The sequence below is a fragment of the Ictalurus furcatus genome, chromosome 18, assembly GCF_023375685.1.
Source record: "Ictalurus furcatus strain D&B chromosome 18, Billie_1.0, whole genome shotgun sequence".
Taxonomy (NCBI): domain Eukaryota; kingdom Metazoa; phylum Chordata; class Actinopteri; order Siluriformes; family Ictaluridae; genus Ictalurus; species Ictalurus furcatus.
This window is the reverse complement of record NC_071272.1, coordinates 18845920-18990098: the sequence shown is the minus strand read 5'-3', so window position 1 is coordinate 18990098 and position 144179 is coordinate 18845920. Positions and strand designations below refer to the sequence as shown.

Sequence of the window (144179 nt, the reverse complement as noted above, 5' to 3'; positions counted from 1 at the left end):
TGTATATTTGGATATGTGGATCTGTAAATATTTCTATTATAATTTTATAAACCAAATCTATTCTCACAATTATATTTTATATTATTTATATTGTACGATTATGCTAATGTGAAATGCTCTGTCTGCTCGACTGCATTCCTGAGATAATTTAATTGAAAATATACTTCAAAATTGATTACGTTTGTGTTGTTGTGCATTTTCATTTGTCACGTTTTCACCCATTGCCACCTTTTCGACATCACACACAGCAGTGTAAAGAGTTTTCACATTAATATTTTACTCTAATTCTAACCTTCACTGGGTTAAATACTATGTGAATGGAAATATAATTTCTTCCTCGAGTTTAAAATATGTTTAATGAATAAAATTAGCTGCAGCTTTTCTGTCAGACTATGAGTCAAACCCAATAATATGGCCATGTGGTCACTAAGGTCCCTACAGCAGATTTATCTCTCCATGAGGAAATACATTCCATAATGACCTCATAAAATAAACGAATAAATAATTAATACAAATAATACAAACAGCAACACCAACTCATAATATATGACGGACATTAGAAGATATGAAAGTGTGTAACTGTAAGTTTAAGACCAAGCCAACTAACAAGCTAGGAAGCTAGAAAACCTGTGTTTGCGTGCGTGCGTGTGTGTGTGTACGTGTGTTTTGCCCACTAGGGGGGGTTGTTTACTCCTCAGTGGTTTGACCCCCCTCTCCCACAGGAATGGTATGAGCCAAACGCACAGAATGACACAACGGCCGTCAAAACAGACACAAAGAGCGCGTGCACGCATACACACACACACACACACACACACACGGTGACCATCCAGAGCTGTCGTCTTTGTTTTGCACACATTATAAGTGACACTGAGACAACAAATCACCATCAGATAAATATAAATATAATAAATGACAACGTGTGTAAGAGTTTTAATAATAATAGTAGAGAGAGAGAGTGTTCTTTGAGAGACAGACAGGTAGATAGAAAGTGTGTTCTTTGAGAGACCGACAGGCAGAGAGGGAGAGAGACAGGCAGAGATCTTTGAGAGACAGACAGGCAGAGAGAGAGAGAGAGAGAGTGTGTTCTTTGAGAGACAGACAGGCAGAGAGAGAGAGAGAGAGAGAGCGTTTGAGAGACAGACAGGCAGAGAGAGAGAGAGAGAGAGAGAGAGAGAGTGAGTGTTCTTTGAGAGACAGACAGGCAGAGAGAGAGAGAGAGAGAGAGACAGGCAGAGAGATGACATTAATATGACAACAGTGACCTGAATTGATTCAAGTGCAGCATTTTCTCCAGAGAATCAACACACTGATAAACTGTTCTCCTCTCTCTCTCTCTCTCTCTCTCTCTCTCTCTCTCTGCTTATTGATTATAAATCACACTATGTTTGTATTTTGGGTTATATATAGTTTGGGAATATTAAAGTTAGAACTTTTAAAGTTGTGAACATTATTGAAACTGCTGGCCCGTATCTGCATGATTTTATGCACTGCGCTTCCTCCACATGATTGGCTGATTAAATAATTCTATGAATGAGTAGGTGTACATGTGCTCCTAATGAAGTGTTTGATGAGTGTATATTCAGCTTACACTCACCGAACACTTTATTAGGAACACCTGGACACTCACTCATTCATGGAATGATCTAATCAGCCAATCATGTGGACGCAGCGCGGCGCATAAAATCATGCAGATACGGGCCAGCAGTTTCAATAATGTTCACATCAACCATCAGAATCTATGATTTTGACCGTGGTATGATTGTTGATACCAGATGTGCAGGTTTGAGTATTTCTATAACCACTGATCTCCTATTATTTTCATGCACAACATTCTCTAGAATTTACTCAGAATGGTGCAGTAAAGGAGAAAAAAACCCCAGTGAGGGGGCAGTTTTGCAGACAGACGCCTTGTTGATGAGAGAGGTCAATGGAGATTGGCCAGACTGGTTCTACCTGACTGAAAGAGTACAGTAAGACATAACCACTCTGTACAATTGCATCTCAGAATGCACAACACGTTGAACCTTGATGCAGATGGGCTACAAAAGCAGAAGACCATGTTGGGTTCCACTTCTGTCAGCCAAGAACAGAAAGATGAGGCCGCAGTGGGCACAGGCTCACCAAAAATGTAGCCTGGTTTGATGAATCTCGATTTCTGCAGATGCACACAGATGATAGGGTCAGAATTTGTCACCAACAGCATGAACTCATGGACCCAACCTATCTTGTGTCAGTCCAGGCTGGTGGAGGTGGTGTAATGTTGTGGGGAATGTTTTCTTGGCACACTTTGGGCCAGTTAATTCCAATCAATCATCACTTGAATGCCACAGCATATTTGAATATTGTTGCTGACCATGTGCATTCCTTCACTGCCATAATTCACCCGTCTTCTAATAGCTACTTCCACCATGATAACAAAGCAAAAGTCGTCTCAAACTGGTTTCATGAACATTTCATGAACAGTGTTCTTCAATGGCCTTCCCAGTCACCGGATCTGGTAGAAAGGGAGATTCACAGCATGAACGCGCACCTCTAAAAATCTGCAGTAATTGTGTGATGCGATCACGTCAACATGGACCAGATTCTCAAAGGAATATTTCCACCATCTTGTGGAATCCATGCCACAAAGAATTGAGGCAGTTTTGAGAGCAAACAAAGACCCTACCCAGTATTAGCATAGTGTTCCTAATAAAATCTTCATGGAGTGTGCATTTTAGCTTTTATTCAGCTGTGGAGGAAACTGGAAAAGTAGGAAACGCAGGATTTTCCTTGGGAAAACTGGGAAATGTGAACAGTAGATAATCAAAAAAGGACACTGGTGTAAGACTGGTACAGAGATGTCTGAACCTAGAGAGAACTACTTTCTAAGGACAAAGGACTACTACTAGAATGAACACTCGATCTCTCTCTCACAGAATTAGCACATCGTGCTGAATGGAGACTAGGAGATCGTCACTACATTGTTTCCTTCCTCCTCTCTCCTCACACCCTTCTCTCTCTGTGTCAAGATCACCTTAAACACACCCAAGGTCTATATGCATTACATAACATGTTTTAATGTGAATCAGAAGTTGGCTATACATGTTTGCTATCATATAAAAGGTCTCAGTGTGTCTGGAAAATATGGTCTCATTCACTCAACAGCAGTTCAAATAAAAAATATTGCATGCCGTTAAAGGCATGCCCTCCCAGGGTCCCTCAATCTTACCTCCTGTATGTAAATAAGGTACATCCTTCCACAAACATCAAATTATAATCACAAACAACACCATTTGGTGGACCCACAGAGGATTTGGGTATTTAGGGGAGAGCTGGCCAAAGATTCTGGGAATCTGTAGACAGATCTCCCACATGATTACTGTGTGTAGTTTTTCCCTACCAGGTATGCAAGTTTTGACTTTCTTATGTTGTATTATTAAGTTTTGAATTTGATTGGTAATGTAATGCTGACTGGCACCCTGTCCAGGGTGTACCCCGCCTTGTGCCCGATGCTGCCTGGGATAGGCTCCAGGTTCCCCGTGACCCTGAAAAGGAGTAAGTGGTAGAAGATGGATGGATGGATGGAAGACAGAAACACGCAGGAATCCTTCTACCACGTCATTGGATACCGTCGTTGGACCAGTGAGTGGACCTTTACACTGGGAACTAAGAAAGTGGAAAACACTGAAATGTGGTTTACAAGAATGTTTCCAGAAAGTTCTTAGCTTCGTAAGATAGGGAAACACTCTGTTGTAGGGTAAAACATAGAACCTTTGAGGGTTCCCCCAGAGGGACAACTGAAAAGGCCTTTAATGAGAATGGTGTAGAGAATTTAACATTTTGAAAGACTTCTAACTCTGGGAAAAGGAAAAACTTGGAGCGTGGTCACCTGGAAAAGGTGAAAACTGGATTTTCTCCCTTTTCACTGGCCGACTTTGACGTGAAGGACAAAAAGCACAGTGCTTTCTGCTTTTCTTTTCACTCACTGCTACTATAGTGTAGTTGTGTTTGGATCTGAGCTGAGAACAGAGCGATTTCCTCACACAATCGTGATAATAATAAAAATAATGATAGAAGTTAAACAATAAACTGAGCAGCTCCTGACTCCTTCGTAATCAGGAGTTGTTCTGAGATCAGTGTTCAGGCACACCAGCCTCTCTGTCAGGTTTTTATTATTAATATTCTGCGTGTTTTCCGTCACAGTGGCGAGACATCAGAGCCTCAGCAAGTAATAAAAAAAAGAAAAGAAGGAGCTCTTAATCCAAGGAGGATTACCTGCACCGATTCTTTTATCCTATTGGAATATGAGCAGCACGTGAACATTTATTTACACAGAAAAAAACCCTTTATATAAGAACCAGACAAATACACTGGGCTGTGTGTGTGTGTGTGTATGTGTGTGTGTGTGTGTGTGTGTGTGTGTGTGTGTGTAAATAAAGAAAATGAAAAACAAAAATATGATTTTTAAAGAGGAAAAGGTAAGAGCCCTTTAAGCTTATATCTAAGTTGACCAGCTAGCTTCTAACATTAGCTAAACTATAGGCTTAGGAATAGTGATTAGCACGTTTGCCTCACGTCTCTGGAGCTGAGGGTTCGATTCCCGCCTCCGCCCTCTGTGTGTGCGGACTTTTCAGGTTTCCTCTGGGTACTCTGGTGTCCTCTCCCAGTCCAAAGACAAGAGTTGCAGGCTGACTGGCATCTCTAAAATGCCCATTGTGTGTGAATGGGTGTGTGAATGTGTGTGCGATTGTGCCCTGTGATGGGCTGGCACCCTGTCCAGGGTGTCCCCCACCTCGTTCCCCAAGCTCACTGGGATAGGCTCCAGACTCCCCCACAATTCAGTGCAGGATAAGCGATACAGAAGATGGATGGATGGATGGGTGGGCTTTGGGGCTGGGACATACAGCTATAAAAATTAAAATGCTAGCCGATAACAAAGCAAATAAATTTGGAAGTCAAGTGTTTGTTTTTTTTTGTGTAGACTACTTTGATGATTTTTAACAATTTTGGGATATATTATACCTATAGACTTAAGGGTTGGTGCTTTGGTTAGGGTTACAGAAACAGCTTCCAGACTTAATATTCTAGCAAATAATGATGCAAACACTCTGGAAGCAGATTTTCTTTTGTGTGTGTAGACTACTTTCATTATTTTTTATTTTTTTTTAAAACATTTTCGTATGTATGGAAACCAAAGAATGTACAATTTCCAAAATGAAGATTCTAGCAGATAAAAATGCAACCAGGTTTGGATGTCAATTGGTTTTTGTGGAGACTACTTTTATGATTTTGTAAAATAAATAAATAAATAAATAAAGGCACTAAATACATCTAGAGGGACTGGGGTTAGGGTCAAGGTCATGGAAAGCCAAGCATGTACAGCTACCAAACTTTAGATTCTAGCAGGTAACAGTGGTTTGGAAGCCGGTTGTTAGCGTTGCTTTTCTCAGCAGAAGACTGAAACCCAGTCAGTTTCCTTTTCTTTAAGCAGAGAGAAAAAGGCAAAAAAAAAAAAAAATACCTCTGATAAAATGGTAGCACAGTTACAATGGGGAAACATTGCATGCTATTGCCTATTCTGTGAGTTTTCCTGCGCTCTAAAGCCCGGCTGAATGATAGGCATGTCTGTTTTTGACAGGTTGGAGATAAGAAAGTGCCCTCAGGTATTAGATGTCATTCCTTTTTTTTATTTATTTTAATTTTTTTCTCAGTCAGGAGGAAGCGGTTAGAGGAGCTCCTGCAGAAGAAAAGAGAATTTCGCAACAACAAAAGCCCTTCGTTTCTCATTAATTCGCTCCGGAGAGCGGCGTATCTCAGACGCGTAAATCCCTCCTGCTCAAACCTCGCACTGCGGCAGAATTTCAAATGTCCATAATAAGCCAAGTTCAAAATGAAGGGCACACCGTCTCACACACACACACACACACACAAGAACAAACACAGACTAGAGATGTAATAGTAATAAATTTCTTGTATGATAATCATCCTATGCATTAAGGTGTATTTTTAAGAATACCATGGTATATTTTTACGGTTTCCCCCTCTAAAAAGAAAGAAAGAAAGAAAGAAAGAAAAAGTAATTATTTAAAAAAAAGTTGCAGCTTTTTATGGGATTCATAAAAAACAGATCAAAAACTCCATAGGCAAAAACAAATGTTTAAAATAACTGTTTTTTCTTTTGTTTACTTGGTTGTTTTTTTTTTTTTTAAACCTCAAATATGTTCCTATTACTACAGCATTGTCACTAAATCATGAAAAATGTAGTTGATAAATGAACTGACCGATGGGACAACTCTCTCACAACCGTATACAGTACACACCCTGTAAGTCTGAGCTTTTAATGGTTACACACATAGGCATATTTCTTGTGGCCATCATATCTAGGGTGTCCTGAATCACCACTACAATGCTGCAAAACTGTTGTTGAGGCCAAAAAAAAGAATTTTTTATTGTGTTTTTATTGTTTTTTCAGGTGTTAGATAGTGTCTGTTGCTCTGGTTCATTGCTAAAATGCCAATGTCAAATTTATTTCACGAGAGCCCAAGCAGCAGAACACCCTCAAAAGTTTCAGTTTAAAATACAAACACAAGAGATGATAAATTAAAATACTACTTTAGTGTAAAAAAAAATGTAAAAAAATTAAAATAAATAAATATTGTTTATATATTTCATTAAAGCTGCTTCAAGACAATGACCATTGTAAAAAGTGCTATACAAATAAAATGGAATTGAACTGAATTAAAGCAAAATCCTTTAAATGATGCTAGTTTGTACTTTTTTGATTATCTAACCTGTAGTAAATTCACTCTATGGCCAAAAGTTTGATCATAACACCCATATGTTCTTTTTGAACATCCCAGTCTAGATTTAGTCCCCACTTTGCTGTTATAATAACCTCCACTATCCTGGGAAGGCTTTCCACTAGATTTTGGAGGATGGATGTGGGGATTTGTGCCCATTAGCATTAGCAAGAGCATTAGTGAGGTCAGTCACTGATGTTGGGTGAGGAGGTCTGGGGTTCAGTCAGCATTCCAGTTCATCCCAAAAATATCCAGTGGGGTTGAGATCAGGGCTTTGTGCAGACCATTAAGTCTAAAACCTTCCACTAACCCCCCCCCCCCCCCCAATCCCACCCCCTTCCCCCCTCCCCCAAGCAATTCATTGTCTTGCTGCGTGATGAAGTTCCTCCTAATTATATTGGATACATTTCTCTGGAAACTGGCAAACACGATGTTTCTGCAGCCTTCTGAATTTATTCCGCTGCTACAATCATGAGTTACACCATCAATAAAGATTAATGAGCCCATTTCAGAAGCAGCCATGCAAGCCCAAGTCATGATTCTACCTCCACTGTGCTTGACTGATGAGCTTCTATGTTTTGAATCATGAGCAGATCTTTTCTTTCTCCACACACTGGCCTTTCCGTCAATTTGGTAGAGGTTAATCTCGGTTCCAGAACTTTTGTGTTTCATCTCTGTATTTCTTTGTAAATTCCAGTTTGGCCTTCAGATTCTTATTGCTGATGAGTGGTTTGCATCTGGTGGTATGGCCTTGATATTTCTGCTCTAAAAGTCTTCTTTTAATAGTGGATTGTGATACTTTCAGCCCTGCCCTGTGGAGGTTGTCAGTGAGGTCCAACTCATTTTCATCTTTTGATTTCAAAACCAAATGTCTTCAGTGTATAGCAAAAGCAAAAGTATTGGCCTTGTCGTTCCAACACTTTCAGAACGGACTGTATCTGTCGATCGACGATCACTTGACTCACTACTGTGTATATATCTATCTTAAGTGTTTGTACTGCAACAAAAATTCTACACCACACAGTCAATCTGTGATTTAGGACAGATTTTACACCTGGATGGCTGCCGTAATTGGCTCCCAGATAGCAGCTTCATGATTACATCAATCTTTACAAGAACCCTAATGCCAGACAGGGATTATAATAGGGGCTAGGTGGGGATGAAGCCCTAGGGCGTGTGCTGGGATGGGGTTCCTGTCAGATGTAGTAACCTAATTATAGCGCGAGAAAGCAGGAATACAAACAAAGAAACACGTAATTTCTAGATACTGTCATTGGTCTGCGAGATTTATAATACAAATATTTTCCAAATGTGGATATAGCCCTACCTCACATTATCTGTTACCAGTGCATCAGGAGAGTGCTCTTTTCTAAACTGCCTTTATTTTAAAATAAAATTGTGGTCTGCTATTGGACAGGAGAGACTGAGCCACCTAAAACACCATCCAATCATCCATCTTCTATACCGCTTATCCTTTTCGGGGTCACAGGGAAACCTGGAGCCTATCCCAGGGAGCATGGGGCACAAGGCGGGGTACACCCTGGACAGGGTGCCAACCCATCGCAGGGCACAATCACATGCACATTCACACACTAAGGATACTTTGGACATGCCAATCAGCCTACCATGCATGTCTTTGGAGGAAACCAGAGTACCCAGAGGAAATGGGGAGAACATGCAAACTCTGCACACACAGGGCCACGGTGGGAATCAAACCCCCAACCCTGGAGGTGTGAGGCGAACATGCTAACCGCTAAGCCACCGTGCGCTCCCACCTGAAACACATGTCCCTGGAATGTGCCATGGTTAGAGATATCGATTATCAAAGATTTTGCCTCTTGTAAAGACCAGAAAGTGTGTCAAACTCAAAGCCCCCTGACAAAAACAGCCTGCTGCCTTGTTTCCTTTGGCCTGCTCAAACATAAAAAAAACAATAATATTGAAACGGCTTCTAATAAGCTACTACTGATCATATCCACACTATCTTGCCTTGACATCTAGCATTTGTTGGTGAATGAGATCTTTTAGCTATACTCATGTATGATGCACGTGAATTGGAGGGAGATTTGGCTGAATGTGCATTGTGATGACATCGCATGGCACATTGCGATGATGTCACGACACATTTTGGCCTAAATCTGCAGAAAATATGTGGTAATTTTTTTTAAATGGCAAGCTCCTGTGAATATCACAGAGTTTACTTGATTTTGCCTTCATTTCTGTGATCGCCAAATCCTAGAGGGACTATTCCGTTACTCCCCAAGCCTGCTGGCACCCAATCTTGAACACCTGATTCTAATCCTATGGATTTGAAGGTGTGATAAATATAAGGGTGTACATACTTTTTACATGTGACTGGTCTGTTTTTTGTTCATTTAAATTGTGAAAATCACTACAAAATGTCTATTTTATGTGTCATTTGATAGAGTGTATCACCTTTATTAATAGGCACTGTTCAAAGAGGATCAAGTGTTTCCTTGTCCAAATATGTCAAAAAAAACCCAACAATTTCCATGGGGTATACTTATTTCTTCACAAAATTTGACCGAGTGTGTTCTGACCATTCTTTTGTAAGGTGACAATAATCTTCACTCAGTGTGTGTGTGTGTGTGTGTGTGTGTGTGTGTGTGTGTGTGTGTGTGTGTAGAAAATAATTGAAATAAAGATTGCACTGTAGGATTGACCTTGTGTGATGTTTCGTTTCATCATGCCAGCTCCTGTCAAACCCTCCACTGAATCTACAGCATTAGTGCGTGTGTGTGTGTGTGTGTATGTGAGGAAGTGTGTGAAGCACATGATGAGAGAGGGATGATGAATAAGAAAAAGAGATGAAGGGAGGGGGAGGAAGAGAGCAACAATGTCCTTGAGGTGAAGGTTCCTCTGGAGTGTGTGTGGTCTTCAGGATTTGAGATATTTGTGATGCTACAGGAACTCTCTTCTGTGTAGATTTGGAACAGTACACATTTTGGGGCCCACCCTAATTCTCCATGAAGGTACCTCATAAAAACATCTCTGGTTGTGTCACCTGACTATCTCTGTGCTCAGAGAGCAATGCTATTCTGTTAAGTCAGTCATTGTCTGTTCAGTTTGTTCTTAATTCTCACAAATCTTAATTAATTAAAATGAATAGTTTATAAAATGTGTTTAAACAAACTACAGTGACCTCCACTAATACTGGCACCCTTGGTAACTATGAGCAAAGAAGGCTGGGAAAATTTTCTTTATTGTTTAACCCAGTGTTTCCCAACACTGCTGCGAGATGAGAGCAGGGGTACCCTAGTTCACAGTGCCAACAATGTCAACATGATGCAGCTGCTTCTCCATCTCCCTCAGTGCGATCCAGCTGACCACTTGCCGCTTGTCCAGATGTTAATATCTGCTTGGCAAACACAGAAGTCCTTGATGTCATGACGCATCATTAAATTTCCAGCTTTCGCCGCCTTGTACTCCTTGATGGTATTGGGAGCTGCAGCTTGCTCCCTGATCTGTCAAGGCTGATTGACAACCATCTTCTGAGGAAGCTGTGTATTTTCCTCTGAAGTGCTTCTACTGTGTAAAGAGGCACTTCATAGACCAGTAGTGGTCACAGGAGCCTGGGAAGGACCCCATGCTGATAGCCCCAGACCTTGTATCTACCAGGGAGCCCACTCAACCAAGTCTCTACCTCTACCATTATCTCCTGTGCACTCTATCTATCATTGAGCTCAGCCCTATATCACTTCCCAAGGCTCTTTACAGGGTTTTCATTGACAGTACGGATGAAGAACTCACCGATATTGAATCAGAACCAATTCTGAACATGACCCCTCTTCAGGACTAGACTTCTATATTTCGAAGGTTTAACTCCATTCTAGCCTCTTTATTTATTTCTAACATATCTTCCAAAAGCCGCCCACCTTCTACCTTCTGACCTTGCTGTTATTGTCACAAACGAGTTTCTGTTTTCACCAGTTTTTGGTGAAATTTGCCCTCTCTTTTGCCTGCCTCCTGTCTGCCACAAAGTTATAATTCTACTTTTCAGGTTGTTATATATCTCTTTGAGAGCTGTTTTTTCTTCCTCACTTGCTTGAAGAAAGACCTTTTTCAATTTCCTCTGGTCACCCCATAGGTCTCTGATCTCCTTCAGATGTCTGTTCTCTGTAGGCCTGTTCCCTACTTTGAGTTTCCTCTCTTCTTTCCCGTACCGATCTACCCCCATGGTCCAGATGATTTCCCTTTTCCCCTGATACATCAGCAATGTTGCTACCACTGTCCATTCCATCATAAGCCTGGAGATTCTGGGTACTGTGGTCAGACACTGGCCCCGGCCTCTCCTCTGTCTCACCAGGTTGGCCTGTGGGTTGCACATTACTTCTGGGACATAAACACCCCATCTTCGACTTGATGTATCTTCAGACCTCTCTCCTTTTTTCATAACTTCACACATGTACAGACTCAGCATTCAATTTTTGCCTGTCTCATTGTTGGTGGTCCATTGGGGTGGTCATAACAGTGATCTGACCCATAAGTTCGTCATTCTCCCTGTCTCCTGCCTCACCCATCTTGAGGTCTTATATGATATTGTCCCATAGTGACTGAAGTGGGATCCTCCTCTTGCCATCCTCCACACTCACTCTGGTCTTTCCCAGATGTCAGCAGTCTCTCCTTACAGTCACCATTCTTCCTTGGTTGGGAACAATATTTCCTAGTAACCACTGGACCTCTAGATAGGAATATCTAAAATGCAATTGAGTCATTGCAGCCGGCTCACTTAACAGGGTTTTACCCCTTGTGACGTCTGTGAACTGGTTGGCACAACTGCTTGTCGCTCCAATTTTCTTCTCCCAGCGTTCCATTTCAGGAAGTGTTGTATATCAGGCCTTGTGGCTTCTTTTGATTTTCAAATAGCAGACATCCTCACTGGTGTTACAATTTAAGCCCATCAGTAACACAGCTCTTAGCTCAAACAGGACTCCTTAAACACACTGACTCAACTGATTCACTGAACAAGTGAGGAGTGAATCTCAGTCTTGGCTGAAATGATTCACTGAATCAAGTTACGTTCATTACATGAAAGTAATGACTTCACCTATTGTTAAACACCATAAGACACACACACACACACACACACACACACACACACACACACACACACACACACACACACTGGGCACTGAAGGGGGAGAATACATTAACTCAAGAGCCTGGATGAGAGAGAAAAAGAGCACAATGTTGAAACCCAATGTGATGGAAAGAAGGAGCTGCCCACCATCATGGCAGCAAACAGATGAAAGAAAGAAAGACAGGAACGCAGCACAAAAGAGAAGGAGTGAAACCTCAGACATGTCAGAGGGGCCTCTTTTCTCTCCGGCTTTTCGTTCAGGGGGATGAAATGTGAAAAAAGACAAACACTTTCAAAACTGCAGTTTGTAGACTGTGATGATATACTGTGATCGGTGATTCAGTGAAATCAGGAGTATAGAGTATAGGAGTATATAGCTATATTAGATACAGCTGCTCAGAATCCCTATTTTAGAAACATGTACAGTAAACCAAAGAAAATGATTTCTAAAAAAAAACTGAAGGCAAAGACAATCCTCATCATCGAGGCCTTGAAACTGTAATATGAATACTGTAGTATATCAAATTTTTCACTCTGTTATCTAATATAAAAACAATAGAGCAAGCTATGTATGAGGCAGTAGAGCAGGTTTTTCTTCACGATGACACCTTGTTGAATAGAACATTAATAAGATCTGCCAATCTTTCCCTCAGACTTCTATTTTTACCCTTCATTCCCCCACTCTCATCACCTTAACACATTTACTCCTATTTCTACAGAAGATATCCTGCAGATTCTCCTATCCAGCAATCCTATAACATGTCCCTTAGATCCCATCTCTTCCACAGAGCTTCAGACCATCTCGCAAGACCTCCCCCTCTTCATCACTTCCATCATAAATGACTCCAGAACATCTGGTCAAGGGTTATGTCCAGGGGTGACTATTATAAATGCGCTATAGCAGGGCTAAGTTTCCCTTGTCTTTCAAAGATAAAAAGACATCAGTTTATGGTTTCATTTTTGGCATCCGCATCAGATTATTTGCTGTTAACAAATGTCTTCAAGTGGACTATTTTAGAAGGCTTCACCTGATCTCTTTCTAGCCCAGACTATAAAGTCATGCAGCCGATCAGTGAAAGTGGTGTCAGGTGATTGCACAGAGTGACACACGCTCTAGATTTGATCTCCATTTGGCCAATTGATTTTTTTTAAACACATCTGTAATGCATCAGTAATCAGTGATTGAGAAGTGGATGTGAAATACAGTTGTAGGTGTAACGAATGTGTATAAGGTGGAAACTAAAAGTAGATAGACTAAGCATACATTGTCCAATCAATGTACAAATTAAATAAAAGGACATGCAAAAAGACAGAACCTAACATCATGTTTAGTATTTGGAGGAGAAATGGCATGAAGATGGTAGAATCACTGATTTATTTGTATGTAAAGTACTTTTTTTAATTAGCTCAGGATAAAAGTTTTGACTAAATGCTATTAATGTAAATAACATTCCATACATTAAGTATTAAGAAGAAGCAATGCTCTGAAGGCCACGTGGCTCTTCAACACACTGGTGGAGTGACTGGTAACAACTGTGATGATTCATTTTTGTATATTATACGACAATAGTGGAACACAAGAGATTTCGTTATCAATAATAGTCACACACTAGACATTATGTTGGACATTATACAAAACATTTATTCCTTACAGGATTGTGAAGGTCAGTGAAAGCAGTCAGCAGTGTTTGGTTTCCTCAAAGGTGCAGAGATAGATGTGTAAAGCTAGGAGTAATACTGCTCTTCATTAAACACTGAAGATCACAGACAACCTTAGGATGATAGGAATAACTGTTTCTACAAAATGTGTCTCATCATGTTTCCTTTTTTTTTTAAATTAAAAATGAACAACGAAGTATGGACACTCTACATATAGTATAGTCCCCTCTGAAAGTATTGTAATGGCAAGGACAATTCTTTTGCTTTTGCTATACACTGAAGTCATTTGAGTTTGAGATCAAAAGATTAATATGAGATGATAGATGAGAAGTGCAGCTTTCAATTTCCTGATATTTACATCCAGATGTGTTAAACAACTTAGAACATGGCACCTTTGGTGGCACACCACTCCATTTTTATGTGAGAAAAATATTACAAGAGATAGTCTTAAAGTAAAGTAAATAACACATTATATTTGGTTGCATAGCCCTTGCATTCAATAACTGCATCTATAGTTGGTGACCCACTAACATCGTTAAATTGTGCATCCTTCTTTTGTGATGTTTTTCTAGGCTTGTACCACAGTTTCTTTCAGTTGTTGTTTGTTTTGAAGGTTTTCTCCCTTCAGTCTCCTCTTTAGGAGGTGAAATGTATGCTCAATTGGGTCTGGTGACCTTCCACTTTTTTCCCCTGATGAAGTCCTTTGTTGTGTTGGCAGTGTGTTTTGGGTCATTGTCTTGCTGAATAATGAAGTTCCTTCCAGTAAGATTGGATGCATTTCTCTGTAAATTGGCAGACAGATTTCTGTAGACTTCTGAATTTATTCTGCTGATACCATAATGAGTTACATCATCAGTAATGATTAATGAGCCCATTCCAGAAGCAACCATGCAAGCCCAAGCCATGACACTACCTAAACCGTGCTTGACTGATAAGTTTGTATGCTTTGGGTCATGAGGCAGTCCTTTCTTTCTCTACTCTTTGGCCTTTCCTCTCTATATATCTGCTCTCAAAGTCTTCGAAAAATGGATTGTGGTACCTTCACCCCTGCCCTGTGGAGGTTGTTGGTGATGTCACTGACTATTGTTTTTGGGTTTAACTTCACAGCTCTCACAATGTTTCTGTCATCAACTAGTGTTGTTTTCCTTGGCTGACCAGTTCCATGTATGGTTGTTATAACACCAGGGGTTTCTTTCTTTTTCAGGATATTACATATTGTTGTATTGGCTATGCCCAATGCTTGTGCAATGAAGGAGAGCGGCAGTGTACTGTATGTTTACAGACCGAACAGTTGCTGTTCTTGATTATGATTGGTGAGGAATTTTTGTGATAGATTTTCCCTCTTTTCTCAGTTTCAAACTGGCTTGATGTTCCCCCATAGACATCTCTCTGGTTTTCATGTTGGTTTATCCTTTTTAACAACAAATACAATAGTCACAGGTGAAACCCGTGGCTCCAACCAAAAGTAGACATTCACAGCTATTCACTGTTTAAACAATCAATCTAACAGATCACCCCTGGGCAACAGGAAACACCTGTCAGTCACATGTTCCAATATTTTTGATGGGTGTGTTCAAACAAACGTTGCCATATTGTAAGTTGTTTAACATATCGAGATGTAAATATCAGGAAATGAAAGCTGAAATTCTGATCTATTGTCTTATATTCATCTTTTGATCTTAAACCCAAATGTCTTCAGTGTATAGCAAAAAGAATGAACTGGCCTTGCTGTTCCTATACGTTCGGGAGGGACTGTACAGTAAGTATGCATTCTTGAATTTTGTGTAGTAGTTAAAAGCTCTTAACTCTTAGATTTGTACAGAGATTTAAAAAAACAAACAAACTAATATTTATATTTAAGATTTGACTAATTTTTAGTTTTCAGTTTCAGTTGTAAATACTCTCAGTTTGATTCATACATATAACCTAAAGAGAAATCCAAATAAAAATTCCGGTAAAATGTATTCATTTTCAGAGGATAATGTGTACTGGACTTTGTGTTTTAAATTAACAAAGAACTTAACAGCTGAAAAATACTCTTATTTTGTCCTGAAAGACCTGTGTCAGTTTATGAATCTGCTTTGATTGTGCACAACCCCCCCATTAATCCATGTTTGTGTGCATTTATATCATTCACATTTTTTTATTCTCATACATTGATTCTTCTATTCATGCATCCAGAAGAATTTTTAATTTTTCTGTCAGACTTGAGCATCCAGTGTCTGTAACGCCCTTTCAGACAGTAGAGTGTCTCTGTAGGAGTCTTGTCTGGATTCTAGATTCCCTGAAACACTGGCCATAAGTTTCTGGTGAGATGTCCATCTTTACCAGTAGTGCTTGCTTCAGTTTATCGTAGTTGTCAGCCTTCGCTTTCTCCATTGTTATGCATGCAGTTCAGGCGGTTGGTAGATCTGTAGAAGGTAATAGAGAAACTAGGTGTGAGGTGGGAATTCAGAGCTACACAAACACACACAGAGCTGATGTTACAAAAATGCACATAAATCGATTCACACCAAGACTCAGAGAAGAAATTCATGGGTAAGTATTTCTCTCTCTGATGTGCACCACGTCTCCAATAATTTAAATCCATGTCTCTACTGTGTGACTGGTTGAGCAGGGAAGGGTACTACTTAGTGTTTAGAATTTGGATGTGACCCAAACACTCGACTCAAACCCCTCTGCTGCTGTGGATGGTCCCACATGGATGCCCTAATGATTTGCAGTTCCAAAAATCCATTTATACTCAAGTCTCACCCCTGCTTCAGTGGATAATCTTACTTCAATACTGTAGACTTGTACCTAAGACCTCCAGCTGTAATGATGAAGCCTATCCTGTGCTCATCCCTGGGCTCTTATTCACAATATACTCATACTGTACATCTTTTCAACACATTTAATACTGTATACCTTTCCCTCTCCTACACCTGTGAACTGTAATGATTTAGAATGTCGTGTCCCTCAAAAAAGTATGGGTTTCCTTTTGAGTCTGGGTCCTCACAACTATTCTTCCTCATGTTGTGTCATGGAATTGCAGATGTTCTATAAATAAATATGTCTACCAAATAAGCTATTTTGTTTGTGAAGTACTGAGGACTACAACACTGAACTATTACACTGTAAATTTATCACTGATTAATTTTTGGCAAATATATGTATTTTTTTAAATAGTGAGAGACACTATGAAGGCACAAAATAAAGCAAAACATGGTAAATGGTCTAGCACTTATATCCAAAGTGCTTTACACTGTGTCTCATTCGCCCATTCACACACTCACACACCAATGGTAGCAGAGCTGCCATGCAAGGCACTAGCTTGCCATCGGGAGCAACTTGGGGTTCAGTGTCTTGCCCATGGACACTTCGGCATGTGGAGTCACGTGGGCCGGGAATCGAACCGCCAACCCTACGATTAGTGGACAACCCGCTCTACCACCTGAACCACAGCCGCTCCATATGACAAACATATGACAGAGTAAAGAAGTATAGATACAAAATACCAAAAAAGTTTGTTGCTGTAAAGTAGTGTCTTTTCTCACTGAAAATATGAATGTGCCCCTTATTCATGAATCATTACAAGCCACAGGAACATTGATCTTTATTTTTCAGTGTTTGTGTTTTTACAGAGAGCTGTGAGTCATTAACATTCTACACTGATGCTTTGTGAGAGACATAGATAGAGGAAAAGTCAATAATCATTTTCCCCTCGGTACAGTGGTGAGATGCTGAGATTTGGGGACTATTTATGAGATGGTGAATTATTGAGCTCAAATTAAAATGAAACAGCTGAGTGACCTAGCGTCCCAACTTTTTGGAATTGGGGTTGTAATTCTCAACACCTGACTGTCTCTCTTTATTGACAAATTACAACTGTGTCTGTGGTATGCTCCCTGAGGAGGGACCCTATGTAGGGTTCAATGTTATGGCACCTGGGAGTGCCATACATAATCATGTTCTTTGAGGTCGAAACTGATCTGTTCTTTTATCCATATTCAGAGTATAACTCCAACTCTCGACTAACTTCTGAATAGCACTTAAGTTTTATAGTTACGTCAGAGGTCTGAATACCGATACACTTAACCCAACTCTGAGTACGGCCCAGAGTATCTGATTCTATAAAGCAGGATGACTGATTAATCCAAGTCAGAGCTCTTCCACTTCCACTCAGTGGCCATTTTGGTGAAACTCCTGGGCGGTTATTATTACCAGTCCAACAAAACCAGACTTGAATGTGGAGACACATATAAACCAGAAATAGATCGATCAACAAGATGAAGATTTGAGATCACTATTAATATAGGATAAAAATGTGTAAATACTTCTTCAGCTTCAATTACACAAAAACATGTTTTTCAGATTGCTCTGTCTATTGTATGGCAGTGATTCTGACAAAAACAATCCTATTTACAGCTGTTTCTATGGTAACAGTGATCGTCATAGAACTGTTAAAATTAGGTGTACTACTTAGTCCTTTCGGGTACATGTCTACCAACTATCTTGATTTGGCAATTTTATTCTATTCTCCCTTCCAGAAATGCTCAAGAACTATCAAACTGCAAACGGATCATCTGTGCTCTTCAAATCATTCCACAGGGTTTTGATAGGATTTTGAGCTGGCCTCTGACTGGGCCATTTCGAAACTTTGATCTTCTTTTTCTGAAGCTATTACTTTGTTAACTTGGATTTGTGCTTTGGATCATTATCATGCTGGAAGGTGAAATTTTTCTTCATCTTTAGCAGTTTAATAGAAGCCTGCAGGTTTCTCTGCCAAAATAGATTGGAATTTGAGGCTAACCTTACCTCATAGTCCAGACGTGAAGAATATGAGAGATTGTTGTTACATGCAGACAGTGCCAGTACTTGCCTGCAGATAGTTTAATGTTGCCGTAGATCTCTTGGCAGCCTCCCTGATAAGTTTTCTCTTTGTCTTTTAAAGTGCTCCTATTATGATATATAAAAGTGCCTAATTTTGTTTTAGAGGTCTCATACAATAGATTTACATGGATCCAAGGTCAAAAACACTTTAATTTTCTCATAATTTACACTGCAGCATCGCCTCTTTTTCTCAGTGTCACAAAGGACTCGCTCAAGGATCTGTTCACTCTAAACTCCTCCTTTCAGAGAGCCTACTCTGCTCTGATTGGTCAGATGTCCCAGGGAATGCCCACTACCATATCTGAATTTCAGTCCAGTAATAATGTCGTTGGTTTTACCTTATCAATTTGAGTCCGAGTTCTATAGTGATACATCGGAAGATCAACCCGAACCACCATCGCAAGCACAACGAGAACAGGAAGTTTCTCAGTGGTAAGTTTGTATGTAGCTTGACGATAACGTGAGTAATTAACCATACTTACAGGTTGTGATCCAGAGGCGCAAGATGGTCCAAATAAAGTGGGTACGGCCCCGTGTTTAATGTATAATCATTTTCCAAATCCTGCGTTCACTTCAGCTAGATTTGAGAAGCAGTCGTCGGTGAAATGACGGGAACACAAACGAAAGTCCGAATTGAACTGCTGTGGTATGGTTTTAAAAGTAAATTCTAACCACGGACGCTTTACTTCATCCTTTGGGAGTCCATGCAAAGTGTTTTTGCTTTTGCAGTGCAGAAAACAACGTCTTCTAGACGTTAACCTAACTCTTTCAGGATGCATTTGGACGCATCAGCACGTTGTTCAGGAGCAGCCAATGAAGACCAGAGGCAGGTTTTTTTGTTACAAACCTACATCAGTTAGTACAGGAAGTAAGTCTGAAATTACTGACTACTTGACTGACTACTAGCTGTTCAGAATCGGGTCTTTCTTTTGGGGGTCAATAACTCTCTTTGTCGTGCACGTTGATTTTTGAAACTAAGCAGACTTTGTACATTCACAAACAGCTATATAGCACACTACATGAAAGGTAATATCTGAAAAAGCATAATAGGGGCACTTTAATTAACTTTTGAGGTACATTTTGTTCTTGGTAACATCTAACGTTTGATCTCCTGATCAATATCTTTTGACAATGAGGTCAAGCACATGCTGTAAATGGTAAATGGTCTGCACTTACATAGCACTAGCCTGCCATCAGGAGGATTCAGTGTCTTGCCCAAGGACACATGGATTAGTAGAAAACCTGCTCTACCACCTGAGCCATAGCCACCTCTGTAAATAATGCTGTGTAAGCCCTTCACTGACCCAGCATTTGGATGAAACCAAGAAGAAGAAGACATTCCACAGAAACAGCTGATCTTTATTTGGGTTAAATCAAAATCACTTCATTCAACTCAAACAAGTGGCCAAATGTGCTATTATGATGGTTCTGATGAGACCTAGGTGGAACTGGTTGGACATCATTCTAAAAGCTATGTTTTATGCAAAAACAAGACAGCTTATCACCCAAAGAACCCCATACCCATGGTGGCAGCACCATGCTACAGGGCTGCTTCTCTTCAGCTGGGACTGGAGCTCCTGTCAAGTTAGAGGGAATCATGGATAGCTCCAAATACCACTGTATTTTGGCACAAAACCTGCAGGCCTCTGTTAAACAGCTGAAGATGAAGAAAACTTCCACCTATCAGCATGATAACAACCCAAAACACAAATCCAAGTTAACAAAGGAATGCCTTCAGAAGAAGATTAATGTTTGGGAATGGCCCAGTTAGAGCACAGATCTAAATCCTACTGAAAACCTGTGGAATGACTTAAGAGGCCTGTACACAGGACAACCCATGCAAAGGTGGAAAAAAAAAAAGAGCTGACATGATTCATCTTGCTTTCATTTTTTACATCACAAAAACCTGAAATTAAACAGAGGCATGTGGACTTTTTATATGCACTGCCTGGGGTTATTGCTACTTCTCACTTCTACTACTCATCAAGGTAAAAATGTGATGGAATCTCTCCAGACGTGCACATGCATGGTACTTAAAACTGACCATTGCATTCTGGGGTGGTGGCATTTTTGTGCTGACATTTTTTGATATCTTTAAAAAAAATCAAACAAAGTGCTGAAAGTACATCTTTCTCTCTCTCTCTCTCTCTCTCTCTCTCTCTCTCTCTCTCTCTCTCTCTCAATTCAATTCAATTCAATTCAACAAGCTTTACTGACTGTACATATACATGTACAGTGTTGCCAAAGCATTAAAGGAATGTAGAACTGTTATTAATAAACATGAGTGTAGTGTATGTATTAACATATATTCAGAATCTGAATAAGCATATTGTATTAGTGTCCATGTAGACACATGGAGATGAGAGAATAGAAACCAAGCGTCAGTACAAATGTTGGCAATCTTAAAGAAGTTAATTAAAACAAACAAACAAACAAACAAACCAACAGACAAGCAGGAACAGACAAACAGAAGATACATACTGTCCTGCTAAAACGTTCTCCTAACAGAATGGGCAGTTTGTGAGTGCTGGGCAGAAGGGAGAACTGGGGGTTTGTGAATTGAAATCTTTTGAAATATATTTCACGCAAGTGTTTGAATTTGTTACACTCAGTTAGAACGTGCAGCTCTGTCTCCACTGTGTTGCTGTTGCCCTGTGTGCACACTCTCTGCTCTTTAGGGAGCCATGATTGCTTATAGTTATAGCGGCCCATCTCGATGGCCAGCGTGTGTGCGCTGAGTCTGTAGTTTGTCAGCGTGTTTCTGTGTTGGTGTTCACTCCCTGTGCTCAGGTAGTCAGCTACAGTGTACTGTCGATTTAGGGCTAGATAGCACTGCATTTTACTTTGTACTTGTGTTTCAGTGATTGATGTAGTTTTGTTTCTGAAGTGTTATAATTTGGTGAGGTCTGATTGGTCTGATTGTTCTTGTGTCCGGCTGCTCCTGATGTAGAACTGTGTTAGTGTATGTTAGTGAGCTGAGGTTCAGAACCAGCCGGGTGAGGAGACTCTTCTCTTGGCTCAGCTCTTGGCATTGCAGGGCTTTGTAGTGGTAGGTCTGGATGCCACTGTGTTTAAGGTGGGTGGCTCTGTCTGAGGGTTTTGCAGCTGGGGCTGGGGGTTTGAGGGTCCTAGATGGGGGCTTGGTAGCTGATTGTGAGGTGGCCTGCACTCTGCTGCTTTGGGTGATTGCTCACTGGCTTTGAGTCTCTGTAGCTGCTCTCTCAGTCTGTTTATTGTCTGGTCTCTAAGGTAGCACTCTTCTCTCACTACATTAAGATCAATCCTCAGATTGTCTCTGTCTTGTTGGAGCTTTTCACTGCTGGAGCTACTCTCAGCTCCAGCAGATAGGTGATGAGCTCAGGTTTTATAAGGCTCAGCTGAACATTTAAATGCTGGTAAGGTTCTGTGGGTAGAAGATTGGAGAGTACCATCTCTCTGAGCTCTATCCGCTCTAGTTCTTGAAGAGAAAGGCTCTCTCTGATTTGAGACACTGTCCTCTTCAGCTGCCTGTCCTGTGCTGTACTGTAGTATGGTGAGAGCTCCTCCCCTTGCTCCTCCCTTTACTCCTCCCCCTGATCCACCTCTTGTCTCTCTCCCAGGCTCAGGTCTACACTGCCCTGTCCTGTCCCCCTCCCCCTCCCTGTGTGTCCCTGTCTTGCCCCCCTCCACAACCCTGTGTGTCCCTGTCCTGCCCCCCTCCCCCAAGTTATCTTGGACAGAGCTGAGGCTGGCTTCACTGCCCTGCAACATGATTGTCCCAGTGTGGTAGAAATTCACAGTCATTGTCCTTTCCATGTATTACTATCTGCCTGCAACTGAATATGCCCATCTTTTTATTATTTTTTATTTTTGCCCATTATTATTTATTGGGAAAATTAAAAAAAAGGAGTGGGTGGATTTTCACTATTGTAGGGTGGTTGTGTACACGCACTGCCGACACATTTATGTTCAAACACCTTTTAATAGTGAATTTTGCATAATAGGTCCCCTTTAAGTTATCGTTGTCCAGATAATAATTCCCTTGGTTATCTTCTTGAAGTTTCACTCTATTTTCAGTGTTTTAATTTGGTTTAACTCATTTGAAAACTATTCTATTTGTAAAAATTTTTTAGGCACTCCAGTAAAACATGTCTCTCTCCCACTCACTCTCTCTCTCTCTATCTACAATACCTATCTCCTTTAAATCTCATTCCATATACATTCTCCTCAGAAAGTATTGGAAGTATTGTTTTTGCTATACACTGAAGACATTTGTGTTTGAGATTAGTTGTTTCAACTTAAAACATGGCACCTTTTGATTGAACCCATACATTTTTCAAGAAAAATATTACAACATGTGACTGACAGGTGTTTCTGGTTGCCCAGGTGTGCCTGTTAGATAGATTGTTTAAAGAAGTAATAGCTCTATACTTGGTTTAAGCTCTGGGTTTCACATGTGAAGACTGCATTTGTTGTTAAAAGGGATAAATCAACATGAAGACCAGAGAGCTGTCTATGGGAAAAAATTAAGTTATTTTGAAGCTGAGAAAAGGGGGAAATCGATCAGAGCCATCGCACAAGCATTGGGCATAGCCAATACAATGATTTGGAATGTCCTTAAAAAAAAAGAAACTGGTGTACTAACAACCACACAGCGAACCAGACTTCGAGAACAGAAATATAGAGGCCATACCAAAAGATACAAACCACGCATGAGCAGTAAGTATCAGAAGCCCAGATTGGAATTCACAAAGAAATACAGAGATGAACCACAAACCTTCTGGAACCAACATTAACGTCTACCAAGTGCTGGAAAGGCCAAAGTGTGGAGAAAATAAGGATCTGTTCATGATCCAAAACATAGAAGCTCATCAGTCAAGCCTGGAAAAGAAGAATGCAGGGTGAGGATAGTGGAGTTACTTACAGGCCACATTAAAAACAAACATTAACAAAGATATTCAGTTCAAAGCTGTGTGTGTGTGTGTGTGTGTGTGTGTGTGTGTGTGTGGGTGCAACAATTTTTCTTTTTCATTTGTTGATGTGTGTTTATCTGAAATTGTTGCTCTTTTCAGGACAATAATGTGCGCACACACACAAACACACACACACACACACACACACACACACACACACACACAATTTATCCAGATGTGTCTAAAAGCTTTTCTGCATTTTTCTTTCCCGTCGCTTCTGACAGCAAAATGGATTAAATGTGAATCTCAGACGGCATTCATAATAAATCTGCAGAGAGACTGAACCTCCTGTCTGTTTGTCTGTCCCTCAGTCTGTCTGTCTATCTCTGTCTGTCTCTTTATTTCTGTCTGTTTCTCTCTTTCTCTCTTTCTCTATTCTCTCTCTCTCTTCCAGTGAGTCACCTTGTAAATATATGAATATGAAATGTGGAGAGAAGAAAATGTAATCTGCCACTACATCTCTGTGATTTGCATATCTGCCAGCCGCTGTTGTTTTTTCCCTGATGTCGTTCTTTCTTTTTCTTTTTTCTCCTTTTTTTGGTCAATGATGGAGCGATGACAGCCAATATGATCTTACCCTAATGTGTCCTCATTTTCCTTCCTTTTTATCCCTTCAATCTTGTTTCTTTCTTTCGCTGTGAAAGTTGTATTAATGACAGGCAAAGTGAGCAGGTGGAAAACTAAACTAAACAAATGTGCCCTCGTTCACCTTCTGGTTTTTTTTTTCACCCTTCTTTCCCTCCATGTTTTTATTCCTTTTCATTAATTTATTTTGGCTATGGATAGAGGGATGACAGGCAAGTGAACCTAGCCCCAATGTGCCCTCCTCCTTTTGTTTGTACATACATCTTTCCCTCCATCTTCTCTTCTTCTCCATCTTTCCTCTTCATGCTGTTCTTATCCCCACTTACTTCTTTCTGTGTTTGAGGATGGAGGGATGACAAATGAGTAGGTTGAAAGACAAATTAATCACATTGACATGTCCTCCCCCCTGTCCCCCTCCCCCAAATAATGATCTCCACTCTTTCTTTTTCCTTATTTGGTCAAGGATGGAGGCATGACAGGTAAAGTGAGCATGTGGAAAGCTAAAGACATGACATTGACATGTGTCCTCCTTTTCCTCCTCCTCTTTTTTTCCACCATTTTCCCCCCATCTTTATCCTCTCTTCTATCCTTCCATCCCTACACCCCCAGTTTGACCCCCTCCACCTGTTCTCTTCCTCTCTTTCCCCCATGGTGCCCCTCGTCCCCCCGTCCAGACCCTCTGCTGCATTCATATTCAAATCCACTGAGTGTTCTACCCTTCTGAAAAAGAAAGAAAAGAAAGAGAGGAATGAAGATTTGAATCGACACTGCAACAAAGAGAGTTTATGTCCCTCCATTAATTTGATAAAGCAATATCTACTACTCTTTTATGAAAGAGCCTGCAGCTTCCTCTGCAGAAAAGAAAGAACGATGCCAAAAAGATCATTTACTTGGGAAACAATTTGAATTCTTAGAAATCTTAAGTTAAAAAAAGGGCAACATTTTCTGGCATCTTTACGGACAGAAAGGAAAGAAAGATGACAGGAAAGATTTTCTTTACTTTGTGTGGACCTCTTTATTAGAGTATTTTATCCAGTTATTCATCTTAAATCAACCTCCATTCAATATCAATGCAGCATTCCTCCCCCCATCCTCCCTCCATGTAGCCTCCATGCATCCTCCTTTATGTTCTTTTATTACACCCTTATATCATGTCTCTAATCATGTGCTTACATCATGTGAATAGAACATTACAAAGGTTTCACAGATTTACCTGGATTTACAGTGCCTCCAAAAAGTATTCACCCCCGATTATTTCTCCTTTTGTTATATTGCAAGATCAAATTTATGCTTGAATATTCCATCAGCAGAATGGAATTGCGCTTATGCAGAGAATTATCGTCTGCACCTTTTGAAGTGATTCTCTACAGAAATTAAATTAGATAAAGCGTCTAGATGTCCTCAGAATTATTCAAAAATAAAAAAAAAATCTAAAAACTACCATTACAGATTTGAGTTTTTGAATATTGAATGTGTCTATATAAGCTTTGCACATTCTGATTTTCTGGATTTTCTCTCATCTCCGGGACAATCTTTCATCCCAACTCTATCAAATTAGACGGACAGCAATTTTCAGGTCATGCCACAGATTAACAATTGGATTTAATTTCCGGGCTTTGACTCAGCCTTTCCAAAACACAAAGCCTACAAACCTCATTGTCTTGTAGGAACAAATTTTTGCAATAAATTCTTGCAGATGTCTGGCTGACTAGATCAGGTTCTTCTCAACAATTTGCTTATATATGGCTCAATCCATGTTGCCTGTGATGACAACAAGCTTTCCATTCATTATGCTTTGACTTTAGACCAAATGGCTCAACTTTAGTCTTGTCAGACCACGAAATCTTTTCCCCAAAACTCTCAGATTTTCTAACATGGTCTTTCTCAGAATTGGCATCCTTCTGGCCACTCTCCCATAGAGCTGATGATTGTTGAGGTCTGCAGAGGTTCTCCTATTTCAGCCAGTGAGCTCTGTAACCCCTTCAGTGTTGTAGCTGTTCATCACTGTTCATCAGCTGATCTCATCTGCCACTTTAGCTGTGAGACCTTCCAAACTTCCAAAAGATATTTATGGATTTATGGTGCAAGCATACAATTGGAAACAGATGGATTTAAAACTGAAAGTGGTTTACCCTGTATAACAAATTATATACTAGTCCTAATTTAGATTGCTAAAAGAAAAATAACCACTGAGTGGATAGATTCTGGAGGCACGGTACATAAAATTTCACATGTATGTATACATGTGTTCACAGTCACCTTTAGAAAGTTCTAGAACAGCAAGGCCAATTGTTTTGTTTCTGCTATACACTGAAGGCATTTGGGTTTGAAATCAAAAAGACAAATCCTCTTCAGGAGGTGAAATGCATGCTCCATTGGGTTAAGGTCTGGTGATTGACTTGGCCAGTCTAAAACCTTCTACTTTTTCCCCCTGATGAAGTCCTTTGTTGTGTTGGCAGTGTGATATGGGCCATTATCTTACTGCATGATGAAGTTCCTCCCAATTAGATTGGACGCATTTCTCTGTAAATTGGCAGACAGAATGTTTCTGTGGACTCATAAATTCATTATGCTGCTACAATCATGAGTTACATCATTAATAAAGATTAGTGAGCCCATTCCAGAAGCAGCCATGCAAGCCAAAGCAATGACACTACCTCCACCGTGCTTGAGGGATGAGCTTGTACGGTTTGGATCATGAGCAGATCCTTTCTTTCTTCACACTTTGGCCTTTCCATCACTTTGGTTGAGGTTAATCTTGGTTGTTGAAGTTTTGTGGCTCATCTCTGTATTTCTTTGTGAATTCCAATCCGGGTTTCTGAGTCTTAGTGCTGATGATTGGTTTGCATCTTGTGGTATGGCCTTGATATTTCTGCTCTCAAAGTCTTTAAATGATGGATACCTTCTCCCCTGCCTGGTGGAGGTTCTTGCTGATGTCACTGACTGTTGTTTTGGGGTTTTTCTTCACAGCTCACACAATGTTTCTGTCATCAACTGCTGTTGTTGTTTTTTTTTTGGCCAACCTGTCTGGTTGTTTGTACACCAGTGGTTTATTTTTCCCCCCAGTACATTCCAAAATTGTTGTATTGACTATGCTTGTGCAATGGCTCTGATCGGATTCTCCTCTTTTCTCAGCTTCAAAATGGCTTGATTTTCTCTCATAGACAGCTCTCTGGTCTTCATGTTGGTTTATCCTTTATTAACAACAAATGCAGTCATCACAGGTGAAACCCAGACCTCAAACCAAGACTAGACATTCTGAGCAACTAATTCTTTAGACAATCAACCTAACAGAGCAACAAGTAACACCTGTCAGTCACATGTTCCGATATTTCTGATCACTTGAACAATGGGTGGATTCAATCAAAAGGTAGTCTGCCACCAAAGGTGCCATGTTCTAAGTTGTTTAACACATCTAGATGTAAATATCATTAAATGAAAAATGAAATTCTGATCTAGCGTCTCATTCATCTTTTGATCTCAAACCCAGTTGTCTTCAGTGTATTGCACCAACAAAAGAATGACCTTGCTGTTCCAATCATTTTGGAGGGGACTGTGTATACATTATGTGACATCACATCAGTATAGAGTAAAATCATATAGAATTAGATATATAGAAATAGAGAAGTGAAGCTGGATGGACAGGAAGCTGATGGAAGAATGTCTATACGTGGCCTCCTTTTCTCATCTTTTTTTTTTTTTTGCCACTCTAGAGAGTGACCTACATCAGCATAAGCATTCAGTCTGAGGTAAATTGCTTCTCCAGACACTGACTAGTTCATTGAAATGGGGCATGTCAAAGATGATGCTTTGTGATAAGAAGTGATAAGAAATTTAACATCAAACTAGCGGCAAGCTGATGTTATTTACACAGAAGCCTGTGTCTCACTGTCACATCATTAGCATTTATTTACTACAGTCTCCAGCAGGATTGCATAATAATTGAAGAAACAAATTCCACATCATGTTTCTTTCAATCACACTAGCATTTATGCTAGTATTTGGTTAGTCTGTTTGCTATAAAGCCTGTTATTTAAAATTTTTAGTCTTTATGGGCCATTTAAAGTTGAGGTAAGCATATGTAGTGAGGATTTAATCCAAAAATTGGGCACATCGTCTTTTAGACCTCAGGTGTACTGTAACTACAGACCAAGGTGCTATTCAGAAGTTACGAGAGAGCTGCATAGGCGAATCAGAGTTTGTCTACAACAGAGACATGTCTTAGTGTTGTTATGTGAGGTTCTGATCTTGAAATTAAGCCCAGTTTTATTGCCAGATATCAGCTCAGTTAAGGAGCCGTGCTAGGTCCATCACTGTCTGATCACAAAAATTATGGAATGCCATTTGAGGCAAATTTTGAATATATAAATATGACACCACTAATTAATTAAGCCTAAGGATCAGTGAGATTACTGAAAGTATTTATCACACCCCACACTGCACCATGCTCTCTCCAATCCTCTAGTACTGCTTGACTGGACCTACCATCTCTCAGGGTACAAGGAAGGCATCAAGACTCTTCTCTGTTCTGGCACCTAGGTGGTGGAATGAACTTCCCCTAGATGTCTGAACAGCTGAGTCACTGGCGGTCTTCAAACCACAGCTAAAGACCTACCTCTTCCTGATGTACTTAAACTAGCACTTGAAAAAAATGGTGTCGTCTGTGTGCTTTTCTTACTATATTACCTCCCAACAGAGTTTTTAGATCAATGGTATTCTTAGTCCATGACCTAGTGAACCATTGTCAGGATGTATTTATTGATCATTTTCAAAGCAGTTCTGTAAGTCTCTCTGGATAAAGGCGTCTGCCAAATGCCATAAACGTAAACGTAAAATGTAAATCTTTAATAGACGAAAGATCAGTGAGATTACTGTAGAAAGTACCACATTGAAACCATAAAGATGGCTTTGGATACTTTTTCTTGGATAGCCTTAGGACTGCAATCGCTACGAACAGTTTTACAGTCAAGTCTCCATCACTGAACAGTTACTAACGTCAACAAAATAGACTTCAAGTTAAACCTAGAATGAATTCAGAAATGACTCTGATGTTTTAATTTAATTTTAACAATGTGAATGGAGACCATAGAATCGACTTGAGCAGCTGTGTAACTCGACATTAAATATGAAGAACTTTCCCACATAAATATCGACATACAGCCCATCAGGAAACATATTATGCTAGTTACTTAGCAAGCGCCATGATGTGATGTCTGTTATACTAGTGTTTTTGCATGTAAATGTGCATGTTTTTATGTTTTTGGTTGAGAAAGCGTTAAAGATGATCTGAAAACACACATTACAGCTGAGATAAAATACATTCCTAGTATTTTCAAAAAGAAAGTGTGACATGTTTCTTCAGAAAGATTTTCCTCCCAATTGTCAAAATAAGTCAGGTGGAAAGTAATAGTTTTCTCTGCAAAGCCTGAATGTGAAATTGCATTTAAATTACACAGCAGGAATCTCTTTTTTGTTCCTGATGTAATTTATTTATGATTTGTCCCTCAAAATGTTTTCAAGGCTCTTTTCCCCTACTTTTTCATTTCAGTCATCGAAAAAAAAAAAGAACAAAACAAGCTGACAGTCTGATCGATATTGAGTATAGAACATCTTTTAGACATTCACTTAAAATAAATAATTCTTTTTCTTTAAACGGGTGAATAGTAATTAAATTGTTCACTGCGGTGGAGTTTATACAGCAGATGCATTAGCTTGGCTGCTGTATTGCTGTATCACTTTATCATACAGTCTAACTTTCAAAAATTTACATTTAAAAAATACTTTTTTGATTTCTTAATATTGTTTATTTTAAACCTGGAACACATGTGTAGATAGGTCACGGATCTCATGCGTTAAATTTTATTCAACATTTATCAATTTAATTATTAAAACAGTGTTGCACTAAAATATATAACTGACACCACATGTACTGTAGCATTTCTTTGGGTAATTTGTGAAAATATATTAAATGTTAAATAGTCAGACTCAGAATACATTTCTTATTCAATAATATATGAAAAAATTTTATTTCTGCTTTCCTAATATGAGACAGTTTGGATAGTAATATTATTAGAAAATCTACAATCCCCTCTTTTTTTGTTTTTATTTATTTTGTTCTATACATTGAAGACATTTGGGTTTAAGATCAAAAGATGACTATGAGATGATAGATCAGATCAGCCATGTTCTAAGTTAAAACAGCTAACAAGCTGAAATTCTGAAAACAATAAAAACAAAGTAGTGAAAACAATAGAATTGGCCTTGCTGTACCAATACTTGTATGTGGATATTAATCTTGTAATACTGTAATACTGTAATACTGATGTTCTAACATTAAAATAAAGAATGGTGTTCTTATAACATTCATTTCCAGTATGGTGTTCTAATAACATTAATATCCAGTATGTTGTTATATTAATATTAATATCCATTCGTTAATATCCACTAATAAGACATAAAACGGGTGGCTTAGTGGTTAAAACATTTCTCTCGCACCTCTGGGGCTTGGGGATCGAATCCCATCTCTGCCATGTGTGAGTGTGCCCTGTGATGGGTTGGCACCCTGACCAGAGTGTCCCCTGCCTTACACCCCAATTTTCTTGGGATAGGCTCCAGGCTACCCTCTGACCCTGTGTAGGATAAGAGGTACAGAAAATGGATGGATGGAGGTTTCACAAAACAATCCATGGAGAACCCCTTTAGAAAGCAGGACCCAAAACCCTAAAGAAATCTTTGTATCAAATGGTGTAGAACAGTGATGTTAGTTTTGGATGTTAATGTTATAATCCACATAATCTACACAATCCACAGGGCTGTACACAATCCTGCACACACACACACACACACACACACACACACACACACTAGAAAAAGCAAAAATGTGTGATAACAGTCCAGTTTACATGACATTAAATGCATTAAATGTTCGTTAGCTTTGGCTTAGTTTTTGTTTGTAATGCCCACTGGATCGTATGTTGGTTACTAAGTTTTTTGGATGTTTTAAATGTCTCAAAATCTGACGTTTTTGTCTGAAATATATGACTTATTTGAGTAATTTACTTCAAAGTCTATATATAAACACAACTCTCGTAGCTCTAGCAGTACATTTCTGAACACCTTCTTGTGTATAAATAAAGGAGATAGCATGTGGACATATTTGTTTATAATGTGGTATATTCGACATTTTCAAAGGGTAAAAATAACCCATTTATGAAATAAAATTAACCCATCGTTTTTGTAAAAATGAAACCATGCTTTGGGTTGAAAAACACCCCATTTGCTGGGTTAAAATTAGCAACCCAACTTGATTGGTTAGTTTAGCCCAAAATGTGTTCTGTCCTATATTTACCCAGCCGATGGGCTAAAAATAACCCAATTTGGTTGTCCACTAATCATAGGGTTGGAGGTTCGATTCCTGGCGCATATGACTCCACATGCCGAAGTGTCCTTGGGCAAGACACTGAACCCCCAAGTTTCTTCCAATGTCACGCTAGCACCTTTCATGGTAGCTCTGCTGCCATTGGTGTGTGAGTGAATGGGTGAATGAGACACAGTGTAAAGTGCTTTGTAGAACTGCTATGGTTAAAAAGCACTATATAACTGCAGACCATTTACTCCTACAGAAAACCTTTACTTCAAGTTATTGTTACTAAAGGTCAGTTCTACATGTTACTGAATTATAGGGTTCACTTATATTTTTCCCACCCGGTTTCTGAATGTTGGTTTAGTTGTTGGAAAACATATTGAAATCTGTTTTTTTTCCTGTTTTTTTTCACCTGAGGTTATTTGTTTGTTTATAGATGCTGCTGAGGACCACACAATTGTTATTTAGGCCCTGATAAATAAAAAACTAGAATTGAAAGAGGGTGTGCTTTCATTTTTCCCATAAGTGCAGGGCAAGGGGTGCTCATCCATAAGTTCAACACTCATAGCAATAGCACTAGCTACACAGCTACACAGATGGCTAGAGTGCTAATTGCATTGTATGTAGGTCATGACTGATGACGAGAGGTACTGTCGACCATATCTTTAACTTAATAACATGTTAATAACAATAAATGTTTCAGGCAGTTCCTTGGAATAAGGAAGTGTTTAAATGCTTGTAGTGTTTAGCAAAGAATGGTGTGTGTGTGTGTGTGTGTGTGTGTGTGTGTGTGTGTGTGTGTGGGGGGGGAGATGGAGATGCTCAGAGCTCAGCATTGATTCAGCAGTTTGATTCAGCAGTTTTCAGTAAATTCTCCTCTCGCCTGCATACAGAGCCTCACAATACACTTCACACTGCATTGGGAATTTATTAAATATCAAATCTATAGATCAGCTTTTTGTAAAACTACTGACAAACAAAACAAAATGATGTGATATTTAAGGTACAAATTGAACATATTTTATAAATACAGCGTACAATATTTATTTTCATGTTTATTAATGATTCATAAATTGTTATATTGTATATATAAATATGCACACATGTTCTTATTTGGTCTAGTGTGTTATCAGGTCAGCACTGGTTTTGACCATGATATGGCCACCCTGGACTACATTACCCATCATCCCTATCAGACCACTACAAATCACACTCACTTGTTTGTTTCCCCTTGAAGTCCTTATTTTTAAGAGTCTGTTGTATATAAAGTGGTGTGTGTTTGATGCCATGTTTCCCTAGCTCTAGCTTCACTCTTATGTATAAATTCTTGTTTTGCCATTGTTTGTTTTCTTTGTCTTGTATTTAGTTAAAATCCTGCACTTGCATCTGTCTCCACCATTTTGTGATGTGTACTGTAGATGTAAGAATATAAAATTGATCATATCATATGATTATTACACTAAGTGACATTGTAGTTTTTGCAAGATAATAATAAATAAATAATAATTAGTTTTCTGATTATTATTATTAATAATAATAATAATAATAATAATAATAATAATAATAATAATAATAATACATTTCTTACTTAAATGATTAATTGCCAATTGAGTGATCATTTTTATCTTTCTATCATTCCTCCATCACATCCAGTTTCTCACTGGTGCAGGATTTTCTTTAGGGAGTGCACCTTTAGTGGATATTAATAACATTCTGTTCCATCAAAGCATGTGACATGCTTGTTTTTATCCAGAAAGGTGGAGGAGACGGTTGGATTTTCCTGTTGCAGATTAACCAGCTTTCCCTCAGTGACCATATGCCATAACAGCATGTGTCTGAACTAACTTCTCTACTGATCCAGGAGCAGCTTTATTTGGATGAACTTGAACAGGAAGTACAGCACTACTGATCCAGGGTCAGCTTTATGTGACTGAACGGTAACAGGAAGTACAGCACTACTGATCCAGGATCAAAGGTGGATTGTGATACCTTCTCCCCTGCCCTGTGGAGGTTGTTGATGATGTCACTGACCGTTGTTTTTGGGTTTTTCTTCACAGTGCTCAGAACGTTTCTGTCTCTCTCTCTCTCTCTCTCTCTCTCTCTCTCTCTCTCTCTATATATATATAACTGAAAAATAAGTCAGAAAATTAGGGTTACAGTATTTAGAAATGGTAAAGGTATGTCATAGTGAAAAAGAATGTTTCAGTCAAAAGTCCTTTGAAACTTTCTGCTGTTACATTCAGTGTTCACTGCTCCAACATTCACTGTTACAAACCAACATTCGGATGCTACTTTACTTTCACTTCATTATTACTCATTTCAGATTTTATTTCTTTTGATTTCCTTTCCTCTATACTCATGACAGTGCCAAAAGCATGAAACACAATATATTTTCAAGGGTAGAAATCAAGCACCTGCAACAAACTCACAAGCTAAATATTAATAGCATTTAAGGCAGCTAGCTAACCACTATTATAATGTCTTGCTATTTAAAGGAGCTCCAGAAGCCTGTACAACAAACATGCTACTTGTTATTTCACTAAACATTCTCACATTATTAATTTGTTGCTGTTGTTTTTTTGTTGTTGTTGTTGTTGTTGTTTTGTTTCACCAGACATTTTCTTGTAAAATACCAGCTCAGCTAGGCTAATTGCTTTCAACTGCATAAACCATGGACAGTGGACTAAACCATTGTTGGAGGGGGGGGGGGGTTATTGTTTGGAAATCAAACCATCAATATTTCATCAATATTGCATAATTTTGCATTTTTTTAGTATGATTGCAGTTTTGTTTAGTATGATTTAGCTTATTATGCATACAACCGCTCAGCCATAGCAAGGGGCCTAGGGCCTATTGGACTTTTGTGGTGCCCCTCCATGGGCTGTGGACACTTATAATTGTGACCACCTTTTCCCCCACTAGTGTCAGCCCTGGCCACAGTCTTAAAGCTGGTGTTTCCTTTTTCAGAGTAAACTAAAAATGTGGTTATTATGTCTTTCACTTTCACTTTAGCAGGACTTCTTTTCATTTGTTTGTTTAAATATTACACAGAAACTCATAGAAACAGTAGAGAGCTGTAATGGAAAAGAAAAACACCCTTTATCTTCTTCTTTATGACGCTAATCCTTATCTTCTTCTCTCTGGCATTCGTCATATCCCAACAGGACATCCTTTCATCCTGTTTTCTAGGCCTGTCTTTTTTTTTTCTACTTTTATACCCTGCAGAATTATTGGCATCCTTCATAAAAATGAATGAAAATGAAAATATTCCACTCTTTTATTGATCTTTGCTGTGATATTAGAACTACATTTTATCATTTTAAATGATCACATTTCCCCCAAAATATATTTGCTAAAATTGATGATAAGGTACTTAAGGTATATTTAAAATATTTTATTTAAGGAATCTTTTAAATAAATGCAAGCAAAACCTTTTTAAGAACAATTATTTTGCACTCAGTCCCCAGGAAATCTGCTGTTGCCTTTAATAATGTTCTGCTTCCCTGTGGTAGAAATAAGAAGTTGTAAATATATGAAATCCCTTTGGCATTCATTACCACGGGACCGTCAGACCTCCCTGATCCATCCTGATGCTCTACTCTGCTTGGAGATTCCTTCACCTGAGATTCACCTGCTGTTGTATGGGGTTGCCTCACATGGCTAGCCTATATTTTGCCTTGAGAGTGCTTTGGATGGTACGACACAGATATCCTAAAGCTTGCTGTGGATGGTCTCACTTGGATGGCAAGTTACTGAAAACAGTCTAATCTAGAGCCTCATTCATTATTCAGTGGATAACTTCACTTGGATAGTATCAACTTAAAGCTACAAACTCTAATGAAATCAAAATGCCCATACTCTGATTCCAATCAAATTCATATCTGAATTTCAGTTAAGCTGTTTTGTGAAATTGTTGGAAATTCTTTGAAGCTAGCATTTGGCAGAATTGAGAGACTGTCAATCAATAAGACACGAGTGTTTCCAAGTATTTTCCTGTAAACCCTATCTGATTGGTCTCACCTCTGTTCACTGAAGATATAAAATTACATCACTGCCATCTTCTTTTACTGACGTTCATATGTACATAGTGACAAACCGCTCCAAGTGGACAATTATTCAGGGCTAAAGAAAAAATCTTCAGGGCTACAGCCCCGAATGCCCAGGCCGGGTTACGCCCCTGGCAGCCACGTTAAACCTGATTTATTTTAAAAATGCATTTTTACTTAATATTGTTTTCTAAACAATAAATTTGTAATGCAAATAACATAATTTTATTGACATCAGTAACTGTAATCAAATGATATCAATTTAAAATGCAATGCGTTATACCCAACTCTGCTGGATACTATATTCTGCTGTGTATTTACTGTAATAACTTTGAAGCATTTTAAAGTTATTACAGTAAATACACAGAACATGTTTCTGCAATAGCATACAGCTTACAGTATCTACATCTCAGCTGGTTATATACTGGACAGAGATGGACAAAAACTAAATGCTTAAACAGCAAACTCTGTGTATAGACTATAAACTCCTCTTTGACGACAGTTGATAAAATTCACATTAGTAATATGGCGTGTGAAACACACTACAGGCAGGAACACGCTTTCAACAAGACGTTTTTATGTAAATTATTAATGTCTTGTTCATGCCCTGTGGCCTTTCAGTGGCAGTCACCTTGGTGTTTATGTTAGTCACTGAGAGAAGAATTAACATTGTGTGTTAGGACCAAACTTGTGTTCATGCCGCCAAACAAATAATGAATACTGGGATTAACGTGTGTGTGTGTGTGTGTGTGTGTGTGTGTGTGTGTGTGGTAAAAGACCACATGTTTTAAAATACTTCTTCATTTTTTTTTTAAATGTTATACATTAGTAAACATATGGGGTTAACGTGAGCTGCAATGAAGACTCACAAAAAATAGTTCCTAGTGATGGAGCTGAACTCTTAATTACTGAATAGCAGATTGAACGATCTTGAGAGATTAACATTATTGCTCCTGAGAGCGTATAACTGTGAGTCAGTGTTGTGAAAGTTTCTCATCTTGTTTTTCAGTTCATGTGAAATAACTTTATTGCAGTAGCCATATTATTGTAATATTATTACAGTAACAAAATGTATATGATTCATGATGAATATTTACATGTTGTGAATTAACTTTGCTTTTGTGTTCATTTCTTAATAACACATATAGCCTGTGTGTGTGTGTGTGTGTGTAGGTGTGTGTAGGTGTGTGTGTGTGTGTATTTCCTGCCACAGAAGTGAGCTTAGTAAACCACAGTTCTATTCAAGAACCATTTCAGAACTAAAAGTATGTTTCTGCTTGAGGAAGTATATGCTATACTGAACAGAAAAAAAAGCTTAAAGTGTGAAATTGTACCTTGTGTTACATTAATATTTGTGCAACAATTCACAAAATCATGCACCAAAAGCAATAAAGAACTGAAATATAAATGTAAGTGTTGCTGTAAGTGTGCCATGTGCTGAAATCCTGGGTTTGTTTCAAAGTTTTTTTTTCACCTCCATAAACAGTTGTGTTGCCAAGAATGAATTTTGAGGGGGTGCATGAGGAAATGTTTTTTAAAAAATCACTGCATGATATATAAAGTTAAATTGATAGTTTGTCATGTAATTATTTAAGGAACAGAAGAAAAAAAAATGCTCAATTATAGGGTTTTACATAAACCCTAGACATAGAACATAGAACATGGCACCTTTAATTTGAACCCACCTATTTTTCAAGAGATCAGATTATTGGAACACATGACTGACAGGTGTTTTTGTTGTCCAGGTGTGCCCGGATAGGTTGACTGTTTAAACAATTAATAACTCTGAAGGGCTACTCTTGGTTTGAGCCTTGGGTTTCACCTGAGAAGACTGCATTTGTTGTTAAAAAGGATAAACCAACATGAAGACCATAGAGCTATCGATGGGAGAAAATCAGGCCATTTTGAATCTGAAAAAAGATGGAAAATCTATCAGAGCCACTGCACAAGCATTGGGCATAGCCTATATGACAATTTGGAATGTCCTGAAAAAGAAGGAAACTACAGCAGTTGATGACAGAAACATTTTGAGAGCTGTGACAAAAAACCCAAAAACAACAGTCAGTGACATCACCAACAACCTCCACTGGGCAGAGGTGAAGGTATCACAATCCAGCGTTCAAAGAAGACTTCGAGAGCAGAAATATACACGCCATACCATAAAATATACAAGCCATACCATAAAATACAAAAATCTCATCAGCAAGAATCAGAAGGCAATAATTGAATTCGCAAAGAAATACAGAGGTGAGCCACAAAATTTGTGGAACCAAGATTAGCCTCTAAGGTTAAGTGATGGAAAGGCCAAAGTATCTGAAAGGATCTGCTCATGATCCAAAACATATGAGCTCATCAGTCAAGCATGGGGGAGGTAGTGCATGGCTTGGGCTTGCATGGCTGCTTCTGGAATGGGCTCAATAATCTTGGTTGATACAACCTTATTGTCATTGCACAGTACAGGTACTCTGCAACAAAAATGCAGTTTTCTACCAGAAGTGCAAACGGTAGCATTATACAAATTAACAAAGTTAATAAAAGAATATTGAATGCTAAAAGAAGTAAAAGAATCGATGAATGCAAGCTGTCCAGCACCTGAGACAGCGAAGCAACCCCAAACCATAACATTTCCACCACCATGCTATGAGATGCTTCTTCTGAAAAGCAAAGGCTTTTTCCTATATATACTAATTTCAAATCTGATGACTGCAACACACTCCAAAAAAGTTGGGACATTCGATTGTTTACTGCTGTGTAACATCACCTTTTCTTTTAATAACATATATTAAGCATTTGGGCGCTGAAGACACCAGTTGGTTAAGTTTAGCAAGCAGAATTTTCCCCCATCCATCCATTATGCATTTCTTCAGCTGCTCAACTGTACAGGGCCTTCATTTCCTTATTTTGCGCTTCTTAATGCGTCACACGTTCTCAATCGGAGACAGGTCAGGACTGCAGGCAGGCCATGCTAGCACCTGCATTCTCTGCTTACGCAACCATGCGCGTGTAATCCAGGCAGAATGTGGTTTGGCGTTGTCCTGCTCTGGATGGCAGCATATTTTGCTCCAAAATGTGTACATATCTTTCTGCATTAATGGTGCCCTCACAGATGTGCAAGTTACCCATGCCATGGGCACTGACACACCCCCATACCATGACAGACACTGGCTTTTGGACCTGATGCTGATAACAGCTTGGATGGTCCTTTCCCTCTTTGTCTTTGAGAAGATGACGTCTGTTTTTGTCCAAAAACTATTTGAAATGTCAACTCGTTGGACTACAAAACACGATTCCACTGTGCTACTGTCCATCTCAGATGAGACCGCATAGTAAAGCCTGCATCTGTGGATGCAGCGGTGAATGGTGTTGACTGACAAAGGTTTACCAAAGTATTCCCTAGCACATGTCAGGACATCCATTACAGACTCATGATGGTTTTTAAGACAGTGACGTCTGAGGGATCGGAGATCATGCGCATTCAGAAGTGGATTTTGGCCTTGTCCTTTACACACTGAGATTTGACCGGATTCCTAGAACCTTTTAATTATATCATGCACTGTAGAAGATGAAATGCCCAAAATCCTACCGATTTGTCTTTGGGGAATGATGTTCTCAAAGTGTTGGATTATTCACTGATGCATCTGTTGGCAGATTGGCGAGCCTCGACCCATCCTTGCTCTTGAAGGACTAGACCTTTTTTGTAGGCTCCTTATATACTATGATTAGATGATTATGATTAGACAATATGATGATATGATTAGATGGTAAATTTTACTGAGCATCTTGCAGGACCAGCCACAGTTCTTCTGGAGACTTTGACTGTCGCACTTGCTTCTTATTTTTGCAGCAAAACCCAGCAGCCTTTATTATGTTTTTTTGCCTGAAAAGTGGTCTCTTAGTAATATGCTGCTTTCTATACTGACATACAAACATTTTCATGAATTCATGAGTCCACCATCAAGACATAACACTGAACAACAATGGTGTGCATGGCAGGGTTGCAAGGAGAACACCTCTGCTCTCCAAAAAAGAACATTGCTGCCCTTCTGCAGTTCAAAGATCATATGGACAAGCCAGAAGGCTATTAGAAAGATGTTTTGTGGATGGATGAAAACAAAATAGAAATTTTGGTTTAAATGAGAAGCGTTATGTTTGGAGAAAGGAAAACACTGCATTCTAGCATAAGAACCTCATCCTATATATGAAACATGGTGGTGGTAGTATCATGGTTTGGGCTTGTTTTGCTGCATCTGAGCCAGTACAGCTTGCCATCATTGATGGAACAATGAATTCTGAAGTATTCCACCGAATTCTAAAGGAAAATGTCAGGACATCTGTCCGTGAACTGAATCTCAAGAGAAAGTAGGTCATGCAGCAAGACAACGACCCTAAACACACAAGCCATTCTACCAAAGAACGGTTAAAGAAGAATAAAGTTAATGTTTTGGAACGGCCAAATCAAAGTCCTGACCTTAATCCAATAGAAATGTTGTGGAAGGACCTGAAGCAAGCAGATCATGTGAGGAAACCCACAGCATCCCAGAGTTGAAGCTGTTCTGTACTGAGAAATAAATGACCAAGTAAAATATTTTTGTCTCATTTGTTTAATTTGGTTCTCTTTATTTACTTTTAGGACTTGTGTGAAAATCTGATGATGTTTTAGGCCATATCTATGCAGAGATATATAAAAATTCTAAAGGGCTCACAAACTTTCAACCACCACTGTATATATAATATGCAATATTAGTCATAAATATATATAAGAGATTATATGATGTACATTGCACATACTGTACAACAGAACAGAGTGTCAGGAAAAGTAGACAGAAGCAGATGCAAACGCAGTTAGCTTTTATTGAAAGAGCTGGCAAACAAATCCAAATCGTGAGGCAGAGACATGAACAGAAAACAAGCAATAGTCAGGTGATCAGCAAACCACAATAGCAGGGCGAATCCAAAATCCAAAAACCAAGTATCGAAGCCAGATCAAAACCAGATTATAAATAGACAGAATAAAGGCTTGGTAATGTTAGGTGAGCAAACACTGAGTGTTACTTCCACCTGAACAAAGAAACACTAGGGTTTAAATACACAAACTAATTAAGGATCAAACAGAAGTGGTGAAAGTAATCATGACACACTAAGGAGACAACCAATGACAAGACATGGCAGGAGACAAGACATGGACCAAAACAAAACCCACATGGCAGTGTAAACAAACACTTGAAAATACGGAAGTATGTGCCAGAGTGGTGCGAACTGCTATGCATGCTGAGAGCCTCCGCATGAAGTGATGAGCACGAGGCGGAAATATGTGACACCCAGATTATCAATGTATAATATACAATGTACAATCAGGTCCATAAGTATTTTGCTTCTGTACACCACCACAATGGATCTGAAATGAAGTAATCAAGACGTGATTGAAGTGTAGACATTCAGTTTTAATTCAAGTGGTTTAACAAAAAAATATTGCATCAACCATTTATGAATTACAGGATTTTATTACAGAATCCCATCATTTTCACAGGCTCAAAATAAGTGGACAGTTGACTGATAAGCAGTTTCATGGCCAGGTGTTGCCTGTTTCCTCATTATTGCATGACCAATTAAGGAGATAAAAGGTCTGGGGTTGATTCCAAGTTAAATTTGAAGTTGAATTTACATTTAGTAGCTGTTCATGGGAACTCTCTCTCAAAACCTCTAAATTAACTTGTACCAGAATGATAGGGAGAAAAGAGTCTGGAGAAGGAAAGGAAGTGCTTGTGTTCCAAAGCACACAACATCATCTGTCAAACATCCCTGCTTGACTGAGGACGTCGCTCGGCATCCCTGTTCAGCTGAGGATGTTGCTCCGCCTCGTTTGTTGCCAAGAGCTCTGCTTTGCTTCCCTGCTCCGCCTTGGACGTCACTATACCAGGCTCCTCTTCGGACATCGCTCCACCTTCCTACTCCACTGAGGACGTCACTCCGCCTTCCTGCTCGGTTGTGGACATCGCTCCGCCATCCTGGTCGGCTGAGGACATCGCTCTGCCATCCTGCTCCACTGAGGACGTCGTTCTGACTCCATGCTCCGCTGAAGACGTTGCTCCTTTTCTTTGCACCGTAGGTCACTCCCCCTTCCTGCTCCACGGAGGACATCATGCTCCCCTCATGCTTCGTGAAGAGCATCACTCCCCCCTCTGACCTCGTGGAGAACTTTGCTCCCCCCTCTACCTTCATGATGAACATTGCTCCCCCCTCGGGCTCTGCCTTGGGTTTCACCCCCCCCCCCCCCCTCGCCCACAGGCTGCACAGTGGCCGTAACTCCACGCTCAAGCCCGGCCGGGGATATCACGTCATCTCTCTACGGTGCGGAAGAGTACCCATATCTGAACCTCAGTGAACACAAAAAGTGTCCTCTATCCAGCCCTGTGAGGGAGGACACACTATGGAACTCTGAAATGCTTAGGGACATCTGGTATAGGGATCCATGAGCCCTTCATGAACTGGTTACCTGCTTCAGGAATCGCGCATGGGGGTGGCAGGGGGTGTATCATGTTATGCTCATGTTACGCTCATGTTACGTTAACATCATCTTTGATCCATGTAAGTCTTGTGGTGTGCTTTGTTTGTTACTTTATTAAACGCTTCACTTATATTCTGCAATTGCATCCGCCTCTAAATTCCAAATCGTGACAGTTGGAAACTTGGCATTTGGTGATGTCCATGGGTTCCAGATTTCAGGCAGTCATTGACTGCGAAGGATTTGCATCCAAGTATTAAAAATAATCCTAGTTTTTATGACTGTTAGTTTATCCAATTATTTGTGCCAAACATATCTTTTATAATTATGATCAAAAAGCTGGTCTCACCAGACCATAACGTTTTGCCACATGGTTTAGGATGACTGTATGTATATAGGTTTTTTTGGTAAAAATTTAAGTGGTACTGGATTTTTTTTTTTGAGAGAGAGATAAAGGGCTTCTATCTAGCCACCCTACCTCATAGCCCAGACATATGAATATGAGAGACTGTTGTCACATGCAAGGAGTCACCAGATATTCCTGCAGCTCCTTAAATGTTCCCATAGGTTTCTTTGCAGCCTCTCTCGTAATTATTCATCTCGTCCTTTTGTCAATTTTGGAGGTATGTCCTATTCTTGGTAATGTCCCTGTGGTGCCCCATTTTATCCACTTGTTGCTGCTAGCCTTCACAGTGACCCATGGTACAGATCTATACATACTTTGTGAGCTCTTTGAGGACCATGGCTTCAGCTGTCAGATGAAACCAAGAAGAAACAGCTGATCTTTATTTGGGGTTAAATATTGATGGTATTTTTGTATTATTGTGCATCATTTTCTTCCCCCCTAAAACATTTCTGTTTGTATTTCACATCTTGTTGGTTGCTATCTGATATTAAAGGTGGAAAAAGATGTGACATGATTTATCTTGGTTTAATTTTTTACATCAGAGAACCCCGGAGGAGGTGTAGACTTTTTATGTCCACTGCATACAAAATATTAAATATTAATATTAAATATTAAAAGTCTCCATACATAGGGGACTATGTAAAACAGCACCATGTCGGTTGTGCCTTCGTCAGTACATATTCGTGGACATCCACTTCTCGGCGCAACACTTCCAGTCTTTTGAATTTGTTAAAAAGTTTGGTAACAGTGTTGTGTGTGATGTGCTTGTAATATTTCCTATTAAAGTCCATAGCAACCTTGTGACAGCTTCCCCATCCATCCATCCATCCATCCATCCATCCTCTATCCTCATCTATACCTCTTATCCTACAGGGTCGCAGGGAAACTGGAGCCTATCCCAGGGAGCATGGGGCACAAGGCGGGGTACACCCTGGACAGGGTGCCAAGCCATCGCTGGGCACACTCACATACACATTCACACACCCATTCACACACTACGGACACTTTGGACACGCCAATCAGCCTACCATGCATGTCTTTGGACTGATGGAGGAAACCGTATTACGCGGAGGAAACCCCCATGGCACGGGGAGAACAGAGCCGTTACAGGAGTCGAACCCCAAACCCTGGAGTTGTGAGGTGTGCCTTTTGTCAAAGGCATTCTTAAAGGCTATCTTTAAAAAATAATAATTAAAAATTCCATCACTATTATTAATAACAATAGTATAACGTAATTATAAAAGACATATTTTGGAAGTCATTCTGCTAAAAAAAAGTGTTAATTACCCATATGTATAGAGACCTTTTGGACACCCTGTACAAAATCCTCTATCATTCATAAACTTTGGGCCTTTCACAATTGTAGAATATGTAAACAGACCTGCTTGCGTTGTATATTCACTTTTAGGAAGGAAAGGTTCAGAGTTCACCTATTGTTTCTACTACAAAATAAATGGTCTTTAGTAGACATAACATTGCACAATATAATACAGTATAATATAATATGATCTAATATATCTTCATTATCAGTTCTGCTAATGAATTCGCGCATTAATCTTATTCTCATGAATAACTCCTCGTGCTGCTTGTCTGCTGAACCTCGCGCGCTCCCTCTGCTGCCTGCTGCTGTTCAAAAACTTCATGTCTGCTCTTCCTGCTTCTCCTCCTCCTCCTTCTTCTGCTTCTTCTTCTTCTTCTTCTTCTTCAGTGTGTGTGTGTGTGTGTGTGTGTGTACTGGGAACCGGACGGACGGATCTCGGGTCATCTGCAGCTGCGGCGCGCGCACGCGGAGGGCGCAGGAGGAGGCGGAGGGAAAAAATGGCGGCCATCAACTAGAGCAGGACACACGGGGACAAGTCGGGAAAGAAGATCCGAAACAGTGAGTAAAGCGGAATAAACGGGTCTAAAACGCGACAATGTGGAGAAAACCACGGTGTGTTTGGTGGTCCGTGACGCGCTGACGGTGTGTGTGTGTGTGTGTGTGCGCGCGCGTATGTGCGCGCGTGCTTTATTTGGAAATTGAAGCTCGACGTGAAAGACCTGCGAAGGAGCTTCTGTCTCTCGCTGTCTGCCTGTCTCTCCTCCTTCTTTATGTGTGTGTTTTGACTAAATGGTGGAGATTCGCGGCGTGCTGCTGCGAGGTGAAGCTCTCGAGAAGGTTGAGATGATCAGGAGTATAATTAAAGTGAAACAGACGGAGAGCTTCCTGTTCGGTTCTTCTTCCAACCCTCTATTTATAAACCTCACTAATGTGTGTGTTTTGTTTAGATCATCTAATGGACCTTTGCTTGAGGTGTTTGGAGAGGGAATTGGTCCAAAAGAGCTTTATTTGACTGATGTGTGTGTGCGTGTGTGTGTGTGTGTGGTGTGTGAGTGAGGAAGAGAAGAAGGAGAAGCCATTGCGCTTCTTTTCTGCTCTTTCTCTCCTGTGGGATCGTCCATTAAGCGACAGTCAGTGTGGCTGGCATTGCTGCAGCTCCTCTCCACGTCCACACACACACACATACACACACACACACACACACACACACACACACACACACAGAGTACAAAAAAGCCAATGTTCCTGCTCCCTGACGTTCAGCTTGAACACGATCTGGATGTTTTTCATGCACTCGCTCATGTGGATGGATGGAAGTGGAGGTGAAAAGTGAAGTGTTTGGACTTCCTCCTCCTCCTCCCCCTTCTTCTTCTTCTTCTTCTGCTTCTTCCTCGTCTCCGTTCTTCATCTCTGTCGGTCTCCGGCGTCTTTTTGGACGTGCTGTCAGGTACGACATTATTCTCCGTAAAATGGAGGGAGGCGGATGAGTCTCCGAGGAGAGAAAGAAAGAAAGGAAGGAGGAGGAGTGAGACAGGAGAACAAAGGTTGACTTCTCTTCTCTGGCTTCTACTCTCGCTTGGACAAGGAACCTCACATAGTGAGCTGTTAGACTAAATATTTTCTCTTTTTGTTTGTTTTGATCAGAGGTTTATAGTTCATTTAAGGTTTAGGATGAACTCGGGTTGTTGTTCTCAATGGTTTTGTTCGTGCCCGTGTGTGTTGGACCTGTAGTTCCCTTTTTTGTGAGATTTTTTTTTCTTCGGGTGAATAGAAGCCTCGATGGTGGTTGTCACATTCAGCCGTGGATGAGAGGAGAATGTTAATGCCGCCACATTCATGCTAATGTTCTACCAGTAGTGGCCTTCACACGTCTTCACAAGTGAGAAGTTTTCAAAGTTCCTGGTTGTACTTTTGGAGATTTTAAACCTCGTTTTGTTGATTTTGAGGTTTCTCCTTGATAACACAAACACTTTTTTTGAAGTGTTTCTGGATATTAAAGTTCTACCTCAGGTTCCTGTTATGTTCTTTACAGCATAATAACATATTAGCATGACTGTTACAACAAATTTTAGTGACCTTTTCTTTTCTTGTCAGATGTTTTTAGGTTTTAGGAAACATTAGCATTTATTAAGCTATTAAAATTGTCATTTAAATCGTAAAATTGTATTTTTTTGTTTTCTTTTAAGTAGAGCCACACGCTAATTTTGACAGATTAGCCTGAATTTTAGCGTACGTTTTAGTGATTCTTTAGTGTAGTAAAAAGTTTTGAAAATTCCTGCTTGTGTGTTGAAAGATAGATTTAAATTTCGAAATGGCGAATTAAAGGTTAAAACACTTTAATGGAGTGTTTGTTGATATGTTTCCGCCTCAGGTTCTTGTTATGTTCTCAGGCTAATTTCAACATATTAGCATGTGGTTTTTTTTATGTTGTTGTTTTTACTGTCTTTTCCAAATCTAGAACGATGTTGTGAAGTTCCCTGCTTGAGTTCTGGACTTGTTTAATATTCCATGAGGAGTTTAAATATGAAAACTTATTACTTGTTTGTATTCTAGGATTAAAAAGACATTGCTCTGTAGTTCTCATTTGATGTGAACATGGATTGCATTTGTTGCACGTTATTTGAACTCTTCATTTATTATTTAATTATTTATTACTAACTAAATTATGGAAAAAATACAGCATGCAATAATTTAAGTGCCACTTTACAACATCTCAGGTTTTTAAAAATTTTTTATGTTTTCTTTTAGCGCTTCATTCCTCTGTTTTTGCAAGATAATGTGAAAGACTGATGGTGTGTGTGTGTGTGTGCGTGCGCGTGTGTTTGCACTTGCTTGCTTCTGCAATAACTCTGGTCAGTGTAGAAACCTGCTGACACTGAGATCACTGCGACAACTGAGGAGGACGAGCTTTTAAAATTCAAAATGGTGGCTGTGTGTGTGTAAGCTAAAACTGACTTTTACACGTGAAACTTGATGCGTGTGCTCGACTCAGTTTGTCTTATGAACATGGAATTGAGACCAAGGATTTAGAGGTTCTGTACTGTCGAATTTAGGATTTAGATCTCTGTGTTGTTAGTCTGTACGTGTTTACACTTAAAAACGTCGTAGCATTGTCCGGCTTAATTGAACCTGTCAGCATACACACACAACGCACTTCAGTATGGTGTGTGTGTGTGTGTGTGTGTGTGTTTGTTTGTGTCTTGTCAGCAGAGCTTCATTCTACCAACCTGCCAGTCCAGTTTGAACATGTTCTCCTGCAGCGTCTTCATGTCCCTCTCCTGTGTTTATGCAAATGTGGAATTTCAGCATAAGACAAGCTGAATGGAGACATCTAATGAGTGAGAGTTCGTCCTCCTGTGTGAGGTGTAACGATTGATCCAAAGGAATGATCTACAGTCCTCTCTGAAAGTATTGGAACAGAAAGGCCAATTCTTTAGTTTTTGCTATGGATTGAAGACATTTGGGTTTGAAATCAAAAGATGAGTTGAGTTTAAGATTATAGATGAGAATTTCAGGTTTCATTTCCTGATAGTTACATCTCCATCTTAAAGTAAATAACACTTAATATGTGGTTGCATATCCCTTGAATGCAATAACGGCATCAAGCTGGTGACCCACTGGCATCAACAAACTGTTGTGTTTTTATTTTGTGTTGCTTTTCCTGGTTTGTTCTGCAACTTCTTTCAGTTGTTGTTTGTTTTGGGGGGTTTCTCCTTTAAGTCTCCTCTTCAGGAGGTGAAATGCTGCTCAATTTGGTTAAGGTCTGGTGATTAACTTGGCCAGTCTAAAACTTTCAACTTTTCCTCCCTGATTAAGTCCTTTGTTGTGTTGGCAGTGTGTTTTGGATCATTATGTGGCTGCATGATGAAGTTCCTCCCAATTTGATTGGATGCATTTCTCTGTAGATTGGAAAACAGAATGTTTCATTAGACTTCTGAAGTCATTCTGCTGCTACCATCATGAGTTACATAATCAATAAAGATTTAGTGAGCCCATACAACAAGCAGCCATGCAAGCCCAAGCCATGACACTACCTCCACCATGCTTGACTGATGAGCTTCTATGTTTTGGATCATGAGCAGATCCTTTCTTTCTCCACACTTTGGTAGAGGTTAATCTTGGTTCCAGAACTTTTGAGGCTCATCTCTGTATTTCTTTATAAAGTCCAGTTTTGGACTTCAGATTGTTACTGCTGATGAGTGGTTTGCATCTTGTGTTATGGCCTCTCTATTTCTGCTCTCAAAGTCTTCTTCAAACATTGGATTGTGATCCCTTCACCCCTGCCCTGTGGAGGTTGTCGGTGAGGTCACTAACTGTTGTTCACGGCTTTCACAATGTTTCTGTCATCGACTGCTGTTGATTTCCTCTGTTCCATGTCTGGTTATTAGTTTATCAGTGGTTTCTTTCTTTTTTAGGACATTCCAAATTGTTGTATTGGCTATGCCCAGAGTTTGTGCAATGGCTCTGATCGATTTCCCCCTTTTTTCTGAGCTTCAAAATGGCTTGCTTTTCTCCCATAGATAACGCTCTCATCTTCATGTTGGTTTATCCTTTTTAACAACAAATGCAGTCTTCACAGGTGAAACCCAGGGCTCAAACCAAGAGTAGACATTCAGAGCAATTAATGCTTTAAATAATCAGTCTACCAGGCACACCTGGGCAGAAAGAAACACCTGTCAAGCTGGAATATTTTTGATCCCTTGAAAAAAATGGGTGGGTTCAAACAAAAGGTGGCAAGTTGTTTAACACATCTAGATGTAAATATGAGGACATTAAAGCTGAAATTCTGCTCTGCCGTCTCATAATAATCTTTTAGTATCAAACCCAAGTGTCTTCAATGTATAGCGAAAACAATAGAATTGGCCTTGCTGTTTCAATACTTTCTGAGAGGACTGTATTCTTTTATATGTGTGTATGAAAGAGTGCACATTTGGCAGATATCACGGCTTACAAATGATTTTTGTAGCCCACTAGGAGTCTTTCTAATCCTCAAAGAACATTTCTGCTTTTTTTTGGTCCACCTTGCATGCACAGCATGTTTACATCTACACACACATTTTCAATTATGTTCAAGTCAGGGGACTGTACGTGCCATTCCAAAAGCTATAGCTTGCATTTCTCGATGTAGCTCATGGTGCTTTGAGGTATGTTTTTAGATCATTGTACTGTTGTAGAAGCCAGCCTCTTTTCAGCGTTTAGTTTCTTGACTGACTGTGTCACATTTGCTTCCAGAACTTGCTGATATTCACTGGAATTCTTTTTATTTACTCTTCCATCAACCCATGAGATGTTGGCTATGCCACTAGCTGCCATACAATCTCAAGCATAATAGATTCACCCACAGGCTTAACAGTTTTCATTAAAAAAAATATCCTATTTTCTTCAAATGCACCTTTGGTGATTGTGGCCAAAAAGTTAAATTTCCGCTTCATCAGTCCTCAGCATTTTTTCCCAAAATGCCTCTGGTTTATCAAGATGTTGTTTTGCATACATAAGATGTTGACTTTTGTGATTAGGTCAGAGGTAAGGTTTCCTTCTGATGACTCTTCCATGCAGATTATGTTTGTGTAAGCAATGTTGCTGAGTAGAATGATGTGTCACTACTCATGTGTCAGCTAAAACTTTCTGCAGGTCCTTAGTGTCATTTGGGGATTATGCTGTACCTTTCTGCATATGGGCAGTTCTAACTGAGAGTCTTCTTGGTCTTCCAGATCTTTTCTTGACTTGCACGCTGAAAGTACTCTGATATCTTTTTATAGCCTTCCTCTGCTTCGTAAGCATCAATTAGCTTCATTTTCAGATCCTCTGTCAGCTGCTCAGAAAACCCCATGGTTGTTGAGTGTTTGCACAAGAGTATTTATTATACTTTGGAATTGTCATTAGCTGACTATTCCTAATGACAATGCTTGGCCTGAGTAATGAGTTTTAACAAGTGAAGAATTTTTTTTTCTATTTTTTTGAGGTCATCAAATATAAAGTAACTGTCCATTAACATTGACAGAAAATGATTATAGTGGTTATATACAGTGCTGTGAAAAAGTAATTTTAAAAAAATCTTTGTGTATATCTCATACTAAACAGTTTTAGATATTCAAATGAAATACAACATAAAACAAAGGCAACCTGAGTAAACACAATAGTTTTTTATTTTTTTTTATTTTGTTGAAGCAAAAAAAAGTTATCCAACACCCATCACCAATATGAAAAACCAGTTGCCCCCTTAAACCTAAAATCTGTGCCACCTTTAGCAGCAGTAACTGCAACCAGACGCTTCTGATAACTGGAGATCAGTCTTTCGTTTACTTTTAGGACTAGGACTTACTCCTGTGCTTTGGATCATTGTCTTGCTGCATAATCCAGTTAAACTTGAGTTTCAACTTACGGACTGAAGTCCGGATATTCCCCTTTAGGATTTTCTGGTAAAGCGCAGAATTCCATTTAAAATGTATGTTTCCCTCAATTATTGCAAGTTGCCCAGGCCCTGAAGCATCAAAGCATCCTCACACCATCACACTTCCACCAACATGCTTGACCATAGGTATGATGTTCTTTTTGTGGAATTCTGTGTTTGGTTTACAGATGTAACGGGACCCCGTCTTCCAAAAAAATTCCACTTTCATCAAGGTGTGTTTTGGCAAAATTCAGACGAGCTTTAATGTTCTTCTGGGTTAGCAGGGGTTTTCACCTCGCCACTCTTCCATGGATGCTCTTTTTGCCCAGTGTCTTTCTAATAGTGGAGTCATGAACAGTGACCTTTATTGATGCAAGAGAGGCCTGTAGTTCCTTTGATGTTGTCCTTGGTTCTTTTGTGATTTGCTGGATGGGTAGTTGCTGTGCTTTTGGAGGAATTTTGGAAGGTCGGCCTCTTCTGAGAAGCTTCACTACTGTGCTGAGATAACGGCTCTCACTGTGGTTCTTTGGAGTCCCAGAGCCTTTGAAATAGCTTTGTAACCCTTCCCAGACTGATGTATTTCAATCACCTTCTTCCTCATCAATTCTGGAATTTCATTTAATTTTGGCACAGTGTGTTACTGGGTAAGATCTTTTAACCCACTTCATACCGTTGAAAAAGTTCTATTTAAGTGTTGATTTGATTGAACAGGGTTTGCAGTAATCTGGCCTGGTTGCGTCTAGTCCAGCTGAACCCCATTATGAATGCAGTTTCATAGATTTGGGGATTTAGTAACTATGGGGGCAAATACATTTTCACACAGGCCCAGTTGGTTTTGGATAACGTTTTTGTTCCAATAAATAGCGTTCCCATTTAAAAACCGTATTTTGTCTGTACTCAGGTTGCCTTTGTCTTATCTTCGATTTTATTTTCATTTCTGAAACAATTTAGTACGAGATCTACACAAAAACAGAAGAAATCAGATACTTTTTCACAGCACTGTAGTTTGCTTCAGAGATTGTGTTTACTTCTTTTCATTTAAAAAAAAAAACCGTGATTTGATTATGCATACAGCTGTATATCAGCTGTGAGCAGTTGTTCCCTCATGAATCATTTCCCCCCTCTCCTGACAGAGAAACCACAAAGTGCAACGTGTGAAGGTTTTACCACGTCGGAAATGTTAAAGTTATAGCTTTACCTCTGACTGTCACAAAGCTCTGACACTGGAAGCTCTTTCCATAAATGTTAAATGAACGTCTTGTTAAATAAACGTCTGTCCCTGTGAATGAGCTGTTACTATAGAAACGATTATGTGCAAGCATATTAATATAAACCTGCGATTTGCAGCTGCACTACTGTCAGCATTTCTGTTATAGAAAATGAATCAACACCCAATCAGTATGTTTGCAGTTATGGCCTGAGCAACACTGATATCTTTAAACATTGCCATATGCAAATGAGCTCTTAAACAAACCGCATGATTTGACTAGGTTCTTTGAGCACTCTGACCATTGTAGGTGTTTGAGGGTGTTTTAATGAATCATGATATAAGTGATTCTATTATAATAATATTAATTAGTATTAGTAGTAATAATAATAATAATAATTTGATCATTAAAATGACAAGATTACTATTGTAAGGCATTTTAAAATCAAACCATAATCATATATGTGCAATTATCACTAGAAATCATAATACAGTAAAGTATTAGCCTGACTGCAGTGGTGTATGTTTGTCTTATTTAGTGGTTTGGGACACAGCTGGATGCAGTAACATATTTGTACCTGTAACTGAGAAATTCATTACAGTGCTTATGAGGTTCTAGTTTGACACTGTTACATTTTCCTCCTGAAGGGTTCATCGGTGGTTTGTCCTTATGGAGGAAACCTTAAACCAACAAAGGTCTTCTTTTGGGAAATGGTTCCAATTAGAACCTATTTTGAAAGCTGCATTTAAATAACCCCTTGTTTAAAGAAATGTATCATATGGTTTCAGACATAACGTGTGTGTGTGTGTGTGAAACAATGTTGTACTGTGTGTGTGTGTGTGTTGCTGTTTCTCTGTAACTCTGGCGCTCTTTGATGACATCATCATCCTGCTCTGTTTCAGGACATTAAACAGAGACAGGAGGTGATGGAAACACATGATTTTGTGTGTGTGTGTGTGTGTGTGTGTGTGTGTGTGTATGTATGTGAGGCCTGGAGAATCTAAAAGCTGTGTTATGTAACTGAGTGATAGCCAAAGGTTCACTTTCCCTGCTGACCCACATGTTCAGTAAACCATAAATAACAACAGAAAGATAGGAGATCTATAGAGTGTGTATTTTAAATAAACGATTACGTGATCACTTCCTAATTTCCAGTATGTGTAGCATCATGCTAACACTTTAACACTTTAAATTCAGTTATTGATACGGCTATGTCTGGGTTTTGCTTCAGAAGGAAGAATGAAGTATGGGTAGCACTGGAGTCATTTCCCAGAATGCAATGTCATGTAAAGAAAGCAGCCAGTCGACCATTTCAATCGGCTTTTGTGTCGTCCTTCTCCTCAGAGGTTCTACAGATCTTCTTCACCCTATTTTGTGTGTGTGTGTATGTGAGAGAGAGAGAGAAAGAGAGAGACTGATTGAGATTATCTGCTACTGCGTAACTTTAACATCAACACACGCTGACTTGCAACCTGGCGACTGAGCTCCAGGAGTTACAATAAGTATACTTCTACACAGTTCTGCACGAGGAATAAAGAAGAACGTGAATTTCTTTAATTACTTTATTTAATCTCTACCTGAACTCTACAGCATAATGTTTAAATGGTTTCCGCCTCGACGCGGTGTTTTTGTTTCGATATTAGATTTGATATTATATTATGAAAAATTTATCAACAAATTCACATTTTTCTATTTAAAACACCGACTTCAGTACTTCTGTGTAGAATTAATTTGGGGGCGGGACTACGTATGGGCTCAGCTTGTGATGTCACAAAAAAAACCCCCTCAATGACTTGATCCTATCACGACCCAGTATGCAAAAAATATGCAAATTATTAGAGAATAACAACATGGTGACCAGAAAATAAGTTGTGTACTAAGCTGTGTGCTAACTAAGAAAAGCTGTAAAACATTTACAGTAAAGTATTGTGATATTTTTACAGGTCATTTCTGTACTTGTTTTTTTTTTTTTTTTTACAGTAGTGTTTGTACTGTAAAAACTGTGTGTTTATAATTTGTAATATTCTGTAAGTTTAAAATAAATAAAATATTTATCCATTGTATTTGCAGTCAACTACTGAGGCTTGATTCAGCTTAGCAGTTGAAAGTTTAAGAGTCTTGCTCAAGGACACAATCAAGAAAGCCTGCACTAAAAGATGATTTGCTTTACTAAACAAAAGTGCTTACCAGCATATAAACTTAAACGCAAAGAGGATTCGTTTTCACCTAATGTAGGTTCCAAAATAAAGGTCACATAAACAATCCACTAATTTTCACATTAGTGTCGACACGGACAATGTTTAACACTGTCACTCCTGCCAAAGCATCGTATGTCCCACAATGCACTGCATTAATACGGTGCACTGCTCTAACTGCCAATCATTTCCTGTACAATCCTGTAAAATAATATAAAAGTATTTTGCTGTAAATTCACAGCAGTTATTCCAGTGTAATTAAGATAATGTTGGTGATGAACAGTTGGAGATTGTCTTGATAATATTGTATTTGAATAGGTTTTGCTACTAAATGAATCAGTGTGAAAATGAATACGTAAATAGACGTACTACTTTTGACTCATCTGACCTAGTTTACTGGCAGTTAGCTAACCGCCTAGGTACACTATATGGCCAAACATTTGTGAACACCTGTTCATCACACCCATATGTGATTCTTCCCCAAACTGTTGCCACAATGGTTAAAAGTTAAAAGCACACGATTGTATAGAATGTCTTTGAATGCTGTAGTATTACAGTTTCCCTTCACTGGAGCTAAGAGGCCCAAACCTGTTCCAGCATGACAGTGCCTCTGTGCACAAAGTGAGTTCCATGATGCTTTGCCAAGGGTGGAATGGAAGAACTTGAGTGATCTGCTCAGAGCCCTGATCTCAACCCCAGTGTGCTCCAGATTTCATCACTTGAAATCAGTGCCTGACCTCACTAATCCCCACGGCCACGCTCCAAAATCTAGTGGAAAACCTTCCCAGAAGACTGGTAGTTAGTATAACAATAAAGAGACACTAAATCTAGAATGAAATGCTCAAAAAGCACACGTAAGTGTTATGATTAAGTGTCCACATACTTTTGGCCATATAGTCTCAGTTAGCTAATGATATTTATATGGGGCTATTTGAGATGGTAGGACAATATGGGGGTACTTCATAATACTTTTTGTAGATCATTTCCTGGATTTTCGGGACAGCTATACCAATCCCACAGTGCTGGTGAATTGTGGATTCTGATTGGTCAGAAGGTTTAATTGTACTGCAGCTGCACATGGTTTATATTAATGTGCTCGTTCTAGTACGTTATCGTTTGTATAGTAACAACGTGTGTGGTGTACAGTCCGCAAAAATGGATTCGTCTGGTGAAATTTTCCATAAGAGGATTTTTACATAACATTTATGGAAGGAGTCTCCAGTGTCAGCGTTTTTTGGAACAGTCAGTGGCAAAGCTGTAACAGGGAAGTTTTCAGAACCGAGGAGTTTACGCTTTGTGGTTTCGGAAACATTACAAGCTGCGTTTTTCTTTTTCTTATTAACTTCAAGAGAGTCGGGGAAGAAAGAGAGGAAATAAAATGTTTATAGCTGCTATAACATACGTGTTAACAGGAACTCACTTGTTTTGCCAATGTTCCACAATACTAAATGTAACTATAATTGAATTTTTTTAAAAATACAAATAATAATTGGAAAATCGCGGTAGGATAAGAGGAATAAAACACTTGGGCATGTTGTTATGGGAAAATAATCAGTGTATGGGTGGTAAGAGTAATTACGTTTTGAGTCAGGTGGGTTCACACCACACTGTCGTGGATTGTTTTCCCGAGAACGACGTGTCCCCGAGTGTTTTATTCCTTACTTCATAACGCTTTATTATGTACACGTTATTTTAAACCACACGTCAGCCTTGTGAACTTTTTGGTAAGATGAAAGTGAAAGGAGAAGTGAGCGCATGAGTGTGAGCATGGAGAACACATGAAAGAAAGTTCTCCAGGTGATTAGATCTCACCACGAAGCAGGGTGTTGAGTTCCTAGGAGGAAAGGGAGCTTAAAACTGCCTACAAAGTCTGGATATCGAGGTGCTTAAAAAGTAGGGAGGTAAAAATAAAAACCTGCCAGTGTTTGTTGGTGTGTGTTAGCGTTACCATTAGCCGGTCCCTGATTCGTAAAATATGAGGGTGAGAAGAGAGACGCACAAGCTGAGATCTTGATCACACCGTGTGTGTGTGTGTGTGTGTGTGTGTGTGTGTGCATGTGCAACACACTTCCTAATATTGGAGTGTTTGTTAGTTGACTGTACCTTTCTATCTATTATTTTATTTTCCTTTTATTGTTCTATTTACCGTCAACTCCCAAAGTATTGGCACCCTGGGTAAAGATGTGTAAAATTCCTGACTAGAGATAAGGGAAGTTACAAATAGTACTAAATGCAGGGGCACCAATAATTAAAAAGACCACGTGATTTTTGTTAAATGTATATTTTTCTTAACTTACTTATTTTCTTCGAATAAATTTACTCCGATTAAAGGTTAGATTTAGATTCGATCTCAGTTTTTCACCGTGAGTTGAGGCTTGTTAACCACAAAGCACTCTCTTTAATTTTTTCTTCCCGTAACCCCTTTTTTACTCACTTTGATGACATTGATTGGTTCATTTTGAATGCAGTTCGAAAGAAACTGCATTAAAGAAAGTGTAGTGGTGCCATAGACTGACTGACTGACAGACAGAAGCACAGGCAGACAGATTGAGAGAGAGAGAAAGACAGATAGGTAGACAGGTGTATGCACACACACAGATTTCCACCACAACATCTGCTTTATTGATTAGTGCAGATGATATTATTTAGTAATTAACACTGTGTAGACATTGACATGCTTCCTTGTCTGGCAGGACCTGTAGACTGACCACTTGCCCTTGTGTCCTGCATGCTAATGCTAATGTCAATAACACGAACAAAATATTTGACGCATTCTGCATATTTTTTCATTCACCTAGACGATAACGTGTGACTCAGCATGGTTGCCGCTAAAATGTTTTGTGAGATGGGCAACAATATAATAATACAGTAATATTTTAGAAACTTTGACGGTTTGACCGCAGGATCGATATACGAACTATATCGGCTCGCGAATACTGGAAACATTTCTTTTCTTTCTTTTTTTTACAAGAAAATGATCAGTGTGTATTTGGGGTCATTTGATACTCGCAGGGAAACACATCAACTTGTTCAATGATCTCAAATAAAGGCATGCAGGGTACACTATGCTAAATTGGAAGCTATAGGCTTTCATTACCTGTTTGCTACGTTAGCCTCATAGCTCCAGTGTGAAACTCAAGAAACAAGCTTCAGACTGTTTAAAGCGGAAAACTGAGCTAGTGTAACAAGCAAAGTGATATAGAGGTAAAAGAAAGAAGGAGGAAAAAAGGTAAAATAACTGTAAGATCAGTGTTTCTTGGATAAAAATAAGCCGCTGTGTGTGAAATTCTTTGCGCTTCTTGGTGTCGGTGAATGGAGAAGTGGTGAGAAAACAAGCCGTCCTTTCAGAGCGAACAGCAGTGTTCTGTAGGAGAGGAACCTTAACCTCTCTCACTTCCTCTACACAGCCAAAAGACCTGCTGATCTCCAAACCGATTAAACATTGAACAAGTTCACTCGCCGCTTTAGCATTAATGAATTCACTCTGCCTTCAGTTGAAAAATGGAACAGTTCAGCTCGGATGATAAATAAATGAGAAACGTTACTGGTGTAGCTCCTTTAATTTCCAATAAAATGTCAAGGCATAAAAATCAAACGTACACTACACTACATACATCACTACAGAATATAAGTAGGCGTGTCTTAATATGCGATTGGGTAGAAATGACCGCTGGGCGTGTCACCGCAATGGATTTTTATTTTTCTGGCTTGTTAGCCGACACTATTGATTGTTCGTGAGAGTCTAATCACAGACAACAAAAACATGCAGTGTAGGTGCATGGTTTTCATTCCAATCAAGCAGGAGCCACAGCTGATTCCACCTGTTTAATCAGTTGATCTTGACTTTCAGTAGACTCAGGAGTGGCTTCTGCATGTTTGGAATGAAAACCTGCACCCACACCAGCCTGTTCTGGATAAGATTGGACACCCCTTGGTCTAGCGTTATACACTGATTAGTGTATAATTATTATTATACACTAATACATTAAAACCACTGACCGGTGAAGTTAATAATATTGATTATCTTGTTACAGTGGCACCTGTCAAAGAGTGGGATTTATTAGGCGGCAAGTGAACAGTCAGTTCTCAAAGTTGATGTGCTGGAGGCAGGAAAAATGAGCAAGCGTAAGGATCTGAACGACTTTTGCAAGGGCTAAATTGTGATGGCTAGACGACCGGGTCGGAGCATCTCCGAAACAGCAGGTCTTGTGGGGTGTTCCTGGTATGCAGTGGTTAGTACATACAAAAAGAGGTCCAAGGAGGGACAACCGGTGAACTGGAGACAGGGTCATGGGCGCACAAGACTCACTGTTGCGTGTGGGGAGTGAAGGCTAGCCCGTCTGGTCCGATCCCACAGCTATGATAGAAACTATGATAGAAAGGTTTCAGAACACACAATGTTCTGCTGGGAAACCCTGCGTCCTGGCATTCATTTGAAACAGATACCACCTACCTAAACAGGCAGACTAAGTACACATCTTCATGGAAACAGTATTCCCTAATGGCAGTGGCCTCTTTCAGCAGGATAATGCGCCCTGCCATACAGCAAAAATAGTTCAGGAATGGTTTGAGGAACATGACAAAGAGCTCAAGGTGTTGATTCGGCCTTCAAATTCCCCAGATCTCAATCCGATCAAGCACCAGGATGCCCTATGGGAAGAAGTCAAGCCAGCGGCGGTAGTTTGATGCTCTGGGCAATGCTCCTCTGGGAAACCTTGGGTCCTGGTATTCATGTGGATGGTACTTTGACACGTACCACCTACTTAAACATTGTTGCAGACCAAGTACACGCCTTCATGGCAACAGTATTCCCTAATGGCAGTGGCCTCTTTCAGCAGGATAATGCTCCCTGCCACACTGCAAATTTGACTTGGCCTCCAAATTCCCCAGATCTCAATCCGATCGAACATCTATGGGATGTGCTGGACAAACAAGTCCGATCCATGGAGGCCCCACCTCGCAACTTGAAGGATCTGCTGCTAACGTCTTGGTGCCACATTCCACAGCACACCTTCAGAGTGCTCGTGGAGTCCATGCCTCGATGGGTCAGTGCTGTTTTGGTAGCAAAGGGGGGACAGACACAGAATTAGGCAGGTGGATTTAATGTTATGGCTGAGCGGTGTATGTAATAATGTTGTTCATTCATTTATTTAGGAATAATATGTGTGCCTCTAGGATTTGGATTTGATTTTTAAAAAAAAATTAATTTACGTTTTTTGTTTGGATATCGTGTCTTTGAACTCTTGAAGTTGAACTTATGCTATGTGAATATACCATAGATTTGGGTCAGGTTGTAAGCTTATATTTTAAAATAGTGCACAGAATTAAATGTGGAATAACTAACTAGTTCCAGTTGCAATGGGGGTGAATAATACCGCAATGTGTCGTGCAGTCAGTTAAAGTAAAAACCACTCCGTGTACAGATGTGAGAAATGTGAAACTTTGTTCCAGAGTGACTGGTTATTCTATGACTGAAATACATACTCACACACACACACACACACACACATATATATTCATCCATCCATCCATATATATATATATGTGTGTGTGTATATGTGTGTGTCTATATACAAACACGCATACCTACATTTCTTGGGGAGGGTCTCTGTGGTGTGGTGAGACGACCTGCCATCTGCTGCAGTTTCTTTAACACCATCGTGTTTAACACCATCCTCAGAGCTTTCTTTTCTTCTCTTTTCACTCGTTGTTTTCCATTGTCTTTTATCTAATCTTTACATTTATACATCACTAAAATCCAATCCAGAAATATTTTTAAAAAACACATAAAAGTCCAGATTGATTGAGTTTTTGGCAATGTAGTGTACTAGGGGTTGCCTATAGTAGTGTAATTAGACCCCACATATTTACTAAAGAAGTTCAGCGGTTTGGGACACAGCCAGAGGGAGTGACCTGCTCTCACTGTAACCGAGCATCGCTGTGGCTTTGCTAAAGACTTGGCTCACTAACTAACTAGGTCAACCCGGGTCATACTGTTTTGAGAATCTATTCGGTGCAGTTGTATTTGTGTGTGTGTGTGTGTGTGTGTGTGTGTGTGTATGTGTGTGTGTGTGGGGAAACAGTATCATAGCAAGTGTGTGTTTGTGGTGTGTGTCTTTCATTGATGTCATTAGTGTCATGTCTTGACGCTAACCAGGAGAGGAACTTATTGGAACACAACTGGACACGTTTATATTTATTATTTTTTTCTTTTATGATTTGTCACTATTCATCACATCCTCTATAAAACTCTTTTTATTACATTAAAAAAAAAAGAAGTAAAATTACACTGGTTTATTTTTAATGTTATTATTCTGTAACTCTGCTGTAAAACCAAACATTTTTTGTAATGTCTGAAATGTCTACAGTGTCCCTGCCTGAAGTTTTACTTTTTTAGTTTAACAAGTACTGTAAGTCTATAGCCTCCAGTACAGCATGGCGCACTAAATATGTGTATGTAAAACATCACACAGTGGCTTCAAATAACATTTTTATTAAAATATAAAATACTGAAATATCTACAAATCAAACTTTTATTACCATCCACCTTACTTCTAACATAGAAACTCCACCTGTTAGTACATTGTTATTAATACAAGCAATAATCAAAGTCAACCGTTAAACCCGAGTTAACAGAGACTCTTCCTTTCGATTCCTTCGTCTGGAATCTCAGTAATGCAAATGCGACTTTAAGTTCCTCTCATGTTCTTGAGCAGAACATTTTGGAGAACTGAGCTCTGCTTCTTCTCCACCGCTGTCTGTTTAAAACAGATCCTCTGAGAAAGATGATGTTGAATCAACATCATTTCTGCTTTCACAAGCAGCAATGTGGAAAAAAACAACAAAACACAACAGGCGGATCCGAAGATCTTTGCTGGAGGTTACTCCATGCCATGTGTGTAATAGGATAGCGAGCTTCTGGGAGGGAGTGTGGAGGAACAAAAAAAAAGGAACAAGGCCCTCTTCATAGCCTTGAGGAGCACAAAATGGTGGACAGATGAATGTTAGCGGTGCTGAAATGGACTCGCTGTGAAGCGGAACAGGCTGAGGGTCACCTCCACTCCTGTTATACAGATCTGCTTAAGCAGTGTTTCTGTCAGGAGAAAGCGGTATGTGGAGGTGGGAATCATTCTCAGCAGATAAAACATATCACATTCACCAGGAATGAATAAGGACAGCTGTCTTCTAAAGATTTTTATTCCTGGACAAATCTGAAGGCTCACGTGTTTCCAGTGTTCACTGGACGAGAGCATTATTAATGTTTTACCTCAGGTAGAGTGACAATACGGTAAAAACTGTTGTGTTCGGACTTTATAGCTGAATTACTGCCCATTTCCTGGTGGAGACGTTGGGTTTCTTTCTCACACTTTGGTTGATTCTAAGTCAGTTTAGAAACGTGAAGAACATGTTTTGTCAGTCGATGAATGAATGAGTGGACGGATGGGTTAATGACCCTGCAAAGTTAATTACATTATTACACCTTGTACCACCGCCCGGGTGAATTCTCAAATCTGATTGGTCGTGAGGTGTGCATTATTTTTTTGTACAGCTCAGACAGAAGCTCCAGCTGTAATATGCACAATACGTTTATTTTAATGCGCTTGTTTTAATACATTGTTTCTATAGTAACAGCTCATTCACGGGGACTTGTACGGTGGACATGCCACATAATCCAAGACTAATAGTAAAAAATAAATAAATAAAAATAATAATAACGATACATTTTTAAAATGTGTTGTTTGAGTCAAAGTTTCCCAGCATGGGAAATGCTTCAGGACAGAGTTTACACTTTCCGGTTTCTTGGTAAAATTACAATGAGAGAGAGAGAGAGAGAGAGAGAGAGAGTGTAAGGGAACAACTGTTTATCGCAGACATAATATAGAGTGCTGTGAAAAAGTATTTGCCCCATCCTGATTTCTTCTGTTTTTGTGTATATCTCATACTAAATAGTTTTAGATCAAACAAAATAGAACATAAAACAAAGGCAACCTGAGTAAACACACAATACAGGTTTTATATATAAAATTTTTTTATTGGAGTGAAAAAGTTATCCAACACTTTACACCAATGTGAAAAACTAATTGCCCCCTTAAACTTAAAGTCTGTTTGTGCCACCTTTAGCAGCAGTAACTGCAACCAAACGCTTCCGATAACTGGAGATCAGTCTTTGACTTACGTCTAGGACTAGGACTTACTCCTATGCTTTGGATCATTGTCTTGCTGCATAATCCATTTGCGCTTGAGTTTGAACTTACGGACTGAAGACCGGACATTCTCCTTTAGGATTTTCTGGTAGAGCGCAGAATTTATGTTTCCCTCAATTATTTCAAGTTGCCGAGGCCCAAAGCAACAAAGCATCCCCGCACCATCACACTTCCACCACCATGCTTGACTGTAGGTATGATGTTCTTTTTGTGGAATTCTGTGTTTGGTCTTCCAAACATTTCCACCTTGACATATTAGTCCACAGAACATTGTCCCAAAAGATTTGAGGATCATCAAGGTGTGTTTTGGGAAAATTCAGACTAGCGTTAATGTTCTTCTGGGTTAGAGTGGTTTTCGCCTAGCCACTCTTCCATGGATGCCATTTTGTCCAGTGTCTTTCTGATAGTGGAGTCATGAACAGTGTCCTTTACTGATGCAAGAGAGGCCTGGAGTTCCTTTGATGTTGTCCTTGGCTCTTTTGTGATTTGCTGAATGAGTCATTGCTGTGGTCTTGGAGGAATTTTGGAAGGTCGGCCACTTCTGGGAAGGTTCACTACAGTGCTGAGTTTTTCCGTTTGGAGATGATGGTTCTCAGTGTGGTTCTTTGGAGTCCCAGAGCTTTTGAAATCGCTTTGTTCCCAGAGCGATGTATTTCAATCACCTCCTTCCGCAACATTTCTGGAATTTCTTTCAGTTTTGGCATAGTGTGTTACTGGGTAAGACCTTTTAACCAAATACATACTGTTGAAAAAGTTCTATTTAAGTGTTGATTTGATTGAACAGGGTTTGCAGTAATCAGACCTGGTTGTGTCTAGTCCAGCTGAACCCCATTATGGATGCAGTATAATAGATCTGGGGAATTAGTAAGTACGGGGGCAAATACATTTTCATACATTATTGGTATTGGATAACTTTTTTGTGTTTACTCATGTTGCCTTTGTTTTATCTTTGTTTTTTTTTTCATTTCTGAAACAATTTAGTATGAGACATACACAAAAACAGAAGAAATCAGATACTCTGCTCTAAAACAAAACATTTTTTGTAATGTCTAAATGTCTACACATACTTTTTCACAGCACATGATGATAGGAACTGAACTTGTCTGTCAGATGTTCCACAACACCAAATCTTAACTATAAACCATAAACAAATTAAAATACGTGACCTGTTGTGCATTAATAAAGGAACATTGTAATCGTTGTGGTATAAACGGAATAACAGACTCCAGACTGTGCCGTTATACGAAAATAATCCACCTCAGAGTGGAATCAGCATGACGTGAAGTACCATACCACCCCAGTGTGGTTTATTTTCAAATAACCGTATGGTCTGGAGTATGTTATTCCCTGAGGTTGATTATTTTAATCTAACAGCATATCCCTGAGTGTTTTGTTCCTCTTTTTATCTATTATAGTTTTCGTTCCAGTTCTTACTTGTGTTATAGCAGCCATAAAAAGCCGTTTCCTCAATCTGCCTTTGTCTCTCTCGCTCTTTTTCCCCCCCTCCTTTCTCTCAGGTTTAATAAGACTAAAAAAAAATGCAGCTTGTCATATTACTGAGCAACTCCTCTATTCTGAAGACTTTTCCCGTGTCTGAAAAATCGACCGTTACAGCTCTGACTGTTACGAAGTTCTGTCACTGGAGACCCCTTCCCTAAAGGTTAAATAGACATCTCAGTGTTACTGGAGTTACTGGGGTTAATGGGCACAATTTACACCAGTGAAAAGGAAACACACTCCAGGTGCCCAAGGTCACAAAGCTGGGAAATTTAAACAGGAAGTGTTTTTACACTGAGATGATTCTATCAGGAAACTGAAAGAAGACGTCATCAAAACACATCCACTCCCATCAAATTAATCCCGCCTCTCAACCCCTTTCGAATCTCAGAGACAAATGTGTGTCTTTATTAGCAGAAGTAGAACCACCGCCTTCTTCAGTGGTTTTTTTGTGTGTGCGTGCATGTGCATGTGAGTATGTTGGTGCTTCATTCAGATGTTATAACTGGTTAATGGTTGACCCAGTTCAGGTCTGCTGCCATCTGCTCTGAAAGGGATTTGCTGGGGGAAGCAGAAGATTACAGCAGATACAGCAGGAGGGCCAGAACACTGGCTTACAAATATTAGAAGATCTTGAATGAGTTGTAGACGTTCAAGCATTGGTTTTGCTTGAGGTACAATAAATAACAATTCTTTTCCACTCATTTCCTGCTGTGATTCATCAAAGCACTTTTGACCAGTCTATATGCTTTATCTGAAATATTAATGGTGTTGTTATATTCATGAAGAAGAAAAATCATATGTAGAAAAAGTTAATCATATTTAAATAGGTGTCTTGTAGCTCTCACTTGGTTAATCCCAGTATTTAGGGCTCTGACTCTTGGTTGGTCCTGTTGTTTAGGGTTCTCACGCTGTTGGCCCCAGTCTTTAGAGCTCTGACTCTTGTTTAATCCCAGTGTTTAGGTTTCTGTATCTTGATAAATCCAGGTTTTTTTTTATTGCTCTGACTATTGGATAGACCCTGTCATTAATGGTCTGGCTCTTTTTTTAGTCCCGGTGTTTAGAGTCTTGATTAACACGATACTTTCGGCCTAACATTACGGTACCACCCTCAAATAATTTCCCAACTATACTTCTTTATATACATTTTATGATCTGTAAGACTATAAGTGAGCTGTGGTGTGTGTATGAAGAAGTCAGTGGCTCTGCCTGACAGGATCTTGGCATTTGATGATGCAAAGGCCTCAGTTTGCATGGGTAAATCGCACCATGCAAAATGTGTGGTTTATACTGGCAGCCACATGCAGTACACACTGATCCCAGGTCATATTTACATTTTTACATTTTGTAGGACAACGATTAAGTTCACCTGGGTTTAAGCAATTTTTCTGAATGCATGGGAGAAGAAAAGATATCTGTAAGTAAGTGAAATGCAGGTCAAAATTAAAGGCAACTCTCGAAAACTTTGTTTGGAATAGCTGTGACTGGGAATATCTATTTTGTAGAAACAGAGCCTCAGGATGAAGAAACAAGTTCTTCGCAGTCAACTTCCTACATAATTTCCACAGTGAAAACCGAGTTTCGGTGTTTTAGCATCAGTGTTTCAGAGAAAGAAATGAGCTGGAAGACTCGGTGTAAAGAAATAAGGTTCTGAATTAAAGGAAGGAGTTCTCTGAGCCAAAACACAGAAACTGGAGTCTCTTGATGTAATGAGTCAAATTTGAAATGTTTGTGAACAAACCACCAAGTATAGAGGAGGTGGTGCTGGTTGAATAGGTGAATAGGTCTTTAGGTACTCATCAATATAACAACCCAAGTTGTCAAGTTGTTGACTTGAAAGTTTCCAAGTCTCCTGCATCTGTGGCTCAACCACAGTAAAAATTTAAAAGTCTAAAAGGAACAACAACAAAAAAAACAGACATTTTGAGAAGGAAAAGTTTTTCTTATGGATTAATAAGTCTGAAAATATTTGGGCTTTATTAAAGGAGACTGGGTCTGGGACTTCTCTGTACGAAGTTTATGACGATTTTTAAAGTTTAGACTCCAGGATTACAGCTATTTGAATAACAATGACCAAAAGTGACACACCTTGATAAAGGAGGACATCACATAGAACAAGGTGAACTGGAAGAGTCAGATGATAGCTGCATGTTTAGTTCCTGTAACTACAAAGTATGGCAAAAAAAAAAATAACACTTAAAAGACCAAGAGAACTTTCTGAGGCCAGAATACAGGAACTGTAGAAGTTAACCACGTGAAGATTTTTTTTTTTTATAGTTTACGCTGTTTGGGCCTAAATGGACAGGAATGGATGAAATTCATGATCTGCTCACGTTATTAAAGTTAGATGGATTAAACAGTCTTTTATTCTTCTCAAAGTTGACGCACCTCAGACTTGTGCAGAAACTATATGATAACGAAGGACATAAGGAATAATCACATAGAATCACGTCTCCTTTTTACCTGGAAGAACCACGTTCTGACTAAGTAAACCAATTATCCAGAAGGCACCATCATGATCTGTGGTTGTTTTGCTGGCAATCCTGATGGTTTTACCCAGAATGTCTGCCATGCCATGCCATGCCATTTCATGACAACTTGTTGAGGAGTCAGCTTGTTGCATCAACCTTCATTCTTTTCTAAGATAATAATCAAAGTTGACGCACCTCTGAGTTGTGTAAGAACTTGATAAAGAGGTATGTGAAGGACAGTCGTCTAGAACAAGCTGAACTGGACGAGTCAGAAGTGTTCCAGTGAAATAAAAACGCTGCGAAAACAAAAGACTGGATACAATTGGATAAATAGAGCAAGTTGTTGATAGACAGTTTTAACTGTGAAAGATCTCCGGTGGCTATTTATATTTTTCTACTCTCAGCACTGGTCTTTTCTAAGATTCTGTTTTTTATCAGTGGTCCGGCTTTCGTATTATTGTGTGATTTGGACGAACCACACCAGGACATGTTCTCCTTCAATTCGTGATTATTTTCTTGAAGAAGTCCAAGAGAGTTGATTAGATGTGTGCTAAAGCTCAGCTCACTGTGAATGTGAATCTCCATCCACCTAATGTAAAATCTGTGTGTAGTGTGCAAGAGAGTAGACTAAAAACCTCTGCGACTTAATCAGCTTAACCTCCTGCTCGTGTTCGTGCTTAACAACGTGCTGATCCATCGCCTCATGCCATCGTGTTACATTTCTATACAACTGCTACATCTCTTTTTCAAATGATAACTTAAGGCGCACATGTCAGTATTGACCAGTGTAAACAAGAAAAAATATTTTTTCCCAAAAAAAAAAAAATTTACCACATGGCAACTTTCCAAACACTTGGTACGTACCACAAGGCAAAATGAAAAGCACCAAGCTACAACAGCAGTAAAAGGGAAAATGGTGACGAACAATTGGCGTCATAAACATTTAGGCTGCATGGCAGCAGCAAAAATAATGTCTAATTCGATCTTTCTGAAAAAGGAAAAATGATAGCCAGATTTGTCGTGAACCACCTCAAAGAAACTCATTTTGTTTTCAAACCATTTATACAGTTTACATTGTTTAGGCCTAAATGCACAGGTATGGAGGAAAGTCATAATTATAAAGCAATTATAAATATTGTGGCTTAGCGGTTAAGGCTTTGGTTACTGATCGGAAGGTCAGGGGTTCAAGTCCCAGCACTGCCAAGCTGCCACTGTTGGGCCCTTGAGCGAGGCCCTTAACCCTCTCTGCTCCTGGGGTGCTGTATCATGGCTGACCCTGTGCTCTGACCCCAACTTCCTATCATGCTGGGGTATGTGAAGAAGAGAATTTCACTGTGCTGTAATGTATACATGACCAATAAAGACTCATTAATATTAAGTGACATTAATATTATCAGGATCGGCACCGGTTTCTAGCCCCACCCACATGCCACAGTTTGGTTCTGGAGATAATGAGAACATGCGGGGCGGGGGGGTGTGTTCCTGTTTAAGTCTAGCACCTAAACAGGATCTTTTATGTTTGTCATTTTGGAGGAAGTTGCCCCCTTTTGGAAAAGATTATAAATAGAATTTCTAAGAAAACTGGTATCGTTGTCCATCTGAAGAACTGTTGTGGAACCTTCTAGTCATCGAGTGTAATGCTAATGATAGAACCATTTTAGATTTCTTTTTACAGCCATACTAGCGTATCATTACAGTTCTATCTCTCTCCGTCTCGTTGCTCCTCTCCCCGGCGCTGCAGATGTTTTTGAGCTCTGGAGAGAGGAGGGGAAAAAAAACGACGTTTCAGGCATGCTTTGCATTTTTAGACCCTTTCGTGGAGCCGAGCTGGCACTTTCCTCCTACAGCCTGCAGAAGATTTTTTTTTTTCTTTTTTAAAGAAGCGATTGTCCTTGAGAACCTGCTCAGAGACTGTGTTTGCGCTCTGTGTTTAATCCTGAGATGGGCTGAGGTTTCGTTCTGACATATAAAATGGCCAAGTCAGGCTGGCAGAAGTGAAGTGTTTCTGCTGAGCTGTGTATTTGTAGGACACATTTTTTTTGTCAGCACTTCTCCAGAGGAACATCATTCCTTATACATACCACATCATTAGCATTTGCATTAGCATCTGTCTTTTATACATGAATCGGAGCTGTGAATAGATTTCAGGGGATATGAGGTTATAACCAATGGACTGAGATTTCACCAGAGACTTTGCGCGCACACACACACACACACACGGCTGAGTCTTAAAATGGCTGCTGTCCTTGAATCTCGAAGGACCTGCACTGCTCTTCACTTGTCACAGCAACAAAGACCTGGAAAATTTCTCTTATTAATCATTAGCAGTTAGCTTAGCATGGCACAGAGGCAGGTGGTTCTCATGATTATTTCACCTTCAAGTCCTTTGTCTCGCTCACAGAAAAACACCTTCCTTGATGCCATTTTGGAGGCAGAAGGTGGGGACATAAGATGGACAACAAAAAATGCTGTGGCTTAGCATTTCTGTTGTAGCATATCAGATTTGTTGTTAGAATGAGGGGAAACCATCTACACAATATGACCAGAAATATGTGGACGTGTGATCATCACGTCCATATGTGGTTCTTCCCTAACCTTGGAAGCCCACAATTGAATAGAATGTCTTTGTATGCTGTAGTATTACAATTTGCCTACTCTGGAACTAAGAGGCCCAAACCTGTTCCAGCATGACAATGCCTCTGTGCACAAAGCGAGCTCCATGAAGACATGGTTTGCCAAGGTTGGAGTAGAAGAACTCCTGCACAGTGGCCTGCACAGAGCCCTTACCACAATCCCACTGAACACCTTTGGGATGAACTGGAATGCTCCCCAAATGTCCTCACTCAGCGCCCAACCTCACTAATGGTCTTGTGGCTGAATGAGCACAAATCCCCACAGCCAAGCTCCAAGATCTAGAGGAACGCCTTCCCAGAAGAGTGGAGGTTATTAGAACAGCAAAGGGGGGGGGGGGGGGTCTACATCTGGAATGGGATGTTCAGCAAGCACATATGGGTGTGATTTTTCAGGTTCAGACAATATAGTGTAGCCAGAAATCACTGCTGTTCAGTTTCTGATTAGTCCAGCTTCGTAAAAGCACTTCAACTTTTCCAACTTACTTTAGAGATAACAATCACACCATTTGTACTTACTAGTTTGCGCTTGCTAACAATAGAACAGTAAAAAAAAAAAAGCACAAAAATAAAAGTTATACATTGTAATCTTTCCTCCAGACGGACTGACCTTGGTGTGACCTTGGTGTGACCTTGGTGTGTCTATCCCAGTGAAGGACACGTGGCTTTCGTGCCTGTCAGTCCCAGTGAAAGGGGTGTGGCTTCTGTATCTATCAGTCTCAGTGAAGGTGGCATGGCCTTTGTACCTGTCAGTATCAGTGGTGGAGGCGTGGCCTCTGTACCTGTCAGTCACAGTGAAGGAGATCTAGTCTCTGTGTCTATCAATCCCAGTCAAAGTGTTGTGGCCTGTACGTCTGTCAATCCCAGTGAAGGGGGCGTGGCTTCTGTGCCTGCAAATCCCAGTGAAAGAGGCACTGTCTCTATGTCTTAGTCCCGGTGACAGCGACATGCGCTCTGTACCTGTCAGTTTCACTGAAAGAGGCGTGGCCTCTGTGTCTGTCAGTCACAGCGAAGGGGGCATGGCCTCTCCGACAGAGAGTAACGTGTAGTGAAATTACACTTCAGTTAGTTGATTTGATAAAAGTTTTTAAGCAAACATTAGTAATAAAGTTAATGTTTCTTTGACAGTGAACACACACACACACACACACACACACTGTTCCACACACTGTTTTTATTTTGTTCACAGCTCTACCTTTCCTCTGACCTTCACTCATCACTCAGCCTTGGACCACTTGAGTACCGAGTCCTTCACTTGCTGTCCTTGACTAGGAGAAACTCCGCACTTCAGTTTATCAGCCGTCAAGTCAGTTTTCCTCCGAGTTCTGGAGTGTGTGAGGTTCTGGACTAAGAACAGATCAGTGTTAGTGTTACTACAGATCTTCAAAGCCTTGTGTGGTATTGTATCCTTACTCCGAATCACAGCAAGGCTGCGCATCACACACATGATAAAAATACACTTTTAAAAGAGCTGATGTACGTGTAGTGCTTTAGTTCTTGTTGGCTTTAACAGTATTTTACTACTTACAGTAATTATACTAATTTGCTCATGATAAAAACTGTGAGATTGTATGCCGCACATCACTCATGTATACTATTACTGTATTGTACTGTAGTATCGAATAATTATCCACAGTCTCTCCTATTTCAGTGTAAAGAAGGTGTGGCTAATCATGAGTAAAGCTTGCATAAACTACACCTTTACCAATCGTAAGGCGATAGCTCAGCTTTTTGTTTTATATTATTATAGTTTTAAAGTATGAAAGACTGTTTAGAAATAAAGTGTGACTAGTGCACTTTTATTAGTACTGATTTAGTATTAGTTATACCGCAGTGCTTCAGAATCCTGTATTCTGATTGGATTAATTTTCTATAACAGCACCTCTGAGAGCAGAGCAGCTGCAAATCAGGTTTATATGAGGGCTGAAACATCTAATAGAACAAAATTAAGTGTATTGAGCTGTGCTCAATGACTCAATGAGGGTACGTTGTAACAGTGGTTTAAAAGTTAAGCCAAAATGTCTCTGAGGCATTCTAGTGGCCCATTCAATTTAAAATTACATCTCCATGAATTTATTATCAGGAATAGTGTGAGTCCTGTCATTCTGACAGGTTCAGTTGGCCCAATATATGCGTTTTGGGTTTTTTCTTTTTTTTTTAGTTATTTGATAAATAAGAGGCGTGGTTGATGAGATGATTGACAGTTTTGGACATGACAGTCGAGCCTCATGAATGAGCACACACTTATTCAACATGTACCTGAAGCTCTGTTTTTGTGTATATCTCGTACTAAATAGTTTTAGATCTTCAAACAAAATACAACATAAAACAAAGGCAACTTGAGTAAACATGCAATACAGTTTTTATTTTTTTTTTATCCAAGACCCATCACCATAATTGCCCTCTTAAACTTAAAATCTGGTTGTGCCACCTTTAGCAGAAATAACTACAACCAAACGCTTCAGATAACTGGAGATCAGTCTTTCACAACACTGTGGTGGAATTTTGGCCCACCCTCTTTGCAGAACTGCTTTAGTTCACCCACATTGGAGGGTTTTCGAGCATGAACTGCCCGTTTAATGTCCTGCCACAGCATCTCATTTGGTTCAAATCAGGACTTTTTCTAGGCCACTCAGAGGTGGACTTACTCCGATGCTTTGGATCATTGTCTTACTGCATAATCCAGATGTGCTTGAGTTTCAACTTACAGTCTGAATACCGGACATTCTCCTTTAGGGTTTTCTGGAAGAGAGCACCTTTTAACCAACATCATACTGTTGAAAAAGTTCTATTTAAGTGTTGATTTGATTGAACAGGGTTTGCAGTAATCAGGCCTGGTTGTATCTAGTCCAGCTGAACCCCATTATGAATGCAGTGTCATAGATTTGGGGAATTAGTCACTATGGGGGCCGATACATTTTCACACAGGCCCAGTTGGTCTTGGATAACGTTTTTGCTTCGATAAATAACATTATCGTTTAAAAACTGTATTGTGTGTTTACTCAGGTCGCCTTTGTTTTATCTCCGATTTTGTTTTAATTTCTGAAACAGTTTAGTACGAGATCTACACAAAAACAGAAGCAATCAGGATGGGGGCAAATACTTTTTCACAGCACTGTATGTATATTCATAGACATGGTTTTCTGTAAGTAACAGTCACGAGTAAAGCTGTACATTTTTATTCTTATTAACTTAGTGTGTGTGAGAGAGAGAGAGAGAGAGAATAATGAGGCTGGTGAGGAAAATAATGTTTATAGTTGATATGCCATACATGATAACATTCCCAAATTGCTGTGGTATAACTGGATTAAAGTACTCGGTGACGTGCTGTTACACCACCCCATCACTCAGTATTTTACTGTAACAGCACCACACACGCTGTTTTATTATTTAATTAATTTGTGGTTTATTCCATAATTTATGAAGTGTGTTTTTGGAGGTGTAAATTTCCTATTTTCTTTGTATTTATTGCTTTGCTTCAGTGAACGTCAGTTTTGTTTTTTTTACGCGGTTAGATGTATTGACGTGAAAGACATTCTGTGAGACTGCTATTGATTATTTCTGGGATCTGGGATAATTATGCCACCTCTGGTTGATTTGTTCCCCACAATGCTTTGCGTTTGCATGGCCACCTCGGGGACTTAGTGCGGTCCTCATTGCTCCAGAAGGACCTGATGCAGTGTGACGAAGACGTGTGATGTAAATACAGAGACACGCCGGTGTTCTCCAGCTCTGGCTTTATCCCAAGGTCATGAAGAAAGAGAGTGAATCCAGCCATAATCCCTTCTCAGCAAGTGTTCCTGGAAACAAGCAGTCTTTTGTGTCAGAATATAAGACTCGTCGAGTGTGAGGGGGGCTTTCGGTGCTGTTTCCATCAGTGTTGTTCATATCGATCATGATGAGGTTGAAATTAAGATGCACCGGGGATTTAAAGTAGCCGTATTGCTATACCCTCGTGCTGAGGTGATGAGACTGGTCCCTGCAGGATGAGAGACAGCTCTACACATCACCAAAGTCCTTTGTCTGTTTTCATTTCTTTCTTTCTTTCTTTCTTTTCTCTTCTTTGCAGGTTTCCCTGATTTTCCAGGGAGTGTTCAGTGATGGAGGTGCTACAGTGCGATGGCTGCGATTTCCGTGCAGAGTCCTGCGATGAGCTCAAGGCTCACATTCAGGACGTCCACACCGTTTTCCTGCAGCCTACAGACGTCGGGAACGAATCACCTCAAAGGTCAAGGTCCGATTCCTTAAACTCCTTCAGTCACACTGAGGAGGACGACGAGGACATCACCAATAATGAATGTGAATTTCCACACAAGGAACCAGGTACATCCAACAGCTGCACCCCACGTACCTCAGGACTAAATGTTTGATTTAAAAAAAGAACTTTTTTTTTTTTACACCTGACGTGGCGTATGTAAATGTGGCAAAAGCACGAAGCCTGAAGGATCCTATATATCATTTATCTTAACCATTCTGAGAAATGTCAAATTATGCAAACATGGGGAAGCCTCTCAGCTTCTTCCGCCTTCCCCAATTTCTCTATCATCTTCACTTTCTCCACTTTTTATTCACTTTCTTTACCTTTTCCACTTTTTCTACCTTCTCCAATTTCTCCACCTCTTTCTCTACCTTCTCCAATTTCTCCACCTCTTTCTCTACCTTCTCCAATTTCTCCACCAGTTTCTCTACCTTCTCCAATTTCTCCACCTCTTTCTCTACCTTCTCCAATTTCTCCACCTCTTTCTCTACCTTCTCCAATTTCTCCACCTCTTTCTCTACCTTCTCCAATTTCTCCACCTTCTCCAATTTCTCCACCAGTTTCTCTACCTTCTCCAATTTCTCCACCTCTTTCTCTGCCTTTTCCAATTTCTCCACCTCTTTCTCTGCCTTCTCCAATTTCTCCACCTCTTTCTCCACCTTCTCCAATTTCTCCACCTTCTCCAATTTCTCCACCAGTTTCTCTACCTTCTCCAATTCCTCCACATGATCTACTTTCTTCACTTTACTATCTACTTTCTTCACTTCATCCACTTTCTTTTTCTCCACCTTCTGTACTTTCTCCATTTTTTCTGCCTTCTCCAATTTATCCACCTTATGTGCATTCTACAGCTTCTCTACATTCTTTACTTTCTCCACCCGTTCCACTTTCTCTATATTCTCCAATTTCTCCATCTTATCTAATGTCTCCAGTTTCTCCACTTTTTCCTACTGTCTCCACCTTCTTCTTCCAAATCTTCTCCATGTTGTCCACCGTCTCCACTTTTGCCATTTTCTCCCCTTTCTCCGCCTTCTGCACTTTTCTTTACCTTTTTCCACTTTCTGCACTTTCTTTTTCTCCACCTTCTCCTCTTTGTCCACCTTCTGTACTTTCTCCCTCTTCTCCTTCTTCTCTCCGTTTCCTTTCTTCTTCTCCTTCACCGTTCTCTATCTTCTCCACTTTCTCTACCTTCTTCAATTTGTCCATTTTCTCCACTTTCTTCGCCTTCTGCCTTTTCTTTACATTCTCTATCTTCTCCACCTTCTCTACTTTTCTCCACTTTTCTTTACTTTTACTTTCTCCTTCTCTATTTTTATTGTTCTTGGCCTGTGTATCTGACTACAAATCCTCTCTTCTTCTCTTTGTTTGGTGACAAAACTAATCATATCAGTTGTTTATTAGTGGGACGTTTAATTTGGTGTCTGAAATGAGTAACAAACACAAATGAATGCAGATAAAGTGGCATGCGTCAGTGTGAAAATCAAATGAAATCATGACGCCTTAAAAAACGGAGAAGGACAGACAGTGATGTTCTCAGAAACGTGGCTGGCTATTGGCTCAGTTCCATTCGCCTGGTTTTAGCGTTACGAGAACATTGAAACACATGCTGTGTTGCACAAGTCGCAGCAGTAAATAGAGCCAGATTTTAGGTGATAATGAAGCATTAATGTCAATTCTGTAATATAAACAGCACCCATATTAATAAACACTACATTTCCTGTTTTGAGCAGAACACATTTCTCTACCGCAGCATCATGGCGCACCAGCAGCGTGTGCGTCCCACAACTTAGTTTTTGAGGATCTCCACTCTGGTCACATTTGCGAATGCGGTTGTAAATGTGAGCAATTGGCTGCAAAAAGCATTGTTGTTCTGACCATTTACACCAGTGGTATTTGATGAAAATCCATTTTGCTCTTAAGTTTGTGCACAATTTATATTTACGGAGACTCACGGACACAAACCTCTTGAATTCAAATTGTTAATGAGTTAATGCAATTTTATGCACCAATGACGTCAAGATTAAATCCTTCATTTATTCAAGTACACCAGTTTAATGAACATTTTTAGAAACTCCGTCATTTCATAATAATGACCTGAAAGCAAGCAGTCCAAACACAAATTAAGACAAATAAGACTAGATGTTCCATTAGGACAAATTTAATGGTACTCTGTAAAAGGCGGAAAAGCTAGATTATGTCTGTGATGGCTGGCACGCTGCAATGGCTTAGGTGCATTACTGGAAAATTTAGCATGCACCAAATTTAGAAGGCACTCATTCATATTTAGTCATCATTTTGTCCTTTTCAGCTCTTTTATGGAGTTTTGTGGGTATCACTAAAGAGCTGTGCCGTGAACACATTCGGTCATTTACGGCCGATTTGTCATTTATCGACATATGCGAATCATTTATCGAGTGCGATAAATCTGTGTTAACGAAACTTTTATCAACCTGCCAGAAAATTGTTCCGTTCAGTTTGACCTAGATAAACAGCCGTCTGGGTTTTTCGTTTTGCCTTTGTGTTATTGACTTTATTGTGTGTTTAAAACATGTCCACTGCCCCATGAATCCCAAATTCCCTCCATTTTCTATGTTCTGTCTCTGCCCCTGATCACACTGCAGTTTTTATCTAAGCACACACTGCACACAACTCCAGCCTGAAGTCTGCATCACTGCTACTGTTTCTCAGAATTTATGAATCACCCTGGACATCTTTCCACATCATCAGTCAGACTCATGTATGCATCACGTCGTGAATCACGTCAATCCGCACTTTGATCAAATGAAAATTCTTCATGTTCAAATCTGTGCAATCATTGTTTCACGTGTGCAGTTGGTCTGTGTAACCACAGTGTCAGGAAGTCTAGTTCACTGGGTGACGTGTACGGAATATACGGCCCCATACAGCTCACAGTGCACAGGTCAACAATGAAAGAAGTACCCTTTGTTTGCCCATTTTGGTCAGGATCTGAAGCGTTACAGGTAAAGTGTGATTCTTTAAGGTGACCATGAGGAGGATAGCACTTGGATATCAAAATCAGTTTTAAGACAGGCCTAATTACTCGATAAAAAAAAAAAATACATGCTCCGTCCTAACAGTGTTGAAAGCATGCATAAAATATGTCATTTCTACACATTTGCTTACATTTTTATTGCTTAAGAATTTCAACATAGCCTCATTTTCCGCATGGACGACAACATAATTTGAGTATTTCCATGGACCTGATTTTTATGTCCATTGGAACAGATTTTAATGAGAGAACAACATTGTTGTTAATGCTTGTTGTAATATTTGTCTTGTTTATGATACTACTAAACAGTGTCGTAATTTGTAAAATAGATCCCATTTGTCATAACGGATCCTTTTATAGATTCCAGATAAACGGACACGCAGCCTTTTCTGCTTTAAGCACATAAAATAAACGGCGTGCAAAAAATAAATAAATTCCGCTTTCCCTATGTTTATGTTTCAGGCCTCAACTCCTTCACCACAGATTCGGGGCCCTTGTCCAGTTCAAACCAAACGATTTACAATCAGTCAGCCGACAAGGCAAAAAACCCATTTTTTCAGTGCAAATTTTGTGTGCGCTACTTTCGATCGAAATCCCTCCTCAAAGAGCATGCTAAGAAGGTCCATGGCGTTGAAGGAGGAGCGTATTCAAACGACCATTCAAATTCACTCGAGACCTCCAAGTCAGGCTTCAACGTTACAGCACATCATAGCGTCGATAAGCTGTACTCGTGTCAGTATTGTACATATAAATCTCCTCGAAGAGCGAGAATCCTGAAGCATCAGAGTATGCATCACAAAAATAATTTTCTGGCCCATTCAGAGTCTCCTGTTGAAGCAGAAGCTGAAACAGAGGTTCTGGACATGGACTCCGATGCCATGTCTTCGGAAGAACAGTGTGAGGAATCACAGGATCTTACCGAACGTAACGTTTTGGAATCCATGATCAAAGCAAGGTCCAGAGGTGGCTTCAGCTGTGAGTGGTGTGGCTTCCAGACCTCTCAAAGACAACAGTTATGTGATCACATGATGAAGAAGCACCGAAACATGGTGAAGATTATGGTCTCACTACAAAAACCCAAAGCAGATGGAAGTGCAGGATCTTCTAAATCAAATTCTCCTTCATCGCCAAGAAGCACTCCAACGTCCAACTTGATGTCAGCTGATCTAAGTGGCAATGAAGGCTCCTCAGCATCTGTGAAAGGTAGTGCCTCAGTGAAGTCCCTATCAGGGCTGTCACCTTTTCAGTATTCCCATATTGCAGGAAAGATTCCCAACAGCACAGGATCGTCCATACTGTCAGAGAGGTCGACTTTTGCCATGTCAGACATGTCGCACTCAAGGGTGGATCTGGATACCAGCGTGTTGAACGATTCACAAAGCAGCTCTGATGATGATGAACTCTGTGACGTTGATGATCCTACTTACAACGACTCGTTGTGCACTGTGGATTCTGCTAAGCTGCTTCTGTCAGAGGAGGATAATAAACTGCTGGAGACCGAAGGAATTCCAATTGGAAGGCATCTGAATAAATTCCAGTGCCCATTCTGCTCTTTTTTGGCTAAACATCATAGCAGTATCTCTCACCATATAGAAAACATACACTTAGCCAGCCAAACCACCTTGTACAAGTGTGATGAGTGTACATTTCTTTGTACAAGTTCAGTAAAACTTGCCACACATAAGCAATGTCACAGTGGCTCCTCTACTGAATGGGACATCATGGACCTAACCAATGAAAGCCAAGATGGCCAAATTGAAAACTCAGTCAATGGAGGAAATGGCAGCTCTACCATGAATGGCCAGAAATCCACCGATGTAGAAGAGGAAAATTCTCATCATTGTTCACTCTGTAATTTTTCCACAATGACACTGAAAGATTTACATGTCCACCAGCAACATAAGCACTCATACTGTGATGGGATACAACCCACAAGTCAAGACGATTCGTTAAATGAGCAGCAGGATTCTGAATCCGAATCATACGGAACATCGAACTTTGTGCAAAAAACTCAAACGTCAATCCTTGGATTTTCCTCCAGAAAGCACCTCATTGGAAAGACTGCCAGGAAGTCCATAAACGACTTGCCTCTGGATCTGTCTCCGGTCAAGAAACGGACAAGAATTGACGAAATTGCAAACAACCTTCAAAGTAAAATCAGTCAGAGTCAGCAGCAAGAGGACGTTATTAATCTCGATGATATGGAGGATGAGGAAGAGGAAAATGAAAATCATGTGGATGAGAAAAAAGAGAAAGATAACTCCGAGATCCAAAGCCGACGCTTCACTTATAATACGCAGCATTTGTACATCAGGAAACCTGATTTTGTTCAAACGGAGCGTGGTGTCGGCAAAAGGAAGCGTAGCTTGCAGTCCAAGTTAACCTCAAGAAACATCCCTATCCAAGTCACTGTCTCTGATGATGAGGACAGCTTTGGTGCAGAGTCTAAAGATATCCATGATCAAAGCAGTCAAGATAGCAGAGAGATGTATCAAGAGAGCACAGAGTACACAGAGGAACCTGGTAACCTTTTCTACTGTAAACACTGTGAGTACCAAAACAAGTCTGCTCGCAGTGTTAGCACCCATTACCAGCGTATGCATCCCTACATTAAGTTTAGCTTTAAATACATTCTTGATCCAGAGGATCAGAGTGCTGTCTTCCGTTGCCTAGAGTGTTTCATCGAATACAACAACTTCAGTGACTTACACAAGCACTACATGGATCATCATCCAGAAGCTAGCAATGTTCTCAACTTTAACCAGCCAGATTTGGTGTACACGTGTCGCTTCTGCTCATACACCAGCCCAAATGTCAGAAGCCTGATGCCTCATTACCAAAGAATGCACCCCTCAGTGAAAATCAACAATGCCATGATCTTCTCGAGCTACGTGGTCGATCAGCCTCAGAAAGGAACTACAGAGTCGCAGACACTGAGAGAAATCTTGAATTCAGGGCCCAAGAGCTTCACCAACTCTGCCTCAAGGTCTTCTTCCAGTCCTGCCCTTAAAAACTCGATCAAAACCCCTGACTCAAATGTGGACTCTGAAGCCTTCAGAGAAGTCGTCGATGGTAATGTTGTGGTGTACGATTGTGACATGTGCTCATTTGCAAGCCCTAATATGCACTCCGTATTGGTTCACTATCAGAAAAAGCATCCTGAACAGAAGGCATCATACTTTCGCATACAGAAGACCATGCGGGTCATATCGGTAGATCGAGCGCAATCATCAAACAACTCCGCATTTACCCTGTCAAGTACTCCGAAGCCCTCAAATGTTATGCCCGTGACTCTGGATGATGAACTTTACTACTGCAAACACTGTGTTTACAACAATCGATCTGTGGTGGGCGTTCTAGTTCATTACCAAAAGCGCCATCCAGAAATCAAGGTGACTGCTAAATACATAAAGCATGCACCTCCTACACTTGGGTTGATGAAACTCATGGATGAGTTGCAGATTGCACCTCCTAAAAAGTTTCTGAAACAGTTAAGTACCAATGCAACTGATGGATCCAATCATTTGCCTCCAAAAGGAACTGCAGACAAGGGGGAGGGTGAGATGTTGTTTTTCTGCCAGCACTGCGACTATGGAAACCGCACTGTGAAAGGAGTGTTGATCCACTACCAGAAGAAGCACAGAGAGGTAAAGGCAAATGCAGATTTGGTTCGAAGACACACTGCTGTGGTTCGCAGTCAGAGGGAAAGGGCGCAGATGATCCAAACAGGAAGTTCCACATCCACTGCAACCTCAGCCACTGATGCAGAGAAATCCAGAGCACTTAGATCTTTAAAGTGCAGACACTGTGCCTACACATCTCCCTATGTGTATGCCTTGAAGAAGCATCTTAAGAAGGATCACCCCACTGTGAAGGCCACAGCCATGACCATCTTGCGCTGGGCTTATCAAGATGGAATCTTGGAGGCTGGTTATCACTGTGAATGGTGTATTTATTCCCATGCTGAGCCCAGTGGGCTGCTCATGCATTACCAAAGACGACACCCAGAGCACAACGTTGATTATGCTTATATGGCCAGCAAGTTGTGGGCCGGCCCTGACACGTCCACCTCCAAGCAAGTGGGCAACTCTGAGATAAAGCATTACCAATGCAGAGATTGTGCCTTTGAGGCTTGTTCTGTTTGGGACATCACCAACCATTACCAAGCTGTTCATCCGTGGGCTGTCAAAGATGACGAGTCTGTTCTCATTGACATCATTAAAGGAAACCATACATCAGATAAGCTTATGTCTCCAATGGGAAAGGGAAATGTCTCAACATCCAGCCCATTCAACAGTCTCCAGTCTGATGAAGGCACTGTGGAGATTAGCAGGTCGGTACCTGAACATCATCCGCACCTTTCCTTCTCCACCAGCTCGTCTATATCAAACAATCCCTACCAGTGCACTGTGTGTCTGTCTGAGTACAATAGCCTTCATGGACTTCTGACTCACTATGGCAAGAAACATCCTGGCATGAAAGTGAAGGCTGCGGACTTTGCACAGGAAGCAGATATCAATCCTAGTTCAGTTTACAAGTGCAGACACTGTCCGTACGTGAACTCCCGCATCCACGGGGTTCTTACACATTACCAGAAACGCCATCCACTGATCAAAGTAACGGCTGAAGACTTTGCTGATGACATTGAGGAGGTCAAAGATTTGGTGCCGGAGGGAGATGAAAAATCAAAAAACCAGAGGCAGGGATACGGTGCCTACAGGTGCAAGATGTGCCCTTATACTCATGGAACACTTGAGAAATTAAAGATTCATTATGAGAAATATCACAACCAGTCTGTTTCAGATATATTTACGCCAACGCAAATGCAATCCTCGGTTAGAAAAGAGGACAGTGTCGCTGAATGCAGTGCTAGCAGTATGACTGAAGCACCTGAGAGATGCGAGATCGATCTTACGCTCTCAGAATTCGCGAAGGGAGAGAAACATACCGTGTTCAGATGTCAGCTGTGCAAATACTTCTGCTCCACCAGGAAGGGTATAGCTCGGCACTACCGCATCAAGCACAACAATGTACGAGCTCAGCCCGAAGGCAAGAACAATGTCTTTAAATGCGCCCTGTGCTCCTACACCAACCCCATCCGGAAAGGTCTGGCTGCTCACTATCAGAAACGACATGACATCGATGCATACTACACACATTGTCTCGCTGCTTCCAAGACATTGACTGAGAAACCAAACAAAGTGACTGTACCGCTGGCCTCTGAAGAAGATAAATCAGCGATGAGTGAGGAGCTGAGACAAGCAGTAGACCGAAGGAAGTGCTCACTCTGCTCTTTCCAGGCATTCAGCAGGAAAAGCATTATCTCGCACTATGTCAAGCGCCACCCGGGGGTTTTTCCAAAAAAGCAATCCTCTAGCAAACTCGGTCGTTACTTCACTGTGATTTATCCCAAGGATCCAGAGACACCAGCCATTATGGAGGACATAGAACTGGTGGAAGTAAAATCAGAGAATGATGAACACCTGGAGAACGACTTGGAATGGCCACAATTCAAGTGCATGAAGTGTTCTAAGCTGACCTTTGACACCACTGACCTTCTCGTCTCACATTACAATGATTACCACAGCAACGAGCTCAGGCGGGACTTTGTCACCATACAGAGCCCAGTGGAGGAAGGCGCCGAGCTCTACCAATGTGCTCACTGTGAAATCAAGTTCCTCACGCTTCCTGAGCTTAGCATCCACCTTACAAAGCACAACGAGAAGTTTGAGAAAATTACAGTGCACCACGAACGGAGGAAGCAGCTCCAGATCAGGCGGAAATCCACAGAGGCACAACCAGAAAACAAGGTGAGCTGTAATGAATATGTTCTTGCTTTGTTTACCTTTGTGAATGTTTAAGCTACATGCTAAAACTGACCAAATGCCTCATCACTTGTAACGTGTTTCACAGATGGACGTCTCAGTTGAAAAAGCTCCTATTGGCTACCGATGCAACTTTTGTGTTGAGATTCACCCGACACTTCGAGCTATTTGCAACCATCTGAGGAAGCACGTTCAGTATGGCGAAGCCAAAGAAGGACATGTGGAGGTAAAAACGGGACACTGTTCAAGTTTTACTTCCTTGCAACGGAATTGTATGAGAATTGCATCATGCTTTGATTTTATTTAAATAACTTTCTCTATAAGCTACCTTTGTATGTTCCTTGCTATTGTTGAATCTTGCAGGCTTGCGATCAGACACACGTTTGATTTATTGTAATAAAGGAAATCGCAATGAAATCTAGCTTATAGATGATAAAATTGAATTACTGTAACTAAAATAAAAACATCATGAATGTACTTATGTAAATATGAAAATCATATGTAAATCTGTTTCCTCTGACAGCAGGGAGTGGTGGAAATTTCTGATGGCATCGCCAATGGCAGCATGGAGGATGCGGTCAGTACGGACACTGTTCCCACTGAGGCAGGGGATAGCGTGTTGGTCACCATGGCGACGGGGATCACGGAGAGGGTTCCGGAACACCGGTGCGATATGTGCGATCGAGTTTTCATGTCCATGCAGGGACTCCGATCTCACGAACGAAGCCATTCGGCCACAGCGATGATCAACAGAGACGACAAGTACAGTTGCCAGTACTGTCAGTTCCAGTCAGCTTTCAGACACAAGTATGGCGAGAAATATCCAAACAGCCACTTTATACTTTATTTACGATGTCAGAAAAATGTTAGCATGGAACCGAATTCTGTTCATCTGCAACTGTCTCGTTTCGTTTTTCCTTCAGTCTGGACCGACACGTTCAGTCTCATCACGGACATCACAAACCATTCCGCTGTAAACTCTGTCCCTTTAAATCAGCCTACCTGAGCCGCCTGAAGAGTCACCTGCACAAATCACATGCAGGTACACAGACACAGACACACACACACATACACACACACACACACACCTGCGCACAAACACACACACACACACACACACACACCTGCACAAATCACACACAGGCACGTACATGCACCTGCACTAATCCCATGCAGGTACAGACACATACATACATACATACATACATACACACACACACCTGCACACACCCACACACCTGCACAAATCACACACAGGCACATACATGCACCTGCACTAATCCCATGCAGGTGTACACACACACACACACACACACACACACACACACACACACACAAATCACACACAGGCACGTACATGCACCTGCACTAATCCCATGCAGGTGTACATGCATACACATGCACACACACACCTGCACAAATCACACACAGGCACGTACATGCACCTGCACTAATTCCATGCAGGTGTACACACACACACACCCACACAATTGCACAAATCACACACAGGCACGTGCATGCACCTGCACTAATCCCATGCAGGTGTACACACACCTGCACAAATCACACACAGGTACACATACACAAACACATACACACCTGCACAATTGTTTTTTGTTTATCTGTGATGCATTTCTACAGTAGATGTTAATGACTGTTGTTGTTGTTACTGTAGTCTTTGTTATTGTTGTTGTTTGTTTGTTTGTTTGCTTCAGGTGAGAACACGTATAAGTGCATCTCATGTCCATTCTCGACGATGACGATCAGTCAGCTGAAGGATCACTCACTGCAAGAACACGGGGAAACTCTCACACTGCCCCGACTGAGAGCCCGAGCTGCCCTTCGCACCACCCACACACTCACACACAACAACGCACAACACACACCAAGCGACGCCACCACCAAAGGTACGCACCAACACTGTACTCAGGTCAAAGGTCACACATTTAGACCAATAATGACATACTCACATAGACATGTGTTATCCTCACACAGGGTGTGTTATGGAGCTGATAAGGGGTGTGAAGTGTGTTGTAGTAGTTTACATTTTCAGTACGATACTCAACACCCAAGTCTAAACTGCTACTCATCCTCGCTATCCCAACACACACTAAAAACACATCCTCATCAACACAATTGCAATCATTTTCATCAGGTCTCTGTCATTTTAAATAATACTCTATAGTGTTGAGTACATGCTCTCTCTCTGTCTCTTGTCAGACTCTGTGTCGTATTTGGAGCCGCCAGATGTTCAACAGCAGTTGAGTCATTACCAATTGGCGTCTCGTAATCAGGCTCCACCCACTCTCTTGTCGGTTTCTCCTGGCCCCTCCCCATCGACAGGGGCAGAGACGTTGGGAGCAGCTCTGTCCCGCCCTGACGCCACCCTAACCTGTGAATTCTGTGAGTTCAGCTCAGGTTATATGCAGAGTCTGAGGAGACATTACCGAGACCGCCACGGAGGAAAGAAACTCTTCAAGTGCAAAGACTGTTCCTTCTTCACCTGCTACAAGTAACTACATCATCATCATAACCATAATAATCACTGCGTGTTTGTTTTTGTTTTGGGTGTATATTTCGGTATTTGTCTTGCTGTTTGCTTTAATGTTCATGTTGGTGTTTATTTTCGGGTTTGCTTTGATGTTTATTTCAGTGTTTTCATTTTTTTTTCATTTGTTTTTTCTATGTGTGTTTTGAAGTTTGATTTGGTGTTTTATTTTATATTCATTTTTGGTATTGTTTTTTCCTTTGGTGTTTATTTGCTGCTTGTTTTAGTGTTTGTTTTGGAGTTGTTTTGTATATATTTGGTGTTTATTTGGTGTTTGTCGTGCAGGTCCACCTTCACCCTGCATGTGGAGGCCGGACACAGTCCCCCCTCTGATGATGGACTGAGAGAACTGCGCTGTCCTTTCTGTCTCTATCACACCAAGTCCAAGAGTCACATGATCGACCATGTCCTCCTTCACCGAGGTATGGACATACCGTCAACTTTACCACCCTCCACTGCACATCTGTCCACTGCACCACCGTACACTATACCACCCTCCACTGCACCACTGTCCACTGCACCACTGTCCACTACACCACCGTACACTACACCACCGTACACTATACCACCCTCCGCTGCACATCTGTCCACTACACCACCGTACACTATACCACCCTCCACTGCACATCTGTCCACTGCACCACTGTCCACTACACCACCGTACACTACACCACCATACACTATATCACCCTCCACTGCACATCTGTCCACTACACCACCGTACACTATACCACCCTCCACTGCACATCTGTCCACTGCACCACTGTCCACTGCACCACTGTCCACTACACCACCGTACACTATACCACCCTCCACTGCACATCTGTCCACTACACTACCGTACACTATACCACCCTCCACTGCACATCTGTCCACTGCACCACTGTCCACTACACCACCGTACACTATACCACCCTCCACTGCACATCTGTCCACTGCACCACTGTCCACTACACCACCCTATACTACACCACCTTGCACTATACTACCATCCACTACACATCTGTCCATTGCACCACTGTCCACTACACTTGTCCACTACACCGTCCATTACACCACCTCCTCTATATCACCTTCCACTGCACATCTGTCTCCTACACCACCATCCTCTGTGCCATTCTGCACTACACATCTGTCCACTACACCACCGTCCATTACACCACCTCCTCTATATCACCTTCCACTGCACATCTGTCTAGTACACCACCATCCTCTGTGCCACTCTGCACTACACATCTGTCCAGTACAACACTGTCCACTACACATCTATCCACTACACCACTGTCCCCTACACATCTGTCCTCACACCAGAATCCCCTGCACCACTCACCACTACACAAACAACCACTACACCACTGTCCTCTTAACCACTGTCCTCGATACCATAGAACTGATCATCATTTCCCTCTCTGTCCCCCCAGAAGAGCGCGTGATCCCTCTGGAAGTGTCTCGCTCTAAACTGTCTCGTCACCTGGACGGTTTGATCTTCCGCTGTCATAAGTGCACCTTCACATGTTCAAGTGCCGACAGTCTGCAGCAGCACATTGACAAACACGATGAGCCCAAACCGTACGAGTGTCGACTGTGTTACTATGACACAAAACACCAGCAGCAGCTCGAGGATCACCTCCGAGACGAACACAAGGTCAGCCTCCATCCCCTGTCCCAAACAGCACACTTCGTAAGAACACTACGTAGTGTTCATAATTAAATGTTCGAAACACTAGCACACACAGATGCTATTTTAATGACGCAGATTGATGGTTTTGGTAAAGTTGCTAAATTTATGTCCTGTTTTTTGCTGTTAGGTGATCCGTAACTTTGAGCTGATGGGCAGAGTGAATCTGGACCAGCTGGATGTTCTGAAAGAGAAAATAAACAGTGAAGAGGAAGAGGAACTGAAGGAGGAAGAGGAAGAAAAGGAGGAACTGGTGGCCATTGATGATGATGAGCAAACCGAGGAGGCAGAAAGAGAAGAAGAGAAAGAGATGGAAGAGGAAGTGACAGCCACACAGGAAGAGAGTAAACAGGAAGCAGAGATGGCGGGTAAACAATAAACTACATCACTGCATAAAAATTATTATTAAGAATTATGTTCTCCTAAAAATGCTACAATTTGAATTCTACATTTATTTAAAACATTTAAGCAGGACTGAAGAACTGGAAACATGAAAACTAGTGAATTTACCAGCATTAATAAAAAAATAATTAAAAGAATATACTGTCTGGTCCATAAGTTTTTGGATAGTCACACAATCTTTGTAATTTTGCTTCTGTACACCACCAAAATGGATTAGAAATGAAGCAATCAGGGTGTGATTGAATAGTAGACTTTCAGCTTTAATTCACTGGGGTTTAACAAAAAATATTGCATTAACTGATTAGGAATTACAGCTGTTATTTGCAGTGTCCCTCCATTTTCACAGGCTCAAAGGTATTTGGACAATTGGCTGATAAGCAGTTTCATGGCCAGGTGTGGCCATTGTTTATCCTCATTATTTCATGACCAATTAAGGAGATAAAAGGTCTGGAATTGATTTTCATTTGGTAGCTGTCCATGGGAACTCTCAATATACAATCCAAAGAGTTGATGTAAGTGCAGGAGACCACCATTAGGATGAAAAAAAAAAAAACAGACTAGAAATCAGAGAGATAGCAAAAACTTTAGGAATGGTCAAACCAACAATTTGGTACATTCTTAAAAAGAGGGAATACACTGGCGAGCTCAGCAACACCATAAAGGCCTGGATGACCAAAGAAAAAAGTGGATGATCACAGAATTCTTTCCTTGGGGAATAAAAACCCCTTCACAACATCTAGCTAAGTCAAGAACACTCTCGAGAAGGTAGGTGTATCATTGTTAAAGTCTACAATCAAGAGACACCTTTATGAATGTGAATAAAGAGGGTTTACCTCAAGATGCAAACCACTGGTAACTATCAAGAACAGAAAGGCCAGGTTACACTTTGCTAGGGAAAAAAAAAGCCTGCCAGTTCTGGAACAAGATTCTTTGGACAGATGAAACCAAGATTAACTTGAATCAGAATGATGGGAAGAGAAAAGTATGGAGAAGGAAAGGATCCAAAGCATACCACATCATCTGTCAAACATGGTGGAGGAAGTGTTATGGCATGGGCATGTATGGCTGCCATTGAAACTGGGTCACTGGTGTTTATTGATGATGTGACTGCTGATATAAGTAGCAGGATAAATTCTGAAGTGTATAGAGCAATACTTTCCACTTAGATTCAGTAAAATACTGTAAAACTGATAGGATGGCACTTCACAGTACAATGACCCAAAACATACAGCATCCCAAGAGCTTCTTAAGGCAAAAAAATGACATGTTCTTAAATGGCTGAGTCAGTCACCTGACCTCATAATGAGCATGCTTTTCACTTACTGAAGACAAAACTGAATGAAGAAAGACCCACAAACAAGCAGCAACTGAAGGCGGCTGCAGTAAAGGCCTGGGAGGAAACTCGGCATTTGGTGATGTCCACGGTAATGGAAACAATTTGCATCCAAGTATTAAAAATAATCCTTATATTTATAATTGTTAGTTTGTCCAATTACTTTTGAAAATGGAGAGACTCTGGGGAAAAAATGTCTGTAATTTCTAAAACGGTTACTGCAATATTTTTGTTAAATCCCTTGAATTAAAGATGAAAGACTATACTTGTGGTTGTGTACAGAGGCAAAATTACAAAAAAGGGTGACTGTCCGAATACTTATGGACCTAGATATATTAATTAAGCCTTTATTCCTACTGACACCATCAATCCTCTCTCTCTCTCTCTCTCTCTCTCTCTCTCTCTCTCTCTCTGGTTTGGGATGGTGTGCTGTTACAGAAATGATGATGGCGTGTTCTCCGAGTGCAGGGAAAAAGTTTCCATGTGAGTTTTGTGGCAGAACTTTTTCTCTTAGTTTGGAATGGGAACGTCATGTTCTCCGCCACGGCATGTGAGTGTCCGGCTTTCGGTCATGTTTGTGTTCAAGTACAATCAAAAGAACCACAGAAAATACATTAACTATATTTTATTAGTAGTAGTAGTTGTAGTAGCAGTATTTATTATTATTATTATTATTATTATTATTATTCAGCTTCTACACTTGGTTTGAGGTATTATTTTTCCTTTTCAGGACTGTTAACAGCAACATGAGAGCTATGAGCCCAGTTGCCTCAGTAACAATAACAGATGGAGGCATCGACCAATCAGCTAACACTACAGAAGTCGAGAGAGTGTATCAGTCCAGCCAATCGGAGAGTTCTGTTCAGAATGAGGAAGACTGAGAGACCAAAAATGACATATAGAAATGTACTGTGTTATAATGGTGTACGGTTTGTTGTTGGAAAAAAAAAAACTAGGCTGCTTCATGGACACTTGATTTTAAAAAAAAAAAAATAAAAAAGTGAGGAAAAAAGCAAAACTGTTCATGGTTTTGAAGCATTGTTAGATTTTAAGTGTTAAACATGGGTTCTATAGGTTGTGTTACATCCTAGCTGTGTGTTAAATCGCTGATCCTTTAAAAAGTGTGACTTGGTCCCATAGGACAGATGCTAATAATATATTGGTAACCAATAGTGACGAATCTGTAAGAACTCTGTTCAGGTCAAATAAACACTTCCTGTAAGGTGACGTGTTAAAAATGTCCCTCGTTTTACTTACCTTCTGAAGGCTAAATATATTAATGATAAAATGATACATCTATTCAAACTTTCAGACATGCACTGGGTGAAATTCTACTGGGATTATATTAAAGGAACAGTTTGTGTTTCAGCACCCCCAATGCCCCATGTTAGGCTAACTGCAGTGAAATTTCATGTGAATTTTACCCAGAAGATATTTTATTGGCTTAAGCATAGGATAGGACATTATGATTATGATATTTATATTTGATTTGATGGATATATTGGTGTCTATTTTCTCCCAAAGAAGTTAATTACACTGTATATTTTTTTCCCTTAAAAATTAAAGGGAAAAAAAATTTAATAAAAAACATTTTTGAAATGTTCTTTATTAAGCAAATACTTGCTGGATTAGATTGGATTAGACACTTAAATATTGATCATATTGCCAAAAAAAAAAACCAACAACCCTGAATTGTCTAAATTTAAAAAAATTTAATTACATTTTATTTCATTTTATAATATTACAAAAAAATATATTAAGAAATTACTGGCTGTGTTAAACATCAATAAGCATGTCTGTGATATCTTTTTATTCATATATATTTGGCACAATTTTTCAACATACAAAAACAAAACAAAAATAGAATTGTTATTATATTATATTATATTATATTATATTATATTCAGAACTCTAAATTCCGGATCTTATTATTAGGCATTTAAAAAATGTGTAAAAAATTAAGGCTCCATTTCCGTGAGCCAAAATTTGTGTGTATTGTTTTAATTAGAACCATAAGGCTCAATTCTAAACAGCTATGTTTCTGTCCCAGTATAAAATTATTTCTACTGCAAGTATTTTGTTCGCAAGATTTTTACAGCTTCAGGACACTAAAATGACAGATATTCCTCGTTTTAGCGATTTATAAACGAAGCTGTGATGATTCTGTAACGCCTGACACACAGATCGTGTGATTTGACCTGAACGCTGACTTACAGATTCAATATTTTTTTACATTTTTAGCCTTGTGTTAATCTTTAATCCTGTAGCTGAATTCCTTCAGGAATAGTCACCATCTTATTTGTATCAGACGTTTGTTGATTTTATTTTTATTTAATTTTATTTTTATTTAGTATATGGACAAACACTGGGCCCCAAAGTTTTGTAGCAAATTGCTACTGTAGTTTTATTCTATTTTTAATTCAAATTTTTATTTAGTTTCTGCTGCTTTGAAGGCATGTTCCTGCACTCCATCATGTATGAAAGCAAAACTTTAAAAAAAAAAAAACAAAAAAAAAAAACAACCTGCTTATGTAGTAACTTAAAGCACCTTCAACTCCATGGCTCCATTTTTTTTTTTTTTTTTGATTACAGGAAACAAGAACTGAAGAAGAGTAGCATTTTGGGTTTAGCTATTTGATATCGAGCAGCTCATCCCAACAAGCAATTAGGACAATTAAAAAAATTGTTTTATTTGAACATGCTTCTCCTTAAAGGAACAATGAATAGATTGTATGTGATGAAAGTTGCTGCTCAAAAACCCTGAAGCCTTATTATTATTATTATTATTATTATTATTATTATTATTATTATTATTGAGGTAATTTTTCACCATTTCTTTCCAAACACATTTTGGTGCAGTTACAGTACAATACAGTCACGTCCCAAACTAAGGGAAAATCATTTTTGGGCAGTGAGATGTTGACCCGTTTTACAGCAATCCCATAATTCTCAGAGAATTCTCAATAAATTAGTAATTTTTTTTTAAACAAAATATTGTAATAATTGACTCTGTATTTAACGTTTTTTTCATAGTATTACACAATTACCTGCATAAAAGTTTCATTTCGTTAATTAATGTCTGTGTAAAGCAAAAATCATTTACAAATAGTTTAGAATTCATCACATTTTTCATAGAAACAGAAATCATGAGGAGTTGTGGCATCACTGATGGAGAAAAAAACAACAACTCCTACACGATTGTCTTTCCTGCTTTGTCTGATTAGCAAGGAAAGAGAATCCAGCTGTATTCTGGGTAATCAGCTTTTTTTTTCTTTTTCTTACTTTCTTTCTTTCTTTTTTTTTAACAGAAGCTTCATGTCAAGTGTTTGGGAATGTGGTGGGGTTTTTTTTTTGGTGTCGTCCATATTTAACAAAAAAAAAAGTCATTTTGTGTGGTTATAGGAAATACTTTTCTTTTTCTACCTTTAAAAAAGAAAAAAAAATGTTTCTTTCTTTATAAGCCTAAAAGTTTGTAAAAGACAGAAACCCGTTAAATTCTGAACACTGGATTGTTGTACATATGATTTAGAGTTTTGTTTGTTTGTTTGTTTGTTTGTTTGTTTTGTTTGAAGTTAGTTGAACAGTAGCCCCTCCATCTCGCCTTCTTCCTGTGAAACCCGTGACGTTGACTAGAAGTTTGTTGTTTACACTTTGATTTCTGGATATTCTGTAAATATTGTAATTCATCGGGTTTTTTTTAACTTGTTAATAAAGTTATCAGATAACGAGAAACGTGGCTCTGCAATCTTCTGGTTCACTCAGACTTGGGTTTTAACCGAGTTAAAGTCACGCTCACAAACTGCAGGATAAATCACATTAGACATGAACTTCACCATCGTTCAGCGTAAAGTGGGAGAAACTAATCTGGGGTAAAGCTTGTTTAAGCTCCATCCAAATCAATCACACAGCTGTCACTGTTCTCTTTCAGACCTAGCATGTAAAAGCTAACAAGCGAGAGAAGCTAACTAGCGAGTGAAAGCTAAAGTGCAGGTTTAAGGTGGTGGTGGTGTAAATCAGATTTATAAGGCACTTTTTGTCGCCCACATGAATGACGAGTTAAAGCACAGTAAAGTTAAAACCTCACATTGTCGTGTTTCATTTGTAAGTCTTTTCATGTACAGTTGTGTGCAAAAGTTTGGGAACCCCACACCAAATTACATATTTGGTTGATTTTCGAAGTGGAAAGAAGTAAAGACAACCTTTTCAGCAAATTTTTCTTTTTTTTCAGTAGGATAACAAGCCTGGTCTTTCTTGTTACAAATTTGTATGCCTAAAATACGCTTCAAAGAGAAAGGAAGCTATTAAAGAAAATCTATTTTGGACATTTGACCTTGCTGTGGCTTTGATACTGTTTGGATCAGTTCCAAAATTTTATCAGTTCATCTGCTGGATACAATGATAATTCCATAGAAACATTACAAACGTCTAACCATTAGTTGTTGAGAATCTTGGATGGATTCACAGGCAGACGAACACTTGGACAATCCGTACATAATTCCACCTAGTGGTGGAAGCATAGTAATAACATTTATTTCCCAAATATTACTCCACAATTACTTTATATTTGATTAACATAAACAAAATTGAAAAAATCGTGGCATTTGCAAAAGTTTGGACACCCAGTCACTACTTATTAACACCCCCTTTGGCAGATATCGCAGCTCACAAAGGCTTTTTGTAGCCAGCTAGGAATCTTTTATTTAGGGGACTGTGAGGGCGGCTTCAAACGCTTCAGCTTGCATTTCTTAATGGTGGAAATAGAGAGCTATGTTTTGGGTCATTGTACTGCTGTATAAACCAGCCTCTTTTCAGCTTCAGTTTCTTGACTGACTGTATCACATTTGCTTCCAGAGTTTGCTCATATTTACTGGAATCTATTCTTCCATCTACCCATGCAATGTTTGCACTGCCACTGGTTGCAACACAACCCCAAGCATAATAGCAAATAATCCACCCCCAGGTTTAATAGTTTGCAAGGTGTACTTTTCATCAAATTGTACTCCTTTTTTCTTCAAAGATACCTTGTGGTGAGTGTGGCCAAAGAGTTCAAATTTTTCTTCATCAGTCCATATCACTTTTTTTTCTTCAGTGCCTCTGGCTTATGTACATGTTGTTTTGCATACTTCAGACATTAACTTTTGTGAAATGGTCACAGGTAAGGTTTCCTTCTAATGACACTTCCATGCAAATCATGTTTGTGCAAGTACTACCCCAATTCTGAAAAAGTTGGGACAGTTTGGAAAATGCAGAAAAAAAAACCCAAAAAACAAAAAGTCATTTGAAAATTCAGTTCACTCTGTACTATATTGAAAACACATTATTAACACATTATTGACACGTTATTTGATGTTTTACTTTGTGAATTGAATTTATTTATGAAAGTATACACTCATTTCAAATCAAATTACTACAACACACTCTGGGACAGTCAACTTTTTAACACTGTGTAACATCACCTTTTCTTTTAATAACACTTATTAAGCGTTTGGACGCTGAGTGAAGACACCAGTTGGTTAAGTTTAGCAAGCGGAATTTTCCCCCATTCATCCATTATGCGTTTCTTCGGCTGCACAACTGTACAGGGTCTTTGTTGCCTTATTTTGCGCTTCATGATGCGTCACACGTTCTCAATGGGAGACTCAGGTCAGGACTGCAGGCAGGCCATGCTAGCACCCGCACTCTCTGCTTACGCAATCATGCGCTTGTAATCCAGGCAGAATATGGTTTGGCGTTGTCCTGCTCTGGATGACAGCATATGTTGCTCCAAGTTACCCATGCCATGGGCACTGACACGCCCCCATACCATGACAGACGCTGGCTTTTGGACCCGACGCTGATAACAGCTTGGATGGTCCTTTTCCTCTTTGGCCCGGAGAACACGACGGCTGTTTTGTCCAAAAACTATTTGAAATGTCGACTCGTCGGACCACAAAACACGATTCCACTGTGCTACTGTCCATCTCAGATGAGACCGAGCCCAGAGAAGTGGGTGGAGCTTCTGGACAGTGTTGATGTACGGCTTCTGCTTTGCATAGTAAAGCCTTAACTTGCATCTGTGGATGCAGCGGCGAATGGTGTTAACTGACAAAGGTTTACCAAAGTATACCCGAGCCCATGTCAGGATATCCATTACAGACTCATGACGGTTTTTAAGACAATGATGTCTGAGGGATCGGAGATCACGCGCATTCAGAAGTGGTTTTTGGCCTTTCCCTTTACGCCCCAAGATTTACCTGGATTCCTTGAATCTTTTAATTATATTGTGCACTGTAGAAGGTGAAATGCCCAAAATCCTACCGATTTGTCTTTGGGGAATGTTCTTCTCAAAGTGTTGGATAATTCGCTGACGCATCTGTTGGCAGATTTCCGAGCCTCGACCCACCCTTGCTCTTGAAGGACTAGGCCTTTTTGGAGGCTCCTTATATACTATGATTAGACAATTGCCTCACCTGTTTCACATCACCTTCTTATTTCAACTTTTCACATCGCGATTAGTCATAAATTGCCCTGTCCCAACATTTTTGGAATGTGTTACATGCATCAATTTCATTTATCGTCAAATAACTATGCAGTTGATTAGGTAAAACATCAAATACCTTGTCTTTATATGTTGTTGTTGTTTTTGTTTACATACACGTCAAAGTACATTTACATACCTACTCCTCTTTGTTTTATTTGCATTTTCCATATTGTCACAACCCCAACTTTAGAAATTGGGGTTCTAACACTGAAGAGTAGAACGTTGCACCACCACTCATGTATCAGCTAAACCTTCCCACAGGTCCTTGCAGTCATTTGGGGATTTTGTTTTGACTTTCTACCCAGCATATTCTTTCTCTCTCACTCTCTCTCTCTCTCTATCTCAGGAGTTGACACATGCGACTCCTGAGATACTTGTGATCCTGACCCCTTCTGCTCTCCAGACCTGCCTGATCCATCCTGGTGCCCTACTTCTGGTTGGAGTTCTCATCGGAAATGAAATCACTCACTTACTCTGAGGATGGCCTTGTATAGACAGCCTAAGGATACATGAGATTACTGTGGACTTAAAAACCATGAAGATGGCTTTGTACTGCAATTGAAGCAAACAGTTTTACTATGAATACTATAATGAATTTCCTGGTTTTCACACAACTACACTTTTGTACATGTAGGACACAGTTACAGAAGGGAATTATTTACAATTGTACTATCTGGTGTAACCCAGATGAGGTTTCTTCCTTGTATCGTCTCTGGGAGTTTTTCCTTACCACCGTCGCCTCTGGCTTGCTCATTACGGATAAATGTATCCATTTAGATTTTATATCATGAATTTATACATTTCTGTAAAGCTGCTTTGTGACAATGTTCGTTGTTAAAAGTGCTATACAAATAAAAATTCGATTGTAAAAATACAATTTTCAGATCCTCAGTCAGCTGTTTAGAAGAGCCCATGGTTCTAAAAGATTTGTTGCCAGGGTTTGATGAGTTTCCTAATGACAATTCTTGACCTGAGTAACGAGCCTTAACAAGTATATCAAGGCCTAACAAGTTAATTTAGTTCAGACTTTACTGAAAATTTGAAATGTGTCCAAACTTTTGCACGTGCTATAATTATGATTTTCTATTTTTAGGTTAATCGAGTATAAATTAACTGTGCCTTAACATTTGTAGAAAATGTTCTTTTTTTGAAACGTTTGCTGTAGAGGTTGTTTTTACTTCTTTTCACTTCAAAATTCAATGTGTGATTTGGACGGGAGTACACAAACATTTGCAAACAAATGTACGCTTAATAATTAGGGCTCTAATTATCCTGCTTAATGTGTTGTGATTAGCACTTATAGCAGTTTGGCAGTACAACGTGTGGATCGGCTCCTCTGGGACCCGGTGACGTGTTTTGGTGCATTTTTATCTGGGAAACCGTTCTGTTCCAGCAGGCCATCACCTCCCATCGCCTCTGCATATGTCACCTTGTTAATCTACTAATTCTGTTATACACACAAGCACACAGTGACGGGAGAACATGATGAGCTCAAACAGGCCGAACTGGACATTTATAGAGTATTCATTAAAAAAAATAAAAAATAAAAAGTTTTAAATTACTGGTAAGTATAATATTTAAATAAATTTATATTAATTTAAATAAAGCTTTTTGTCTCATTTTAAACTCAGATCCTAAATCAGGAGCTCCAAACTCCAGGAAGTTCAAGTTTTATCCATAAGAACATTTCCTACTTGTAAATAAATCAGATCTCTGTTTCGGAGCTTTTTGTACCTGTCCCATAGGACATTATATCTAGAAAGAAAGACAAAAAAAATGTTTGGGAAATATTCTCGTCTTAATTTTATAGTTCATCACTTTCGGGAAAACATTTTCTGATGACGCTTCTGTACTAGACTTGTGTTCGTTCAATGAACTGCATATATGCCCCACCCCCAGGGGCGTGTCTTGATCTACAGTATCAGCACATTAACAGTAAACATGGTTTGTCTGTGTGTTTTAGGCAGCGTGTCTTCCTGCGTACTATTTCCTTTTCCAACCATCGCTTTCTGGAGAAAAAAAAAATGGTTGGAGTTTATTCATTTGGAAGAGGGCGGAATTTATGGAAGGCACTTTTCAGGGAAGTGTTTTACCAACTTGGGGCTGTTGAATGGAGAATGTGATGTGGTTCCATCTTTATACATTGTCTGGGCTTCTCCATCAGTAAGCAATATCATTTTATTTACTATTAAATGCCTCCCAATGACAATCCTGCAGCTCATCTTCACCATCAGTGCTGTTGACACTCATCATTGGCTCACAATTCTTCCTACAATTACAATTGCATACAAAAGTTTGGTCACTCCTGGCCAAATGACATGGAATGCGAGAAGTTTGATAGCTAATGGGCAAGATTTTCTATCTTAAATTTTAAATGCAGCTAGTAGGGGTGGAAAACCAGAGACTGTTTGCATTCAAGAGACTTGGTTAAAACCTCAATTGGATTTTGTTTTATATGATTATGTAGTGGTAAGTCCTGATATAAGAGAGAGGGGGGGAGGAGGATGTGCTACATTTATAAACAAAGGAATACTGTACCAAGGCCAGCTCTGTGGTAGGTGTGGAACTGGACAGGGTGAGAAGAGGATGAGAGGGAAGCTGAAAGCTATCATGGACAATCCTTCTCATCCTCTCTACAGTGTATGGATTTAAGTTCTCAGTGGAGAAAACAAAAGTAATGATCTTTACAAATAAAAAAAAGGGCAAGGAATGTAAGTTGAAAATGTATATTTTGTTTATAAACTCAAGAATATGCAGACTAGGGCGATGTATTTCACTCATGGAAGGGAAGAATCTAGTATGGGAAAAGATAATGGATAATGGATCTTTACATGATCAGTGGGATCATGAAAAGAAAGGGTTCAGAATAAAGTAGGTATGGAAAGAGAGAGGGTAAATAAAAGTAATGAACAAGTTATAATAAATAGACTAAGGATAGGTCATTGCAAGCTAAATAAAACTCTGCATATCATAGGAAAACATCCTACAGGTTTATGCGGTGAATGTCAGCAGGCGGAGATAGTTAAACACATCTTTATGTCATAAAGGAACAGCTAAGGAGGATGGATATAGGAGAGTACAATACAAGGGTGTAACCATGGTATGGACATGGGGGGGGGGGTGGGGGGGCAAGCCCCTCCCCCCCACATCCAAAGTTTGATGCTGAAAATTTGCATATTTAGAACATAGTTTTAGGATTACTGTTACCGTTTGAATTCACGTATTTTCTGAGTGATAGAAGCTCCCACAGCATGGGGAAATTGTAGGGTGCTGTGGACGTCCTGTGGGCAGATGTATTCTCTGCTCCATAACCTACCATGAAACCAACTACACCAAGTAGAGGCGAGCTATGATGTGTGCAGGCAAACCACACACGCTAACATTTAAACACGCAATCACGACTTTTAAACAAACTCAGAAAGGATGGCTACCTATGAAACTAAATTCAACACTATATATGTTGTAAATACAATTTCCCCACGGATGCTTCCAAGCAATGCTGTGCTGCCTGCATTGTGACCAGGTACCATTATTTTCCCAGAAGAGCAATGACTGACTTAGATGATCATTTTAATTTGATAAACTGAATATTCTGTTTGTGTAACTGGTTTCATGTATTATGTTAATGTCATCATGCTGTTTAGCTTGCTATGTAATAAGTGTACACAGTGTACAACAATATATAGTGGAAACCTGAAACGATAGCTATGTAAAGGGTACCGGAGTTTTCTTTTCTTAATTCTAAAGACAAACTGCCATAACTAGTTCTGAATGGATAACTACAATATGGCCACAACTCAGACGTTAGTTCCATATCTCTCGTTGCCAAGCTAGCACATCTCAGCATTATGCTGAGTCTTATATCTGTAAAATCACTTAGTTGTCCTTAGGCCAAATGTAGTGTAAAGGAACGAAATGCTATGCAACTTTCCTCACTTTCACTCGCATTTATAACAGTCTGCCACACCGTGAGGGTTCACAACGAACTCGGCGGGAGGATATGCAAGTGAATGTAACATTAATGGTCAAAAACTGGAACTGATGTTAGCCTAGCCTACTTCGTGGGTGCGCAAACATCAAAAGTTAATTGATGTTCTTAAGAACAAACCAAGCCATGGTATGATGCCTTCTATACTAAGCTAAGGTCACCTACTATTTAGTTATCTAGTTACTTACTGTCTGAAAAAAGCTTGTATGTTCTGCTACACTTTTCTACGCTTAGCTGTTGTCTCCATTTCTTACAGACTGAGCTGCTAAAATACATCAACAAACTTGTGTGGAGTATGGGTGCAACCAAGTGTACAACCGGGGGGGGGGGGGGGGGGGCACACACCTATTTTCCTTAACAAACGGAAATATATTAAAAAGGAATAGACATAAATAAATAGAATAGATGAAGAAAAGGCAGATCCATTGTTAGGGTTCATTAAAGGGGGCCATATAGAAAATATTTTCTACTGTATACTGGGGGGGGGGACAAATTGGTATTTCCTCAACATTGGGGGGGGACGCCCCCCCAAAGAATGCATGGTTACGCCCATGGTACAATATTAAAAGCATAATAGACTGTGGGAAGGAAATATTTGATTAATTTCCTAAGGAGGATTGGACTGGAAGGATTAACAAGGACTAAGTTAAATTAAAGACAGACAGTAGGTGGCAGTAATGCAACCATTTGGATTTGCATTTGCCAACTGCATGTGCAGAAGAAGCAGCAGAGAAAATGGGGGCGTTCCTGTTTGCTGACATCAAAACGTCCGTCATACAGCCGTACTGCGCAAGCGTGTAAGGAGCTGTAGCGTTGGCGCATGCGCGGTGTGCTCCTGGTTTGTTTATGCGCTGCAAAAAGGCGAGAGCGTAATGGCGGCGAGCAGGCTGTGATGAGCTAGCGAAAATAGCCTGGACTCACTGTCACACCTTGGGAAAGATCACAGTCTCTCCTCACACACACGCACGGAAACTGCTCAAAATGCAGATCACACTGAAAACCCTGCAGCAGCAGACGTTTAAGATCGACATCGACGCGGAGGAGACGGTGAGAGATATTCATTCGGCGGAGGGGCTCGAGACACGGGGCCGCGAAAGTTACCGTGTGGCTAAGCTATGCTAAAGCTACACTTATACCCACGTAGTTCGTGTTTGTGACTGCTGTAAGATGCTAAGCCACGTCACATGTGGGAAATTAATTATTTTATTTTATTTTTTATTTCCATTATGAACATTGACGGAGAGTGACTGAACTGTGAGCTAGTATAGTTGTGAGAGAAAGTTGAGAACGCCAGCACAGAGGCGCTAAGCTAACTAGCCAGCTAACTCTCAGCTATCCACGTTAGCATGTTTGACGTTAGTGTTAGTTAGTGAAGTTAGTTCGAGCTCCCGAATTCTAAAACGTATTCTAAAACGCAATATGTGATACCGTAATTACTTTCTTTTTTATTGTTAGTACTTACCGAGTTTAAACGGGTTAGCTAGCTGTCCTGCCCTTCGGCTAATTGTATAGTTAACGCTAGCTGACGTTTACGAATAAATTCTGCGTTCATTAGTCGCGTGTCGATCCACATGCGCGTTTATTTATCAGCTCGGTCATTTTAGCAAATGGCGCTTTTTGAACTTTTTTTTTTTAAACTACGAACACTGAGCTAGCTTTGCTATCTGGCTAATATGCTAACGTTAGCGAGCTAGCATTGCGTGGCCTGCTGAATCACATGCAAGTTAGCTGGATAATGAACGAACTTGAATCCGAGCTTTTCTTATTTTGTTTTGTATTTTTACGCATATAAGCGCTGAGAGTTTATTTATCACAGATTGTCGCTCGGTTTTCTTCTGATATGAATCGCCGGTGACATTCTTTATATATGTTTTTTTTTATTAACGAAAACTTGAAAAAATAGGTGAGGGAGTTGAAGTCAGGCCTGAAGCCGTGCAGCTGCAGTGACTGTAAATTATTTTCACACCCTTCATCAGCACTTTGAACCTCTCTCCTGTCAGAGACATGAAGTGTGACCTCATTCTTTTATGTCTAAAAGGAGGGGAAACTAATTTTATATACGACGCTACTCTCTGCTTGGTCACAAAGTGTTGATTGATTTTCTATAACAGCAGCTCTGACAGTAGTGCAGCTGCAGATCACAGGTTTATATTTTAACGCACTTATTCTAACATGTTATCGTTTCTATAGTAACGATAACACAGAGACTTGTATGCCAGATGCTCCAGATGTTGAAATTATGCTTTTTTTTTTTCCTCTGGAAGGTGAGGTTTATTTAATAATGATGGGAAATTTGGATAATTTTACTGACTCGGCTCTTTGAATCTCGTTCGGTAAAATGAACGAATCTTTTTTTTTTCCTGAGTCATTTAGTTCACTTCAGCAGAATATAATTAAAATGTTACATGTTAAATTCCCCAACACATCTAGTATGTGTGTAAGCGTTGATCGCATTTGGAATAAAAAATAAACTATAGATTAATACAGCCAAGGCCGAATTATGAGAAACAGAAATGATTAATTAATTGGGTAATTATATAGCTTAATAGTTGGGTCTTCAGGCTATGCAGTCTGTTAGTTCACCTCCCGATTCGAGTCATTCTTTTGTCACGTCTGTTCCTCGGAAACAGAAATGATTACTTGACGTCTCGAGTCTTCTGGTTCAAGTCATTCGTTCATCCCGTGACCGCCCCATAGGCTAAATGCAGTGCTGAACGAACGACTCGAACCCGAAGACGCGAGAGCTGAACTAATCGTTTCTGTTTCCTGTACAGAGCCTATGGGGATGTTCAGTGCATCCGCGGTCAACACAAAATGAATGCGATGCGAAGGACGCGGATGGAAATATAATACAAGCTTTTGGTTTCCCCACCATATTTAAAGATAAGCAAAACACTGGCCTCTTAAGGTGAGGTGGGGGGGGCCCTTGTTGAGAGTTGTTTTCTTGGTTGGTGTCTACCTGAGTTGACGTCATTCGCCACTGTCGCTTTTTCAATGACGTTCGACTCGTGTTGACGGGAATATCCGATCTGTCCGCTTACATGGCAGATGCAAATGCACGTATACGATTCATATCAGATTTATTTCCACATATGAATGAGGCCTGAAACGGATCTGAGAAGATCGGAATCAGTGTGCAAAAAAGCACACAGATTCAGGTTTTTTTTTCCTCCCATGTGGCATGGATCGGATATGACCCATGAACATGTAAGCGGGAGAAAAAATCCTGCTTACACGTTCATGGGTCATATCCGATCTGTGCCACATGGGAGGAAGAAAATCTGAATCGGGTCACTTGAACCATGTAGTGTAAATGCGGCCTTAGCTGCTAAATGTAACTTTAAAGACAAAATGAGGACCAAGTACCCATGGATCAAATCTGACTTTTCTCTTTGTCATTCTAAATGAGGCATGTGTGTATAGACATGTATGGAAACTTGAGCTGTGCTTGAAACTGTGTGCTGTAAGTGCATTAGTGTGGTCCCTAGGTGAGATGCAGTGCACCAGTAATAGCTGGATTATGTGCTTTAACCTGTGAAATTATTTTGGTTGTGGTACTGCACTGCATTCATATACTGTATAGTCTGCATTGTAGTGTACAGCGTTAGGCTGAATTGCTCTGTATGTGTGTGTGTAAAAGGATTAATTGACGTTGAATCATTAGAAAATAACGCGCACCCGAGGTGGTAATGCTGGTGTGCATTATTTTCTAATAATTAAACTGACCGGAGTCAATTATTCAGCTTATACCACAGTTACCACACCTCAAGACATTTGTTAGGTTTTTGTCCTTAAAGCGAACTTGTGTGGAGTTCTGTAAGGCCGTCAGAAAAAAATGTTGTGGATGCCTATGAGTCTGGCAAATGATTTAAAAAGATCTCCAAATATTTTGAAATGCATCATTCCACTGTAAGGAAAATAATCTACAAATTGCACTGATTTGCTGTCCGTCCCAGCAATTTCGGCCCAAGAGCACACTGTCTGATGCAAACAGAAGTCTCCAAGAACCCCAAAATTTCATTAAAGGATCTGTTTGAAAGTCTTGCACCTGTTGATGTATAAGTGCATGCTTCTACAATCAGATAGAGATTGGATGAATTTGACCTGCATGGGAGGCGTGCCAGGAAAAAGCCTTTGCAAGACACTAGTTTGCCAGTGAGCATATAGGCGAAGACCACACCACAGAAACAGCAGACATGTATGCTGGAGACCAAAGACAGCTTTTCAGGAGAAGCACCTCATACCAACTGTGAAGCACGGTGGTAGAAATGTTATGGTTTGGGGTTGCTTCGCTGCCTCTGGAACTGGACAGCTTGCATTCATTGATTCAACTATGAATTCTTTATCATATCAAAGAGTGCTTGAGGATAATGTGAGGCCATCTGTCCGAAAGTTGAACTGAAAGCGGACCTTTCAACAGGATAATGATCCTAAGCACACTAGCAAATCCACCAAGGAATGGCTCAAAAAGAATACATGGATGGTTATGGAATGGCCTAGTCAAAGCCCGGATTTGAGTCCCATTGAAATGTTGTGGAGGGATTTGAAGCGGGCAGAACATGCAAGAAAACCCTCAAGCGTCTTGCAACTGAAAGACTGGTCAAAACTTCCTGCAAGCCTAGTGTACAGTTATTCAAAATGCCTAATATTTCTGCAAAAGGGGCTAATACCAGCTTCTGAGGCCAACTTATGTTTTCCACAGAAGAATATTACATCTATTGATGATAAATGACTGAAAAGCTAATTTTCCTTGTGGGTTTTGTTCAAGTATATCTTCATTAATAGAGACTGTTTCAAAGAGGATCAAATGTTTTCTTGTCCAAATGTGTCAGAAAAGCCAACAATTTCCATGGGGTGTGCTTATTTTTTCACATGACTGGTGTGTTTGTGTGGATATATCACACACAGTGCACATTCCCAATGCATCGCTGATCTTTGCCTGTTTATATTCCAGGTAAAGGCGTTAAAGGAGAAAATTGAGAATGAGAAAGGGAAGGAGAGTTTTCCTGTCGCTGGACAGAAGTTGATCTATGCAGGTTTGTCTTTCCCCTTACATCCATGTTTGTGTACTGAGAGAAAACTCTGCCACTCTGAATTAATTCACTCCAATTGCAAAATCTGACTGAACTGTTTATATTTATCCCAAACTAGACATTCTGTAGCCAATGCTTATTTATTATGCACGTTACTAGTAATTCGAGCCGAACTTGTACCTATGTGTGGATTGAGGTTTCGTCCCAAATTTCCCATAAAATGCAGCACACGAATTCGGTTCACATTTGTGTGATGGGTTTGTGAAACTAACAATTTGTACACATGATCCCCCGCCCTCCCCCGGATGTATGCTCTGTATCTGCACAGAATTTTTGGCAAATATTAAACACTGATCTTTACTGAGGTCAAGCCACGTCCTGCATCTGCCTGAGATCAAATGTTAGTTTGATGCCCATCTAACCCCACAATTATTTTTAAATAGATTGAACAGAGTTTTCTTACAGGATCGTTTTATTCCACCAAGTGCACATTCTGACTCAAATGCACAGGCTCCAAATGCACACACTTGCTCTGGTAGTAATCAGGGACACGTTTACATGGCTGTTATTCTTCTGATGGATTATAAAGAGACTACCCAGCTTGTTCATTTCAGTAGGAATTTGTTTCGGATTGCCCACAGTTAGTTTGCTCTGTTCAGACTGAGACGTCTAAACAAACTGGATCTTTTCTGACTGAACTATCAGTCGTGTTAATAGTCGATTCTTAGGCGCATGTAAACACAGCCAATGAGAGAACGAGAGAGACTGTGACAGTGACCCGAGAGACTGAGAGGTAGGAAAAGCTGGAGAGAGTGAGAGACATGCAGGGATGAAGATATGGCTGATAAATTGTCCCTAATTATTTTGCTGATTTGCTCTGCAGGTAAAATCCTAAACGATGACACCGCACTGAAGGAGTATAAGATAGATGAGAAGAACTTTGTGGTTGTCATGGTAGCAAAGGTAAGAAATGAATCTTTCTAATCTAGTGGTAGGCTAGTTTTTATATTTTCTGTCCCGTTTTTAATGAGTTCAGCAGGAGACTACAGCTGTGGTGTTCCTCATGTGTAAAGCCACAGATCCGAGGAAAAATTAAACGAAATCCCTTTATTCCAAACACAGATGGTCAGCTGGGGCGTGGCCACTATGTGAAGTTTTTCTTTAGCACAAGCCAGCTAACATGCACAAGCTAATCTAGCTAACATGTTATGAGATTGTGGTCACGGCACGCCAGCATCAGACTCTGGTACCGGCCGTAAAAGTCTTGACGCTGGAATCAAAGGAGTGATTCAAATGACAGTAATGTTGGAGTTTTAAGTGGTTTCTGCTGTATTCTAAAAATGTACGCAGACAGTATTCAGAGACGAGTGATGTTTAGCAATTCTAATAATACAAAAGTATTAGTGCTTCAAGATGTTTCTGCAGGTTAATATTCCGTTCGAATTTTAGCCTAAAGCAACATAGTAGAGAGGTGTAAATGCTGCTATTACCATAGTTACGATGGTTCCAGATGCTCTGAAGAACTGTGGCAGGTTTGGATTTTTCAGATTGTATGAACTGATTATTGTAAATGTTTTCCCAGCCTAAAGCTGCTCCTGCAGCCGCTCAATCTTCAACTACTGCAGCATCATCAAGTAGTTCCACCTCTAGCACTACAACACCCACAGTCCCCCCTGTTGCTGCCTCTGCCGCCACCACCACCACCACCACCACCACCACCACTGACTCCACATCCGAAAGCAGCGTCATAGAGGAGAAAGCAGCAGAGGAAAAACCGCCATCTTCTACACCTGCCAGGTACATCACACCATTCTCACACCTTAAACGCATCACGCACACACACATCTGACCAACAGTTGAGGTTGCTGTAATCTTGAATTCAATTTTATTTATGTAAATGAATACATCGGGGTGCACCAGCTGGGTGATTGCTGATGGAGTGTAACTTCCTGTCTGATGTGTCTCCTGTCCTGTCTTTATTCTGCAGTTCTGGTAGCCTGACGAACGTCAACATATTCGAGGAGGCGACTTCTGCTCTGGGTAAAGAACACTTCACTGGGAGACTGCAGTCTTTATAAACAGCTCTGTCTTTGACAATTAGCTTGTCTAATGTTCACATGGGTGACTGTTTCCGAGCTCTGTGGTGAGCAGGAGAGCGGTAAAAAAGAACAGAATAGTGAATTTAGTCATCCTTTAATTATCATTTACATTATTTGTAAAGTGATGGATTTTGCATTTGTTGTAGGTATATTTAATCAAAATTCCTTTTTTTTTCTTTCTCATTTGGCCAAATTTATTCAGTGACATTCCTTTAATCATGTTGAACATACTCGAATATATTATTTCACATTAATGAATCTACTATAATGTACTGTCGTGTGAAAAAAAATAAGTAAACCTCATTGAAATTGTTGGGTTTTTTGACATATTTGGACAAGCAAACATTTGATATCTTTGAAACGGTGCCTGTTAATGAAGCTGATATACTTGAACAAAACCGCAAGGAAAATTCACTTTTTCAATCATTTATTCAACAGAAATATCAAAAGATGTAATATTCCTTTGTGGAAAAAGTAAGTACACCCTTGGCCTCAGAAGCTAGTTTTGCCCCCTTTAGCAGAAATAACTTCTTGTAGGCGTTTTGCATAATTGTCCACCAGGCTTGCTGGAATTTTTGACCACTCTTCCATGCAATATTCTTTCAGTTGCAAGATGTTTGAGGTTTTTCTTGCATGTACTGCCCATTTCAAATTCCCCCGCAGCATTCAAATCCGGGCTTTGACTAGGCCATTCCATAACCCTCCATTTATTCTTTTTGAGCCATTCCTTGGTGGATTTGCTAGTGTGCTTAGGGTCATTATCCTGTTGAAAGATCCATTTTCGGTACAACTTCAACTCTTGGACAGACAGCCTCACATTATCTTCAAGCACTCTTTGATATGATGCAGAATTCATAGTTGAATCAATGAATGCAAGCTGTCCAGTCCCTGAGGCAGCGAAGCAACCCCAAACCATAACATTTCTACCACCGTTCTTTACAGTTGGTATGAGGTGCTTCTCCAGAAAAGCTGTATTTGGTCTGTGCCAAACATGTCTGCAGTTTTTGTGGCCAAAGAACAATCTCTTTGATTTGTCTGTCTAGAGCACATTATTCCAGAAGGCCTGGTGTTTGCCTATATGCTCATTGGCAAACTATAGTCTTGCAAAGGCTTTTACCAGGCACACATTCCATGCAGGTCGAATTTGTCCAGTCTCTCTACTTTTTCCATGTGACTGATCTGTGTTTTTTGTTGTTGTTAATTTGGATTGTGGAAATTACTAAAAAATGTCAAATGATGTCTCATAGTGTATCAACTTTATTAGTAGGCGCTGTTTCAAAGATCAAATGTTTGCTTGTCCAAATTTCCATGTGATGTACTTATTTTTTCACATGTCTGTATCTGCTATAATATGGTTGATCGATCTGTATAACGAATTGTTTGTGTGTATTCGCACAGTGACAGGACAGTCGTATGAGAACATGGTGACTGAGATCATGTTAATGGGCTATGAGAGAGAACAAGTGGTGGCAGCGCTGCGTGCCAGTTTCAACAACCCAGACCGAGCTGTTGAGTACCTGCTCACGGTGAGAGGGGTGGGGCAGGGAGAGGGGGTTCTGAGAGGGATTGGGAGATGAACAGATTACAGATGATAAAAGGGTGATGGATCACTTGGGAATGAGGGTGATTGAGGGATGGGGAATGAGGGAAGAATCAGGGAGATCATATAGAGGTATTAGGAATGAGATGGTATGGAGTGATTGGGAAGAAAAGCAGGATCAAAGTGTGATTAGGTACAAGGAAAGGATGGGTAGGTTGGGTATAAGTGGGGTTATGTAGAGATTACGAATGAGAGGAGTTATAGTATGATTGGGAAGGAGGGAGGGATCATGGAGGGAATAGGAATGAGGGAGGGATTATGGGTGTATTAAGGATGGAGAGATTACATAATTTTTAGGAATGGCTGAGCATTTATTGAGGTATTAGGAGTGGTGGCGGCATCATGACCCGTTTAGGAATGAGCGAAAGATTATGTAAGGATTGGGAGTGAGGGAGGAATTATAGTATGATTACAAATGAGGCGGTATGGAAGGATTGGGAAAGAGCGATGGATCATGAAGGGATTAGGAATAGAGATTATGGCTGGATTAGGAATAGAGAGATTATGAAATGTTTAGGAATGATTGTGCATCATGAAGGGATTAGGATTGAGTGAAGGTTCATGTAAGAGTTGGGAATGAGGGAATGATTAGGAATGAAGGAGGGATTATAGTTGGATTAGGAAAGAGAGATTATGGAATGTTTAGGAATGGGGGAGGAATTATATTGTGATTAGGATTGAGGAGCTATGGAATAACTGGGAAGGATGGGTGGATCCTGGAGGGATTAGGAATGAGGGAGGGATTATGGCTGGATTGGGAATAGAGATTATAGAATGTTTTGGAATGAGGAAGCATTTGTTGTGGGATTAGGAATGATGGTGGCATCATGAAGTGTTTAAGTATGAGTGAAGGATTATGTAAGGACTGGGACGAGGGAGGATAAAATTTATGATTGAGGTGTTAGGGAAGATGGGGTTTATGCTATTTCCAGGATACAGGACTGCTGCAGCATTATCTGTATTGACACATTATTAGAGTAAGGCTGAATTTGGGTCATAAAATTATTTTGACCCCATGTTGAAAGTTCAAAATGTGTGTGTATAGGGAATTCCAGTGGAGAGTGAGGGGAACGTGGGGGCCTCTGATCCTGCAGCTCCAGTAGGGGGAGCACCGGCTGTTACCACAGGACTCTCATCACCATCCAGCACAACACCTACACAACCCACTGCTGGATCAGGAGGTACACACACACTCATACACACAAACCCACTTTAAATATATGTGAACTATTCAATTTATAATGTATAAATAATAGTTTGGTTTTTAAATGTTGTGCGTAATTAGTTTTATTTTTTGTTTCTTTTTGTGTGTAAAGCTAATCCTCTGGAGTTTCTGAGGAATCAGCCTCAGTTCCTGCAGATGAGGCAGATCATCCAACAGAACCCCTCACTGCTGCCTGCTCTACTGCAACAGATCGGCCGAGAGAACCCCCAGCTACTGCAGGTACATATGTGCACATTCGCGCTCACACATACACACACACACACAAACAAACAAAACCCCCAGGTACTGCAGGTACACGCGCGTGCGCACACAAAACCCCCAGCTGCTTCATGTGTGTGTGCATTCTCACACACACCCCACGGATACTCCAGGTAGCTATAGGACTCGCATTAACCCGCTTTCCTGTGTGACATGTTTGAAGTATTTATGAAATCTCCCATTTTCCCAGAAATAACATGTTTTATTTCCAGCTCACGGTTATGTACCTTTTCTTCCTTCAGCAAATCAGCAGTCACCAGGAGCAGTTTATTCAGATGCTGAATGAACCGGCACAGGAAGCAGGGCAAGGAGGGGGAGGGGGTGTGTCTGAGGCTGGTGGTGGGCACATGAACTACATACAGGTCACACCCCAGGAAAAGGAAGCAATTGAGAGGGTGAGTCACATTGGAACACTATACCATGTTCACTATATAGTGCACTAGTTCATGGCATAGGAACAGCCTTCAGGGGTCTGAGATTTGCTACACCCTGAAGTTTTCTAGTCCCTGTGCAGAATGTACGTGCCAAATGTATATGTTCCTTTCATAGCCACGAGAGTGAGAGCAAATACTATGGCATGTGTGAAAATACGATTAAAACATCTGCCACTTCGCAGTAGAGCAATCAAATATTAACCTATACTTTAAGTTTAGGTTGTTTTTCCTTGTTTGTAGTACAGACTTTACTGGATAATCCTTCATTTTCCAGCGTTCCTGTTTCTGGCTCCTCTGTCTGTCTCTGGCCCAATGATGAAACACTAACCCTTCCTTTTTCTGTCGTCTCTGTAGCTAAAGGCACTTGGATTCCCAGAAGGACTTGTTATTCAAGCCTACTTCGCTTGTGAGAAGAACGAGAATCTGGCTGCCAATTTCCTTTTACAACAGAACTTCGATGATGACTAAAAGCCTTTTTTTTTGTTTGTTTTTTGTTTTGTTTTTGTTCCCTTCCCAATTTACCCGTTTACTTTTTGTTCCTTTTTTTTTTCTCCAATTAATCATACTGCAGAAAATAGATAAAATGAAATTCAAACTTAAAAACCCCTCCACAGGCAGTCTTGGTCTATTTTTCTTTACACACTGGATGACTCGTCTGTTTCATCTGCATCTTTGTGAAGGCAAGCATGTTCGTTGGGAAATTAAGTAAAACGCATAATCGTGTGAATTCCTCAGATGATGGCCTGGATTATTATGTTTTGGCTTATATTCATAATTTTATTTTTTGCTGAACATAGGTTTAAAGGGTTCATCCCCATTTTTTTTTTCTCCATCAGTTTGATCATTTGTGTCTGAGCTGCACAAGCATTTCTGTTCATTGTCGAATTATTTTTCTTTGATCTTTCGCTCGTATCATGCCTTCACAGTTGAACGGTATAGGGACCCGAAACACAATTTTAAACAACATTAAAAAAGATTTTTAAAGCAACTCGGTTGCCGTATATATTTTGTTTGAGTTCAAATATGATTTCGCTTTTCTTTGTAGTGCATGAAATGCAGAGATGGTTCTGTGCGAAACTCATGAACATCTTTTTAAAAGGTTAAAGGCATGTCCACGTGCTCCACGTTGATTAGTGTGGACAGTTCCACGTTCTGCACATTTACTGTCCTTTTTACAGGAAGAAATAAACATTTTCAAAGTAAACACACCTCATCTGTCTAAGCTTGTTCAGTGCGACCCTAAAGTCAGCGACGAGCTGGAAATCTTTAATGTGAGAAAATAATAGTGATAGAAGGATGAACAAAAAATAGTTTTAAATAGGTACATTCATTTTTTTTATTTTTTTTATTTTTTTTTTTTTTATAAAAGCTTAGCTGTTTAAAACTGTTAATGTTTCTGAATAATGAAGGAATAAACCAGGGGAATACAATTAGAAGAAAAGACTGGAGAGGGAAGGGGGGGGGGGGGTGAGAGAACCAGGAAGCAAGATGGACAGAATATGAAAGGGGGGGGGGAAAGGTTGTCTCTCTCCCGTGTGTAGTACATGTGCTGAGAACTCAATTACTGGCTTAATCTAATTTCTTTACATCTTTAATCTCATTAGAGAGATGTCAACAACATGAATAACCTGATAACTGCTGAATTCAGACAGTAATCAGATCACTGGTGTCAGAAATCAGTTTATAATCCGATCTCTGGTGTTTATACGAAGAGATTGCCTCTGGATGAAAAAGAAAACAGTGATGACATTGAGTGTATGAGTGTTAGGTGTGTGCAGCTGTACTGTGTTTTAGCTGAAGTGAAGCTGCTGATTGGTCCGTTTAAATTCTCCAAAATTCTGTCAGTGTGTTTCCATGGGAAAGTTTCACTCTTTGATCTGGAAATGTTTATTAAAAAGAAGAAGAAGAAGAAAGTCCGCCTCAGAACAGAGAAGAAGGAGGAGGATTAACAGTGCTGTACTCATCTTACACTCACTTAAGATGATAATAGAGACCGTGTATGAAGAGACCGTGTCAGAGGACCAGCAACCAGACGGTGTGAGCAGTCGCAGCACACCGTACACCGGTCCCTCCAGGATTTTGCAAACGCCATAATATTCGCAGGAGCTTGCAATTTTTCGATATTACCTGGGATTTCCTACAGATTTAAACCAAGATGTCAACACAGTGCGCATTCAGCCAAAGCCCATCGAACATGAGTACAGCTAAAAGGTCTCATTTACCAGCAGGTATCACGTGCAAAACAATTTCATGCAGTTGCAGTTTTGCCAGTTCAAGTAGTTTTCCATAGAAAAACAAAAAAATGCAAGTTGCATCGCAAATTTTGAAGAAAAAAAAAAAAAGCCACAACAAAATCAAGCATTTATAAATGCGAATATAAATAATAATAAAAAACTCAGCTTCCCAGAATGTTTTCATTTTTTACAGGAAAGAATATGCAGAAATCCCAGAGCATACACACAGTGTAGCAATGATAAGAACTTCTGAAGTCACTTCACTGTGACTTTTCTGAAAAATAAAGAAAAGGCTTCAATTTTGTGGCTGATTTAAAATGAATTTTCAGTGAGATTTCAGAATGATTTAATTTTTTTTTAAAAAAAAGAATAGAGCTCTTTATCTTACTTTACATCTATGTTACAGTGAGGAGCAGTACGTATTCAGGCGCTTTTGTTTTTGTTATTTAATGTACAAGGTATCCAAAAGGTCAGGAACCAATGAGAATAAAACTACGTATACTTCATTTTGTATTCATTTATTTTTACAGAATATGATCATCTTATTCACCCTTACACTCAGACACTGGGTTTGTTTTTGGTTTTTTTGCAGATTTTGCTCAACATATTCCTCACTTTTCGGACGCCCTGCACACACAATGATCAGCCATAACGTTAAAACTACTGACAGGTGACGTGAATAATATTGATTATCTCATTACAGTAGCACCTGTCAAGGAGCAGGATATATTAGGCAGCAAGTGCACAGTCAGTTCTCAAAGTGTTGGAAGAAGGAAAAATGGACACGTGTAAGGATCTGAGTGACTTTGATAAGGGCTAAATTGTGATGGCTAGGCGACTGGGTCCGAGCATCTCCGAAACGGCAGGTCTTGTGGGGTGTTCCTGGTATGCAGTGGTTAGTACCTACTAAAAGAGGTCCAAGGAAGGACAATCGGTGAACCGGCGACAGGGTCATGGATGCACAAGGCTCACTGGTGTATGGGGAGCGACGGCTAGCACGCTGGTCTGATCCCATAGAACAGCTACTGTAATACAAATTGTTGAAAATGTTAATGCTGGCTATGATAGAAAGGTGTCAGGACACACAGTGCATCACAGCTTGCTGCGTATGGGCATGTAGCTGCAGACTGGTCCACCCCCGAAAGCACCTACAGTGAGTATCAGAACTGGACCATGGAGCAGTGGAAGAAGGTGGCCTGGTGTGATAATCACGTTTTCTTTTACACCGCGTGGACAGCCTGGTGCGTGTGTGTCTCTTACCTGGGGAAGAAATGGCACCAGGATGCACCTTTCAGGTGGCACAGTGGTGCAGCACATAGCACTGCCTCCTCATAGTTCCAGGGTCCTTCGTTCAGTCCTTAGCTTGGGTTGCCATCTGTGTGGAGTTTCATGTATGGGGTTCTTCTGGGTTCTCTGATTTCCTCCCACCTCCCAAAAACATGCAGGTGGAAGGATTGGTGTAATATGGGGTGTATTTATGCTTCATGCCCCCAAGTCCCAGCCCCTTTCATGTTCCCAGTATAAAGAAGTTACTGAAGAAGAAAGAATGTAATATTGATTTTTGTTAGTAATCAATGCGTCCTGCAGATGGCGCTGTTCACTGCATTTATTTTACATAGCAATCCGTATCAGTGTGTTTATAATAAAAAGAATATTATTATTGTTGTTGTTATTACATGTTGGAAATAAATAGTTACAATTTGTTTTTATATGTAAAATTGTTTTGTTTTTTTTGTTTGGCTCTTTTTTCTTATTGAAAAAGAGATTATTGTTTGATCACAAATTAGCGGTTAGCATTTTTGCCTTGCACCTCCAGGGTTGGGGGTTCGATTCCCGCTTACGCCCTGTTTGTGCGGAGTTTGCATGTTCTCCCCATGCTTCGGGGGTTTCCTCCAGGTACTCCAGTTTCCTCCGCCAGTCCAAAGATTGTCCAAAGAGTGTTGTAGGCTGACTGGTGTTTCCAAATTGTCCATCGTGTGTGAGTGTGTGCACGATTGAGCCCTGCGATGGATTGGCACCCCGTCCAGAGTGTCCCCCGCCTTGTGCCCCGAGTCCCCTGGGATAGACTCCAGGCTACCCGTGACCCTGTATAGGATAAGTGGGATGGATGGATGGACTACTGTAGTCCGTTAAATAGCAGGTGATGTGGTTCAGCATTTGATATGGACATAAGACCATTTTAAGACCTGGATTAAAAAACAAACAAACCTTAAAACGGCAGGTTTTAAAAATAAATAAATAAATAAAATCCTTGTTTTTACTATGCAGATCTGGCAACCCTGTAATGACTCATTAGAAAAGTTGGGACATATCTAAATTGCACTAATGTTACTCAGATTAATATTGTGTGATTATATGTACTCAGTTTTCAGTGAGTTAAAATAATGACATAATTAAAGAATATAAATGACATAATGAGGTAAAAAAAAAAAACAACAACAATCAGATCTAGTAGATCTAAAAGAAAGAAGCTTTAATGTTTATTTATTATTAATAAAATATAATAGTAATTTATGATGAAAATATAAAGAATGTGGATAAATAATATAAAATATAGTCTTAAATAGTATAAAAACATATACATGGCTCATTAATTCGGCTGGTTATGTGACCTGATGACTACCAAAAATAAATATATCATTAAATCAAAGTAAAGATGTAGAATAAACAATTAATGATAATTCACTCTGATGTAAATGTTCATTTGAAATGTTTTATATTTTATTTGTACAGTAATGTATTTATACTTAAAATGCAAAAAAATATATATTTACAAGTTTTACAAAATGCAGGATTATATTACATTTATTTCATATAAACAGAAGACCCTGTTCAGAGTTACAAAAATATCCAGAGTGTTGTTTATAAGTTGTTTTTTTTTAATAAAAATGTTTATTGCACCAGTGCAGAGACACAACGCACCAAAAAATAACCTGTACCAGAAATGACCACTAATATCACCATACAGTGTGTGTGTGTGTGTGTGTGTGTGTGTGTGTGTGTGTGTGTGTGTATCTAGGTTAAAAGTGTAATTTTTGAATATTATAATCCCATAATATCCCTGATATTTTATACACTTATATATTTTCTTTACTTGTTCATTAATTTTGGCACCTCAAGCTCCAAATTTTGGAAATATTTTGATATAAATTTATACATATATAAATAGGTTTACAAAAACTTCCAGTTTGGTTTCACGTTCCTGTGTTTATCTGGTAACTTAAAAACAAAACAAAACAAACAAACAAACAAAAAAAACGCCACTGAATATTTATAAATGTATATATTTCCAGTTCTATAGAAGAAACAAAACAACAAAAAACATCATTATAATTTATATATTTCCAGTTAGGTTAGTTTTCTTGTTTTTGATGCTTTCAGAAATGTATTCACATAAATATTATTCTATACAAAAATATTTTAAAATTACAGTGACATATTATAGTGATATAATTACAGTTTTATATTGATATATTTCCAGAGCGAATGGTTCTCTTGTTCAGTTTTTGGCATGCCATGTGATCCTTATGATTTTACAGATCAGTGGTTTGAGACACTGATGTGCTGGAAGACAAGAACACAAAATAAATTGTATTCCTTTATCCTGTGTGCTTCAGGTTCCTGGGTTGTGTTCCAAATCCCAATAAACTTGTGACCTACACCCTATTCCCTACAGTGTAGATGAATGTGCACTATATACTGCACTAACCCAGAGCATTAACTTCTGTTCCCTCTGCATATTAATGAGAGATGTTCGTTCTGCTCTACACTGTTCTACGATGTACAGTTTCGAGTAGAGACCCTGGGCTTCTCCATCAGACTGAGGTCAACTCGGGACAGAGGGACGGAACATCACTAAGTAGTGTACACTACAGGAAGTAATTAGAATGAGTGTTATCCTAATTTGGTGTTGCTGGAGTTTGATCATGTTGTAGTATTATGGGATGTTTGCTACGAGAACTAAAGCTCTTCAGTGAACAGCCGTTTGTAGTGTAGACGTGAAATGGAGATAATGATGATGTACAATTAGAATAAAGTCTAATAAATAAAGTCGTCAGTACAGTTCGCTGAATTGTTGTCCAGTTCATGAGCCGTCAGCGTGTATATAAAGTAAAAATAAAAGAGATGATAGTGAACTAGTGAAGTTTTGCCGTGAACATCACAGCGTGTCTTGTGTCTTTGTCTTTCGTTGTCTTTTCTTTAAAAAGGCAACTCGTGTCGTGGAGTTTTGATGGACGTCCTGTGCGTCGTGTTTGGGATTAGGATCGAAGGTTATAGATGGCGTTTCATATGCAGTGCCAGATGATCAGAGCGGGAAAAAGCACGGTCACACTTCTGACACTGAAACGGCCGGTGACCCGTGTGTTTACGGTAATGACGGGTCAGTTCGTCAGAGCGGGCAAATTTCCATCCACAGCCTTCCCAGTCACAGTGATATGGCTTCTCTCCTGCACACACACACACACACACACACACACACACACACACACACACACACACACGCATAGCATGTATACACAATTATAACATAATTAGTCCTGTAAGAAAGTAATGATGACGATGACGATGTCTCTTACCTGTGTGTGTTCTATGATGTGCTTTCAGGTGTGAGCTCTTAGTGTAGGTTTTCCCACAGCCGGCGTAATCACACGTGTGTGTGGCCATCCTCTTCCTTGGCCACGAGCGTCGCCCACGTTTGGGTTTCGCCTCCTCCCCTGCAGGAGGAACCATTTCTGATAGATCAGGAAGAAGAAGAGGAGAATGTGAGAAGAAAATTAACCATCAGACACTCAGACAAACTGACCAGCTGAAGACTAGAATCGTGTTCCAGAGTTAATCTTATCAACGAAACAACAACAAAAAACAATCAACAAAGCAATGATCAAAGTAATGAGGAAAATCCTGTGAATTATATTTAATGTGTGTGTTACTGATATCATCGAAATGTGATTTTTTTTTTAAATGACATGTTTCTGATCCTGTCCTAAAGACACAATACACCTTTAAACTGGAAACACAAACACTTTTTAATGAAATGTGCACACCCAGAAAAGCTCTTCAAAGGTTCTTTGAATAATTAAGAGATCTTAGTTTCCAAAAAAGGGTTCTAACTGGAACTCCTTCAGCAGCGTTTTTATAGCACAAGTGAACAAAATAGTGTGACTCGATTTATGTATTTTTTTAAAAAAACAAAAGAACCCTAAAGGAACCCATCCAGGTTCCAGTGTGGATCTCAGTTCTGCACGTGATGTTTATCTCCTGCAGCGATGTCTCGCAGAGGAACATCTCCTTATTTACGGCATAATAATTACAGTACAAGTAGAAACAACAATTCTTCATCATTTTTCTGATTATTTTGATTAATTAAAGTAATAAAAAATATCAGAACTCAACCCGGAAAATGTTTATTTTACTGTTTATGTTTTTGTTCACTTGTGACCGTAGCATTGTTTGAAAATTAAGAATTTAAGCTCGGCCCACTGCACAATCACATCATGTCATACATCCCTGAAAAGCTTGTTTCCTGATATATGTGACAGTTTGTGTCGTTATGATTTACATGTCAAATTCCTTTAAACCACATTTTTTAAAAATTTTAAAATCATTTTCCTCAAAATCAGGTTTTTCTTTTTTTTCCTTGTTCATTTCTGTTCCTAATTAGAAAGTTATAACAGTTTTAATTCTAACAACATAAAAACTTCCAAGTACAGAAAATACTAATAAGAATATCAGCAATCCATTGGCAAAGATCAAATGTTGTATCAATCCCCCCCCCAATTTTCTGGTCACCTGCCAGTTCCCTCTCACCAGTCAGTTATCGCCCTATCATACGACCACGTGCTTCTCCGAGACACCTGAAGTCAGCGGATCTTTTTGAATTACTGCTCGTGCTGCGTCACAGGGCAGCGTAACACACTCAGAGGTATCTGCCCTCTGCCGCATGCATGACTACAAGTCACAGATGAAAATGATTGGCAAATGTGATTGACAGGGGAAAGAGCGTGGAACATCCCTCCCACCCAGACAGCATGGCCAATTTTACTCACTTGGCTGCCAGTCTCAGATGGTGATATCTATTGTTTTATTTTGTATAAATTACTCCATTCACCTGTAGTGTTTTTGATCAAAACTGTTTAATCAAACTATTTTACCTTTCAGCCACACAGTAAAACTAATCTGTACGGGCAGCTGTGGTTCAGGTGGTAGAGCGGGTTATCCACTAATCGTAGGGTTGGCGGTTCGATTCCCAGCCCACGTGACTCCACATGCCGAAGTGTCCTTGTTCAAGACACTGAACCCTGAGCTGCTCCCGATGGCAAGCTAGTGCCTTGCATGGCAGCTCTGCTACCATTAGTGTGTGAGTGTGTGTGTGTGAATGGGTGACTGAGACACAGTGTAAAACACTCTGTATAAGTGCTAGACCATTTACCATTACCATAATAGTAACGATTAAAAACTGAGCAAATTGAATTAGAGGACGTTTCATTGAAGCCTTTATGTGAGACAGGTGGTGTGAGAAAGGCGATGTGAGACAGGCGATGTGACTGACCTGAGTACTGCACTGACGCTGCGGCAAACTGGGAATAACCGTGCGATGGATGAAATCCCTGTGGTACAGAGATTGAGGGATGAGCCAACACCTTAGAGAGAGGGGGAGACAGAAAGAGAGAGTGAGACAGGTATGAACACAGAGTCATATCCTGAATTTCACTCAGGAACTATTAATATTGTTGTGAAGATTGCAATTTTATAAATGACACTAAAACCAGCTGTGATAATAATGTGTGTGGAATTCTCGGTCATTTCATCGGATTATTAACCGGCAGTTCACAGCGACGGTGTTTTAGATTTCCTCTAACAGAAATGCGTTTGATGAAAAACCAACAGGCCGTGTTTATCCCACTCTCGACCAATCAGAGAGAAGCGAGGAGTCGCGCTGGCTGTGCTTTCCATGCAAAGATTTTTCACCAATCTGTGAATTCCTTCCAAATGAACTGTTTACGTGGATCCTAAACTGGACACTGTATGAAAGCTGTGTTTATCTGAGTGCTACACGTAATCCGAAGTTTAACAAGGTTTAGTGTCAACCATAACAAGAAGCGTGTGAGTCCTGTCGGCGTGTTCGGCTTCTTTAATCACACTTCTTGTGGTTTTAATGATTTTTAAATGATTTCCATCTCAGCGAAACAGCATCCGAGTGTGAGGAGTCTGAAGGATAGATTGTGAGCGCAGTAAAGTGGCTCAGCATTTCATATTTGCCTGAGATTCAGGATTCAGGAGCTCTGGTTGTTGAAACATAAAATTATCCATATCATTATCTATTGAATTATCCGTATAATCCATACAGGAGCTTTTTGTGAATGTTACGGCCAAAAATGCTTGATTTTGCTCCGCTTTTTTTAAAGTTTGTTGTTGCTGAAAACTACGAGAATTGGCGAAATTGCAATTGCAAGAAATTGTTTCGCACAGTTTCACAGGGGTGTTTGTTGGTGATGTAAATGAGACCTTTTCGATGTACGCACATTCGACGAATGTGAATGGAAGGAGGATTTGGCTGAATGCACGTAGTGATGACGTCACACGGCGCGTCTCGGACCAAATCTGCTGAAACTCTGCTGCAATTTCAAAGTTTCAAAGAGTTTCCTTGACTCTGCAAAATCCTAGAGGGACTGACTATTATAACATCAAACGCCAGTGTTTGGGAATAACCTTTAAACTCTTATTTAGCTCAAAATGTTAAGTTAACACAAATCCAACCTGGCAATAATTTTAAACCGATTAAAAATCATGTAACATGAATTGTTTTTCTCACACAGGATTTGCGATCCGGACACTGCTGCAAATTCTGCTGGTGAGCGTAATCAAACATGAAGGTTTACACAGCTATTATTCTCCTATTTAATGGCTTATTAAAAAGACATTAACCCACCTCATTCAATCTGATACCAATTTCATTCAGATTGGACCCTATTGGTTTACTCTACTCTGATTGATGTGTATATATGCTGGGTTTTTTTTTTTAAATTCCAATTGAGTTTGAGTATCTCAGCATTGTTAATAGATTATGTGAAACCAGTGAACAAAATGAAAAAGATATAATGTGAAGAAAAAATGTGAAAACAGCTTTAATTGAATATATTCTCATTTCCATGTTCATCACGATGTCTCTATTATTTCAATTTCTGCTCTTTATATGTAAATATGTGCAGAAACGCAACTCTGGGATGAGGGGTGTGATAAAGAAGGGAGTGTGAGGTTAGAGCTGTGTGTTTACCTGTGCAGGTGTGTGATGCTCTTCCGGTGAGAGGGAGGAAGAGGACGTGGAGGCCTGGACTTCCTGTTTAATTCTGTGGCACATGAACAAAGCCGGCGACGGTTCTGACGCAGCCATGTTCTCACTCTCACCGCACGACGACGTGTTTGTTTGGACATTCGTCGTTTGAACCACAAATTTCCCGTGTAGGTTCACATTAGTGTCAGTATTAGCATTTGCAGTAATGCTAATGTTGGCGGTAAGTGGCTGAAGGTAGGTAGGGTCTAGATCAGGCCTCATGAGCTCGGCGACGAATCCACCGCTCGGAGAAACGTCACTGATGTCCGGCACATATGACATGTGATAGCATGGATAGGCAGATGATGTCATTTCCTGTGGAGGCGGCCGACCCTGCTGCTGCTGCTGCTGCTGCTGCTGTTGCAGTTGCAGCTGTTGCTGTTGTTGCTGCTGCATGATGCTGTTGGAGAGGATGAAGTCGTAGTCGAGCAGTTCAAATTCCTCTGGCTCTTTTTTAGTCATGACGTTGTCAAAGTTCTTCGGATGAGACATTTCCTCCTTCCATCTCTTAGCCCGAACACATGCACATACGCATACATAAATAGAGAGAAAGAAATAAATAAGGACAATATAAGGACATGAAATGCTACACATATACACACATACACACACACACATTTCATTTGTTAAAAAGATGAAGATATTTAAATATAAAATGTTCGTGATCTCATATTTACACCGAACGTAAACATGTTGAGACGCTTCTCAGACTTTTAAACTTGTTTCTGAAAGATTAAAAGCTCAGGCCCTAATTAACTGACAGTTTTTGACTTGCAAAATTCCTCCATATTTGTGTGTGTGTGTGTGTGTGTGTGTGCGTGCGTGTGTGCGTGCGTGCGTGTGTGTGCGTGTCTGTGTGTGAGTGATTCTGCTTAATCACACACGGTGAGAAATGCATTTTTATACAGTAACTTTATTTGGTTGGGTTTAATTTCAGTCTTTTACACGTGTTGTCATGTGTTTTATTTCCTACAGTGCAACTACATTTTATTCACGTGTTATTACCCTGTTATAACACATTTGTACAGTAAGGGGCCCTTTAGTGAGGATATGTAAAAATGTAATGGAGTTGTGAGAGAAACACTGGTCAGCTTGTTGCTTTTACTTTAAAATGGAAAGCGTGACAGAGTGTGAGTAAGAGAGAGAGAGAGAGAGAGACGGAGCGATAGACAGAGCGAGAGGACGAGAGAGAGAGACGGAGAGAGAGAAAGATTACTATTTCTTAGTCAAAACCACTTTGGCATTGATGCCAATAAAACTCACTGCATTGAATTGAAAGAGAGAGAGAGAGAGAGAGAGAGAGAGAGAGAGAGGTAGACTGAACTATAGACAGACAGGTGTGAGAGTGAGACAGAAACAGGCCTGAGTCTATTATAATAACAAATCAGTCAAAAACAGAGTGAAGTAGTAACTGATCTTTTACTGAAACAGACTTACAGCAGTATTAAACTCAAACCTCACAGAGTCACATCATTCGTAAATATATTTTGTATTTAACAAGTTACTTAATTATTAAATAAATATTCAAATGAAATGAATTCAAATAAACGAGCAGGAATAATTAGTGCAGGCATTATACTGTAACTTAATAACTGTACATTTTTCTTATTATATCTCTTTAAACACACCAGTGTTACTACTGACCACTAAACCGGACTGTCCTCCAACAGCCAATCAGAAACCGAGCCTTTCTCTCAGCTTCTCGTCTCATTCACTTTCATTTTTCACCACAGTGTCGTGTGCTGTGTGTGGAATCATGTGGTGTTATGAGCTGCTGTTCATCTCATTAACACTTTCATAATTAAATACAGTTTATTATTACAACGGCGTAATTACAACAACATACACAGGGACTTGTAAGGTGGACGCTCCACATGCACTGATTAACGTCTTATCGTTGACGGAATGAGTCTTCAGTGTCAGTGCTTTGTAACAGTCAGAGTTATGTTCTCCTACATGGGGAGGTCTTCAGGACAGGGAAGTTGACACTTTTTCTTAACATGACAAGCTGCAGCTTTTTTTTTCCAAAATATTATGAGGCAACTTGCGGAGTTTTTTTTGTGCTTTTTTTCGTGGAAAACTACACGAATTGGCGAAATTGCAATTGCACAAAATTGTTTTGCACTTTGTTGGTAAATGAGAGTTTTTAGCTGTACTCATGTTCAACGCACGTGAATTGAAGGCGGATTTGGCTGAATGCCCGTTGTGATGATATCACATGAAGTGTCTTGGCCCAAATCTGTGGAAAATCTGCGGTAATTTTGAAACATTGCAAGCTCCTCCGAATATTGCAGAGTTTGCTTGATTTTGCGTTAATTTCTGCTTTCGGAAATTTGTGAAATACTGGAGGGACTGCATTATTATATAATCATATTATATAATTACAGTATATAATCTTTTTATATACATATATACAGTGCCCTCCACTAATATTGGCATCCTTGGTAAATAAAATTGTCTTTATAGTTTAACCTTTTGATCTTTTGTTCAGTAAATTCACAAAAATACAAAAACACAGGTTTATCAAAAAAACATATATTTGTTAAATATAGGTGTGCAACACTTATTGGCACCCTTTTAATCAATACCTCCCTTTGACAAGATAACAGCCTTGAGTCTTCTCCTATAATGCCTGATGAGGTTGGCGAATACATGGCAAGGGATCTGAGACCCTTCCTCCATACAGAATCTCTCCAGGTCCTTCACATTTCGAGATCCATGCTGGTGGACTCTCCTCTTCAGTTCTCCCCACAGGTTTTCTATGGGTTTGAAGTCAGGGGACTGGGGTGGGCATGGCAGGACCTTGATTTTGTGGTCAGTAAACCATTCTTGTGTTGATTTTGATGTATGTTTTGGATCAATGTCCTTGCTGGAATATCCAACCACGGCCCATTTTAAGCTTTCTGACAGATACAGTCAGTTTTTCATTTAATATCTGTTGATATTTGATAGAGTCCATGATGCCATGTATCCTAACAAAATGTCCAGGTCCTCTGGCTGAAAAACAACCCCAAAACATTAAAGAGCCGCCACCATATTTAACCATGGGCATGAGGTACTTTTCCATATGGCTACCTCTCTGCGTGCGCCAAAACCTCCTCTGGTGTTTATTGCCAAAAAGCTCTACTTTGGTTTCATCTGACTATAGAACCTTGAATACGCTTGAGTTTGTTTTTGGATGAGAGTAGAGGCTTTTTTCTTGAAACCCTTCCAGCTTGTGGTGATGTAGGTGACTTCGGATTGTAGTTTTGGAGACTTTCTGACCCCAAGATGCAACTAACTTCTGCAATTCTTCAGCTGTGATCCTTGGAGATTTTTTGGCCGCTCGAACCATCCTCTTCGCAGTGAGCTGAGACAATTTAGACACACGTCCTCTTCCAGGTTGATTCATAACATTTCCAGTTGACTGGAACGTCTTAATTATTGTCCTGATGGTGGAAATGGGCATTTTCAATGCTTGTGCTATTTTCTTAGAGCCACTTCCTATTTTGTGAAGCTCAACAACCTTTTGCCGTACATCACAACTATATTCCTTGGTCTAACCCACTGTTATGAATGACTAAGGGAATTTGGCCTATGTGTTACCTCATATTTATACCCCTGTAAAATAGGAAGTCATGCTTGAACAATTTCCTGTTCCTAGTCACCCAGGTGTGGTAAATAAACTTAAAATATCAATGGGAATATACTTCAAATATATGAATTCATAGGGGTGCCAATAATTGTTGCACACCTATCTTTAACAAAGATTTATTTTTGATAAACCTGTGTTGCAATTGTTTGAAAGCCATGAGAGCAGAGCATTTTTGTGAATTTTTTAAACAAAAGATAAAAAGGTTAAACAATAAAGACAATTTTTCCCAACCTTCCTTGCTAAATAAAATAATATTTTACAGCGGTCCTCTTGGCTAAATAGTAAAGCAAGCGGAACTAAATATTGTCCAGAAATAATACTAATTATTCACACTAATTTCATTCTCAGTAGCTGATTTGAATGAGTTTATAACAGTGTAATAACTGAGTCAGAATGAATAGTTAATAAGAGAATGGAGTAAACTGGGGCGTACTGTGTTAATACACACACACACACACACACACACACACACACACAATGTGTGTAACACCACAAAATGTGTTGCATACTTTGCATATTATATTATTAGCACATTTTAGTGCACTACATCCTGAGCAACAATAACCTGGTAATGTTTTAGATTCAAATTCCCTTCCTTAATATTATGTGCTGTTTTATTTACTTTCCAACAAATCCACCCTGCATGATATTCATATTAATCTTTATAATTATCTTCAATGGAGGGCAAGATTTATTCTGGAGTTTTTAGTTTAAACTTCCTTCTTGATCATGTTGCTCTAGTTTCGCGTTCGTTAATGATTTCTTATGTTAGCCACAATGCCATACACCTGCTGATTGTGGTGCAGTGGGATTTAGCCCTTGCTTCATCTCTACCTAAAGAGAGCGATACAGCGGCTCTTTAGTCCTTTAGTCTGTGCATCTCTCTCACCTCCTCATCTGTACACTCTGTTCAAACAGATCAGCTTCAACGTTCATGCTAATACCCCCATCAACAGCATCATGCTCCTCGTCTCATAGACCACTAACAAGCCAAAGCGAGTCTCTGCCGTAACTCAGCTCAACTGTGTTGTATAGCTACGTTACATTCCGGGAATTTAAGTCTAGCGTCTGGTGTCTTCACAACCTTCTGACTGGATTTCTCTTTAATATAATGTTGAACATAGAAATGGAAATGGTGAGGCTTTTCTTTTTTATGAGATAAGAGTGAAACCTGATTGTTATCCTTAATGTTTGAGATCACTGAACATTTTTCTCCCATTAAATGACACTGTAATTGAAGCACTCAGCCTCTAATGGTTGGTGAGGAAAATACCTCTACAAGCAGCAAATTAACACCAGAATCACTAAACACATCAGAACTATTTCAATATATATATATGAATATGAACTATTTCAATATGAACAGGTTTAATGTGTTTCAAACTGGAGGTTTCCTTTTCACTTCAGCATTAATACACCATTCATCATGGTAAAATAAACTAGATATGCCAAATAATGTTCATTTCATCTACGAATCCCAAGATCTCCACAACGACCAATATGAACGCTGTAATTAATATGGTTGGGGGTGAAGTAGAATTGTTTTGTAGAATGGTTTTAGTACATGATCTCATGAAAATCTCGTACGAATTCGAATGAAAGTAATGTAGTCATAATCATTCAATTTTGAACAAATTACGTTGTAAGAAAAGGCACAACCTTTAACCCCACCTTAACCCCACCCTAACCCTGCCCTGAATCCACCCTGCCTCTGCCATAACCCCACCTTGATTCTGCCCTCATCCTGCCCTAAACTCTGCCTCCTCTAAACTATGCCTTTTCATACAATTTGTCCAAAATCATACGAATTGGTAGGCTGTAGATGTTTACACCGTGAGAGCGTGTTGGTGCAACCGGCTTGAGTTCAGTTTATTATCAAGATTTAGTAACATGCTCTTTTTAGTCATAAATTGAACAACGACTGCACTCTTATAGGCTATAAAAAGTTTTGAAAAATCTAGAACTATAAAGGGTTCCTCTGTGTGTCCTTCTGGGGAAACCTGAGAACCTTACGTCAGAGGATTTCCCTAGCAAAAAGTCCTCAGAGTACAAACCCTTTAGGAAACTCAGAACCTTGAACTATCCAAAGACACATATACACCACTGCTCATTACTGTCCGCTATATAATAAATAATAAACGATTATTACACTCTCAGCAAAAAAACGGATAATACAATGTACCTGTACTTGTCGCTGGGGTAGTAACCTCAAAACATACACGTGTGTAGCTGTTAGCTAGAAAGGTGCATGTAGTGTATATCTGAAAGCTAAAAAACTCTTTATGATCCAATTATGTACCTTAAATCTTTTTAAAGAGCACTATATACACACTTCCTGGTGAAAAATACACATGAAAGGTTTACAAAAAATAAGGCTTCCACCCCAGTGACAAGCAAAGGTGCAGGTTAGTACTGTAATGATGACTGTATATAATGAATAAACATAATTATTACTGTATATAAGCTGTAATGAATAAACAGACAGTATTATTACAGTATATAATAAATCAAGGGATTAGGGAAATAAATGTAGTGAAGCTGTAATAATGACTGCAGTGGATAATACATATAGAGTTGATCGAAGTTTACTGACCGGCTCAGCAGCTCCGGTGGAGGTGGAGAAGGTGGAGATGGAGGGCAGGAGCGCGCGCCTCAGCGCCATAACATCCACATCTGTCGGAGGCTGCCTAAAACACACAGGAGATTAAAAAAAGGAAATATATATATATATATATATATATCATGGAGTGTAAATCCTCAGAAAAAGTACTTTAGAAAAAAAAGAAAAGCACCCAAATCTCTCTCTCTCTCTCTCTCTCTCGCTCTCACTTTCTCTCTATCTCTGTCCAAGTGAGGAAAAGTGAAAGTGTTCCGTGAATAATTAGGATACGAACCTCATTAATGGAAAAGTACAGGTGTTCACACGCTAAAGAAATCCCAGAAGATAAATTCCTTGATTATAAAATCCACAAGAAAAGTTCTGCTCAGTCCCAAACGCGTTAAACTCCGGTACGCTTCATCCCGCCCGCGCGTGCGCGTGCGTGTGTGTGTGTGTGTGTGTAAACTGTATATGCGTGTGTACAGGGGGATTAACGGGTCCCTGTCTGTACCGGTGGAGTGTTATTAAACTCGCTCGCGCTTTCTGAGGCTCTCCGGCTTTTCTTCCGCTTCTTAAAGCCCGGACACGCCCCACCGTCGCGCGGCAACCGATCCGAAAAAAATAGAAAACAACACACCACTAGTGCGCGTGCGAGCGTGAGCGTGTGCGTGACGTCAAAAGGGAGAAGCCCGGGCATCAGGCCAATGAAGAGGCAGAGCGCGTGTTGTGTGTGTGTGTGTGTGTGTGTGTGTGTGTGATAGCAACGAGACACGTTTTGAAATGTTTTTTATTTGATTTATTGAAACAAATGATATATGTATATCCTGTATTACATTTACAACCATAATGATTTACAATCCATAATTTTTGGCATCCTTCAAATAAAACCAGCAATTATGTTATGAGTTAAGCTTCAGTCTTCAACAGGGCCACGCTGTACAGTTCTCTCTCTCTCTCTCTCTCTCTCTCTATATATATATATGTGTGTGTGTATATATATATATATATATATATATATATATATATATGTGTGTGTGTGTGTGTGTGTGTGTGTGTGTGTATATATGTATATATATATATATATATATATATATATATATATATATATATATATATATATATATATAATTTTTTCAAAACTTGAAATGTTTTCTTAAGTTTAGGATTTTTTTTAAAAACAAAGCTGCAAAATTATTGGCACCCCCTGCAGCTACATCAGGACCTGAAGCCTCTCATGGAGAGCACTGAGCACTGATCTTCTTCCTGTGATGTCTTGGTTGGAGACGTGGAGAAGATGTCTGTTCACTTGTCCATGCTGAACATTTTTAATCCTTAAAGGTAAACACATTTCTAGGTGATTGTACCACCCCAGCGACAAGGAAAAGTATAGTTAGTGCACTGTTTTCTGCTTTCTGAGCGTGATGATTACACTATATATTTTAAATATTTGTTTAAGTGCTTGATTGAGGTCACGGTGACTTCGTGGTTTGCACATTTCTCTTGCACCTCCAGGGTTGGGGATTCGAATCCCGCCTCTGCCCTATATTTGCGGAGTTTGAATGTTCTCCCCATGCTTTGCTGATTTCCTCCAGGTACTCCTGTTTCCTACCCCCGTCCAAAGACATGCGCTGTAGACTGACTGGCATTTCCAAGTGGTCCTTGTTGTGTGAGTGTGTGTGATTGTGTTGGCACCAGGGTGTCTCCGAGTTCCCTGGGATACTCTCTAGGTACCCCATGACCCTGTGTAGGATAAGTTGTACGGAAAATGGATGGATGGATTTTTATTGATTAAAGAAGATTCGGATCCTAAATCCTACCTACTGCACTAAATTCAGCTCCTTAATCCACATGTACAGAGGGAAATATTGGCTTCAACATCTTATGTATGGCACTATATGTTCAGGGTTTCCAGCAGTAAAGACAGACAGCTGATGATAGACAATATTTCAGATACTGAAATACATCTTCATGGTAACTTTTATATTCCTATTGCTAAGCTGGTAAATAATGTGCACTACATAGGGTATCAATGAAGCCGCCAATACAGTGTGTAATACACTGTCCATAAGTCAAATAGGGAGCTGAAACACCCGGACACCTGGGTTATATATTCTCAGGTTTGTGCATGTAGACATTCTCTTCAGTTCTCAGGTTCACAGGTATATTCATCTTGTTGTCTTCGTCTATAGAAAAGTTTTAACCATCTGGAATAGGCAGCTAGGTTCTGAACTAAAATATCTCCAGAGATCCACCTCCATACTGTACATTAGGTTTGTGGAATTAAAATTTTTTGTTTGTTTGTTTTTTTACACCAACTATGGTGGTGTATTCAAGTGCTGGCAACTTTGATTGCTCTTGATTGACTCCTCTTGTAACTCTAGTGAGGCTTAGACAAGATCAAAAGCCATGTCTGTGTCTAAGGAAGAACTTATTTAGTGCAACCTTTCTAATCAGCTTGTTATTCTAGACGTGCAGTCTTACAAAATATAGAACCCTTCAGTTGTCTGCTAGGTAGCTGCTACGTATGTGGAACCCTACTACAAAGTATTTTTCTATCAGAAAAGGCTACAAATGGCTTCCTCCTTTGGAAGCTTAATTAAGAACCCGTAATTATCCAATGCACCCTTTAAAAAAAAACCATAGAAGAAGCCTGTTTTTTTCTAAGAGTGTATGTATGAACTGGATAAGTGTGCAATACACATGTCAGGAGTTTAATATTCAGCTAACATTGGATCATTAAGGTTTCATTGGATCATTAAGGTTTCTAAAATGGTTCTACTTGGAACCTGCTCACTATTCGTGTGCCCAATTCCTGACAGATTTCTAAATTTCCCGTGTCAGACTTTTAAAAAAACAACAACAACATTTATTATTATTTGTGTTTTAATTCTATTTTAACGCTATGTATATTTTAAAGTGACAGCAAAGTTTCAAAATGTGTTTTCAAGGACGACTATTTGGATGCATTTTTTATGACATAGGTTTTTTTTTTTGGACAGCAATACTCCAAACTATAAGCTTACATGAGTCTCTTCATGTGTTTGAGTGGAAAATGTGAATAATTGTGGGTAATGCTTATTTCATACAGTCTTTTTTGCCTGTTCTTTTTAAAGGTGCCAACATTTCTGAGCTGAATGTATATCTACGCATGTGGTTCTCACGTGTGTGAACAAAAGGTGTACAGCAGCCTCACCTTAACACTCGACCGTTTATTCACTTGTGCGTTTGTTCCATTGCTTTATTCATTCATAACGTGAGCAGTTCATTGATTTGCTCTCAGACTGCGGTGTAACCGGTTAGTCCAGCTCGTTACTGCAGCGATAAGTCATCACATACTGAGGTGGGTTGGGTGTTAGACGTGACGACAGTTAAAACAGTGTTAGGAGTGGAAGACCTGGACGAAGGACATGACATCACACTATTTGGAAAAAAATTTTATGAATTATGCAAACAGGAGATTCAGATCCTACATCCTTCCTAGTGCACTAAAATCAGCTCCCTACTCTGCATGTAAATAGGGAAATATTGACTCCTACAACCTACCTAGTGCACTATTTGTTCAGGGTTTCTGGAAGATAGCTTTGGTTCCCTAATAACACTGGAAATTAGTATACACCTGGAAACTTGAGATTAGAGAACTGTGTACCATAAAACTAGGGAACGTGTGGGAATGAAGGGAAACTGGGTACACCTGAGATCTAGTAAGACTTGAAGTTTTTGAGAAATTGGACACTTTTTTTTTTCTTATAATACATTTACTTCAATTAAATGTTATATGCTCAGTGTGAGATTATATCAATTACACACAACTTTTTTTGACCATCTTTATCAAAGGTGCCATTACTTCTGGATCTGAACAACAGAAGACGTGAGGACAAGACAAGATGCAAACTAGGGAACTAGGAGCGCGTATAAAGTAGGAACACTAGAATGAACACTAAAACAGGGCTATGTCTCAGATCACACACTTCTAACAGTAACAGGAGTGTGTTGTGTGTTTACGTGGAGAAAAACCCACACATATACACACGCAGGACAGTACAAAGAGTTGGATAATGGACTTTATTTACAAAAAAGATGAAAGAGTGATGGACACTTACGGCACTTTTTCCCATCATGCACTACAAAACATAAGGGGCGGGACTTGTAACTGTTACTGAGCTGTAAATTAAAATGATAAAACCAACAGCCAGTTAGCAACACACTGCTGTTTACATCACACACATTTTAAACATCAGAGTAGAAAATGGTTGAATGATGAACTTAAAGAATGTCTATGCTAGGTCACAGCACAGTGAACACTTTTCTTTTTGCTGTGTGATTTGAGACACAGTCTTCCAAAAGTGATTCAGTGACAGCAATTTTTTTTAACTGATTTACAACAAACACCACAGTGGAGTAGTTTAATGGTTCTTATATGCACTTACACTTACACCTTGTCTTTAACTACACATATTTACACCCAGCACAAAGACACAAGCACAGACTAACATGGAAACTGAGGAACAAGGAACCTTGTGAGGAACTGAAGAGTTCCTGTGTGACAGCGAGATGGTGAACACAAACAACCTGAAGCACTTCCTCTCTTTCTGGTCTCTGATACACACTTTTATTAGCACTCATTAGCCAAAAGCTAAAAATGCTAAAGATTCAGGGTAAGAGGGGGTGGGTCATGTGACGAATCAGAAATGTTTATACATGAAACTCCGCCCACAATCATTCCTGATCCTTTGAAAAATATCAATAGGAACAGGACGAAATCATATTATTGTTTAAAATGGTCGTTGTTGTTGTTGATGTTATTTGACAGTGTGTTTTAGATTTGAACCTAATGAACCCCTGCTGATAGAACAATAGTAACCCTCACAGAATTTGTAATGGTTTTAATGGTTATAATGGGAATGGTAATAGTTTTAATGGAAACTGAAATGGTCACAGTGGGTCTCTTGTGGTAATTTGTTGCCTTCTACTGGTGGTATATTATGTCTAGTGGATACCATTAAGGACCAATAATCAGTAAGTATAAGATTTATTGGAGTTGTTTGTGATTGTTGCAGCCAAAAATGCTTGATTTTGCTGCAGCCTTTTGTCTCTCAAAATTTGCGTTTCAGGAAATTGCTTGGCACACTTTCAGAGTGATATTTTGTTGGTAAACGAGACCTTTTTTGTTGTACTCATGTTCGACGCACGTGAATTGAAGAGGGCTTTGGCTGAATGCAAGACGTCACATGACACGTCTTGGCCCAAATCTGCAGTAATTTTGAAAAATACACACAGTGAAGCGTCCCAGTGCGGTTATAGGAAATATAGGCGCTCATGGAATGCCACTCAACCAAACAAATTAGTGGACCGGAACTAACTGTTAATATAATATAAGAATGTTTTTATGTAGCCTTATAAATGTTCCAATGATTATTATTTGTAGAAATAACATGGGTGTTGTTAAACGTATGTATGACACTAAACATGCTCGTTTAATCTCAGCAAACATTCTTGGTAAATATTAACACACACACACACACACACACACAGAGCATCTGCTAAGTTGTAAAATGTTATGTAGAGACTTGCACATCTCCAAAGTGTATGAAATGGGCCATGGGTCATGGTTGTGAACAAATCAAACACCCATATATGCTTGTGTGTGTGTGTGTGTGTGTGTGTATGAAAAGCAAACATGGCTCCATGATGAATCCTGTTGCTTCAGGATCTTGTCTGTTTGACTCAATCAACATAAATGATTTTTGCTTACACACACACAGCCAAAATTGCACACACACATCTTGTTCTGGAGTTAGTTTATCATTAGGATTATTTGCTTAATAAAATTACAGACGTTCTCACTGTTCTTCTTAAACACACACCATTTGTAGTGCACTTATGGGAAGAGAGCTTGGTCCCAAATGGTTCCATATTTAATACATAGTGTACTTTGTTGGGAACACCGGTCAGGCTCACAGTGCAGGTTAACTAGTGAGGAAATCTTTGTTGAGCCAATGATTAGGCTCCATATTGGACCTTAAATAACCTAGAATGAATAAAAACAAGAAATTAAAACACTTTTTTGTTAGAAGTCAAACTGTTAAATACAGCTTATTTAATTGCACCAATCTAAACTCAGACATTCTGGATATGCCAAATAGAAGTGTACAATATGTAAGGGATAATCCACAGCTAGGCGTGCGTTGCACGTTTTTAATTTACATTTACAGCATTTGGCAGATGACTGTATCCAGAGCGACTTACATTCATCTCGTTTATATGTCTGAGCAGTTGAGGGTTAAGGGCTTTGTTCAAGGGCCCAGCAGTGGCAGCTTGGCAGTGTTGGGATTTGAAACTCACGACCTTCTGGTCAGAAGTCCCACATCCTAACCACTGAGCTACCAAATAAACAAAAGCACCAAACACGCACGATATTGAAGAAAACAATCACCTCAAAATCATGTAATGCACACCTAGCCGTGGATTATCCCGCTTATACCATGGTCACTTGCCAGCACTGAGATGTTAAACCTGTCATTGAAAGAATAAAAATAACGGTTATTTTCCTTCAGTTATTTTAAATACGGGTCATTAATCGCTCTAAATCATACACAGAGATAAAGTAGTGTGATAAGATTATATTTATTTGAATGAATTATAATAAATATTAAATAAATTAGAGAGAGAGAGAGAGAGAGAGAGAGAGAGAGAGAGAGTTTGTGAGTGTGTGAATTATCTGCGTCTGTGCCGCATCTCTACTAATAATGAAACTGAGAGTTTAACTGTATGTTGACTAGAACTGACTGGAACTGACTGTGGTATAAACGGTTTTAATGTGCACCTTCCAGCCAATCAGAATCAAGTATTTGGACAGACCATAGCATGTAATGTAATGTAATGTCATGTAATGTGTAATGTAATATAATGTAATATACAGTATATTCATAATATTGCATTTTTTAAATTATTCACAGGAGTAATTAGTAGAAAGATCGGTATGTTCTTTGTTCCCAGCGGAGTTCAGTTCTGGGTTAATGTTATGCTTTCTGAGGGTTCTGTCTCATTTCCACTCTCCCTGTGTCATTACACTGTCTCTATTCAAATATTTTATTTTTATATTCGTTCTCACAGTCGATGTAGAGCTCTACCGAATAAAACGTTTCATTCGGCTTTAGGTGAAGTTTAACAGAGGAAAAGCTGAACACCATCACTGACCATCACTGACGTTTAGGGAATATTATTACAACAACAAAAAAATTATCACATGTGCACTAAAGCAACAGTCAGAGTTTCCACTGAACACCAACACCAACATCAACACCACCCGAGTCCGAGTGCACTACTTAAGGCTCTTTCATTCCATCGGTCCTCACTCACTCACCCTCTCAGCAAACGGGCATTTAATAATACTAATAAAACTAAAAGTACTATAATTATTAATACTAATAAAAGTTTAAAGGTCTAAAGGTGTGTGTGTGTGTGTGTGTGTGTGTGTGTGTGTGTGTGTGTGAATGAGCAGTTCCAGTGTATGTGTGTGTCTGTGTGTGAGAATGAGGAGTCCCAGTTCCAGGAAGAAATATGCAAAACATATGCAAATGAGCAGGTGATTCCTCCTTTGATTTGCCCTCCATTCATTTGCATGTAGTTGCATAGAGTTTTCAGGGATTGTGTCTGTGAAAGCTGTGTGTGTGTGTGTGTGTGTGTGTGTGTGTGTGTGTGTGTGTGTTTGTGTGTCTGAGTGTGTGTGTGCACCTGTTTGCCTCACTGCTCTCCCAAATATATCATACGGTAGACAAAATTAGGGGTTCTGTGGCCTATATACTGTAGTGTATAGAGAAAAGTGTGTATGGTTGGGGACAGGCCCACAGTGTAGTGTTGATGGTTTGTGTTTGTGACGATGTATTTCAGACTTGTCCTAATTTAAAACAAAATGGGAATGAAAGAACAAATGCATCACTGTAATGCTTTCGAACATCGTGTGTGTGTGAGTGTGTAAGGACCGCGCCTCATGTTTTTGGCTTGTTTACACAGAGCAAGCTGACTGTGGCTCCGTCGTTTACATCATTCCATCCGATCCGGAGAGAAAGTGTGTGTGTGTGTGTGTGTGTGTGTGTGTATGTGTGTATGTGTGAGAGGGAGTCGTGAGGCAGCCTGTGCCTCCAGTGCGCGCCCGGGATTCCTCCACAGCCTTAAATATGGTTATTTTTAACCCACAGTGTAAGAGCCGCCCACCGTGTTCCCTCAGCCAGGAGGGGAAATGGAATAGAGCCACACTTCCTGGTCACATGACCCATCTGACCAATTAGAGGAAGAGAGGCCCAGGGAACGAGGGAGAAAGAGAGGGGGGATCCAGGCATACTGCCCAGGCCTCAGTGCCTCAATCCGGTCCCTGTGTGCATGTGTGTGTGTGTGTGTGTGTCTGTGTGTGTGTGTGTGTGTGTGTGTCCTGTCAGAGATGGTAGAGAGACTACAATGTGTCCCAAACCACACCCTACATACAGGTGAATAATGTATATAGTCTAGGTTGACCTGTAAAGATATTTTGTGGACTATATCATGAATAAAGCATGTGGTTTGGGACACACTTACAGTAGAGTAATGATGGCGTTTATGTGGCCTATATATTGAATAGGGTGTGCGCTTTGGGACACATCCACATTGGAGTGATGGTGGTCTTTACGTGACTTATAGACTATAGTGAATAGGGCATGTGGTTTCAGACAGATCCACAATGGACCAATGCTGGCGTTTCAGTAAGCGTTTTATCCTGGTCTTGGTTGCAGTAGATCCCAGGAACACTAGACACAATGGAGGGAGAATTCACCTTGAATGGGACTCCAGTCCATCGCAGTGCTCCATTCACACACTCATTCACAACTAAGGTCAATGTCCTATAGCCAATCTACTGTACCTATCTGCATGTTGTTGGACAATGGGAGGAAACCGGAGCTCAGGATCGAATGCTACCACACTATCATGCTGTCCACAGTGGCATGTGTGTGACCTATATAGTGAATAGGGTGTGTGGTTTGTTATGCGTCCACCGTGGACCAATGATAGTATTTATGTGGCCTATATAGAGAATGGGGCATGTGGTTGGGGGCATGTCTTCACAAACATACATACACATACATAGACACACACCAAATATAACATAAAGGCATGAAGTCATGAAGTCTGGGGGAATGAGGGGAGGGGGGGACTTGACTTGCTGTGATGTCACACAGTCGCTCCAGAATTAGAAACCTAAAAGAAAGCAAGAGTGTGTAACCAGTGCCAGTCCTGCATTTACACATACATACATACATACAAACACACACACACACACACACACACACACACAGCTAGTTAAGCACTGGCTGTGTTTGTATACACGATAATGTGATAATGATTACTATTATCTGATTTCAGCAGGTTATTTCTGTACTCGTGTAAACACCACTCTGTGATATCTTTTTAAAAATCAGACTCCCGCAGCCGGTTACCCCAGTAGACGTTCTTCTGTATCCTATTTAAAATGTCAATGGCTACTATGTTTGACTTAAATGTACTAATTGCGCCAAATAAGAGTTTTATCATAACTTTATCTGATTACTTGTGGACCAGAGTGAAAAGATCATTTGTGTGGTCTACTGTATGATCATCAGACTCCTCACTGAAGTACACTGTATTATAAAATAAACATGTTGGCTGTTTTTACAGCCAGGGAACTTTACTCAGCTACTTCAAGATGAAATGATTAGCAATTGTACATCGAAAAAAGATTTGAAACCATTTGCCATTATGGTTTAGGTAATGCTTGAGGTAAATCATTACACAGAAGAACATAGATCACATTAACTGTGTCCCTGAGTCTTTGCTCGTTTTAACCACTACTGGTTTTGGTTTTGACTAGGGGGGCACGGGGGCTTAGTGGTTAGTATGTTTGCCTTGCAACTCCGGGGTTGGGGGTTCACCTCCGCCTTGTGTGTGTGGAGTTTGTATGATTTCTCCTTGCCTCTGGGATTTTCTTCGGGTACTCTGTACAAAGAAATGTGTTGTAGGATGATTGGCATTTCCAAATTGTCTGTAGTGTAAGAGTGTGTGTGATTGTGTCCTACGATGGGTTGACATACCATCCAGGGTGTCCCCTGCCTTGTGCCCTGAGTTGCCTCTGATAGGCTCCAGGCTCCCCCATGACCCTGTGTAAGATAAGCCGTATGGAAAATGGATGGATGGAAGGTTTTAAGTAAATTTAACTTTATTTCTATAGACATTGTAGACGTAAAAATTATTATTTTTTAAAGTGTAGTTTAGCTAAATTCTTATTTTTTACTATGTTGCTGGTAGTTAGTAAACCTATATATTGTGATGTAAATCATGTGTGGTAGAAATGTCTGTTAGTATTGTGATATGATATTTTTGCCATATTGACCAGGCCTATGTTGTGTATTGCCATGCAACTCACAGACTAACTGACAGCCCATAGAACGTGTAGTAACAACAAACTCTTGCTAGATTTAGAATTTTACGTAGTGAACAGAGAGAAGCAGAGCGATACAAACAGGGAAATGTACCAGTTATACTAAATATCAGCATTTTTGTCCAATCAAATGAATAAACTGGAAATAACTGTTGCATCATTTACAATTTAAAATAAACAATTGACAATTGTCCACACAATGCCAGATCATCATTCTACTATGAGTCTAGATCCTGTTGAAATAATACCATTGTAAATCCATAGAGTTAAGAAAAGGGTTTAAAAGCAGCAACATTTTGTTACATTCAACTGGTGCAACTGTCTGCTGGATTTCAGACATGTGATATCATGTATTTTAAACATCTGTGCAAACAAAAGTGGAAAGAAAAAAGCCTCTGATCAGAAGAAAAAAAATATTCCCCATGTAAACAAACATAGCAATAAGTTTTACATCACAGCATTCTTCTTGTCCTGTAGTGTGGGATTACAGAGCGAGTGTAGTGTGACATCACAGGTTTAACTGAATGCGATAGCTGAGTGACTGATAAACATAGAGATAAATCATGCAGGACCGATTACACCATTCAGGATTAATATCCTACATAATCAATTTAAGTATATGTCCATCCATACATGTCTGTCTGTAAAACTCTTATCTGTCCATCAGTCTGTCTGTCTGCTCACTCAGGTTTTAGTGAAGACTGAGCTCAGACACAGAGTGATGAAACAGTGTGAGAACCACTGCAACAGCACAGAGGGAGGAGTGCAAATGAATGAGGGATGCAAACCTCTCTATCGCTTTCTCTCTCTCTCTGTCTCTTTTTCTCTCTCTATCTCACTTTCTTTCACTGTCTCACTCTCTCTCTGTTTCTCTCACACTCTCTCTTTCTGTCTGTCTCTCTCGCTCACTCTGTCTATCGCTCTCTCTGGGATGGATGGTGGGATTCCCCCAAATCCCCCTGTTACACCACTACTACGTCTACAGTTTGAAATTAAATAAGGAGGTACCATGTTTTCTTTGGATGGTGTGTGTGTGTGTGTGTGTGTGTGTGTGTGTGTACTTATTGTGACACATTTTCCAGTTTTGCTGATGACTAAGTGATGTCTGAAATTCTTCAGCAGAAATCTTTTTTTTCTTGCTTTCTGTCTTTACTTTGATCTTCATGTCCTTGAATTTTTACTTTATTTATTTATTGATTTATTTTACTTTTATCACAACTTTTAGTTAAACTGCTGGTTTTCACTTCAGTTTCAATGTGTAAACCGTAACGTGGCCTCATTCTCGTTGCTTTAATGAAACGTTTTATTCTTGATGACAAACGCAGACATCACAAGTGATATGGCACACGTTATAGCAGCAGGTTCTGGGAATTTTATACACTTAAAACCACATTTTTACTGTTTCAGCCTCGTTTCTCCATACAGATGAAGACTGGAGGCGAGTTTACACTGCTCTTTAAAACTTTTCACTCAGATTAAAATTCTGGAGCTGTGTTCACAAAGAAGGCTAAGACTAAAAGCAGCTCCTAACTAATAAAGAAAGAAAGAAAGAAAGAAAGAAAAACCCTGTTATTAGCAGAATGATTTTAGCTCCGTCTAAATCGGTCAGCACTTTTCTTTTCTTTTCACAGATTGTATGTGCAAGCGTCTGGAAAGACACCATATTATACTTCAGTTTGTATTAAAATGACGTGTATGTAGAACACATGGAATTTATTAATGTGACAATCAATTGTACATCGTGTAGACGCTCCTATCTCTGCGATTTATATATTATTCATCACGTGCGAATCGATCATAATTATCCTACTACAGACATCCTCCTTACTTAACATAGTATGTAGTGCATAGTACTTAACACTCAAACACAAACAGCCCTAATCGGAGATTAACAGCATCGTTAGGTTCATGTATTTGATATATTTAATAACATCAAGCAGTCCCTCCAGGATTTTGTGATTTTGCAATTGCATAAATTAAAGCAAAATCAAGAAAACTCTGCAGTATATGTAAGAGCTTGTGATTTGTCTAAATTACCGCAGGTGTTCTGCAGATTTGGGCCAAGACGCACCATGTGACGTCATCACAACGCGCATTCAGCCAAAGCCATCTTCGATTCACGTGCGTCGAACAATGATCAAAAAGGTCACATTTACCAACAAATATCACTGTGAAAGATAATTCCGTGCAATTACAATTTCACCAATTCAAGTAGTTTCCCGCAAAAAAATCACAAAACCTGAAAAAACATGCAGCAAAATCGAGCATATCTGGCAGCAATAATCACAAACAAAAACAACCTCCACGAAATAATATCAACATTTGGAAGACATATGGAATTAAATTTGTGCCAAAAGTATTGAACGTAAGTTTTCAAGTAACTATGTTAAATTTTTGCCACTGAGTTCACAGTTTTCAGTTTCAGAGCGTTTTTCTTCTTTCTCATTGTATATTTGTTTGTTTCTTGAAAAGTTATGTTCTGTACTTTTGGCACAAATTGAATTCCATATAGACGCCAGACAAAATTCGATTCAAATGGACTTGGAGAGTGGTTTAAATGATTTCTTAGAAACAAATCAATTCAAAAGGACTGCTCACAAGACAGAAGGATTTAAAAAAAAAAAAAAAAAAAACCTTTTAGATGGAAACTTTGAGTTTTAACATTAAGTTGTTTGTAAATACTGCTCTTGATCTCATCACTCTTCTTCCCACAATTCTTTAATAAAATTTTTGACTTAAATATACAGCAAATATCAACAACATTCAAAAATGTATTTCAAATGAACAATACTAACAATTCCAATAAACGTAATCGTATTCTGTTAACATAAGTGATTAGCATTATAAGCAATGTTAGTCAGCGCTCTATGAACTCTCACAGAGTAGAATTATGACATTTATCTCATTACTAATCTCATTAGCATTATGCTAACTGCTCCACATTCCCAGTCACTAATTAGCATAAATAAAATAAATGTAGCATTTTTTCTATGATGTTTCTGTTGATATTTGTAATAAACGGAACATCGGGGTAATAGTTCTGTTTACGCAACAAACGAGGAGTACGAGGAACATTTTCGTTCTTGAATCTCTCGATTGAGTTTCAGTTCTGGAATAAATTCAGCCTTTTACTCCATAATTGCAGCAATCAGGGATATTTTGGAACGCTTCGGCTTCTTGGCACGGAGCTAAGAGAACATCGCTGGGTCTTTACTGAGCACTGAGTTTGGCTGTATAACATACAACAGTTTCCGAGTGTAATTGCTGTCAGGGGTCTAGAGATTGTGTTCCTGCAAAGGTGTTCAGCGTTTCTCTTTTTTCCCCCCTCTTCCACTTTCAGAAACACAGAAACGTGTGTGTGACTAGTTCATGACTGGAACCTTCACATTTTTTTTAGATAAATGCTCTAAGAATAACATTTTATGAGGACACACAACTGCTGTGGATGTCAGTGTTTGACCATGATTGGGATTGACGTTAGCGTTAGTTAATGTTTGCTAAGTATGTGTCATCATGCGTGTTGACTCGAAGAACCCTTTTAGGAAGCTAAGAAACCTTAATTATCCAACAAAGCCTTAAAGAGCCCTTTATTTCTAAGAATGTACCACATAGAGAGACCTTAAATATTAAGTACTTGACAAGATATATGTATTAAGAATGAAATAATAAGTAATAACGTGGAGTTGGTACCACACATATATCCTGTTAATTAACATTAATCCGGGCAAATCTGAAAACGCATCATTTTTGCTACGTTTTGGTCTTCCGTCCACTGAGACGCCGCTTTTGTCCAGCAGAAACCGAGCTTTTCGAAATCGGTCTCCCAAGTATATACAGTTGAAAACGTCATTTTCTCACATTGTAGCGTGGACTGGGAAAACAGAGATATTCATAAACGAGGCCGTATTCTTAGGCTGCATTCACGCCATGTAGGAATTACCATAATTACTAGATGACAACCTGGATGACAAGCTGTTCATGTCCTCGGACTCGTAATTAAATGAATCCAACTGCAAAATGACATTAAACTGTATTGTATGTATTTTGTTAATTCTCAGATTTATCTTGCATTATTACGACATAAATAATGTCATAACCTGGCCTGGCCTGGGCATTCGGGGCTGTATCCCTAAAGATTTTTTCTTTACCCCTGAATAATTTGGCACGGTTTGTCACTACGTAACTGAACGTCAGTAAAAGAAGACGGCGGTGTTGTAATTTTATATCTTCAGGGAACGGAGGCGAGACCGATCAGACAGGGTTTACAGGAAAATACGTTAAAACACTCGTGTCTTATTGGCTGACAGTCTCTCAATTCTGCTAAACGCTAGCTCACAGTCAGTGTGAAGGAAAATGGATATGAGTTCCACTTTACATGAACATGATATGAGCAGAGCAGAAGGAAAGATAACGTACTTTGCATGGCTCTGTAGCAGCTAAACTTAACATAGCTTAGCTGTGCCTCCCCTTGGCTAGCGACACCAAACTAGCCTAGTTAGATAAGTTTTATATTTTATCGGTCTGGTAGTCCTACAAACAGTGACAACACCTGAGGCAAGTTTTATGATAAATCCGACTTTTTCTGATCGTGTCATACATTGACGCTGGCTAAAATTACTGAATGAACTATGAGTTTCACTTTGTAGTGTATTTTTGTAGGTTTGATAGGTTTTGAAAGTAACTTGAAAGTAAAGTAATTAGTAATCTGATTACTTTGTACATGCAGTAATCAGTAACGTAATCAGATTACAATTTTAATTAGTGGTTTACTTGGATGAATCTCTAGTGGATTACGTTTTTTGAGTAATTTACCCAACACTGCTTATAAGATGTAAACGAACACACACACACACACACACACACACAAACCACAGCTTGGTTATTCACTTTATATAATTTATAGATTTTATGTCTTTAGACAAACAAGTTTATTATTGTTCTGTGACTCGTGGTGCTGTGTGTAAAAATAAACCGCTCTGTTTTCTTCTCTTTTATCCTACTGTGCTTTAAAGTGTGTTTGAGGGGGGAAAAGGCACTGAAATAAATGTGTGTGTGTGTGTGTGTGTGTTTTGCTGATGTCAGCAAGTGCAGTGTGGCATTGTGGGTAAAACGTCCCTCATGCCTTTAATAAATAGAATCATGTGAAGCTAGTCATTTAGAGGTTTTGGGCTCTTTTATGCTCCTATACATATGTATGTGTGTGTGTGTGTGTGTGTGAGAGAGAGAGAGAGAGAGAGAGAGAGAGAGAGAGATTCAGTATGTTTGAGGTACCATGATTAAAGTGGCTTTTTAACTCCATTTCCATCGTTACAGCAACGTCTCCATAGGTTGGCGTGGTGGGCGGAGCAGGAAGTTTTAGTTATTAAACACATAGTTAGTTAATATATGATTGTAATTAAGTCGTTCAGTGGTGTAATATGTAGTTTGGGACACAGTCTGTAAATGTGTGAGGTGTAAATGTGGTTGGCGTTTGACTGGCGCTTTTTAATGATGTCATCATCGTTATGATTTGTGATCTTCGGGTTACGATTCTTACAGAGAGAGAAAGTGAAAGTACACGAGAACACGACGCCCTCGACCAGCTATCCACCTCCCGCACCAAGCGCTTGAAGAGTTGCCAAATGACACACAGACACACAAAGTTCAAATGGCAAGATCTCTCATTTATTCAGAGAAAGGCAGAGTATATATCAAAGTTGACACACAGAGACAGTCGGTTAACTATTGATTGGCTAGGCAGAAGGGCGTATTTGCATGCAACAGGAAGCATATCAAAGTCCAACTCCATGTGTGGTAATCAGGAAGTAATGGAATGCGAGCAAGTGTTGTTCGGGGAGACAAAGAGATGTGCAAACGGTGAGGGGTTTTATCTGTCTGTACCTGGTTGGGAAGAGTTACAGAGGAACAAAGAGGAAAGAGTGTTCACACAAGGGAGGAGACAGGGAAGAGAGAGGGAAGAGAGAGGAAGGAGAGAGGGAAGAGAGAGGGAGGAGAGAGGGAAGAGAGAGGGAAGAGAGGTCACACAAGGGAAGAGAGAGGGAAGAGAGAGGGAAGAGTGGTCACACAAGGGAAGAGAGAGGGAAGAGAGAGGGAAGAGAAAGGGAATAGTGGTCACACAAGAGAAGAGAGAGGGAAGAGAGAGGGAAGAGTGGTCACACAAGGGAAGAGAGAGGGAAGAGAGGTCACACAAGGGAAGAGAGAGGGAAGAGAGAGGGAAGAGAAAGGGAATAGTGGTCACACAAGAGAAGAGAGAGGGAAGAGAGGTCACACAAGGGAAGAGAGAGGGAAGAGAGAGGGAAGAGAGGTCACACAAGGGAAGAGAGAGGGAAGAGAAAGGGAATAGTGGTCACACAAGGGAAGAGAGAGGGAAGAGAGGTCACACAAGGGAAGAGAGAGGGAAGAGAGAGGGAAGAGAGGTCACACAAGGGAAGAGAGAGGGAAGAGAAAGGGAATAGTGGTCACACAAGAGAAGAGAGAGGGAAGAGAGAGGGAAGAGTGTTCATAGTAAACTTATCAAACATCAATCCTGTTCAAAGGGAACTGGTGTTACTTTCTTTTACTTTTTGACATATTCACCAAGACAGAGATATGTGCATGGAAACAGCACTAGAGACTCATCACATTCGCACACACACACACACAAACATCTGGTCCAACAGGTGATGCAACTTTATGTACGATGAGATGCCTCATTCACTCTCTCTCTCTCTCTCTCTCTCTCTCTCTCTCTCTCTCTCACACACACACACACACACACACACACACACACTGCAATAATGTGAGCGTCATTTGTTGAGGTCATTTGTTCATAACGGAACAATAAATGTTAGTGCAGGACCTCCGTAACCTCTTTCACTGAACTGTCTGTTCTGTGACATTCTCCTTACAAAATTATCCTAAAGAACTCATCCTGGTTCCTGTGTTGACCTTCAGTGTGTGTGTGTGTGTGTGTGTGTGTGTGTGTGTGTGTGTGTGTGTGTGTGTAAAGCAGCCCTGCGTCACTGAGACAAATGCAACATTCAGTGTTCTCTCCTGCTTTTTAAACCCTCTGTCTCAAACCACACACACACACACACACACACACACACACACACACACACACACACACACACTGTTCACTACATAGTTCACTTCTTTGGAGTTTTGCTGATAATCCAGCTCAGCCAGTAAATCCCACAATTCATTTTGATTAGTTAGTGGTCAAATGATGTACACTGTCAAGTACAGATTACCCATAATGCACTGCGAGGGAGTGTGTGTATTACCCATTATATACTGTGTCCTGTGTTTTTGGCTGTGTCTCATGTGTGTATGTCAGTGTGTGTCTGTGTCTCTTTGTATCTGTGTGTGTCCCTGTGTTTCTGTATGTGTCTCTGTGCATGTCTGCATCTGTGTGTGTGTGTGTGTGTGTGTGTGTGTGTGAGCAGCAACTCTCTCTCTCTCTCTCTCTCTCTCTTTCTCTCTCTCTCTCTCTAACTCTCTCTCTCGCTAACCCCTCTCTCTCAAAGTCAAAGTCAAAAGGTTGCTTTATTGGCATGACAAATATTGTTCCTCACTGTCCCTCACCTGGTGGCAGGTGTGTGTGTGTGTGTGTGTGTGTGTGTACTGTGATGCTAGTGTGCAGCTCTCTCTGTGCTCCCCCAGTAGGTGGGGCAGTTTGTCGGGGTCTGAGAGGCAGATAAAGTTGGGGATGATTTTGTTCATTTTGGTGAAGAATTCGGTTCGAATGTGGTTATATTTCGTGCGTTCAGTGAGGAAGTGCAGCTCTGTCTCTGTTTTATTTAGCATGCACGGCTGGCACAGTCTCTTCTCTCGGGACAGCAGGACCGTCTGTGTCGCCCGTCTCCATGGCCAAGCTGTGCTTGCTGAGGCTATACTACGTTAAGGTGTTTCTCAGTTTTGGATCAGTCACCGTGCTCAGATACTCTTCCACACTGTACTGTCTGTTCAGGACATTTTACACTGCATTTTACTCTGGACTTTATTTTGGGTTTCCCACTAGGACAAATAGTTTACTTTCAGAGCTTGTGTTAATTTGGTTCATTCTAATTGGGCTTGTAAATCCTTCTGTTCCTGAGTTTTTACTGTGTTGGTGTGTGTTGGTGTGTGTTAGTGGTGTGCTGGTGTGTGTTAGTGGTGTGTTGGTGTGTGTTAATGGTGTGTTGGTGTGTGTTAGTGGTGTGTTGGTGGTGTATTGGGGTGTGTTAGTGGTGTGTTGGTGGTGTATTGGGGTGTGTTAGTGGTGTGTTGGTGTGTGTTAGTGGTGTGTTGGTGTGTGTTAGTGGTGTGCTGGTGTGTGTTAATGGTGTGTTGGTGTGTGTTAATGGTGTGTTGGTGTGTTTTAGTGGTGTGTTAGTGGTGTGTTGGGGTGTGTTAATGGTGTGTTGGTGTGTGTTAGTGGTGTGTTAGTGGTGTGTTGGTGTGTGTTAGTGGTGTGTTGGTGTGTGTTAATGGTGTGTTGGGGTGTGTTAATGGTGTGTTGGTGTGTTTTAGTGGTGTGTTAGTGGTGTGTTGGGATGTGTTAATGGTGTGTTGGTGTG

At 39.9% G+C, this 144179-nt stretch overlaps 4 protein-coding genes across 11 annotated transcripts in view; 3 read left to right on the top strand and 1 right to left on the bottom strand.

The window, feature by feature from the left end:
• The window catches only part of tmem38b (transmembrane protein 38B), a 21129-nt gene extending 20945 nt beyond the window's left edge, over positions 1-184 (top strand). The window contains exon 6 of the mRNA XM_053648859.1: positions 1-184. This exon is cut by the window's left edge and continues 449 nt beyond it. The gene's annotated coding sequence lies outside the window, so the exon portion shown is untranslated.
• A 43790-nt stretch (positions 185-43974) lies between these two features.
• Positions 43975-92629, top strand: znf462 (zinc finger protein 462). Of its 5 annotated transcripts, none has more exons than XM_053649460.1 (13): positions 43975-44147; positions 72255-72508; positions 75916-81263; positions 81367-81504; positions 81802-82085; positions 82202-82320; positions 82994-83185; positions 83499-83790; positions 84112-84248; positions 85248-85471; positions 85635-85872; positions 87678-87722; positions 87970-88107. In XM_053649460.1, coding segments are annotated over exons 2-13 (7242 nt in total). In that variant the 5' UTR covers positions 43975-44147; positions 72255-72285; the 3' UTR covers positions 87972-88107. The 5 variants fall into 5 exon arrangements, with proteins under 5 accessions (XP_053505435.1, XP_053505434.1, XP_053505431.1 ...); XM_053649459.1 differs by having other exon boundaries at positions 43976-44147; positions 81805-82085; positions 87678-87789; positions 87970-92629; XM_053649456.1 differs by having other exon boundaries at positions 43977-44147; positions 87678-87789; positions 87970-92628.
• A 5928-nt stretch (positions 92630-98557) lies between these two features.
• Positions 98558-109604, top strand: rad23b (RAD23 homolog B, nucleotide excision repair protein). The gene is made up of 10 exons (XM_053649461.1): positions 98558-98794; positions 102702-102783; positions 103664-103743; positions 104363-104577; positions 104768-104820; positions 106278-106405; positions 107525-107660; positions 107796-107923; positions 108205-108357; positions 108751-109604. Exons 1-10 carry the CDS (start codon positions 98729-98731, stop codon positions 108862-108864), a joined length of 1155 nt encoding a protein of 384 aa, XP_053505436.1. The 5' UTR covers positions 98558-98728; the 3' UTR covers positions 108865-109604.
• A 2915-nt stretch (positions 109605-112519) lies between these two features.
• Positions 112520-125777, bottom strand: klf4 (Kruppel-like factor 4). 4 transcript variants are annotated; one of them, XM_053649464.1, is made up of 6 exons: positions 125491-125777; positions 125190-125283; positions 118906-119469; positions 117181-117271; positions 115208-115363; positions 112520-115078 (listed from the first exon to the last, which is right to left on the bottom strand). In XM_053649464.1, exons 1-6 carry the CDS (start codon positions 125493-125495, stop codon positions 114903-114905), a joined length of 1086 nt encoding a protein of 361 aa, XP_053505439.1. In that variant the 5' UTR covers positions 125496-125777; the 3' UTR covers positions 112520-114902. The 4 variants fall into 4 exon arrangements, with proteins under 4 accessions (XP_053505439.1, XP_053505440.1, XP_053505441.1 ...); XM_053649465.1 differs by having other exon boundaries at positions 125190-125279; XM_053649466.1 differs by lacking the exon at positions 125491-125777 and having other exon boundaries at positions 118906-119467; positions 125190-125278.
• Between the last annotated feature and the right edge of the window lie 18402 nt (positions 125778-144179).

Bases quoted from the DNA above. Each gene is read 5' to 3' on its own strand.
- znf462 (XM_053649456.1), top strand. From the start codon at position 72,286: ATGGAGGTGCTACAGTGCGATGGCTGCGATTTCCGTGCAGAGTCCTGC. The intron at 83,791-84,111 runs GTAACTACATCA...TTTGTCGTGCAG, and splicing joins TCCTTCTTCACCTGCTACAA to GTCCACCTTCACCCTGCATG. The intron at 87,790-87,969 runs GTGAGTGTCCGG...TTTCCTTTTCAG, and splicing joins CATGTTCTCCGCCACGGCAT to GACTGTTAACAGCAACATGA.
- rad23b (XM_053649461.1), top strand. From the start codon at position 98,729: ATGCAGATCACACTGAAAACCCTGCAGCAGCAGACGTTTAAGATCGAC. The intron at 102,784-103,663 runs GTTTGTCTTTCC...TTTGCTCTGCAG, and splicing joins ACAGAAGTTGATCTATGCAG to GTAAAATCCTAAACGATGAC. The intron at 107,924-108,204 runs GTACATATGTGC...TTCTTCCTTCAG, and splicing joins AGAACCCCCAGCTACTGCAG to CAAATCAGCAGTCACCAGGA.
- klf4 (XM_053649462.1), bottom strand. From the start codon at position 119,580: ATGTGTGTGTGTGTATGTGTGTATATGTGTAGCATTTCATGTCCTTAT. The intron at 117,272-118,905 runs GTAAACACACAG...CCTCTCTCTAAG, and splicing joins AGCATCACACACCTGCACAG to GTGTTGGCTCATCCCTCAAT. The intron at 115,364-117,180 runs GTCAGTCACATC...CTGATCTATCAG, and splicing joins AGCGTCAGTGCAGTACTCAG to AAATGGTTCCTCCTGCAGGG.